The 144,179-nt window shown below is 44.5% G+C and overlaps 3 protein-coding genes across 5 annotated transcripts in view; 2 read left to right on the top strand and 1 right to left on the bottom strand.

Annotated features, from left to right (window-relative positions):
* Nucleotides 1–1,272: 1,272 nt before the first annotated feature.
* On the top strand, nucleotides 1,273–28,684 carry pdzk1 (PDZ domain containing 1). The gene is made up of 9 exons (XM_055636642.1): nucleotides 1,273–1,330; nucleotides 15,563–15,791; nucleotides 16,883–17,114; nucleotides 21,167–21,303; nucleotides 21,960–22,155; nucleotides 24,115–24,311; nucleotides 25,236–25,442; nucleotides 26,227–26,733; nucleotides 28,390–28,684. Exons 2-9 carry the CDS (start codon nucleotides 15,582–15,584, stop codon nucleotides 28,447–28,449), a joined length of 1,746 nt encoding a protein of 581 aa, XP_055492617.1. The 5' UTR covers nucleotides 1,273–1,330; nucleotides 15,563–15,581; the 3' UTR covers nucleotides 28,450–28,684.
* A 2,216-nt stretch (nucleotides 28,685–30,900) lies between these two features.
* On the bottom strand, nucleotides 30,901–94,472 carry si:ch73-390b10.2 (Golgi pH regulator). 3 transcript variants are annotated; one of them, XM_055636643.1, is made up of 14 exons: nucleotides 94,370–94,472; nucleotides 89,969–90,028; nucleotides 83,807–83,910; nucleotides 76,642–76,748; nucleotides 73,431–73,532; nucleotides 63,106–63,229; nucleotides 59,539–59,619; nucleotides 46,691–46,800; nucleotides 45,780–45,868; nucleotides 43,055–43,147; nucleotides 38,679–38,774; nucleotides 35,768–35,857; nucleotides 33,661–33,726; nucleotides 30,901–31,844 (listed from the first exon to the last, which is right to left on the bottom strand). In XM_055636643.1, the coding sequence occupies exons 1-14, from the start codon at nucleotides 94,409–94,411 to the stop codon at nucleotides 31,638–31,640; spliced, it is 1,371 nt and encodes a 456-aa protein (XP_055492618.1). In that variant the 5' UTR covers nucleotides 94,412–94,472; the 3' UTR covers nucleotides 30,901–31,637. The 3 variants fall into 3 exon arrangements, with proteins under 3 accessions (XP_055492618.1, XP_055492619.1, XP_055492620.1); XM_055636644.1 differs by having other exon boundaries at nucleotides 63,106–63,226; nucleotides 94,370–94,471; XM_055636645.1 differs by lacking the exon at nucleotides 94,370–94,472 and adding an exon at nucleotides 91,958–92,153.
* Nucleotides 94,473–132,303: 37,831 nt separating this feature from the next.
* Nucleotides 132,304–144,179, top strand: part of fgf14 (fibroblast growth factor 14) — a 454,006-nt gene continuing 442,130 nt past the window's right edge. Inside the window, exon 1 of the mRNA XM_055636646.1 lies at nucleotides 132,304–133,060. Coding sequence (XP_055492621.1) covers nucleotides 132,859–133,060 — 202 coding nt within the window. The 5' untranslated portion in view covers nucleotides 132,304–132,858. The remainder of the gene's footprint in view (nucleotides 133,061–144,179) is intronic.

The raw sequence follows: 144,179 nt of genomic DNA on the forward strand, positions 1-144,179 counted from the left end.
TCTATGGAACTATGGAACTACAATACTAAGAACTATATTCTACGCTCTGTGTCTTGCTCTTATCTCCATCTATTGCACCTGGGTTGGATTTGATTGTACTTATCTGTAATATTAACTGATCTGATTGGATAGAAGATTTGATAGAAAATTTAGAAGATTGAGGGGGGATCTTATAGAAACGTACAAAATTCTTAAGGGGTTGGACAGGCTAGTTGCAGGAAGATTGTTCCCGATGTTGGGGAAGTCCAGAACAAGGGGTCACAGTTTAAGGATAAGGGGGAAATCCTTTAGGACCGAGATGTGAAAAACATTTTTTACACAGAGAGTGGTGAATCTCTGCCACAGAAGGTAGTTGAGGCCAGTTCATTGGCTATATTTAAGAGGGAGTTAGATGTGGCCCTTGTGGCTAAAGGGGTCAGGGGGTATGGAGAGAAGGCAGGTGCAGGATACTGAGTTGGATGATCAGCCATGATCATATTGAATGGCAGTGCAGGCTCGAAGGGCCGAATGGCCTACTCCTGCACCTATTTTCTATGTTTCTATGTTTCTATGATAGCATGCAAAACAAAGCTTTTCACTGTGTCTTGGTACATGTGACAATATTAAATCTAAACCTGAACCTAAACCTATAACTTTGTGATTACAATTACTGGCCCTCCCTCTTGTCACCCACACCATGCTGAGTTGCTTCCCACATATCCGAAACCTCGTCAAGCAGTGAGCATTTCTCCTAGAAGACGCCTTCCTAAACTAACATAATTACTAGATTCTGTTTAGTTTAGTTTAGAGGTACAGGAAAGGAAACAGGCTGAACATCGATCACCCATTCACACCAGTTCTATATTATTCCACTTTCTCATCCACACTGGGGGCAATGTAGAGGCGAATTAATTTGCAATTACCCGCTCGTCTTTGGAATGTGGGAGGAAACTGGAGGAGAACAGTGCAGTCACACGGAGGACACTGCAAACTCCACACAAAGAGCACCCGTAGCCATGTCTCTGGCGGCGTGAGACAGCAGTTCTACCAGCCGCTACCACTATGTTTCACTATGGCTAGATGGCTAGAAACATCTGCTTATTCCAAGTGCAAGGGTTCTTGTCATTTTAATGGATCTTAATCTTACATTGAACTAGTAGATCCAAGACTTGTGTGGAAGCACAAATAGTTAGTGGATGGACCGGCAACAGGAATGTTATTGACATTTTGTGAACAATTTGCCAATGCCTGTCGCGTGGTACAACCCCTTAACCAACCTTTGAGCAAAGTCCACAGTCATTCTCGCAGACAACACTCCGAAGGTCTCCTGGAGCTGAACCACTGACGTTTGGTAAACACTTTTGTTACATATTTCACCTGAACTAATTTTGGAAAAGCAATATTATTTGCAGTTAGTTGTCAAGTTGTTTTTGCTGCAATCTAACTCATGTCTGCATCTGTTTTAATTCGTTTCTGGTTTGTTGATCAAATATTGACTGCAGTTGTACATTTGTCACGGAGATTTGAATTAGTAATACATTTTATGGTAAGTTCTAGTGTTTCCGTGCACTTCCATGAGTTTAGTAAACCAGCGCACTGGAATTATAAATGAAAACCTAATCCTGTTGGTTTTGCTCCAGTTACAGACCATACTTCAGAGAATCAGCGTGCTCACAATATAACAGAAAATTGTACTCTATCTTGTACTCGCTAGAATTTAGAAGATTGAGGGGGGATCTTATCGAAACTTACAAAATTCTTTAGGGGTTGGACAGGCTAGATGCAGGAAGATTGTTCCCGATGTTGGGGAAGTCCAGAATAAGGGGTCACAGTTTAAGGATAAGGGGGAAATCTTTTAGGACTGAGATGAGAAAAACATTTTTCACGCAGAGAGTGGTGAATCTCTGGAATTCTCTGCCACAGAAGGTAGTTGAGGCCAGTTCATTGGCTATATTTAAGAGGGAGTTAGATGTGGCCCTTGTGGCTAAAGGGATCAGGGGGTATGGAGAGAAGGCAGGTACAGGATACTGAATTGGATGATCAGCCATGATCATATTGAATGGCGATGCAGGCTCGAAGGGCCGAATGGCCCACTCCTGCACCTATTTTCTATGTTTCTATGTTTCTAAAATACAGAGTTGATTTAAATATGTATCTTGCTACTGAAACTCTGTGGATGGGGTGATCAGCTAATATAAAACACTGGGTCTATTTTCGGAGCACCTCTCTGAATGCCTTGTCTGTATATCAGATAGAGATTTGTGTCTGTGACATAGGGCAAGATTTTTTCCATCCTATTTAACTCATTGAGTGTAATTATTTGAATACATGCAGGAGGGGGGTGGGGTTGAGGTGTTCACAGGTTCATGACCAACGAACAAAGGGTTAAGTTTCGAGGGTCAAAAGTACTGCAGGTGCTTGAATTCAGAAATAGGGACAGAAGATATTGGGAATCACTCAACAGCTCAGGTAGCATCTGTGGAGAGAGAAACAGTTATCGTTTCATGTCCAAAACCCCTTATCAGAACTTTATCAAAAAAGACACAAAAAGCTGGAGTAACTCGGCGGGACAGGCAGCATCTCTGGAGAGAAGGAATGGGTGACATTTCGGGTCGAGACCCTTCTGCAGACTGGTTTCCAGCTGTTCCCAGCCTCGAGGGCCGGTTGAGAGGTGATTCGATAGAGCTGTTTGAATTCGTTGACAGGGTTGATCAAGTGAACAGGAAACATAGAAACGTAGAAACATAGAAATTAGGTGCAGGAGTAGGCCATTCGGCCCTTCGAGCCTGCACCGCCATTCAATATGATCATGGCTGATCAGCCAACTCAGTATCCTGTACCTGCCTTCTCTCCATACCCCCTGATCCCTTTAGCCACAAGGGCCACATCTAACTCCCTCTTAAATATAGCCAATGAACTGGCCTCAACTACCTTCTGTGGCAGAGAGTTCCACAGATTCACCACTCTCTGTGTGAAAAATGATTTCTATAAGATCCCCTCTCAATCTCCTAAATTCTAGGAGTCCGGGGGTGGATTTTTTTGGGCCGTCAGCTGATGGAAATGGCCAAGGTGATCCAGGTCTCCCAAACCCATTTCGGTACCCTGTCCTCCACTCACTAAGCCAATGGACATTGGAATACTTTAGTTTAGTTTATTGTCACGTTTTTGTTGCGGGCTATTCAGTCAGTGGATAATACAAAGAATATACATGATTACAATCAAGCCGTCCATAGCTGCTGTTGGTGTGGAGGTTTAAAAGAATGGAACGATTGTAATGAATGATTGCAGATTCACTACTAGGACCAGCAGATAAAGACTCTCCTGCTTTGGGTGCCATCGTCTCCCAACATTTATGGGTGTTTCAATAAACTCCAAACATTTAGTGGTCTAGCATCAGTCAGCGATCAACATGTTGAAACCGAAGGAATTTCATTGGGCAACAATGTAAAAGTAAACAGATTAAGCTCCTACTCAGCCACAAAGACCAGCATAGTGTTGATGGGCTGAATGTCTTCCTTCTCATGGTCATGTCTCTGGCCAGTGAATGGATTGCCCAGTTCCCCGTAACAGGGTTCAATAGACCAAAGAGCGACTCCTTTGTGTGAGGCGTTGCTCCTGTTTACAGGTTAACTGATGAACGGAAGCACCATAGTCTACAAGTTCCCTCCAAGCCGAACATCCTAATCGCAAACAGATTGCTAGCGCTTCATCATAAGTCCAGTTTAGTTTAGTTTAGTTTAGCGATACAGCACGTAAACTGGCCCTTCGTCCCGCCGAGTCCGCGCCGACCAGCGATCCCCCACATTAACACTTTTCACCCACACTAGGGACAATTTACAATTAAACCAAGTCTATTAACATACGAGCCTGTACGTCTTTGGAGTGTGGGAGGAAACCGGAGCTACCAGAGAAAACCCACGCAAGGTCATGGGGAGAATGTACAAACTCCTTACAGACAGCATCCGTAGTCAGGATCGAACCTGGGTCTCTGGGGCTGTAAGACAGTAACTCTACCGCTGAACCACCACGCTGCCCTGGAGGTCCTGGAACTCCCCACAACAGCACCGTGGGAGTACCTTCACCAGAATGGACAAAAAAAGCAGCTCGCCATAACCTGCTCAAGATGTAGTTAGGGACAGGCAATAAACGCTGGCCTTGTTGCCGATGTTTAGAGCATGGAAATTAAGTTTATAAACACAGGATTTGAGAGGATGAAGTCTCCTTCTATCCCCGTGTAACAGGCTCAAAGGGCTGAATGGCCTTCTGTTCCATATGGTCCTGCGAGGAAGTTGTGAGTACCCGTGTCAGGTGCAGGTTTAGCACTGGGGTGGTGTGGGTGCAGTGCATGGAGGTGATGTTTGTGGACACTCAAGAAGGATCTCCACACGAAACGGCACCCATTGCTTCTCTCCAGAGATGCTGCCCGACTGGGTTAAAGTTACTCCAACAGTTTGTGTCTATCTTCGGTAAACCAGCATCTGCAGTTCTTTCTTGCACTAGATGTTTCAAGGTGCCTCATAGCCAAAGAACTACATTTGAAGGGTTATCAGATTGCACAATCCCATACACAGAAATGTGAGAGAGAACAAGATGCTTTAGAGTTATTGGCAGAGGGGTAAACATGTGGAGAAACCCCTCCCTCCTATTCAAAATAATGGCCAAGGGATCTTTGTCCTTCAACAGGAGTGGCCTTTCTACAACTGTCTACAACTGTGTTGGAATCCCTCAGTGCTACATCATATCCTCAGCCTTCCTTGTCTAATTAGTGTCTGAGGAGAGACTTGAACCCACAACCTCCTGAGGCAAAGGTGAAGGATTGTCCACTTAGCAACATTCTCCAGGCTTCACTGAGCCCAAAACACGATCCTTCATCTGTTTTACAAACCCTTCCCTGTGACCGATTCCACCCCTCTCCCTGACCTCTTTGGCCATGAGGTCAGTTCCCTGCTGGAAACACGGGTACTTGGGGAAAGGCAGTGTGCTGCTTTCTCTGTGTAATTGAGCGGGCCAGAGTACGTCTGAGGATAGGCGCCTAGCCTTCCATGTTATGCAACCACAGTGCATGCAGTTAACCCAGTTAATGATGAACTTGGCAGCAAGAGCAGCAGTCTTGTTCGTGATCAGCGGTGAACACCAAAAGTGTCCGTCAGCAGAATTCCCACCGCTCTGCTGCGTGTCTTATTAAAGGAATAAACTTTGTTCCAAAGATAACCACATTAATAGATGTGGCAATATATTGTAGCACAAGGCATTCCAAACTCTCAGAGTGCTGAGTAATGGTGTCTCTGTTAGGTAATATCGAGTCAGCGTTGTGCAGCATTGAAGAGGTCCCCTATGTTCATGCTGAACTTCTCACCCACCTACACTTGTCCCATTTACAAGTATCACACAAGAAACATATCCTTCTGTGCCTTGCCAATTTAAATGCCTGTCTAAACTTTGCTTGACCTGATTGTGAAACGTTGTTGTGCGGTAGGAATGGATCATTAGCTTTGATTAACATAGAAGCATAACATGAAAGCATGCAAATTAGCCAGAAAAAGCAGCCTACCAGAGGACTGGGAGAAATTCAGTCCAGCAGAGGAGGACAAAGGGCTTAATTAGGAAAGGGAAAATAGATTATGAAAGAAAACTGGCAGGGAACATAAAAACTGACTGCAAAAGTTTTTATAGATATGTGAAGATAAAAAGATTATTTACAACAAATGTAGGCCCCTTGCAGTTAGAAACAGGTGAATTGATCATGGGGAACAAGGACATGGCAGACCAATTGAATAACTACTTTGTTTCTGTCTTCACTAAGGAAGACATAAATAATCTGCCGGAAACAGCAGGGGACCGGGGTTCAAATGAGATGGAGGAACTGAGTGAAATCCAGGTTAGTCGGGAAGTGGTGTTAGGTAAATTGAATGGATTAAAGGCCGATAAATCCCCAGAGTCAGATAGGCTGCATCGAGGATGTAACTAGTAGAGTGGATGAGGGAGAACCAGTGGATGTGTTATATCTGGACTTTCAGAAGGATTTCGACAAGGTCCCATATAAGAGATTAGGATGCAAACTTAAAGCACACGGTATTAGGGGTTCAGTATTGATGTGGATAGAGAACTGGCTGGCAGACAGGAAGCAAAGAGTAGGAGTAAACGGGTCCTTTTCAGAATGGCAGGCAGTGACTAGTGGGGTACCGCAAGGCTCAGTGCTGGGACCCAGCTATTTACAATATATATTTATGATTTGGACGAGAGAATCGAATGCAACATCTCCAAATTTGCGGATGACACGAAGCTGGGGGGTAGTGTTAGCTGTGAGGAGAATGCTAGGAGGCTGCAAGGTGACTTGGATAGGTTGGGTGAGTGGGCAAATGCATGGCAGATGCAGTATAATGCGGATAAATGTGAGGTTATCCACTTTGGTGGCAAGAACAGGAAAGTAGACTATTATCTGAATGCTGGCCGATTAGGAAAAGGCGAGATGCAACGAGGCCTGACCAGTCATTGAAAGTAGGCATGCAGGTGCAGCAGGCAGTGAAGAAAGCGAATGGTATGTTAGCATTCATAGCAAAAGGATTTTGAGTATAGGAGCAGGGACGTTCTACTGCAGTTGTACATGGCCTTAGTGAGACCACACCTGGAGTATTGTGTACAGTTTTGGTCTCCTAATCTGAGGAAAGACATTCTTGCCACAGAGGGACTATAGAGAAGGTTCACGAGACTGATTCCTGGGATGTCAGGACTTTCATATGAAGGAAGACTCGGTTTGTACTCGCTATAATTTAGAAGATTGAGGGGGGATCTTATAGAAACTTACAACATTCTTAACGGGTTGGACAGGCTAGATGCAGGAAGATTGTCCCCGATGTTGGGGAAGCCCAGAACAGAAGGTAGTTGAGGCCAGTCCATTGGCTATATTTAAGAGGGAGTTAGATGTGGCCCTTGTGGCTAAAGGGATCAGGGGGTATGGAGCGAAGGCAGGTACAGGATACTGAGTTGGATGATCAGCCATGATCATGTTGAATGGCGGTGCAGGCTCGAAGGGCCGAATGGCCTACTCCTGCACCTATTTTCTATGTTTCTATGTTTCTATGATTACAACCCAATACTCACGGTTATTCTGTTTAAGAGCTATCTTGATATTTTAGTATGTTTAGATTTGGACGTGCAAGGAGTGTTCAGAGGAGATCGTTGAGGCAGGGACTATTGCAATGTTTGTAACTAATCCTTTCAGATACGTGGATAGGACAGGTTTCGAGGGATAAGGGCCAAATGCAGGCAGGTGCGACTAGTGTAGATGTTACTTGTTGGTCGACGTGGGTAAGTTGGGCCGAAGGGCCTGTTTCCACGCCGTATAACTCTCTATGTCTCTATGAGTCAGTGAAGGGGTCATGAGGGAGGCAGTTCAGGTTAGGGAGAAGTGTCTGGCTGGCTCGGTCAGTGCTCTCCAGATTGGGGGTGTCCATTGACCAGATCCACGTTCTGCATCGTCAGCCCTCCCTGACCTGCTGGGATGCTTTGTGGTGCTGCAGGGGTTCTATTTATCAGAATGATGGTTTGGATGTTAGTTACTGGAAAAGGTTAGGTAGACTTCCAAACTCTCATTTCCCCTTCCTTAAACCTGAGTAACTTTGTGGCGGAAAGTCAGTCTTTGCTTCCTCTGTCCACTTCCTCTCTTGTTCCAACGCCATTCAAGGTCAGCAGCTCGTGCTCCTGATCTCCCTCCCGCAAATCCTTGCTTCAAACATTGCCTCAGGCTGAAAGAACCAATTTTATATCATATCTATTTTGAGGGGGGATCTTATAGAAACTTACAGAATTCTTAAGGGGTTGGACAGGCTAGGTGCAGGGAGATTGTTCCCGATGTTGGGGAAGTCCAGAACAAGGGATCACAGTTTAAGGATAAGGGGGAAATCTTTTAGGACCGAGATGAGAAAAACATTTTTTCCACAGAGCGTGGTGAATCTCTGCCACAGAAGGTAGTTGAGGCCAGTTCATTGGCTATATTTAAGAGGGAGTTAGATGTGGCCCTTGTGGCTAAAAGGATCAGGGGGTATGGAGAGAAGGCAGGTACAGGATACTGAGTTGGATGATCAGCCATGATCATATTGAATGGCGGCGCAGGCTCGAAGGGCCGAATGGCCTACTCCTGCACCTATTTTCTATGTTTCTATGTTTCTATCTAACTGAAAACCACTGGACAACAAGAGCGTTTTACAGTCGATGAAGAATCGTTTGAAGTGTATAACATACTTGTAATAGAGAGAACCACAGCATCTAGTCCAACACACATCAAACTCACAGCATGCCCAGCGACCACATAACCTAATCATTGATGTTCGTGGTACAAATATCGTCCAGAACAGTGGGCAACACAGTGGCGCAGCTGGTAGAGCTGCTTCCTCATAGCGCCAGAAACCCGGGCTTGATTCTGATCTTGCATGCTGATTGTGCAGAGTTTGCACGATCTCCCCTGTGACCTCATGGGTTTCCTCCGGTTTCCTCACATATCCCAAAGTCAGGCGGCTTTGTGGGTTCATTGGCCTCTGTAAATTGCCCTGAGTGTGTAGGGGATGGATGAGGAAGTGGGATAACATAGATCTAGTGTGAACGGGTGGTCGATATTCAGCGGGGACTTGATGGGCAGAAGGGCCTGTTTCCATGCTCAGATAAACTGACAGCGTGGTCACCTAGCAATGTTAAAGCGTAATCTACCCTCTGCAGTGTTTGTTAAAGATACCAGGGAACTAGTCTTCTTCTATTCCTGTCCATCTTCCATGTTTCAAATGTTGACATCGCTGTCATCGTCCGTCCTGAAAGGGACGCAAGACTTCCGGCGACAATCAGTGGGAGCCATCACTTGTTGCAATAGATGATGGTGGTAGCAGAATTAGCTCAGGATACTTCCAGTTTCCAGCCCCACGACGTGGACGCTTCTGCTATGGGGCCAGGGAACTAATGGAGAGCTACACTTTGCTGTCATTTCTCCTTTAAACAGCAGCACTAAAAGACTCTGCTTCTATGTTGTTTGTGAGATCATGCTGTGTATAAAATGGCCAATACATTTACCGTACCTACACTGACCACACTTCAGGAGGAGACCCATAGGTTGTGAATGTCTTGAAGTTGGGGCCAATTCTGGAGTATGGTGTACAATCTTGGTCGCCCAATTATAGGAAGGATGTCCACAAAATAGAGAGAGTACAGAGGAGATTTACTAGAATGTTGCCTGGGTTTCAGCAACTAAGTTACAGAGAAAGGTTGAACAAGTTAGGTCTTTATTCTTTGGAGCGCAGAAGGTTAAGGGGGGACTTGATAGAGGTCTTTAAAATGATGAGAGGGATAGACAGAGTTGACGTGGATAAGCTTTTCCCACTGAGAGTAGGGAAGATTCAAACAAGAGGACATGACTTGAGAATTAAGGGACAGAAGTTTAGGGGTAACATGAAGGGGAACTTCTTTACTCAGAGAGTGGTAGCTGTGTGGAATGAGCTTCCAGGGGAGGTGGTGGAGGCAGGTTCGATTTTATCATTTAAAAATAAATTGGATAGTTATATGGACGGGAAAGGAATGGAGGGTTATGGTCTGAGTGCAGGTAGATGGGACTAGGGGAGAATAAGAGTTCGGCACGGACTAGAAGGGCCGAGATGGCCTGTTTCCGTGCTGTAATTGTTATATGGTTATATGGTTGTGGACGCGTATTAAATAAATATGAATTATTGAGAGGAGAGTGTCTATCAATAAAGCACACTTGACACAGGGAACAGATGACCAACAATGAGACGTGTGGAATGAAGAGTTTCGTTGGCACTGTGTTTTGTAACTGCAGTGAACGCAGGGAGTTGGATCACATTCATCTGAACCCAGAATAAAACTGATCAATTATTTATCAATTCTTCATATTCCCCAGGCGGCAAATCAGCAGAACATCCTTCACATTGGATGAAAGTTTGGATTTGCACTGTGTCCAACAGCGATTTCAATAAAGAGTAATATCCAGCAGGATGGAAAACTAATGTTCCAATAGTCAATAGACAATGGGTGCAGGAATAAGCCATTTGTCCCTTCGAGCCAGCACCACCATTCAATAAGATCATGGCTGATCAACCACAATCAGTACCCCGTTCCTGTCTTCTTGCCATATTCCATGACTCCGCTATCTTTAAGAGCCCTATCTAGCTCTCTCTTTAAGCATCCAGAGAATTGGCCCCCACTGCCTTCTGAGGCAGAGAATCCCACAGATTCACAACTCTCTGGGTGAAAAAGTTTTTTCTCATCTCCATTCTAAATGGCCTCCCCCTTATTCTTAAACTGTGGCCCCTGGTTCTGTACCCCCAACACCGGGAACATGTTTCCTGCCTCTAGCATATAATCTTATATGTTTCAGTCAAGTTTTATTCATCACATTGCACATAAAGTGCAAGTGAAATGAATTTGCCAGCAGCAGTACAATAAAAAAGAACGCACAATACACAATAAAAATCTACACAAACATCCACCACAGCATTCATCATTGTGGTGGAAGGCACAAAAATTGGCCAGTCCTCCTCCATTTTCCTCCGTGGTTGGGACCTCAACCTTCGCAGTGGCCGCTACGGGCGTCCAGATGTTCAGGCATGGTAGGTCCAGATAAAGTCCTGAATCGGTGCCTCCCCACCGGAGACCGCGGCTTCAAGTTGGTGTAGGCCGCAGGCCGGCGGTCGAAGATTTTAAGTCCCCGCCGCGCCGCAGCCAGAAGCACCGCAGACCGCAGGGCCGGCGGTCAGAGCTCCACTCCAGGGATCCCTGGCGAGCAACCACGCTCAGGATGGTAAGTCCACGCCACGCCCGCGGTAGAAGTTGGCCGCAGTCCGGCGGTCGGAGCTCTTCTCCTCCCGGGTCCCCAACCAGGGATCCCAGGCCCAGGACGACGCCAGCTGGAGCTCTGCAGACCGCGGCATCAGGCTGCCGCGGGCCAGCGGACGGAGCGCTCCCCTCCAACGACCCCCGGCGAAGGCTCACCCGCTCCGCGACGAAAGAGTCCTCGCTGCGCCCGCTGCTGAAGCTGAAATCCGGCGTGCATCTCCGGGAAAGTCCACACCGATCCTTGCTGTTAGAAACATAGAAACATAGAAATTAGGTGCAGGAGTAGGCCATTCAACCCTTCGAGCCTGCACCGCCATTCAATATGATCATGGCTGATCATCCAACTCAATATCCCGTACCTGCCTTCTCTCCATACCCTCTGATCCCCTTGGCCACAAGGGCCACATCTAACTCCCTCTTAAATATAGCCAATGAACTGGCCTCAACTACCCTCTGTGGCAGAGAGTTCCAGAGATTCACCACCCTCTGTGTGAAAAAAAGTTCTCCTCATCTCGGTTCTAAAGGATTTTTTCCCCTTATCCTTAAACTGTGACCCCTTGTTCTGGACTTCCCCAACATCGGGAACAATCTTCCTGCATCTAGCCTGTCCAACCCCTTAAGAATTTTGTAAGTTTCTATAAGATCCACCCTCAATCTTCTAAATTCTAGCGAGTCTATCCAGTCTATCCAGTCTTTCTTCATATGAAAGTCCTGACATCCCAGGAATCAGTCTGGTGAACCTTCTCTGCACTCCCTCTATGGCAATAATGTCCTTCCTCAGATTTGGAGACCAAAACTGCACGCAATACTCCAGGTGTGGTCTCACCAAGACCCTGTACAACTGCAGTAGAACATCCCTGCTCCTATACTCAAATCCTCTTGTTATGAAAGCCAACATACCATTCGCTTTCTTCACTGCCTGCTGCACCTGCATGCCTACCTTCAATGACTGGTGTACCATGACACCCAGGTCTCGCTGCATCTCCCCCTTTCCCAATCGGCCATCATTTAGATAATAGTCTGCTTTCCCGTTTTTGCCACCAAAATGGATAACCTCACATTTATCCACATTATACTGCATCTGCCAAACATTTGCCCACTCACCCAGCCTACCCAAGTCACCTTGCAGTGTCCTAGCATCCTCCTCACACCTAACACTGCCCCCCAGCTTAGTGTCATCCGCAAACTTGGAGATATTGCCTTCAATTCCCTCATCCAGATCATTAATATATATTGTAAATAGCTGGGGTCCCAGTACTGAGCCTTGCGGTACCCCACTAGTCACTGCCTGCCATTGTGAAAAGGACCCGTTTACTCCTACTCTTTGCTTCCTGTTTGCCAGCCAGTTCTCTATCCACATCAATACTGAACCCCCAATGCCGTGTGCTTTACGTTTGTATACTAATCTCTTATGTGGGACCTTGTCGAAAGCCTTCTGGAAGTCCAGATACACCACATCCACTGGTTCTCCCCTATCCACGCTACTAGTTACATCCTCGAAAAATTCTATAATATTCGTCAGACATGATTTACCTTTCGTAAATCCATGCTGACTTTGTCCAATGATTTCACCACTTTCCAAATGTGCTGCTATCCCATCTTTAATAACTGACTCTAGCAGTTTCCCCACTACCGATGTTAGACTAACTGGTCTGTAATTCCCTGTTTTCTCTCTCCCTCCCTTCTTAAAAAGTGGGGTTACGTTTGCTACCCGCCAATCCTCTGGAACTACTCCAGAATCTAAAGAGTTTTGAAAGATTATTACTAATGCATCCACTATTTCTGGAGCTACTTCCTTAAGTACTCTGGGATGCAGCCTATCTGGCCCTGGGGATTTATCGGCCTTTAATCCATTCAATTTACCCAACACTACTTCCCGACTAACCTAGATTTCACTCAATTCCTCCAACTCCTTTGACCCGCGGGCCCCTGCTATTTCCGGCAGATTATTTATGTCTTCCTTAGTGAAGACGGAACTAAAGTAGTTATTCAATTGGTCCGCCATATCCTTGTTCCCCATGATCAACTCACCTGTTTCTGACTGCAAGGGACCTACATTTGTTTTAACTAATCTCTTTCTTTTCACATATCTAGGCCACGGGGGAGGCGACATGGAAAAATTTGCCTCTCCGTGGAGGAGGCGACAAAAGCAGTTTCCCCCTTACACCCCCCACACCACCCCCCATACAAAACACGCATAGAGACATTCAAAACACACAGTGAGACGCTAAAAACAAAAAAAAGTAGAAAAAACTAACACTCTGCTGGCAGGGCTGCCGGCTACCAGCGCCCCCACCGACCAATGCTTCAATAAGATCCCCTCTCATCCGTCTAAATTCCAGAGTATACAAGTCCAGCCGCTCCATTCTATCAACATATGACAGTCCCGCCATCCCAGTCTGATAAGCTTCCTGCTGATGGGCGGGTTAAAATATTCCACCAAAGGTCAGGTGGAAAGAGATAAATGGAACACTGTTACCTAAATTCCACTTTCGCCAATTAAGTTATGTACAGCGAAAAAAGGATTTCATTTTGTTGCAAGTTTCTCTGCCTAAACCTATTAAGCTCAAATTTGAATTCAAACTTGTTAGCAAAATATGAATTGAACAAATGCACTCAGCTGTGTTTTTGGACCTCTGACTTTCATTGTATTTTCTAAATCCTTTCAGAGCTTTAACCCAGTCCAGTCCATTTCAATGATGATAAGATGGTTTTAACACCAAACAATTAGACAGGTACATGGATAGAACAGGTTTAGAGGGATATGGACTATACGCAGGCAGGTGGGACTACTGTCGATGGGACATGTTGGTCGGTATGGACTGAATGGCCTGTTTCCACATTGTATGACTCTATGACCAAAACCCATGTTGGTTTAATTCATACTTTTAGTTCAGAGATACAGCTCGGAAACATGCCCTTTGGCCCACAGGTCCGCACTGACCAGCGATCCCCACACACTAACACCATTCTACACACACTAGGGACAATTTACACTTATACCAAGCCAATTAACCTACAAACCTGTACGTGTGGGAGGAAACCGAATATCTGGGAGAAAAACCACGCGGTAACGGGGAGAACGTACAAACTCCGTACAGACAGCACCAGTAGTCGGGATCGGACCCGGACCTCCGGCACAGCAAGCACTATAAGGCGGCAACTCTATCGCTGCGCTACTGTGCTGTTAATCTTTGTGGGATACATGATTGAAGATGAATTAAAACTTGACGTACCAGTTACTAAACCCATCAGATAGATTGTTGGCAAATCAAATGTACTTTAATTTGATTTAAGAGATCTGAAGAACGGTCCCAATCCAAAACGTCACTTATTAGGCCGACGTTTTGGTCGATTAGGAAAAGGGGAGATGCAACGAGACCTGGGTGTCATGGTACACCAGTCATTGAAAATAGGCATGCAGGTGCAGCAGGCAGTGAAGAAAGCGAATGGTATGTTAGCATTCATAGCAAAAGGATTTGAGTATAGGAGCAGGGAGATTCTACTGCTGTTGTACAGGGTCTTGGTGAGACCACACCTGGAGTATTGCGTACAATTTTGGTCTCCTAATCTGAGGAAAGACATTCTTGCTATAGAGGGAGTGCAGAGAAGGTTCACCAGATTGATTCCTGGGATGTCAGGACTTTCATATGAAGAAAGACTGGATAGACTCGGCTTGTACTCGCTAGAATTTAGAAGATTGAGGGGGGATCTTATAGAAACGTACAAAATTCTTAAGGGGTTGGACATGCTAGATGCAGGAAAATTGTTCCCGATGTTGGGGAAGTCCAGAACAAGGGGTCACAGTTTAAGGATAAGGGGGAAATCTTTTTTGGACCGCCGAGATCAGAAAAACATTTTTCACACAGAGAGTGGTGAATCTCTGGAATTCTCTGCCACAGAAGGTAGTTGAGGTCAGTTCATTGGCTATATTTAAGAGGGAGTTAGATGTGGCCCTTGTGGCTAAACGGATCAGGGGGTATGGAGAGATACAGGATACTGAGTTGGATGATCAGCCATGATCATATTGAATGGCGGTGCAGGCTCGAAGGGCCGAATGACCTACTCCTGCACCTATTTTCTATGTTTCTACGTGAATCTGAAGAAAAGCCCCAATCTGAAACGTTGTTTATCAATGTCTTCTAGAGAAATTGCCTGATCTGCTGTTACTTCAGCAGTTTGTGCTTTGCTACTTTGGACCTTTTAAATCTTCCTCCTTAATGCAGATCTTGAAACCAGTGCAAGGACCCCTTCAGAAGCTCAGTGGCCAGGTTGGATGAAACCTATGCGATATTCCGCTATAATGTTAATTAGATTCTTCCTCAGGCAAAACTGTCCACGATATTGCAGGTCCTGAACTTTATTGTTGTCTGCATGGTGTTTACACCTTCTTCAACGCCCCACAGATGTGCTGGCTAGTGGATAACTCACCACTTGTCAGTGTAGGTGGGTGGGACAAGAATCCAAGGGGGAGCTGATGGCAGGCGAGAGAACATTGACGCAGGGAAATAAATGGGGGAATGGGAATGGTGGGATAATTCTGAGAGCTGGCAAAGACTTGATGGGCTGAATGATCTTTGCGATGATCAAAAATATGAAACAGGACACGATTACTAAATAATTTATAATTTGCTGGTGTACATGACTTGCCATGAAATATGAAGCAGAAGAAGGCAGTTCGCTGCCTGGGGCCCAACACGCACCCGCCTGTATGTCACTGGTGACTGACACATAGAATTTACCGTTTAAGGTCACCAGGACCTCAAGCGATGGTGATGCCACCTCAGCCACGATTTTGCCAATTGTGCAAGAAGGAAGGCGGGAGTTTTGGCTTCTTCCTGAGGATTGAGAAGGATGTGAAGGGCCACCTGGTCCGTGCCGTGGTGAAGGAGGGTCCCGCGGACTGCGGGGGTCTGAAAGATGGGGACCGAGTGCTCATGGTCAACGGCATTTTCGTGGACACCGAGGAACATCAACAGGTACGTGGCACACCTTTTGGACCTGGCTGTCCATCCCAAAATGCACCACATCGACGGTTGTTAACAAAGGCTTGTGCAGGAAGGAACTGCAGATACTGCTGACTTCACCACTTTGTGTGTTTATCAAAGCCTATTTGGATTGCCAAGGTGGTATCATCACAGTAAGCCATGATAAGGAAAAATGTTCCCAATGTTGGGCGAGTCTAGAACCAGGGGCCACAGTCTTAGAATAAAGGGGAGATCATTTAAGACTGAGGTGAGAAAAAAAATGTCACCCAGAGAGTTGTGAATTTATGGAATTCACTGCCACAGAGGGCAGTGGAGGCCAAGACACTGGATGGATTTAAGAGAGAGTTAGATAGAGGTCTAGGGGCTAGTGGAGTCAAGGGATATGGGGAGAAGGCAGGCATGGGTTATTGATAGGGGACGATCAGCCATGATCACAATGAATGGCGGTGCTGGCTCGAAGGGCCGAATGGCCTCATCCTGCGCCTATTTTCTATGCTTCTATGTTTCTATCATATTCTTTACCAATCTCAAGAATGGACAGACGTCAGACCTCGTGAAGTATCTCCCTGAATTTTCTAAAGGACAGAGAGGGTACAAGTGTGAGGACGAAATGGTGAACTGTTCTGCAGAGTTGGAGTCGAGCATTCAATTCTTGGCGCTTGCTTTGTGAATTTTGTTAAGGCCTGGGTATAGGGACAGGGGGTGTGAGGGACCAGATGACACGGAGAGGAAGGGAGCAGCAGAAGAATCAAAGGGAATGAAGTTGAATTATTTTTCATACCAAGCTGTGGCCTGGGAGGTACTGCTTGAAAGTGAAGTGGAAGCAAAGTCAAGGGGAATGTGTTGAAATGAAAGTCAAGGGGAATGTTTGAAAGGGAATTGGAAAAAAATGTTTGATAAGGACAAATGCCCATGGCTGTGGAGAGAAGGTTGGGAGAGGGACTGATGGGAGCCAGGAAAGGCTCTGTGCGTCTATGGATTAGCGGGAAAGCGAATCATGCTTGATATCAACCCCACTGAAGTCCCTCATTGATGAAGAAGCCGATTCTTCACCCTCTGTAATCTGCCTGTCTCTGTTTTAGGTGGCGGAACTGATCAAGAATTCGGGGACGTCAGTCAGCGTGACGGTTTTGGACGGTGACTCGTACGTTAACGCCAAGAAACAAGGCATTGACCTCCTGCAGCTGAGCTGTGCCGAACCGGGTCCAAACAAGCCATTGCTGAATGGGGTCAGTGGGAATACACCCCGGCCAAAACTCTGCTACTTGATGAAACAAGACTGTGGCTTTGGATTCTCACTGAAAACCATCGAAGGTATAGCTTTACGACAACCTGAATGAAATGATTTAAGGTACACAAAAATGCTGGAGAAACTCAGCGGGTGCAGCAGCATCTATGGAGCGAAGGAAATAGGCGACGCTTCGGGCCAAAACCCTTCTTCAGACTGAAATGATTTAGTTAGGGTAGCGAATAGACCTTTGGCTTTTATTTCAAGAGAGCTGGAGGGAATGCACTTTGTTACAGTCAAGCCACACCTGGAGTACCAGGAAGGTTATATTTTGGATTATAATGGGTTGATTGAAGGGATAAGAGGGTACTCCCACAAGAAATGATTGATCAGAATGGGGCTATACTGGACGACAGTTTTGGTCTTCTTACTTAAGGAAGGATGTGTTTCATTGGAGGTATTACAGAGAATGCTTACTATGCTAGCTCTCACAATGTTGATGTGTGAAGAGAAGTTGAGCCTAGTGTTAGAGTTTTCAATAGGGGAGGAGACCTTGTTAAAATGGGGGTGGCAGGGGCAGTAGGGGTTGACAGGTTGGGTGCTTGGGGGACATTTCCAATAGTAGGGCATCAAGAACTAGGGGCAGAGGACAAAAAGAACAGGTGGAATTTCACAACTTATAGAGAATCTTGAATCATTGGAATTATCTCATTCAAGTGAGAGAGGGTGATGGTTGAGGTTGCTTTTGCAATTGGGCCCCTGTGGCCTGTAGTATTGGTCAAGCAATGGTGATAGGAACCTTGCTATTCCTTATAAATGTGAATGACTTGAAAAGTGGACGTGGAAGACTTGGTCAGCAAGTTTTGCAAATGTCACCAAGATTGATGGAGTTGTTTTATAATGTGTAAGAATTGTAGTGTAGGAATTAATGGGTCCTTTTCAGAATGACAGGCAGTGACGAGTGGGGTGTCGCAAATCACAGTGCTGGGACCCCAGTTATTTACAATATATATTAACGATTTTGACGAAGGAATTAAATCTCCAAATTTGCAGATGGCACGAACCTGGGTGGCAGTGTGAGCTACGAGGAGGATGCCATGAGGATGCAGGGTGACTTGGATAGGTTGGGTGAGTGGGCAGATGCATGGCAGCTGCAGTTTAATGTGGATAAATGTGAGGTTATCGACTTTGGTGGCAAGAACAGGAAGACAGATTATAATTTGATTGGTGTCAATGGTAATTAGGAAAAGGGGAAGTTTCAACGAAACCTAGTTGTCCTTGTATATCAGTCACTGACCTAAAGTTGTAGGACAACTTGTTCTATTTGATCTTATTTGATTGTGCATTCGTTGAAACAGGGCGGACCACGTGAAGGTTGCAATCTCCCATCCCAGTCACTGAAAGTAATCATGCAGGTACAGCAGGCAGTGAAGAAAGCTAATGGCATGTTGGCCTTCATAGTGAGAAGATTTGAGTATAGGAGCAAGGAGGTCCTACTGCAGTTGTTCAGGACCCTGGTGAAACTGCACCTAGAGTATTGTGTGCAGTTTAGGTCTTCTAATTTGAGGAAGGCCATTATTACTATTGAGGGAGTGCAGCATAGGTTCACTAGGTTAATTCCTGGGATGGTGGGACTGACATATGATGAAAGAATGGGTTTATATTCACTGGAATTTAGGATGAGAGGGGATCTTATAGAAACATATAAAATTCTTAAGCTATTGGACAGGCCAGACGTAGGAAAAATGTTCCTGCATCTGACGTTGGATGAGTCCAGAGTCAGGGGTCAAAGTTTAAAAATAAGGGGTAGGCCATTTAGGACTGAGATGAGGAAAAACATTTTTAGAGAGTTGTGAATCTGTGGAATTCTCTGCCATAGAAGTGGACCAATTCCCTGGATGTATTTAAGAGAGAGTTAGATCTAGCTCTTAGGGCTAAAGGAATCAAGGGATATGGGGAGAAAGCAGGAACGGGGTACTGATTCTGGATGATCAGCCATGATCACATTGAATGGCAGTGCTGGCTTGAAGGACCGAATGGCCTACTCCTGCATCTATTTTCTATCTTTCGATGTAAGGTAGACTTACGTGGCAGAGAAATATTGATGTGTTGGTGAAATGGGCTGAAAAATTGCAGAGTTCAACACGGACAGATGTGAGATGATACACTTTGCGAACAAGAATGAGGCCCGGACATACATCATGAATGGTATTGAGCAGCAGAGTACAACTTCATTCACCCTTGAAGGTGGCAACAAAGGCAGACAATATCGTTGGGAAGACATTTGGAATACTGCCCTTCATTAGCCAGGGCACTAAATACAGACGTAGGGAGATTATGCTCCAATGTTAAGAAATCTCAGACAGACATCAGCTGAAGTCAGGGGCCACAGGAGCTAGAAGTCAGGGTTCTAGACTCTCCCAATATTGGAAACACCCTTTCCATGTCCACACTATCTAGGCTTTTCATTATCTGGTTGGTTTTAATGAGACACCCCCTCACCCTTCTAAACCTCAGCAAGTACAGGCCCAGAGCCTGCAACTGCCCTCATACGTTAAGATAATCGCCTGGGATTATTTTCCTAATCCTCTCAACCCTCTCCAACGCCAACAAATCCTTCCTCAGATATGGAACCCAATATTGTTCACAATATTCCAAATGTGGCCTCACCAGAGCATATAAAGCCTCAGCTTTACATCCTTGCTTTTATATTTTAGTTCCCTCGAAATGAAACTGGCATTGCATTTGACTTCCTTACCGAGGACTCAAACTGATAATAAACCTTTTGAGGATCCTGCATCATACTCCGAAGTCCCTCTGCACCTCTGATTTCTGAATCCTCTCCCCATTTAGAAAAGTCTACGCCTATATTCCGCCTACCAAAGTACACGACTGTATACTTTGCTACACTATATTCCATTTGCCACTTCTTTTCCCACTCTCCCAACCTGTCCAAGTCCTTCTGCAGTCTTTCTCCCTGTTTCTTCAACACCGCCTGTTCTTCCAGCTATCTTTGTATTATCTGTAAACTTGGCCACTAAGCCATCAATTCTTTCATCCAAATCATTAAACATGTGATGTGAAAAGTAGCAGACCCACTTCCGACCCGTGCAGAGCACCACTTTTCACCGGTAGCCAACCGCTCTTTGCCTTCTGCCGGGCAGTAAATCTTCAATTTTGTTATTTCTGCACAATCATCATTGGGCACTTTGTGACCAGTGTTACCGCAGGTTGGCTGAACCTGCCTGTCGAACAGCATGGTTACAGCAATGAACAAGACTGTGGAGGACCACTAAACCAACACAAAGTGTATGCAGACAACAAAGATCCTTTCATTGAAACCGGAGTCAGTGCTGGGGCCAGAACCAATGAACGAGAGGCTTAAACCACAGAAAAAGAGATATTAACCAGGTGTTGCTTACATCTGGTTATAATTGTACATGTTAATGAGATGCAAATTAGTGTGAAGCCAGCTCTGCTTGATCAAAACACATGGCGGAACTTTGTAATTAACATGAATTCAAATGGTAATTTGGTGTCACTTTATGGATGAGGTTGTGAGTTGCACAGTTTAAAGTTGAACATGATAGATGATGGAGACTGCAGATATTGGGATCTTTTACATAATGGGTTTATTTTAAAACTGTGCATTAGTATTGGGAGCCAATGATGAATCCACATTCAGACAGCAAACATTGCTCACAAGGGGCTACACTCTTCCTGCTTTTTTTTAATTAAAAAAATATATATATTTTTATTAGAAGTAGACATATTATAAAGTATAGTTACATATTACAGTAAAAAGACTTTTCATATACATCAGTCATACATTATTAAAATTTTCAATTATCAATTACTTCTGCTTCTAGTGTTTTTATTTTTTATAGAAAGAGAGAGAAAAAGAGGGTAGAAAGATACAAATAAAAAAAACACAGAAAAACGGAAGAGGTGGAATGGGTTACCTGTAAAACGTCAATGGAGATAGGATCGTAGAAAGTATAGCTTTTCATCTGATCCTGAGTTCAAGTTTCAGTTGGGTCCTCGTGCTGTGCCAATCTATCCCTTCAGATAGTTAATGAATGGAGCCCAGATTTTATCTTCCTGCTTTGAGTTTAAACTGAATGCTTCCTTTCCGCAGGAGTTCCTGGTCTGTTCATGATGGAAATTTCCCCTCTTGGCGCTGCCTCCATCGCTGGAGTTCAACCCAATGACCGAATCATCGAGCTGAATGGAGAAAACATTGAGCACTTCACCCATCAGCAGATGGTGTCCAAGGTATGGGAGGCACAGTGGTACAATTGCTGCCTTACAGCGCCAGCGAGCTGGGTTCGATCCTGACTACGGGTGCTATCTGTACGGAGTTTACGCATTCTCCCCGTAACCGCATGGGTTCTCTCCACATTGCACTCCGGTCTCCTCTCTATTCCAAAGATGCAGGTAGTGGAAGGTAAGATCTTCTTTTCACCCAGTTTTATTCCACCAGGGAGGTCTTACCTTCCACTACCTGCAACCTCCGGCAACCACCTCCAACTAGCACCGCAACCGGCTTCGACTAAAAAATGACCGATTTTTAAAACGGCAACCTATTTTTAGTTGAGTCCGGTTTTGAATTTTTTGAAATAATCGCTGGAACATGGACGAAGCGGAAACCACTTTCGATCATTAGGGAGACTGACAAAAACCTCCTGGAACCGCACGGAAACCTTGGGCGGGGCGCAAAGTCTCCAGAGGTTTCCGTTCAGGTTTCCTAAGTGGGACCGGGGCATAATTGTACCAGGAATTATATCGCATTAGGTCTGAGCTCCTGGGATTATATCCCTCCAATGCTGATCTCCCCGGATTAAATCCTTCCGTGCATTGGCTCTGGCTAAAGCTGGACTTCCCGCATGCAGGAATCACAGTTTCTGATTTCCATTTCTAACCTGTTGCAGATGAAATCCTCAGGGAACAACATCGTGCTGCTGCTGATTGACGAGGCATCGGATAAATACTTCAAGAGCCGAGCAATTAAGGTTGTGGCATCGATGGCCAGTGTGAAAGAGATGCCTCACAAGCCACGGATAGCAGAGTTAACCAAGGAATCGCAAGGCTACGGGTTCTTTCTGAGGATGGAACAAGGGCATCAGGGTACAGCAACCAAGCGTTATTTGCAAGAACAAGTGTGTTGTATGTTCCTCTTGCTGAAACTCTCATTGGGAAAACAGGACAAAGAATTAGCCTTTATGAACCCTGTATTAAAGAAGGGAGTCATCAAGTCAAATCGAGTTTATTGTCACATGATGCATGTTCCTATGTCTGCAGCATATGCTGCAAAGACTAATTTGCATCCAGGCTCTTTCACCTGCATCTATCTATGGCTCTCATAGTTTAGGCAACGTGTCCTGCTGAAATCTTCAAGTTGTAAACTTCTCAATTTACAAATACTTCCACCATTTGAAGCCTCCCTAACTTTGTACCCTCCACAATATCTGGAGAGAGGTGCTGTCCTCGGATATGGCTTTTTGAACTGCTCCAAGTTTATTTTCTTCCTACTAATGGCCACATATTCAGTTGCCTGGGCCCCAAGCTTGATCATTTCACTCCCTTGAACCATTCCATCTCTCTCTCTCTCTCTCTCTAAAGCCCTTGAACCCTGACATCCACTGGTGTGGCCCAGTGCTCTTTCTTGGTGGGTAATGCTTCGGTAAAATGCTTTGATGTCTTTCACTAAATCACTGTTCAAGGTACTGATCTGGGTCTTGACAGAGGTTTCTAGACTTATTAAATATAAATGGGTATCAGGAGCCAGTTTATAGGGGGATTAATTCTATAAATTGTTACACTGTTGGAAGGAATGAGATTCCAGGTTGACATTTCTGAGCACCCAGGGAGAATGAACACAAATCCTTTACCTGCAGTAATCTTCATGAGTGGCTACTGCAGATGCTGATTTAAATCGAAGGTAGACAAAAAATGCTGGAGTAACTCAGTGGGTCAGGCAGCATCTCTGGAGCGAAGGAATGGGTGACGTTTCGGGTCGAGACTTCAGACTTCAGTCTGATACGCCACCCATTCCTTCTCTCCTGAGATGCTGCCTGGCTCACTGAGATACTCCAGCATTTTTTGTCTAGGCTCGTACATTAACTGGCTTGTGTAAAAATTGCCCCGAATGTGTCGGATGCAATACTAGGATAACAGAACTAGCATGTGGGTTATTATTGGCTGATGAGGACGTGGTGGGCCAATTTCCACACCGTATCTCTAAAACTAAAACAAAAAAAACTGCAGTGAAACATAGAAAATAGGTGCAGGAGTAGGCCATTCGGCCCTTCGAGCCTGCGCCGCCATTCAATATGATCATGGCTGATCATCCAACTCAGTATCCCGTACCTGCCTTCTCTCCATACCCCCTGATCCCTTTAGCCACAAGGGCCACATCTAACTCCCTCTTAAATATAGCCAATGAACTGGCCGCAACTGCATTCTGTGGCAGAGAATTCCACAGATTCACCACTCTCCGTGTAAAAAATGTTGTTCTCATTTCAGTCGTAAAAGATTTCCCCCTTATCCTTAAACTGTGACCCCTTGTTCTGGATTTGCCCAACATCGGGAACAATCTTCCTGCATCTAGCCTGTCCAACCCCTTAAGAATTGTGTAAGATTCTATAAGATCCCCCCTCAATCTTCAAAATTCTAACAAGCCGAGTCTATCCAGTCTTTCTTCATATGAAAGTCCTGACATCCCAGGAACCAGTCTGGTGAACGTTCTCTGTACGCCCTTAATGGCAAGAATGTCCTTCCCCATATTAGGAAATTTGGAGGAAGTGTTCACTGCAGCCACTGTGCGTCAATAATGGAGAGTGGGAATGCTTAGAGTGGTCGATGGCTTACGATCAAGTGAGCTGCTTTATCCTGGATGGTGTCGAGCTTCTGGAGATTGTTGGAGCTGCACTAAAGCATGGAAATGGATAATTATCTTCACACTCCTGACTTGTTCCTTGTGGATGGTGGGGAAGATATGGGGGGGGGCGTCAGGAAGTGAGTCACACACTGCTGAATCCCCAGCCTGTGTGGCTTATTAATGGACTGTTTTCTGTAATTTTTCAGGTCATTACATCAGAGCGATTGATCCAAACAGCCCGGCTGAAAAGGCGGGTCTGGCTGATGGGGATTTACTGGTAGCTGTGAATGGGACAGCTGTGGAACATCTTGATCACGAGCCTGTGGTTGATCTGATAAAGAAATGTGGGAACAAGACCACATTCCTTGTTGTCAATGAGGCAGCAAAGCAGCTTTACAAACAGGTAGGTAGGTGCTTAAATCAAAGGAGAGGTAAACTCAGACGAGGAAATCTATTCACCAACACCAGATGACAACCAAGGACTGTGGCACCACCAGCAAACTCTGCTTTACCTGTAAGCTTTAGTGTATGATTTTAAAGAAAAAAAAGTCAAGAACCTTTCAGATATCATCTGTGACCCAGAGGACAGTACACTCAATTCCAATTGAGAACCATTTCTGTGTCGGAGTCTCACATCAAGGTCTTGAGCACAAAATACTGATGTCCAGTGTGGCACCGACAGAGTGTTTAAGAAGGAACTGCAGATGCTGGAAAATCGAAGGTACACAAAAATGCTGGAGAAACTCAGCGGGTGCAGTAGCATCTATGGAGTCTGAAGAAGGGTTTTGGCCCGAAACGTTGCCTTTTTCCTTCGTCTGAAGAAGGGTTTCGGCCCGAAACGTTGCCTTTTTCCTTCGCTCCATAGATGCTGCTGCACCCGCTGAGTTTCTCCAGCATTTCTGTGTGCCTGGCACCAACAGAGCACAGCACTGTCAGAGGAAAGATTACAGTGGGGGCTCTGTCTGCCATCTTGGATGGACTCATGATAACCCATGGCCATTACTTTGATGAAGAGCAGGAGCGTTCTTCATGATGTCCTTTCCCAATTTTCCACCAATCATGGGTAGATTTACTTGGGTTAGGAGATTTACCAGGAGGCAATTTTCCTCGTGCTTATAATTACATAGAATACTGCTAATGATTGCGTGTTCCCAGTCTTCATTGTTAATGGTCTGAAATAATGATGATGATGATAGCTTTGATGCCCATGACCTGGGTGGTTAATCCTGCGAGTTCTGTGCAATGAGGACAATTCCATTGCAGCTGAGTAAAAGGGAGGTTAATTTAATCAATTATGTTGAATCATTCTCTCAAAATCCACCCACAGGCTGGCATTTCTCCAATCTGCTACTGGAATGAAGTCCACGAGTCGCCCTGTGCAGAGAAAGTTGTGACACCCAGAGAGAGTCTGAGATCGGAGGACAGTCCATCACCAAACTCTGGTGCCAAACTCTACCACCTCACCAAAGGCCCAGAGGGCTACGGCTTCACTCTCAATGCAGTCCGGGGAATGCAGGGGCAGTTCATTAGACAGGTACAAACTTTGAAGCACTTGCTATAATTTGGGAGAGTCGGGGCAGCAGGGAGAGGGGGTGAATTACAATTTACAATCAGGCAGCACATTTAGTCTGTGGCACTTAATGGGGACCCGGTGTGGGACGACCGCTGGGAGAGAGGGGGAAGAACAATAGACAACCTGGCATGGGCGGGGGGGGGACCACCGTGACGAGAGGCAGAACAAAGGGAGACCTGGCGAAGAGGTACTTTGTAAGCACTCTTTATGGGTGACTATTTGCATACCGTGGGAATGCAAGCAAGGAATTTCACCTTGTGCCAGGAAAGTATTCATTCATTCATTAATTTATTCATTCAATCACTTGAAGTAACTGTGCAATCACCCACTCTTTGCCTACTTATCCATCAGAATTCTGCACATATTATCTTTCAAAAGTGAGTCACAGAAATACGAGCAGAGAAAATTATAAAACTGCTGTAAATCTGAAATAAATCTGAAACCCCTACAAATGCTCAGCAGGCTGGACAGAATCTGTACAGAATTGGAAGCCAACATTTCAGGTCCGAGTCCTAATGTCATAATGTGGAAAGAGCGAAAGTGAATTCATTCTTCCTTTTTCCAATCTTGACACAGCATCTCAGGCATAAAATGTTAAATGTATCTTCACATGTGCTGCCTGACCTGTTGAGTATTTTGAGTGTTTTCTGGCGTAAATTTTGGAAGGCTCCTGGTGAATCTGCTCCTATCTCCCTTTCAGATTCCAACAACTGGCTGTGTAAAACAATTTCCTTTCCTCCTCCAGATTGTTAACGGAAGCCCAGCAAGTGAGGCTGGCCTGGAAGTGAGTGACATTCTGATTGAAGTGAATGGCGTCAATGTGGAGGTGGACACTCATGATGAATTAGTGAAGAAAATCAGCAGCAGCGGAGATAAGCTGAGCTTGCTGGTGGTCGGGAAGGAAGAGTATGAGGACTTCAAAGCCTCAAAGACCGCTTTGTCTCCACCGATAATACCTAAGGCAACACCTGAGGCAATACCTGAGGCAATACCTGAGGCAATAACTGAGGCAACACCTGAACCAACACCTGAACCAACACCTGAACCAACACCTGAAGCAACACCTGAAGCAACACCGGAGCCAACACGCGAGGCCACACCTGAGCCAACATCTGGGCCAACACGTGAGGCAACACCGGAGCCAACACCTAAGGCCACCAACACTCCCAATGACACCCAGGAGGATAGTAGAGTTGAGAAGACATTGGAAGAGCCAGAGGCTGATGAGCTGGCCCAGCGCTCGGGAGACCAGGTAAATCATCAGCCTCAATTTATGTTTAAACAGGACATTAATGTGGTTTACAGGAGCAGTCTGATGAAGGGGACATCAAGTTGCATGTGGACATAGGTAACCAAGAGATTGGTCACAGACGAAGGTGTAGCAGCAGATTTTTATATCGTTCAAGAGATTACTCCCTCTAGCCACTAAAGAGACTACATGGCTTTAGGAGAATGTCGTAATATGCATGTGAGCTCTCTGTGAGCTCTTCAGAACTTCTTCACAGATTAATCTTCATAACACAGACTTTTGATTAATAGTTTCTTTATTGTTAAAGAAAAACAATAAGATATACATCCAACCTTCTTCTCTGACCTGTACACTTTAATCTTGTTCAAACTCCAGCATATCACTTTAAACGTTAGAAAACTCCTCATGTCTCGGTTAAACTTCACATGGTCGAAGGGTATTCCTTCCCTATGTTGCTCCGAGCTGAACTAAAACTAAACTTCTGTGCAATAAACCCAGCAGCAAAAACGCCCTTGACTACGTAATAAATCCCACCCACATAATTATGGGCCGTCTAAAATTTAAAGACAAATGCCATAAATAATGACACACAAAATAAGCCAAATGGCCACTACAAGAGGTTCAAGGTGGAGAGTGATCAGCGTTTAGGGAGGGAATTCCAGTGTTCAGGGCAGGAATGACTGAAGGCAGGAAATGAGAGATGTGCAGAAGCCCAGAGTTACAGAGCATTTACAACACAGCAAGATGCCAGTAGCCCAGACCAGTGTCTTTTTCACAATCTTCTCTATTTCACCATGTCCCTCTTCCATTCTCTCTTTTGGGGTCCACACCTATAACTTCCTGAGTGGCAACATAAGTGGATAGAGTGGTCAAGGCATACGGTACGCTTGCCTTCATTGTTCGGGACACTGTGCATAAGAGTCAGGAAGTAATGATGCAACTTTGTGGGACTATGATGAGGCCGCATTTGGAGTATTGAGTCCAGCTCTGGTCACTCCCATACAGGAAGGATATGGAGGCTTTGTAAAGGGTGCAGAGGCGGGGTGCTTTGGGGGGTATTAGCTACAAGGAGAGGTTGGACAGGCTTGTATTGTTTTCTCTGGATTACCAGAGGTTGAGGGGCGACCTGATAGAAGTATATTCAATTATGAGAGGCATAGATAGGGAAGACAGTCAGAACCTTTTCCCCAGGGTGGAAGTATCAAAGACTAGGGGTCATAACTTTAAAGTGCGAAGGACAAAGTATAAAGATAAAGTTTCTTAGTCAGAGGATGGTGGGTACCTGGAACAAGCTGCCAGTCAAGATGGTGGAGGCAAATATGACAATGGTAATTAAGAGGTTTTTGGACAGGCGCATGCAAGGAAGAGAGGGATATGGATTATATGAAGGTAGATAAGACGTGATCTTGGTATCATGTTCAGCATGGACATTGTGGGCTGAAGGGCCTTTTTCTCTGCTGTCCTGTTCCATGTTCTGTAAGATTGGAAGAAGCTGCAGAGGGAAGGAAGGAGTGAGGTCATTGAGGAGTGTAATCAGCTAACAAGGATTTTACAAGTGGATGTTGCTGGATTGGGAATCAGTGTTCTACAGGATGATGCATGACGGGAACTTGGTGCAAGTATGGATGTTACATTTTCTTTTTTTTTTTTTTTAAACAGGACAAGTGTTCCTCCTCCTCATCGGATGAAGCTAATGCAGATAATGATACACAAATGTAAAAAGATCATGAAGAGAATGTACACAGACAAGGCACATGATCGGCTTTTCAATAACTGTGACTTGGTCCTGTATTGCTAATCATGGTTCATTTCTCTTCATAAAAATGTCCTACATCTTACAAGTAATAATGCTCAATGAAAGAATCTATAAAATTTAAGTATGAAATCTCACATCATAAGGAAGCCATTGTGGCTGTGCTGATGGTTCCAAAGAGTGATCTGATTAGTCCTGTTCTCTCAACCCTCCAGGCACCCACCACCTTCTAACTAAGAAACTTTGTCATTCTCATTTTAAAGTGATGAACTCTAGTATCTGAGCTTTCTTGACAGTTTGCTTCCACCAAGCTGGGTGGTAAGTTATCAAACACAGCCAGATTCCTGACGAGTTATGATCAAACTCCACATTATCCTTGATGAGCTATCAGCAATTAAAACAACTCTGTGCCTAACGTTGCACAACCTCCCAAAGAGCAGCACAGGAATAATCATCTGGCACTAGTTTCATCCAAGATCACGAGAAATTGCAGAGAATTGCAGACGCAGTCCAGACCATCACACAAACCAACCTCCCTTCCATAGACTCCATCTATACATCACGCTGCCAACAGAATAATCAAGGATGAGACCCACCCCGGTGGGGCTGCATAATTATATGTAGTATTTATGATAGTATTTTATCTGTAAATAGAAATGCTAAGTTTTCAATGAACAAAACCTACATCTGTGATTCATCTTGAAAAATAAAAAGGTGCAATTTAATTAAAAATACAGAATATTATTCACTTCACGTACTCTCGTCTGGTAATTAGCCCATGTTAAAAAAAAAAAGCACCATTTAGATTCATGTGTGGATTTTGAAAAACATACCAGGGGACAAATGCAGAAGTTAAAATAACTAAAAATACTTGATTTGGAACAGGAATTATTGGAATTGCATGCCTGGTTAGTTAGTACCTTCATAAAAGACGTTAATGTTTCCAGGAATGAAATTTTCTAAACTGAAAGAAACTGGAGGATTTAAAAGAATAAAGGGGAGAATAAAGCAATGGGGAGAGGTAATGGATGAAAGATTAGGCTGTAAACAGCGTAATGCAAGGGTTATGGTTGAGGCTAGGCTTTTAGATAAAGAAATAGGTTGAGAAACAGGGTTTCATTTAGGAATCGGGTTGTGGTTACACTTTAAGTCTGGATGAATCTTTTTTCATCTTTAAGGCTTACAACAACTTTATGTGAACACTAACTCGCTTCTGGTAGATGCACGTATGTATGTGTGAATTAAGAAGCAATCTAAAAAGTAATTCTCATGAAAGGTGGGTGTCTCCAGCAAGGGCAGCATTTATCGACCATCCCCAATTACTTGGAAGGTGGCAGGGAACTGCTAACTTGAACTACTGCAGTCTGTCAGTAGAGCGCTATTCTGAAACTGTCGGTGACTTACTTCTGATTACTTTGAAAACTGGAATGTGATAGTATTCCACCTAGCTGTTGTTCTTGTCCATTCAAAGTTTGGTTTAGGTAGTTGTTCTCAGAGCAACTTAAACAATGTTTTGTCAATTCTACACATGCAGTTACATCGTTGAAGGGAATGAATGTTTAGGGCAGTGGATGCCAATCAGGTGGATTGCTTTGCCCTACACTCATCCAGACATGTGGACAGCATTCTATCACACTCCTAACTTGTGGCTTGTAGATGGGGGGAAAAAGGTGATGGCCAGGAGGCAAGTCCTTCACCACAGCATTCCCAGCCCCTGAAGCCATGGCATTTTAAATAGGGTGGAAAGGTTTGCTAATTGGGAATATACTGTGTAAAAAAAATATATATTTGAATCTCATCTTTTTTAATCTGGGTTTTAGATCTCATCCAACAGTAATGGATATGTAAAGGAACTGCGGATACTGGTTTACACCAAAGAGTATCTATTAATTGAAGTATGTTTTGAAGTAGAGGATATGTGCTCACTTTAAAAGTTAACACAGAATGCAAGACGTGTAGATGAATGGGTGTTGAGAACAGAGAAGCAAAACAGAGAGATCTAAAACAAAATCTGAGATGGGCAGAAATTATTCACGCCCACTGTCCAAGCATTAGTTACAGGAACCTGCTGTATAGTAAACAAAGCCAAATAACAGGACATCATTCAGACCATTAAAGCATTCTCACCATACTATGCCACAGCTTCCGTGACTATTCACAGGATCTACATGGCTTCTGCACAAAATGTGCTTCACTTCTTGGACCGTTTCAGTTTTATGTGAAAATACACAAGCATCCTCACAACAGAAACGTGTGTCAGAAGAATACAGGATTTATACAGGAAGAGGAACAGGGCTGTCAAACTCAGACTACAAACACCAAGGCATTCAATGTGGACACAGATGACATACAATGGCAGGACCTGTAGATATTTCTATTTTAGTGCATTAGTGGCTTCTGTTAACATCATCTGATGATTAGAAGCAAGAATTTAATTTATTGAAAAAAATCGAGGTATACACTTGATGCAACACTTCATGAATCTAGTTCGACAGAGAGCTATAGAGCACTAAAACTTACCGAGTGTGGCAATGTTGAGGCACATCAGGTAAACATCAGCAGCGCTCCATGCTTCAAGTGCCAGGAATTGGGACTCATCAACATCTGCCTTTACATTTATTTCAATGGAAAGATACTTCACAGGTTTTACAAGGTGGGAAATCATTTCATTTCCAATGCAAAGTCACGAGTGTCTTGGTGGTCCCTGCCAATGACAGTCAAGGGAGAATTTCTGAAGAGGCAGAATCCAGCCTGGATCCTTATTCACTGAGAGTACACTGAAATGACCTTCCCCTGTGCATTTTTCCATTAACATCAACAGAAAATTCATCCCTTAGAACATTTCTTACCGTTGTACTTAAAAAAAATCAATACCACCAGTCAAAAAAGATTTGCGATTTAAGTTCAAAACTATATGTAAACTTTAGCAGTGATTTTGCTTCCTTACATAAACTTTCAAGTTAAATGTTTCAAATTCATTGCATCAGAGAACCCATCCTCCAAGGTTCTGCAATCCTCAATGTGCTTCACCGAATATCGCTTTCCCTCAAGTCTTCTCAATATTCGCAAGACTTCGAAAAGTCAATTTGGATGCACAATGAAGGTTCATACAGTAGGCGTGAGCACAGATTCAGTGTCTGAAGTCATGGTGCATCTAAAAGCTCATCTGTTTCTCTGGGGCTTGCTTGTGAGCAAGGTAGAGAAAGATAATGCTGGACAACGCACTGACGAGGAAGATAACATCAAACCAGCGATGGTAGAAGTTGAACTGCAGTTCCCCAAGGACCTCAGTGACAATAGTGCGATATTCCAGGGGCATGCTCATCCTCATGAGCAACACTGATGACACAAAATACATGCCCTGTAAGAGAATTAAATGGTAAATAAAAACAGGAACTTTGGAATGCCCTACATCAGAATAAATGTGAATACCCAATCTACACTACCCTACTGTGTACGGTATACTGTAAATAGTATTCTTGAGTGGAGCCTAACCAACGTTTTATACTCAGCTCTGGTCACCACACTACAGGAAGGATGTGCTAGCATTAGAGAGAGTGAAGAAGGGATTCACTAAGATGTTACCTGTAGTATGCGGATATTGGCCAGGGTGAGGTTTATTCTCACTGCAACATAGGAGGCTGAGGTTTGACTTTATAGAGGCTTAACAAAATTATGAGGGGCATAGTAGAGCAGATAGAACTAAATAAATCATTTAATTTCCAATGCAAAGTCAGAACTAAAGAGTAGATTTAAAGTGAGAACGATGAAGTTTAAAGGACACGTGCGGGGTATGTTTTTCACACAGAGTTATATGGAACGAGCTGCCAGAGGAGGTGCTGAGAGCAGATAATATTACAATCGTTATAAGGCAACTGGGCAGGTACTTGAGTAGGTGTCGAAGGATATGGGCCCAATGCAGCAAATGGGATTGGCATAGATAGGCATGGACAAGGTGGGCTGTAAGGTCCTATTTGTGCTGTACTATTTTATTATTCAATGAAGACTTTTTTTGCTATTATTGCCCTATGTGAATTCAGTCAAGCCCAAGGTTTGAAGCCACGGAGTATTTAGATTCAACATAATTCTGTCCTTTATGTCCTGAATTCTCCATTTTAAGATCCCCCGCTAAATGTTTTACTTGTCACTGCAATTCCAGTCCCACCTTAGGCTATGCCCTTCATGGGAGGGAGGAAGGCGGGGGAATTGTAAATAGTCTACAACAAATTTCCCATTTCTCAAAAATGTGCTCAATCACCAACAGCTTGAAGGTAATAATGCGTGTAATTTACCTGTCTAAATATTAAATAGAACAATGCCCACTTTGACTACTTTCAAAGATCACGTTCCCCTCCCTCAAAAAACATTATTTACAAAGGAAAACTGTTTTCATTTTACTTTTAAATAGCAATAAAAATGCAGCTACTACAATTTTTAGAAGTTTTCAGGGAAATGGTTCATTTTTACAGCTTTTAATATCTTGACCAAAAAGCGATACTCCAATGCTGCAGTGTTTTCTCAGCCCATGCATGTCGGACTTGGTCAAGATTTGAATCTATAATCTTCAGACTCAAGAGGAAAGAGTGCTAGCACTGAACCAAGCTGGCACCTTATATCAAGCTGTCGTCCGTCACCTGTTCCAGTCATCTGGGACAATAGACAATAGGTGCAGGAGTAGGCCATTTGATTCAATGTGATCATGGCTGATCATCCCCAATCAGTACCCCATTCTTGCCTTCTCCCCATATCCTCTGACTCCGCTATTTTTAAGAGCCCTATCTAGCACTCTCTTGAAAGCATCCAGAGAACCGGCCTCCACCGCCCTCTGAGGCCAACGTCGAAAGATTTGTAGATTTTCTAATTTGTCCAATTTTGCCCTGAACCTGAATCACTTCCATGTTTGGAAGTAGGTTGCAATAAGGACAGGTGTGTGTATGGGAAAGGTTTAGAGGGAAATGGACCAAATTCAGGCAAATGCAACCAGCTGAGATGGAGCATCTTGGTCGGCATGGACTCTGAGTCTAGTTGCCCAAACTCATTGTATGTACTGTTCCGAAAGGCAACTGGCAGAAGAGACATCTGTGCCTTGGGTGCCATCTGCTACACAGTGTCCAAAAGGCCAGTCTCCAATATGGTGCTGTAACATTCCCCCTTTTGGCAGCACCTCAGTTACTTACCATAATCTGTGCGAGGAAAAGTACTATGACATTTGAAGACTTATTGCTGGAAATTGCATAAAAGAACTAGAAGAGAAAGAAAATAGCATAAAATTAAAACAGATCAAAATGTTTTAGTAAAATAGTTTACTAGAATGGCCCCTGGAATGAGTTTGCTGTGAAAGGAGTGGAGAGGTTGAGATGGTTAAGGGGAAGTTCACTGGAGATGGTAGTTATTCAAATTCCTACCTTCAAACGAGGGTAACCAGTGTGCCTTGGGCGAGCAACCTGCATAATCACAGACCATTCACACCCCGGTCATTCCCTCTTCTCCCCTCCAGTCGAACCAAAGCTTGAAAGCATATACCACCAGATTCAAGTACAGCTTCTTTTCTGTAGTTATCAAGCTCTTGAAAGGACCTTTCATAATCTTTAGTCCTGATCCTCTAACCTACCTTGTTACAGCCCTTGCACTTTTTTTTATCTGCACTTTCTCTGTAGCTGTAACACTATATTCTACACTCTATTTCCTTTCTCTCTGCATTGTCTATTGTAATCATGAATGGTTTTGGTTGTAATCATGTATGAATGTTTTTACCTGGATAGCATGCAAAATAAAGGCTTTCTAATGTTTATTGGTGCACCGGTTAATAATAAACCAATACCCATATCAATGCCAGTGATAGGCAATAAATGCCAGCCGTGCGAGTTATGGCCATATCTTGAGAATGAAATAAAATATCCAAGCTGAGTTATATTAACCATGGGTTAACATGCTGCTACTAAGAAACTCAACATCTGCGAACAAGGGAATTTATTAGAAACTGAGAAAAGTGATTTAGTTTGGTGGACAAACAACACCTTCTGATTGACCATTATTGAAGGAAGGAGCATACTCTGGGGGATATGGCAGCCGCACAAAGTTTTCAATAGTTGCAAAAGACTTTGATGTGACACTCGGTTCATAACGAAAATCAGTGCCAATATTTTAGCCAACTCAGAGCACTATAATATCCTAAGTCGAGGTGGACTGCACTGTTCAAATGGTGTGAAAGACAGATCACCACAACAAAGTGCAAGCAAAAAAAAACAACACTGAAGGCACAATCACGATTTTATGCTGAACCTCAGAATTTCAAAAGGTATTTTATCCCGCTTTTCTACGTTTGAAGAAAAATAAGCCAACAGTTACCAAGCGCATATGCGGTTCATAGGTTGGTTTACCATAAGATTCAATATCTAAGGATATGACAGTAATTTATTTGGCTGTATGCTGCCTTCAAACTGTGTGTGTCATGCCTGTGAAAGTGTTTAAACATAGCCTTTTGTGGTTTGAGTGGTTGTAATGCTCTGAACAGATTTTTAATAGGCCAATGAATACGTGCAACCAATCTTAACTGTTTATACGCAAACAGTTTTTGGAGCTGTGGCTAAATAGTGGCAAGCTAGATACCATCATTGATTATCCTTCCAACAAACTAACAACACTGAACTCAAGAAATGAGGCAGCCGACATTTAACTCTGCAAACAGCACCTATTAAATAAGTCTCGTGCAGCTTGTGTGAAAATGAGAATGTCTATAGATATATGTGTGAGATAGTCTGACAGTGTGTGCTGATATATGGGAGCACTTCTGCTGCACACCCTTAAATTGTCCATTTCTCTCCCGTTCTGGATCACATAGGTTTGCAGATGATGGAGGCTGGATCCAGCTGCAGTGTAGATGAGTTGCGGATAAAGGGGGGGGGGGGGGGGGGATAAAGAAGGGATTAGCCGTTAACAGCTAGGGGGATTGGTTTACTGCCGATTAGGTGGGAAAATAATCTTGACAGAGATGCAGATTGGCATTGAGAGGGAAGAGAGGTTTATTCCAAAAGCAAATACGTGGTTTCTGCTACGACGAGCTGTGTGCCTCTTTTGTTAGTTATGTCAATAGTAAGGTGGGAGGATTGCAATTTAAGGGTGATAACAAAGATACCATCTGTTATATTTGGCAACAGCGGGGACTCGTGACAGGATTTGCATAAACTGCGCAAAAAGCAAGACATTCGTTTATACTTATTTCAAATTCACAGCTTTCTTTAATACTATGGTAAACAGCCAAAGCTCCTCAGCTCACGTACACACCTTGGTGAGAGTAATCAGTAAGCCCCGGATCGAGGTGACGATGATTATCCCCACAAGAATGAAGGAGATATGTTGAGACCAAAACTTCACCTGCATTCAAGGGAAAGCATGTTGTAAATACTCAAATAAGCACATTTCCCCATTCCACGCAGAAAATAGAAGCTGTTGGAAAACATTTATTAACTCGAATCTAAATAATCTTGCATCAGTAAAAATAGGGCGATATCTCTCTCAAGGACTTTTCCTATAAAGCGGCAAATATATAAGCCTTGATTCTTAACCCATGATGGAGAACACAATTAAGAACACAAAAGGTTTGAATTTCTATAGTGCTTTTTACAACCTCAGAATATTTCTATCAATCAAAACACTTTTGAAGTGTGGTAATTATTGTTATGAGTTGGAACACCTGGGCCCATGCTGTAATTCTGAATCTGGAACCATCCTGCCGAATACACAATGGAGTTTGACTCATCCTCTATGCCACGGTGCTCTCATCAATGAATATGGAAGGTCACATAACTGGCATACGCTAATGTTTCCAGCAATTAAGGCAACACTTACAAAAAAAAATTAAATATTAAATAGATTCAGAAATTTGAACTTTCATCCAATTGTTCAGAGCAGCAATGCCTGTTTAATATCGCATTTGAAGCGTGGCACTTTCAACAGTGCAGCACACCCTTGGCGCTGCTCTGTTCCATGTGTATTTTTTAATTCATAGCATGTGAATTGCTGGATGGTATTTTACTGTTGGTAGCTGCACAATTTCAGAAAGCAGTTCAGAGTGAATCACATTGCCACACCTCGAGTGTTACACTGAGGCCCAAGTGAATAAGGTGGATAACTTACTTCTCTGAAGGTATTTAGTTTACTCCATAGGGTTTTGACAACAATCTAGTAGGCTAATGGTTACCATTATTGATCTAGCCTCTTAATTTATGAACTACCTTTAAATTCCAGTTGCAATGATGAAATTTGAACGTGCATCTGGACCTTTAGTCCAGGGTTCTGGAATGCTAATCCAGCAACACAACCATTGTACTATATCAATCCAACCCACCATCAACACGTCTGATCCTGAACCATTCCCCAAACCCTTGACGGTCAGCGCTTCCTCTCTACTGCTCCTCTGATTATGTACACGCTCCCTTGGTGCTGATCTAAATGTGCCGATCTACATGAATAGTACACATCCTTCTAACCTAAAGGTATGACTGTATTGAGACTCACAGCTGCACTAGAAAAAAGACAACAATAGTTGCTTTGAATATTCTAAGGCAATTAAAATATGAGACAATCAAAAACTTGCAGTAGTTCCTTAAAAAACTGCAGCTAATAAAAGAGGCCAACATTTCTGACTTTATGAAATATAAAATGATGTAGAAATAAACTGCAACCCCAACCTCTCCGCCCAGCTCCACCCAACCGCTTGTCGTGGTTAGTTTGGATTAAGAATCTGGCTGTTTAGATGAATGCGAGTATTTATTACCATCGCAGTAAATGGCCTTAAATGAGGGTCCCACATAGGAGATTAGTGGGCAAAATTAGAGCACATGGTATTGGGGGTAGGGTACTGACATGGATAGAAAATTGGTTGGCAGATACGAAACAAAGAGTAGGGATTAACGGGTCCCTTTCAGAATGGCAGGCAGTGACTAGTGACTAGTGGGGTACTAAGGGTACTGGTGGGGTACCCAAAAATGCAGGAAAAATGCTGGAGGAACTAGGCAACTCGGACCGAAACGTTGCCTTTCCTTCACTCCATAGATGCTGCCGCACCCGCTGAGTTTCTCCAGCATTTTTGTCTACCTTCGATTTTCCAGCATCTGCAATTCCTTCTGGAACACTAGTGGGGTACCGCAAGGCTCGGTGCTGGGACCGCAGCTATTTACAATATACATTAATGATTTAGATGCAGGGATTAAAAGTAACATTAGCAAATTTGCAGATGGCACAGAGCTGGGTGGCAATGTGAACTGTGAGGAGGATGCTATGAGGATGCAGGGTGACTTGGACAGGTTGAGTGACTGCGCAGATGCACGGCAGATGCAGTTTAATGTGGATAAATGTGAGGTTATCCACTTTGGTGGGAAAAACAGGAAGGCAGATTATCATCTGAATGGTGTCAAATTGGGAAAAGGGGAAGTATAATGAGATCTGGGGGGTCCTTGTTCATCAGTCACTGAAGGTAAGCATGCAGGTACGGCAGGTAGTGAAGAAAGCTAATGGCATGTTGGCCTTCACAACAAGAGGAGTTGAGGATAGGAGCAAAGAGGTCCTTCTGCAGTTGTACAGGGCCCTAGTGAGACCACACCTGGAGTATTGTGTGGAGTTTTGGTCTCCAAATTTGAAGAAGAGCATTCTTGCTATTGAAGAAGAACATTCTTGCTATTGATGGAGTGCAGCTTAGGTTCACGAGGTTAATTCCCGGGATGGCGGGACTGTTATATATTGATAGAATAGAGCGACTGGGCTTGTATTCACTGGAATTAGGATGAGGGGGGATCTTATTGAAACATATAAGATTATTAAGGGATTGGATACGCTAGAGGCAGGAAACATGTTGGGGGAGTCCAGAAACAGGGGCCATAGTTTAAAAATAAGGGGTTGGCCATTTAGAACAGAGATAAGTAAAAACTTTATCACCGAGAGAGTTGTGAATCTATGTAATTCTCTGCCTCAAAAGGCCAATTCTCCGGATGCTTTCAAGAGAGAGTTAGATAACACTTTTAAAGATAGTGGAGTCAAGGGATATGGGGAGAAGGCAAGAATGGGGTACTGATTGTGGATGATCAGCCATGATCTCATTGAATGGCAGTGATGGCTCGAAGGGCTGAATGGTCTACTCCTGCACCTATTGCCTATTGTCTATTGAATAGTTGCCACATTGGCTAGTGTATTTACTTACATTAAACTGAATGCCCAGATAGTTCACTGTGATTTCTATACCTCGTGAGACCGGGTCTGTTTTACCAACACGGTCGAAGACAATGTTTATTGTTGCCTGCCATTTGAGTGGGGAGAAAGAAAACACAAATTAACCATCCAACATAAATTCAAGATCACACATCCAATGTAATGGATGAAAGTTGATACAGTTTAACATGTTTTATTAACACTAAGACCGTTCTGAATTATTTACAATGTCAGATGAAAGCAACAAATATATACATCAAAAGCAATGTATCCATGTTTAAAAGATATGAAACTAACTGTGCAGTGAAACAAAATTGAAGGAACAGGAGAAGACCTTACAGATCTTGAAGAAATTCAGTTTAAGATTATTGGTGACAATTATCCTAACTCCACAGACTTGCTTCAGATCTACAACCCTTAGCACTCTGAGCCAATAAAGATTCCATTCTTGAATATTTCTATCTGGATCCCTCCTCCAGAAGAATTAGTTCCTTCTATCCACTATCATATCGTTGAAGTTCGAGCAAAAATCTGTTTATCTCAGGATGCAAAGTGATCAGCATCATTCAAGCCTTTGGAAAAGAGCTTCAGATTACAACCACTTTGTCAGAAAAGGGAGAGTACAAATGTATGTACTGCATAAATTAAAACTAATTTAAAACAGCTGGAGTTCAAACCATTAAATAATGAATCAGTTGCAGCACAAATATAACAGCAGCAGATTTTTTCTTGGAATGCTCTGCAGTTTTTTTTGTCAGTCAATGTTTTATTATAAAGATACCTATCTGAAGAATAAAAGATAGCAGTCAAGCAAGATGCTCATGACCAGAATTTGTTTTATTTAGGATGGAGACAACAACCTGACACAGACCTGGAACATGGTCAGTCCAAGTGTATTTAGTTGTCATCGGCGGTCACTCAAAACGAGTATGACTGTTCTCTACTATGGAGGACGCCTGTGCGTGACTTTGTTTATCGTGGGGAGACTGGTGCACAGACACGGTCCTTGACAGACCTGGGTCAGGAGCCAGTGGCATGGAGTCCAAGACGACGGGGGGGGGGAGGGGGGGCCTTTTCTGCTGCAGCCTTCATCTGCGTTCCCAGCCGTTGTGACGCTCCACTAAAGTCAGCCATCATCCTCCGCCTGTTTCACCGTTGAGGTCTTGGTTGGATTGCTCTTTGTCAGGGACCTCCCCCTTGACCGTACCGCCATGGGTGGCCCTACCAGGAGCATAGCTCCAGACGGCATCGCTCTCAGGATCTCAGGACCACACGAGCTTCTCCACCACGACAAGGTGACAATCACGGAGAACGATGTATGGTCAATGCAAACCAACGAAACACATATAGGCATGAGGTGTTATCAACACATGAAACACGATACTAAGTCCAACGTATTAAAAAAGAGTAAATGCTGGAAACTCTCTGCAGGTGAGGTGGCATCTAAATGTTTTGGGCCAAAGATTCAAATTATTTCAAATTTCTACCATCTGTATCTTTGTGATATTCAAGCCTTATGTCTTTTGCATACAATCTCATTGCAGCATACAATCTCTGGGCGACATGGTGGCACAGCGGTAGAATTGCTGCCTAACAGTGCTTTCAACTCCATAGACCCAGGTTCGATCCCGACTACGAGTGCTATCTGTACGGAGTTTGTATGTTCCCCTGTGACACCGTGGATTTTCTCCGGGACCATCGGTTTGCTCCCACTCTCCAAAAACATGCAGGTTTGTAGGTTAATTGGCTTGGTATAAGTGTAAATTGTCCCTAGTGGGTGTGGGGATCGCTGGTCGGCGCAGACTCGGTGGGCCGAAGGGCCTGTTTCCACACTGTATCTCTAAACTATACTGTTATGGATGGAGACATGCCAGTGAGTGAAAGAGGGTTAGATGTATGTGTGGGCACTGGGAGGAATTTTTTAAATTGAACTTAAAGTTACTAAAGCAATATACTGAAATTAAATATGTATTTAAACCGACCTTCTACTTTTCCGGCAATAGAATTCATACTACTACATCCTAGTTGGGAGAGAGATTATCATATAAAAGTCACAGAGAAGATGGGTGGTTCAAAAGTTAACGCACAACTACAAGGACCACTAGGTCGGCTATGCTTGCGTTAAGAGGTAGAGAATCAGCACCCTGACCTGACCCTTCTTCTAATTTTATTGCCTCCTGATGATATTACATGCATGTGGAAAGGATAGATCGGGATGGTAGTGGGAAGGTTGTGTTCAGAATGCTCCTGCTGCCATTGGCTTACAGAGTAAATCATCTTAACCTCTGCTATTCATAAAGAGGCAGGTGCCAGGGAACCGGGTATTCTGCTATCGGACACATGCAGACTGAATGTACAGTGTTGGTCCATCCCCACAGTGCACAGAGGACCCCGGATATTAGTTCAATTGATGACTATGGTATGGTCCTCACTGTCAGGAAATGGCTCCTTGAAGGAAAGGGATGACTTTTTCCTGGGAGGTAGGCCCCAGCCTATCCTTGTAACTAAATCCTTGCAGTCGTGGTAACATCCTCGTATCACTGAGGGTGCCCACCGGCCAACGTAACCTGTGTCTGTGTCAGATGAATAAGAGTTACTATGTCAAATCCCACCTTCAGTCATGGGTCTGCAGCTCTGCATCCAAATGGATGAGATTTTTTTTGTCTCTGCACCTATTACTTTCTGGGTGAAAAGAAAAATCTCACCATCCCTCTAATTCTTCGACACATGACTTTAACACTATTCTCCTTTTTTTTAGCCCTTTGCTAAGAAGTATAGAGTAAGTGGAAGGACCTCCCAGTTTTATACGCCTCAATTAAATAACCCACAGTTTTTAGGTTCCAAGGAATATAACCCCGGCTTCCTCGTAGCTACAATGTTCCAGTGCTGGCAATATCTTCATAAACTTTTTCTGCCCCCTCACCAGTGAAATTGGCACCTTTCCTGTAAGATGGTAACCAAGTCTGCAGGCAGTCCTCAAATTGAGGTCTAACTTGTATTTTCTGTGTATCTAGCATAACCCAGGGTTATATTCATTGTTTTGGCTCATAAAGGAATAGATGTTTTATGGTTTTGAATGTACCTACTACTTTGAGCGATATGTGTTTCTCCACATTTCTTGGTATCATTTGCTGTATATTTTCATGCTTACCTCCCCCTGCCCCAATGCTGGATTAAATTAAACTGCTATTTTTGCCCAACTGATGCACATCTTCCTCACTGTCAATCACGTACATTATTTTTATTATCTTATTTTATTAAATCCCATAATCTAGGTCTAAATCGTTAGTGTATGTTACAGAAAGCAAGGGACCAGGGATGGAGCCCTATGTCGCCCCACGAATAACATTATGCCCATCTTTTGAGCTAATTTTGTCACTCTTCCATGGACCCATGGATTTTACTTACCTGACCAGTCTATCAATTGGAACATGGGACCTTCATAAGTTCCTAAATTCAAAAGTGATAGGAGCAGAACTAGGCCATTCAGCACATCACGTCTATTCCATCATTCAATCATGGCTGATCTGTCTTTCCCTCTTAAGCCCATTCTCCGGCCTTCTCCCTATGACCCCGACATAATAATCGGTGTCAAATGTCATATTAAAATCCATGTAGACTATCTCAAACATACTAACCTCGTTGACTGTTTTTGTTATTTCCTCAGAACAATGAATGGTTAGTCAGACACAACGTTCCCTCAACAAAGTCACACAAATGACCCCTCAATAATCTCTGCCTTTCCAAATGAAGATTTACACTCTAAAATAAGATGGGCTAGAAATCCAGATGACAATATTCAGCCACGATAAATTGACAGCAAGAGTCATAGTTCACAGAGTTTTTGAGAGGCTGCTGCAGTGTTGGAAGTGTTCTCACCGAGAACACTTCCAACAATGCCAAACTGCATATTTAGGAGTGCACTATAGAAGAGTTATACTCGCTGTAGGTACACAAATAAGCTGGAGAAACTCAGCGGGTGCAGCAGCATCTATGGAGCGAAGGAAATAGGCAACGTTTCGGCCCAAAACGTTGCCTATTTCCTTCGTTCCATAGATGCTGCTGCACCTGCTGAGTTTCTCCAGCTTTTTTGTGTACCTTCGATTTTCCAGCATCTGCAGTTCCTTCTTAAACATTTATATACACGCTGTAGATTGGTTTATGCATGACAACCTATCATATATACGTTAACATCACTAACCACACCTTACTGTATCATTTATATTAACACCCACTTCCTGCACTGCTCAGTTCGGATAGCAGTCAGGATGCTCTGACAACTAATAATCTACTGTATTGCTAAAGTCTGTATATTGAGTAAAGATGATCTTGGATTACATGGCGTGTACATCTCTTGTTTACACTCACCATAAAGATTTTCCAGACACAGTAGATAGAGAAAAAGTACCCCAGAAAATTAAAATATTTTCCTTGGAATGTTTTTGAGTATTCAATCCTTTCCTGGAAAAGATAAACAGAATCTTTAGCACCATTTCTATGTCTCAAGCATCAATTCAATTTCACCTTTAGGTTCCATTTGGATTTCTCCCATCTAGTTATTTTCCATTAATGTGCAACTTTTAAGATTGTGATCTATTTCTTGATCTAGTTCAACTGCATCAAACCTATCAATTCACAGACTACACTAGGTCAAAGGCACGTGAAGATAGGAAAGGCAAGATTTTAAAGAATTATACTATTTTTTTTATAAATCACTGACTAATCTTGGGGCCAATTCTGATCACTGTGCATTTGGAAGGATGTCAAAAACGTGAGGTGTACTTAGTGGAAATCTGATATTCTGTGGAGATTCTGAGCAGTGGGATTGTTTACTTTCGAATACAGTCAATTACAGGGAGATTCAATTGGAATGTTCAAAATAATGAATGTTTGAGGACTAAGAGAGATTGTTTCCATCAGCAGAAGGGTCAGTGGGCGATGCAGATTTAAAGTAATCTGCGGAATAAAATATATTTTTTTAATGCTGTGAATTCACGCATTCTGAAATGGATAGTCCCAGACAGTAACCTCCAGCCCCCATTAGGAAGGTTTTGAGAACCACTGCTTCTTTCTGGAGCAAATATCCATTCAGTTCCCCTGCACTCTCATCCACCTTAGTAGAAAGCAAATTACTGGAGGAACAAATTACGGGCGACACGGTGGCGCAGTTGTTGCCTTGCAGTGAATGCAGTGCTGGAGACCTAGGTTTCATCCCGATTACAGGTGCTGTCTGTACGGAGTTTGTACGTTCTCCCCGTGACCTGCGTAGGTATTCTCAGAGATCTTCGGTTTCCTCCCACACTCCGAAGATGTACAAGTATGTAGGTTAATTGGCTTGGTAAATGTAAAAATGTGTCTGAGGTGTAGGATAGTGTGATTATACAGGGGTCGCTGGTCGGCGCGGACCCGGTGGGCCGAAGGGCCTGTTTCAGCGCTGTATCTCTAAACTAAACTAAACTAAACTAAACTTAGCAATTTAGGCAATATCTGTGAAGGGAAATAAACAGGGAATATTTCAGGTTGGGACCCTTGATTTTCCTTTCCCTTGCCTGCCAGATCCCCACTTATTTTGCCCACTTTTTATCCTCCTGTTTTTCCTCTTAAGCGTACTCCTACATTTCTTATACTAATCACGAAATTCACTTCATCCAACTGCTTAAATCTGAAGGGTCTCGACCCGAAACATCACCCATTCCTTCTCACCAGAGATGTTGTCTGTCCTGCTGAGTTACTCCAGCATTTTTATCTTCTGCCTAAACCTGATGTATGCCTTCTTTGTTTTCCTGACAAAACCTTTTCTGGATCCGTCTCCACCTTGGGGGAATAATCATCCATTCTTATCCACTAACTCCTACAGCTTCCTTGACTACAACTCCACCATTTCTGTCTTCTGTAAGGATGCCAGCCCTGTCTTTCCCCACATTTGTTCTCCAGACGTCTTCTAATCCAGGACATCTGAAATGCCCTCCTTTTTCAGGATATACGGTGCCCCTCTTTTGCAGTGATGGTGTCCCCACCCATATATCCACCATATACCTTGCCATCTGACAGAACAGAGACGGAATTCACCCAGTCCACACGTTTCATCCAGCTTCAACGTGGTCACGGCACAAGAAACATTCAACCCTCCCAATCCTTTCTGATATCCGTGCGGACCACTCTGTGCGTGACTTCTTTGTTCACCGATCCCTCCCCATCCTTCTCTACCCCACCCTCTGCACTTTCCCCTGCAACTCTTGGGATGTAAGATCTGTTCCTACACCTCTTCTCTCACCTCCATCCCAGGGACAGTTCTCAGAAATGAGATAGAGGTTCACGCTCATCTCCTCCAAACTGTGTGGTCTCAAAGTGGCCTTCTCTTCATCACTTAGACCAAATGCAGACCAGGTGACCTCTTTGATAAACACTTGGGCTCTGTCTGATGTCACCATCTGGATCTCCCGGTTGCCAGCCATTTTAATTTCCCATTCCATTCCCACATCAACTTACCTGTCCTCCCATGGTGGGACCATACATAAGCTAGAGCAACAGCATCTCATATTCTGCCTGGGTAATCTATAACTCAATTGCAAATCTCCTGTCCCTTTCTCCCTCCTCCTATGCACCCTGGTCCATCAACAATCCCTTTGCCTCCACAGATCCTCTTGACTCACTGAATTTCTCCAGCAGTTTGTTTCTGAAAATAATGACATAAAAGTGCCAGTGATCAATGTAAACCCTTTAGGATGGTAGAATCAGATTCACCTGTAATTTTCAAAATGGAATTGAGTAACAATTTGAAAAATTATAATGGGAGCTATGAGAGACGAGCAGTAGAACTGTGACTAATTGGATAAGTCTTTCATAAAGTTGCAAGAGCTGCTGAAGAATAGCCTCCTTCAAAACTGTCATTTTACTAAAACAAGCGAGCAGATTTTATAGAAAGGGAATGCTTAAATATACTTGATCTTTTCAGTATAAAAAATTCTTACAAACATATAATGGGTTTAGATTTTAGGCTCTAAAACCTAAAGTCTAAATATAATGAACAAATTAAAGCGTACACTATGCACAATACTGCAAACGGTGGAAAAAGGGTCCATTTAATCAATACCTTTGTGGCATGAAGATCAACCGTTTCGAGAAATAATTGTCGGCTCAGTTCTTCCAGAGCATCTACTTCCTGCTGAATGAGTGAAAGATCTGAAGAAAGCTGTTAAAGAAAAGGGCAAATGGACACAATGCACTGTGGCATGCAAATCTTACGTTAGCTGGTGGGATAACAAAGCATCTTGTGGGGGATGACTAATGGAAGAAAGTATCTGCAATTGTCAAAAGGAATAGGCAAGAAAATGTCAGTATATATTGACATTTTCTTGTCAATATGTTTATATATTTATATTTATATATACCTTTAAATTTCCTTTAAATGTCATTACTAGGCATGCTTCAGGTTTCTTAAAGCACAAAAATGACATAAATTAATTGAAACAAGTGCAAAGAAAAATATATACAACGTTGACACCAGAATTGAGAAATTATAATTATCAAGAAAAAGTGAGCAAAAAGAAAAGTGTGAGAGATGATATGAGTAAGATATTAAACATTTTGTAGGTGTTTGTGAGGAGACTATAGTGGTGGTATTTCCATTGGACAGGGGAGGAGCTTGCCATAACTATAAGGTGGTGATGAATAAATCTAGCGGGAAACTCAGGAATTAAACTTCACTGTGTAGAAAGGAGGCGTATTTGGAATCACTCCCACAGCATATATTTGAAGCAAATAACAGAAATGCCTTTAAGGGGAGGTAAAGGAATGAAAAATTATGGCAATATCATGAAGTGAAGTAAGGTTTGAGATTACAGTAAAGTTTAAATACTGGTACCAACCTGCTGAGCCAAATGGCTTGCTACTGCTCTGTAATTTCTATAATATTCCACATATTAAAAATATCATTGTGTAAAGTAGCATCTCCAAATGGAAGGAGAATAAATGAAATGGCATTTAGTTCAAATAAAAGGATACTTTCACCATTGGAAGATGATGATGTTACACTTTTGATCATTCCCCAAAATCCTGCAGGCTTATTCAGTACTTCCCCACGCTGGTACATCATCCTCCTCGTCATTGCAATTCTATCAAGAAACCAAACAAAAAGAGGTTGGATCTCTTATAGACACAATATGCTAGAGTAACTCAGCGGGGCAAGGCAGCATCTCTAGAGAGAAGGAATGGGTGACGTTTCGGCTCGAGACCCTTCTTCAGACTGAAGTCAGGAGAGTGGGAGGTACATAAATAAGGAATTATACAGATAAGGAAGTGTGAGGTTTGAAAACAGGACAAAGGGAATGAAGTTCAAAGAAAATGTTGAATAGATCATTGTTAAAGAAAGAACTGCAGATGCTGGTAAAATCGAAGGTAGACACAAAATGCTGGAGAAACTCAGCGGGTGAGGCAGCATCTATGGAGAGGAATTGTCGACGTTTCTGGTCAAGACCCTTCTGCAGAGTCGCCAATTCCTTCTCTCCATAGATGCTGCCTCACCTGCTGAATTTCTCCAGCATTTTGTGTCTGCCATAGATCATTGTTGGTTGGGAGAACGTAACAACAAAGCAAACAGAGGACTAATGCAGTTGGAGACAGTAAGACTGGTCGGAGAACTGGAAAGGGGGAGGGGTTGGAGATACGGACATCAAGGGTTACTTGAAGTTAGAGAAGTCAATGTTCATACTGCTGGGATGTAAACTGCCCAAGCAAAATCTGAGCTGCCGTTCCTCCAATTTGCGCTGGGCCTCACATTGACAATGGAGGAAGCCCAGGACAGGAAGGTCAGTGTGGGAATGGGAGGGGGAAGTTAAAGTGTTTCACAACCAGGAGATCAGGTAGGTTTAGGTGGACTGAGCAGAGGTATTCAGCGAAACTATCGCCGAGTCTGCGCTTTGTCTCGTCGATATACAGGAGTCCATGCCTGGAACAGCGGATACAGTATATGAGGTTGGAGGAGCTGCAAGTGAACCTCTGCCTCACCTGAAAAGACTGACGTGGTCCTTGGATGGAGTCGAGGGGGGAGTTATAGGGACAGGTGTTGCATCTCCTGCGGTTGCAGGGGAAAGTATCTGGGGAAGGGGTGGTTTGGGTGGGAAGGGACGAGTTGACCAGGGAGTTGGGGAGGGAATGGCCTCTGCGGAAAGCAGAATGGGGCTGATGGGAAGATGTGGCTAGTGGTGGGATCCCATTGGAGGTGGCAAAAATGTCAGAGGTTTATGTACTATATGCGACGGCTGATGGGTGGAAGGTGAGGACAAGGGGTTTCTTACACCAGATAGGTGTTACTAATCAATGCACTTTCTAAGAACAAAAAAGGATATCCAAAATACAACAAGATACACAGCAAGCGTAAAAATAGGAAAAAACACAATTCAGAACGAGACATTCAATGTGACTCAAAATATTTAGTATACCTGGTTAGAAACAGAAGGCAGGATATGGGAAATGGGTTGGAGCAGAGGGGTGGGGAAATGTGGAGAATTTGAATGTTATTATGTCATAAATATATAAAGTTCCTATCTTAACCACGGAGGGTACCGTCACGGGATACAATCCCCTGGAGCTAGTCATGGACGTCATCATCACTCCTTAACCAATTCAATTCAACATTAACAATGTGACCATCATACAGAGAGAGGCAACAACTTCAAGTTCCTGGGTGTGCATATCTTTGAAGATCTGTTCTGGATCCAGCATATTGATGTAAGCATAAAGAAAGCTCATCAAAATCTCTACTCTCATAGAAGATTGAGAAGATTCTGTACGTCAATAAATACTCTCTTGAACCTCTACAGGTGTACGGTAGGGACCATTTTGACTGGGTTGCATATCAGGGCTCTCACTTAACTTTTTTTCCCTGTTGCCAGCCGGGCAACCTTGGCAGCTTTTTAGGTTGCCAAATGACATTTTAGGTGGTCATTTAAGATGGCTTGCATGACGCGTGCTCGGACAAAGTGCGTAGTTACCAGTCGGAATTATGCTCAATGAAGCATTCACATATTATTTCTGCTTCAAATAAAGTCACAAACTAACATATTCACCAATCAAGACATGATATATACCACAATGACATGCAGCAAAATTATAATACGGTATCTCAACTCTTTTTACACAATGCAATTAATGCAATTTTTATTATTTCTTTCCACTTCCAAACAAAAATGTGGTTGGATTATTCAGCGTATGATCAACCTGTGTCAATAAATCCTGGACCTTGATAACATATATGCTTAACCATGCACACTACAGATTGATGCAAGCATGTTTTCTGTGAAGGACCAAAAATTATCATGACATGGCCATAGCATGGGTCATTATTGCTATTGGTACAGAAACACTCTCGCTTCCCACATAATTTATCCACAACAAAATATACAGGTTGCAAGGAATTTTTTAAAGGCATTTTATGATAATAGCTGTTAAAACTGACTATACCCATCTGACAGGTTAAACATTACACCAACTAACAAGAGATGGCCAAAGGACATAAATGCAGCAAATGTTTGGTAATATATTTAAAGGTGTCAAGACGCCACATTACCGGACATTCAGATTAGATTTATGTGACAATGAAGATACCCAGTTTGTAAGCACCATTTTAAAAAAAAGTTGTTGATAAACTCTTTTTCCATCATTCCCACTTCAGAATTAACGTTAAAATTTCAACTGAAATATCTCCTGACCAAATTTGTGATGTATATGACTGACTGTAGAAGTAAAACCTGGATAAATCCAACGAATAGTTGTGAATAGTTGTGAATGTTGCTCATTAAATAGCTACAATACTGATACTCCGTATTAAGAGCATTGACTTGCCATTAAAATGAATTCTGTAATAACGTGTCAGTGACAATCGAACACTGCGGTTTTAATGTTTCACGTGTTCACAATTTAATTAATCCATCTTTATAGTTGGAGCCTGTCTCGCCTACAGCCCTGTCTGGATTGAGACAGTTGGTTAACCTGGCGGGACAGGCAGAGTGAGCTGGGTTTTGCGCAGGCTGTGGATCTGGGGGCACCGCGCCCGTCTGACTCCCGACGCCTCTGGCCACGCCCCCGGGCGTGTGGAGGCTCTCGGGTGGGGACGGGGATGGCGGTTCAGTGGCGGTTCAGCAGCGATTGCAACGCCGGAGAGCCGGAATCGATCCTGGCTGCGGTGCAGGGCTGCCGAGAGTGTTTTGGCTCGTCTCCCTCCTCCAATCACCCCCCCCCAATCTACTTCCGCTACCGACCGACACCTCCCTCCTCCAAGGGTCTCTTTTGAAAGCTCCGTTGGTGGAGTGGCAGCAGCGGCCGCTAATAGGCCGGGCGGGGTGGGGTGCAGGAGGAGGAGGAGATGGAGCTGTCGCCGCCGCCACTGCTGCTGCTGTGCGGGGCCCGACATTCGCTCCGACCGTCCGTCACGCCACACTTAGCATCTTTCCCACAACCGTCGCCGACACAAAACGTCACGTTCCTTTTTTCCAGAGATGCTGCCGGATCTGCGGAGTTAACTCCAGTTTTTTGTGTCTATCTTCGGTATAAACCAAGTTGCCAAGCCGGGCAAAAATGACTCGCCGTTTAGGTTGCCCGGCGGCACTTTGAGTGGTCAGTGGCACCCGGGCAACCGCTAATTTCGAGCCCTGATCACGGTCTGGTTCGGCAATTCGAACACCCAGGAATGAAGGGGATTACAAAAAGTGGTGAACACTGCTCAGTCCATCACGGGTACTGATTTCCCCACCGTCGAGAGCATCTATAGGAGGCATTGTCTCAAAAAGGCAACCAACATCCTCAAGGACCATGCACTCATTTCACTCCTGCCATTGGGAAGAAGGAGTCTGAAAACTGAAGAAGGGTTTCGGCCCGAAACGTTGCCTATCTCCTTCGCTCCATAGATGCTGTTGCACCCGCTGAGCTTCTCCAGCATTTTTGCGTACCGTCTGAAAACTAATGTCTGGGTTCAGGAACAGCTTCTTTCCAACCACCATCAGGTTACTGAACTCTAACTAAACTCCGAACTACAAACTGCCTTGGTTGCACTAATGCACTATTGTTTTTTTTATTTAACCATTTTTATGTTTGTTTATTATATTAACTATTAAGTACTATGTTTCTAAACTTGCTGCAAGTAAGAATTTCTTTGTTCCGGTTTGGTACATATGACAATAAATACTCTTGACAAAGAGTGAGAAGTGACAAAGGGGAGGTTTGGGGTGCGGGAGAGGTAGAAATTTCTGTGAAAAGAATTTCCCCGAACAAATAGACCACCTAAATTGGATTGAGTTAAAAACACATCGCATAATCTCCTTAATGCAAATTATTAAGTCAAGTGACTCCCATGTGTTGTGATATTTACAAGAAAGGCACATCTTTCTCTAGAACATTTCACAACCTCAGAAGGTGCCAAAACATTTTGCACGCAACAAACTAAATTTTGAAACTTTCAATAGAATCGAGAGTGTTTAATTATCATACGTCCCAGGAACAGTCAATGAAATTCTTACCTGTTGGAGCTTTATAGTCCTAATGCAGCCACACAAAAATAAATGTACATCAGTGATATAATAAACTGCTAATCAGTAATACTAGGTAATTAGACCATAACAGTGCACAACCAAAGTACATAGTGCAACTGAAACCACATTAGATCATTGCTGAGGTAGAGTTGTAATTAGGCTTGTACAGTGTGGTTTGAGAGCGTAATGGTTGCTGGGAAGAAGCTGTTCTTGAACCTGGAGGTAACGGTTCTCAGGCTCTTGTACCTTTGTCCCGATGGTACCAGCGAAATAAACGCAGCCATGATTGTGTGGATCTTTGATTATATTAGCTGCCTTTTTGAGGCAGCACATCCTGCACCTCCCTTCGATGGTGGGGAGGTCAATACCATTGATGGACTGACTAGTCAACGACCGCAATGTTTTGCAGCTACCAGACCTCTGTTGCTGAAAATTTGAGTTACTGAACAGGCTGTGATGCAACCAGTTAGTGTGCTCTCTATTGTGCAGCAGTAGAAGTTCGATAAGAGTATTCAGAGACATGCCGAATCTCCTCAATCATCCAAGTAGAGGGGCTGATGAGCTTTCTTTGTGATGGCATCAATGTGTTGGGCTCAGGACAGATCTTCAGAGATATGCACACCAAGCAACTTGACTCTCTCTTTGCACTAGTATGTCAGCCAGTATTTTTGCTGTTAATTTTCTGGGCGGGTTTTAAACCCATGATATCTGACTCAGAAGTGAAAATGCTACCAAGGCTCACGCCTACCTGCTGAATTTGGAACTTTTGAGAAATTCCATCTTTTAACTTCATAAAAACAAATCAAAAGACTGGAATTCACATAGATACTTAAAGGTCCAATGACATCAGAAACCATTGACTTTGATTTTTGAGATTCAATATCCAAATCAACTGAGAGGAAGATTCCAGTTTTTCCCATTATGCAGAATTGTCTTGTGCTCACCAATTTGTTTTCTTTGACATGGTTGAACACTGAACTTTAAACTATATTTTTATCTACACAAACCCATTACACTTTTGACCTCCCAAGGCTGGAAAATTCCAATGGCCGGTCGCATAAAAACAAAGAATGCCTTGCATTGTGTTGAAACCCTTCCCCCCAGAGAAACTGACTTAGAATGCTCTGTGTTATCTGGTACAGGAAGGGAGCCCCCTATAAAAGCAAGATCATTCCAAAGTAAAAATCTATCTTCTTTATTTGTCATGGTATTTAAAAAAACATATTTTATTAATTCATTATTTCTTTTTTTTTATTAAACAAAAACAAAGTTGATCGTTTTACAACACTAATGGTCAGGGGGAGATTTAACAGGGAAATTCAAAACCACAAATGATTTTAACAAGTTTATAAGGAGAATCCGTTTCCATTGGTCGGAGAGTCAGTATCCAGAGGTTATAGATTTAAGATAACAAACTGGCAAAATATACAAAGTAAAGAGTAGAAATATTTCTAAATGTAGCAAGTTCTTGTGATTTGGAAAATACCACACGAAAGAACAAAGGGAGAAGAATGATCAGAAATGTTCAAAAGGACAGCAAATAAACCCCCCAAACTGCTGAAGGAACTCAGCAGATCAAGCAGCAGCTTGTGAAGGGAAAGGAATTGTAGACATTTTGGATTGAGACCCTACATTATTCCTTTTGCTCCACAGACACAGCTTGACTTGCCTGCGGCTCCTCCAGCAATATGCAGCTTTTTGCTCCAGCATTTGCAGTCTTCTGTATCTCCTTTCAAAAAGGGAGTTGTAAAATAATTTAAAAGGAAATAAACCACCGTAAACTATGAATAAAGCAGCGATGTGTGTCTATATCAGCAGTGATGTGTGTCTACACTGACACCTCTCACAGTGCCGAGCATTGATTTGTTTTTGTACCTTAGATCTGGGACCCCAACACTTACAGGTACATAACCTCTGCACTTAAAAAAAAAAGTCTGCGCAGGTTGTGTGCTACTGTGCCAGAAACTGGCATAACCCCTGCCCTCTGCTGGTGCTCTTGCACACCACAACACAACTTGCTGAGGAGTGAGTCCATGTGCAAAGGCTGGTGCTGGGTGGGCTGGAGAAGCAATGCAGCTGCTCAGCACCGAGACAGATGTGGGGTTTGGCTGCACATTGAGTGCATCGCCATTACTGGGGATGGGCGACACCAGCTCCATGTTTAAAAGACAACCAAATCACATGGTTTGTCTCATTACCCCCTAATGGATATGATGAACTCTGCTGTCTTTCACCTTTTTCTGGCTGCACAACTGTCCTTTGCCTATATAGATTTCTCTTTGCTAAGACGTTCAAAGGTTCACCCCCAACCCACCCAAAAACAATCTTCACATGCAACAATTAATTGCATATTGCCTCGGAGACTCACTCCGCACTGAGCTGTGCAGCAATGAGGTGAATTTAACCATTTCATTGCTGCAGGAGTGCCAGAGAGCTATAATGAATGCTGTAATGATTCTGCTGACACTCTTGTTCCTAGGAATTCAGTCTTAGTGCACAAAAGCGCAAGAACGCTTTGAAAAAGCTGGCATCAGGATTATGGGTTGAAGGAAATCTTCCAGCACTGCATGATTCTACGATGAGTCCTTTTAGCTTTTGAGATACAGCTTGGAAACAGGCCCTTCGGCCCACTGAGTCTGCGTCGACCAGCGACCACCGCACATTGACACTATCCCACACACTAGGGACAATTTTACAAATTTTACAAGCCAACTAATGTACAAGCATGCACGTCTCTGGAGTTCCCCGGGAAAACCCCACGCAGTTCACAGGGAGAACGTACAAACTCCGTACAGACAAGCACCCGTAGTCAGAATCGAACCCAGGTCTCTGGCGCTGTGAGGCAGCAACTTTACAACTGCGCCACTGTGCCACCCAACCGAAGTGCTGACACAGATAGAGGGGTAAATTTATTCCACCACCACGGCTTCAGGCCTTTGATTTATTGATTTTGATTGGGCCTGCTTGATACCGTTTAAAACATGATTTAAATCCAGGATCTCCTCTTAAATCAAATGCATATTTATTAATAACATAGAACAGCACAGTGCAAGAGGAGGCTCTTCGGCCCACATCTTAAATGCAGAACATGCCTACTTACATATAATCCCTAATTCCTGCATTTGCTCAATATCCATACATTCCCTGTATATTCATATATCTATCTAAAAGCCTTTTAAATGTCACTATTGTATCTTCTTCACCACCACCCCTGGCAATGCATTCTAGGCACCTACCAATATATGTGCTGCAAGAACGTATGCTGCATATCTCCTAATCCCATTAGTATTTGACATTATCACCTTGGGAAAAATACGAGAGAGCATTCTTTATTGTTGAACAAAAAACAGAACATTGGGAGAACTCAGCAGGTCAAGCTGCACCTGTGAGACTTTGGGTCGAGACTGCATGCAGGAACTTCATTCTTACTTACCTCATAAGAATTGGGTAGTTAGAACTGCATTTCATATTTCTATATTTTCTCACATTGCAAAATGCAAAATGTTTCCCAAATTACCCAGTCAAGCCGCAGCACAGTACATGGGTCCAACTGCTCAATTATGAAACTGAAAGTTTCAGGTTAAGGCAAATAAGACAATCTCATTTTACGTCATTGCCACGCTTATTTTTTTCCCCCCCACTATATGTCATTTGTCTTCATTGGAATTCACTTTCTACCTACAGTGTTTAAGGCAATATTAATCTGATTTGAATGGTTCTTACAACAGTCCATGGTGCCATTTTATGGTGCGAGCTAATAATGTAGGTCACAGACCTACGTTATACGGCAAGCATCTTAAAAACCACAGTGATATCACAACGAAGACTTCCTGCAAACCACAAGATGCATAAGAAAAGGTAAAAAGCTTTCAGACTCCAGTTGCAATGCAGTTAAGCCACATCCGTCAAAAACGGTATTATCCCATAACAATATTATACATATTAGCAAGACTATCAGAGGGAAACAAACAATTAAAACAAATGTTCAAGAAAGAGAGTTTGTCTCTCATGTGCACAGTAAGTTCTAAATAAAGAACATCAATGAATTTTATACCAACAAGACCAAAAAATGCACTGACAAAGTATAACTTAAAAAAAACAATAGGGAGTTCACACTAACCTGGTCAATATTTATATTTCAATCAAAAGATTACATTGCTACAAATGAAACCGTGTAAGGCACATAGTTGTGTCTTATTACCACATTGGCTTCTCCAATTGGGACTTCTTGAGAGTTCTGTATATTTTGGAAAGCCCTAACATCAGGAAACGCACAGTACAAAGTCACCTGACATAAACTGCATAAAGTTACAAAATGTATACACCGTGTAAAGTATAAACTGACTTTTCTAAACACATTTGATACTGTGGGTGAGTATGCATGCGCATTAGCCTGGGATGCACATTTTCATGCAGCACTGGAACGGCTCAAGCTGGAAATACTGGCCGTTTTTCACTTTTAAACAAATGTCTCTCAGGAAAGAAACCAAAAAAAAATAGTAGAACATGTAGGAACAGACTATTAATAAATCCTTCAAAATAGTAACAGAAACAGTTGTAGACACGCTCCACTCAATTTTCTTATTAATTGGTTTAGATAAAATCTATGACTTTCTCCAACATTTCCATCATTGTTTCCAGACCATTTTGATTCTGAATGCTGTTGTTTTTGATTGGATTTGCTTTCAGTTTCTTGCTCCACTTTCAAATACTCTCCATTGCATGTAGTTTGTTGAAAGAATGGATGTTGCAAAGGTGAATAACAGGCAAAGTGCAGCTTACCACTAGTTTAAACGTGCGAGATTTTTAACCTAAAACCATGACCACAGATTGTTTTTAGTTATGTTACAACCATTTTTAGTAATACCGTGCATTTCCACGAAATGTCCTTCGTTAGGTAAAGTTTAACATTTAGCCATCTCAGAAAACATTAAAATACTAGACCAAAGCCTTGGCCACATAGAACGCCATCAAGCATGTCCTGGGCTGTGAGGTTCAAAAGTTGAGGAAGGAAATTCCAGAAGTTAGGAACAGGTAGCACAAGGCTCTTAGATACCATTGCCATACATTTGGTTTATTCTGGACCCTTCTGCACAAATTCTAACTCACAGTGCACTCCATAATGTTTGGGACAAAGACGATTATTTATTTATTTGCCTCTGTGCTTCACAATTTGAGATTGATAATAGAAAAAAATCACGTGGTTAAAAAGACGATTATTTATTTATTTGCCTCTGTGCTTCACAATTTGAGATTGATAATAGAAAAAAATCACGTGGTTAAAGTGCACATTGTCACATTTTATCAAAGGCCATCTTTATACATTTTGGTTTCACCATGTAAAAAATTACAGCTGTGTTTATACATAGTACCCCCCATTTCAGGGCACCATAATGTTTGGGACACATGGCTTAATGCAGGTATAAGAGTGCTCTCAGCACCTAGTCTTTCCTCCAGTCTTTCCATCACCTTTGGAAACTTTTGCTGTTCATCAACACGAGGACCAAAGTTGTGCCAATAAAAGTCAAAAAAGCCATTATGAGACTGAGAAACAAGAATAAAACTGTTCAAGACATCAGCCAAACTTTAGGTTTACTAAAATCAACTGTTTGGAACATCATTAAGAGGAAAGAGAGCACCGGTGAACTTAATAATCGCAAAGAGACTGGCAGGTCAAGGAAGACCTCCACAGCTGATGTCAGAAGAATTCTCTCTATTATAAAGTAAAATTCCCAAACACCTGTCTCTGACAGATCAGAAACATTCTTCGGGAGTCAGGTGTGGATTTGCCAATGACCACTGTCCGCAGAAGACTTCATGAACAGAAATACAGAGGCTACACTGCAAGATGCAAACCACTGGTTAGCCGCAAAAATAGGATGGCCGGGTTACAGTTACATAGAAACATAGAAAATAGGCGCAGGAGTAGGCCATTCGGCCCTTCGAGTCTGCACCGCTATTCAATATGATCATGGCTGATCATCCAACTCAGTATCCCATACCTGCCTTCTCTCCATACCCCCTGATCCCTTTAGCCACAAGGGCCACATCTAACACCCTCTTAAATATAGCCAATGAACTGGCCTCAACCACCTTCTGTGGCAGAGAATTCCACAGATTCACCACTCTCTGTGTAAAAAATTATTTTCTCATCTCGGTCCTAAAATACTTCCCTCTTATCCTTAAACTGTGACCCCTTGTTCTGGACTTCCCCAAAATCGGGAATAATCTTCCTGCATCTAGCCTGTCCAACCCCTTAAGAAATTTGTAAGTTTCTATAAGATCCCCCTCAATCTTCTAAATTCTAGTGAGTACAAGCCGAGTCTATCCAGTCTTTCTTCATATGAAAGTCCTGCCATCCCAGGAATCAGTCTGGTGAACCTTATCTGTACTCCCTCTATGGCAAGAATGTCTTTCCTCAGATTAGGAGACCAAAACTGTACGCAATACTCCAGGTGTGGTCTCACCAAGACCCTGTACAACTGCAGTAGAACCTCCCTGCTCTTATACTCAAATCCTTTTGCTATGAATGCTAACATACCATTCGCTTTCTTCACTACCTGCTGCACCTGCATGCCTACTTTCAATGACTGGTGTACCATGACACCCAGGTCTCGTTGCATCTCCCGTTTTCCTAATCGGCCACCATTTAGATAATAGTCTATTTTCTTGTTTTTGACACCAAAGTGGATAACCTCACATTTAACCACATTATACTGCATCTGCCATGCATTTGCCCACTCACCCAACCTATCCAAGTCACCTTGCAGCCTCCTAGCATCCTCCTCACAGCTAACACTTCCCCCCAGCTTCGTGTCATCCGCAAACGTGGAGATGTTGCATTCAATTCCCTCATCCAGATCATTAATATATATTGTAAATAGCTGGGGTCCCAGCACTGAGCCTTGCGGTACCCCACTAGTCTGCCAAGAAGTACTTAAAAATGCAACCACAGTTCTGGAAAAAGGTCTTGTTGACAGATGAGACCAAGATAAAATTATATCAGACTGATGGCAAGAGCAAAGAATGGAGGAAAGAAGGAACTGCTCAAGATCCAAAGCACACCACCTCATCTGTGAAACACGGTGGTTGGTGTGTAACGGCCTGGCATGTATGGCTGCTGAAGATACTGGCTCACTTATCATATAACCATATAACAATTACAGCACGGAAACAGGCCATCTCGGCCCTACAAGTCCATGCCAATCATCATTGATGGTAGTAGCATAATGAATTCTGAAGTGTATAGACACATCCTATCTGCTCAAGTTCAAACAAATGCCTCAAAACTCATTGGCCAGCGGTTCATTCTACAGCAAGACAATGATCCCAAACATACTGCTAAAGCAACAAAGGAGTTTTTCAAAGCTAAAAAAGTCAATTCTTGAGTTGCCAAGTCAATCACCTGATCTGCACCCAAATGAGCATGCCTTTTATATGCTGAAGAGGAAACTGAAGGGGACTAGCCCCCAAAACAAGCATAAGCTAAAGATGGCTGCAATATAGGTCTGGCAGAGCATCACCAGAGAAGACACCCAGCAACTGGTGATGTCCATGAATCGCAGATTTAAAGCAGTCATTGCATGCAAAGGATATGCAACAAAATACTAAACAAAACTACTTTCATTTACATGACATTGCTGTGTCCCAAACATTATGGTGTCCTGAAATGGTGGGGGGGTCTATGCATAAACACTGCTGTAATTTCTACATGGGGAAACCAAAATGTGTAAAAATTGCCCTTATTAAATTCTGACAATGTGCACTTTAACCACATGTGATTTTTTCTATTACAAAACTCAAATTGCGGAGTACAGTGGCAAGTAAATAAATGATGGGTCTTTGTCCCAAACATTATGTATGTTCATTAACTTATTCTGGCACTCAGCGAGGCAGACCCTCAGTATTAAAATTCTTATTCTTTGTGTTCAAAATTTTCCACGGTCTCCATGTCTTAATCACACCAAGGCTAAGCCTCTGAAATTCTAAGCCTCTACAATTCACTTATTTTAATTGATCTATCACTGGAGTCTCTGCCTTCAAATATCAAGTGCCAATCTCTGGGCTTTCTTCCCTTAACCTCTCCAGCTTTCTTTTCTTACAACCAATCTTTACTCGTCTTGTCAGTTTTTCCCAAATATGCCTTTGTGTGGCTCAGAGTCAACTACGTGTGATGACAGTGCCACTGCACGGCATTACATTGAAATCGTTATGTACAAACACAACACTGTTATTATACACTACTTTTGTACAGAACTTGAGCCCTTAACCTTAAATTTTGATGTAAAGAGAAAAATACCTAGTATTCTCTGTTCTGCAGTTACTTACCTCTTCTTCTTGCTGATGATCATATCCATGGTCTGGAGTAACCGCCGCTCCAGCGCGAGAATATCACTATCCGTTACATTCCTAGAGTGCAAAATAAAACACACCCACAGTCACTTATTAAAATCTGAACTAAGTGAATCCAGTGGATAGTAATTTGCAAAAGGACACAAAGTGCTCGAGTATCTCTGCGGGTCAGGAGTGGTCTCTGGAGAATGTGGATAGGTGACATTTCTGGTCAGGACCTTTCTTCACACTGATTGCAACCTGGAGGAACAGCACGTCATATTCCACTTAGGTAATTCGTGATCTAACGGTGTGACCATTGAATTTTCCAATTTAGGTAAGTAACCTACAAACATCTGCCAATCACAACTCCACCTCACCCATATCCACATATCACTTGCCAGGCTTTGTCCTGTCCCCACTTTTCTTCCAGTTTTCTTCAACCCTCCCATCCCACACCACCACCACAATCAGTCTGAAGAAGAGGTCAAATCCTAATTGTCACCTATGTTCTCCAGAGATGCTGCCTGATCAGCTGAGTTACTCCAGAACTTTTTGTCTTCTTTTGTAGACAAGCAGAGGTGCTCAGCCGAATGATCGCCGAGCCTGCGCTTGGCCTCGCCGATGTACAGGAGTTGACACCTGGAACAGCGGATACAGTAGATGAGGTTGGAGTAGGTGCAAGTGAACCTCTGCCTCACCTGAAAAGGCTGGCGGGGTCCTTGGATGGAGTCGAGGGGGGAGATAAAGGGACAGGTGTTGCATCTCCTGCAGTTGCAGGGGAAAGTACCTGAGGAGGGGGTAGTTTGGGTGGGAAGGGACCCGGGAGTTGCGGAGGGAACGGTCTCTGCGGAAAGCTGAAAGGGGTGAAGATGGGATGTGGCCAGTAGTGGAATCCCGTTGGAGGTGGCGAAAATGTTGGAGGATTATATGCTGTATGCGACGGTTGATGGGGTGGAAGGTGAAGACAAGGGGGATTCTGTCCTTGCTACACATGGGGGGAGGGGAAGCAAGAGCGGAGCTGTGGGATATTAAGGAGACCCTAGCGAGAACCTCATCAATAATGGAAGAGGGGAACCCCCGTTTCCTAAAGAATGAGGACATCTCCGATGCCCTGGTATGGAAAACATCATCCTGGGCTAGGATGCAGCGTAGACGGAGGAATTGGGAGCAGGGGATAGAGTCTTTACAGGAAGCAGGGTGGAAAGAAGTGTCGTATAGATAGCTATGGGAGTCAGTGGGTTTGTAGTAGATGTCGGTCTGTCTCCTGTGATGGAAACAGTGAGATCTAGAAACGGTAGAGAGATGTCGGAGTTGGTCCAAGTGAATTTGAGCGGAGGTATAATTCGGTGATAGGGCCAGTATACGCCTGGAACAGCGATTGTTCAATGTACCCTACAACGAGGCAGGCATAGCTAGAGTCCATTCGAATGCCCATAGCTACGCCTTGCATTTGGAGGAAGTGGGAGGAGTCGAAGGAGAAGTTGTTGAGGATAAGGACGAGCTCTGCTGGGCGGAGGAGAGTATTAGTAGATAGAAATTGGCTGGTTCCACGGTCGAAGAAGAAACGGAGGGCTTGAAGACCTTCCTGGTGGGGGATGGAGGTGTAGAATGGCTGGACATCCACAGTTAAGATGAGGAAGTGGGGGCCTGGAAAGCGTAAGTCATTGAAGAGATGAAGAGAATAGCATGATCACATTGCCTGGGGAGGTAATGGAGTGATAAACAGCTGCTGTACATCTCATCTCATTCTAAACATGACACCAAGTGGAATTTGTGGCATGGACCCAGTCACACTTTGTCCTGGGTGTTGTTAGTCTTCCAGTCCTGCTGTGCCTCTGCCTACCCAGGCAGATGGTGAAAAGTCATCACACATGATCTGAACCTCATTTATTTTGTACATGGGTTCCTTTCTTTCAGGTGAGTGAGTGAGTGCATGATGGTTGTCACTATGGAGATTAGAGATGTATTTTGTCCAGAATGAGAAATTGGCAGATGGAGAAAGATCTGGTATGTGTTCAAAATATAAGGAGTGGGTTCACATTATACAAGAGAAGGGATTGTTCCAAATTTAGGGAGAAGCTGGATTTGACTCAATAAGAGATGGAGAAACTGAAGATGCTGGAATCTTGAGCAAAACATAAAATGCTGGAGGACGCAGCAAGTCAGGTAGCATCTGTGGAGGGAAATGGACAATGTTTTGCATGGGGATCCTTTCTCATAGAAACATAGAAATTAGGTGCAGGAGTATGCCATTCGGCCCTTCGAGCCTGCACCGCCATTCAATATGATCATGGCTGATCATCCAACTCAGTATCCCGTACCTGCCTTCTCTCCATACCCCCTGATCCCCTTAGCCACAAGGGCCACATCTAACTCCCTCTTAAATATAGCCAATGAACTGGCCTCAACTACCCTCTGTGGCAGAGAGTTCCAGAGATTCACCACTCTCTGTGTGAAAAAAGTTCTTCTCATCTCGGTTTTAAAGGATTTCCCCCTTATCCTTAAGCTGTGACCCCTTGTCCTGGACTTCCCTAACATTGGGAACAATCTTCCTGCACCTAGCCTGTCCAACCCCTTAAGAATTTTGTAAGTTTCTATAAGATCCCCTCTCAATCTCCTAAATTCTAGAGAGTATAAACCAAGTCTATCCAGTCTTTCTTCATAAGACAGTCCTGACATGCCAGGAATCAGTCTGGTGAACCGTCTCTGCACTCCCTCTATGGCAATAATGTCCTTCCTCAGATTTGGAGACCAAAACTGTACGCAATACTCCAGGTGTGGTCTCACCAAGACCCTGTACAACTGCAGTAGAACCTCTCTGCTCCTATACTCAAATCCTTTTGCAATGAAAGCTAACATACCATTCGCTTTCTTTACTGCCTGCTGCACCTGCATGCCTACCTTCATTGACTGGTGTACCATGACACCCAGGTCTCGCTGCATCTCCCCCTTTCCCAATCGGCCACCATTTAGATAATAGTCTGCTTTCCCCGTTTTTGCCACCAAAATGGATAACCTCACATTTATCCACATTATACTGCATCTGCCAAACATTTGCCCACTCACCCAGCCTATCCAAGTCACCTTGCAGTCTCCTAGCATCCTCCTCACAGCTAACACTGCCCCCCAGCTTAGTGTCATCCGCAAACTTGGAGATATTGCCTTCAATTCCCTCAATTCTCAGACGGAAAAATAAAAAAATATAGCATGGTCTTGCTCTCTTCACATCCTAGACCAACTCACCCAGAATTAGAGCCAATCCTTATCCCAAGTTATGGATTTCAAGAGATGGAGGAAGGTGTAAGAAGGAACTGCAGATGCTGGTTTAAACCGAAGATTGACACAAAAAGCTGAAGTAACTCAGCGGGACAGGCAGCATCTCTGGAGAGAAGGAATGGGTGACGTTTCAGGTCGAGACCCTTCTTCAGATGAGGAAGGTGAGTTGACTACACTGTGAGGCATGATTGGCAGTACTTGCCGGCCTGCTCCAGCTGTGACAAATCCTAATGGAATAATGAAGACACTGAGGCTTTACCAAAATATAATCATCTACGTTCTCACCTCAGGAAGTATGACATGTAGGTGTACGGGCAATTAACTGCACCAAAGCCGGACAACAATGCCATTAGCGTGACACCAATGACACCAACTCTGCTGATCAATTGTTCAATTGATAGAATCCCTGCTGGGGAGAAAATACAAATAAGACATACTTGTTCAAAATGCAAGATTTTAAAACATTAACTCCAGTATAACTAGAAATTGCAAAACCTTTCCTACACACCTTTTATTAATGGCCCAGATAAGTAAATTCATAACTTAAGATTTTTATTAAAACATGTCAGAGTCGCTTTTTTAAAACATACCTAAAGTTATGTAGATATAAATTTGTGCAGTATTTTGATATTACTCTTGATGGAATTTCATAATGTACTGAAGAAACCATGTAATGAAGATGTCTATTGCCTGCTTCAGTGAGCAGTCTCAGCTATGAGCCTGTAGGTAAGTAGTCAGATCTGTCCCAAGAACTACTAAATATACTTAAACATCAGTTTCAAGCAGAATTGATTCTGAAAATAAGTCTGGTTCGTGACAGGGAAGGATTTGCTTCTCGATTTACAAGGCATTGAAGCAAAGTAGGTCTCGTTTATTTTCTGTGACTCATTTGAATCTGCAACCCTCTAAAAATATTTTTTAAAATCCCAACATATCAATGTGCCTCCAATCTATTCTTCACTCTGTATCTCTTTAACTTTCTCCTGGCATCTGCAAGAATTGATATGCAATTGTAAAATAACATTATAGCCATAACAGCATCTAATCGTAACTTAATAGGGGTCAATGCCAAAATCGCACGATACAGGTGTATGGATTACAATGCATAATCAACTCTTAAAGCCTTTGTGCACCCTAAAATAGAAAAATGCTTGCCTCCAGAGGTGTTGTTTGTGACTAAAACTCATCTGACACTCATTCAGAGCAGTGAAGGAGGAAGTGAGATTAATGGTTCTTGAATGTTGGTTGCATTGGATCCCTTGGTGGAGGAAGTGGGAAGAAGATGTTCTGTGTCTGGCCAATTGCTGTCCAGATAGTCTCTGGACATCAGTCAGAGCAGAGACTCATGTGTGTCAGTGGCTGAATTCAAGTTCCAAGAACCCAAATGAGTCATCTGAATGACACACCTTCAGAAATTGTGTGCAGGTGCAGCTCCTGAATAAATGTGTTGGGGAACTGGAGAAGCACCTGGATGCCCACTGAAGAAATGGCAGGCAAGTTGGTACAGTGTGTTTCTTGCAGGATGTGGGAAGTCAGGGATACCGCTGGTGCTTCTGGAAACTACACCTGCAGAAATTGTGTCCAGGTGCAGCTCCTGAATAAACACGTTGGGGAACTGGAGAAGAAGCTGGATGACCTCAGGGCCATCCGGGAAAACGAGAGAGATTCCTGGACAAGACTTTCAGTGAGGTTGTCACGCCAAGGATACAGGAAGAGCAAAGGTGGGTGACTGTGAGAAAGGGGAGCAAAACCCCTGTCCCACGTTACGAGTTCATTCCAAGAGCTCTCCCGAGTTTGCCCTAATTCGAACTCTGAGATTTATGGTAATGGCCACTCGTCGGTACTCGGGGCTCTCGTGGCCATTTCTCAACATGTTGAAAAATCTTCACGAGTCTTCCCGAGTACCTACCGTTCACGTTACGAGCCGGTAAGAGACGTCCCCGAGCTCCGACGTACCCGCTACGTTCATTCTCCGTGCTTACCACAAGTTCGATTTTTTTTAAACTCGGGAGAGCTCTTGGAATGAACTCGTACCGTGGGACAGGGCTTTTAACGTGGAGTGCAGGATTCTCTGGTGGCTAATGAAAATAGGTAGCTGTCGGGGCAGACGATGCTTCCAGTCCGTGCGGCGGACAGGTCGGTGGCTCCAATCTTAGCGATGTGACTCGACATCGGGCATAGCCATAATGGTGGGTAACTCCATTGTCCGAGGTGCAGACAGGAGATTCTGTGGAGGCAGGCGGGACTCGTGGATGGTCTGTTGCTTCCCTGGTGCCAGGGTTCAAGATGTCTCGAACCAACTTCAGAACATCCTCGAGAGGGATGGAGAGCAGCCGGAAGTAGGTGTGCATGTGGGCACAAACAACATCGGGAAGAAGAGGAAGGAGGTTCTGCAAAGTGTTTAGTTAGGAAGAAGACTGAAAAGCAGGACTTCTAGGGTGGTTATCTCTGAAACTTCCTGTACCTCGTGTTGGTGAGTGCAGGAACAGGAAGATGGGGATCTGAATGTGTGGCTGGGGGGCTGGTGCAGGGAGCAAGGATTTAGATTTATAGACCACTGGCATCCCTTCTGGGGTAGGGGTGACCTTTACAAAAGGGACGGGTTACACCTTAACTGGAGGGGGACCAACATTCTGGCAGGCAGGTTTGCTAGTCCTACACGTGTGGGATTAAACTAAATAGCAGGTTGACAAATGGAGAGTATAAAGATGGAGTTAAAGGGGAAGTGAGTACAGGAAAAGTTGCAAAAGACTCCCGAATTAATGGGAAGGAAAGTTCGAGAAGGGATAAGAGAGTAATGTCAGGGCAATAGTGTCCAGGGGAAGTGTGAGAGGGGAAGTGAATACCAAAGTTAAAATGTTGTATATGAATACGCGAAGTATAATAAATAAAGTGGAAGAGCTTGAGGTTCAGTTAGAGATTGGCAAGTTTGATGTTGTGGGACTTACTGAGACATGGCTGCAAGAGGACCAGTGCTGGGAAATGAATATTCATACGTCTAATGGAAAAGACAGACAGGTGGGCAGAGGGAGCTCTGTTGGTAAGAGATTAAATTCAGTCCCTTGCGAGGGGTGACATTGAATCAGGAGATGTAGAGTCAGTATAGATAGAACTGAGAGTTGAATCAAGAGTTAAAATTGGCATGTAGCAAAGGTAATGTTACAGTAGTTATGGGAGATTTCAACATGCAGGTAGACTGGGAAAATCAGGTTGGTACTGGACCCTAAGAAAGGGAGTTTGTGGAGTGCCTCTGAGATGGATTCTTAGAGCAGCTTGTACTGGAGCCTACCAAGGAGAAGGCAATTCTGGATTAAATGTTGTGTAATGAACAAAATTTGATAAGGGAGCTCAAGGTAAAGGAGGTAGTGATCATAATATAAGTTTAAATCTACAATTTGAGAGGGAGGAGGGAAAATCAGAAGTGTCAGTGTTACATTTGAGCAAAGGGGACTATGGGGACATGAGGGAGGAGCCTGCCACCAAGTTGATTGGAAAGAGACCCTAGCAGGGATGACAGTGGAACAACAATGGCAGGTATTTCTGGGAATAATACAGAAGGTGCAGGGTCAGTTCATTCCTCAAATTAGGGGACCAAAACTGTACACAATACTCACTAGGTCTCACTAGGGCTCTGTACAACTGCAGAAGGACCTCTTTGCTCCTATATTCGATTCCTCTTGTTATAAAGGCCAACATGCCATTCGCTTTCTTCACTGCCTGCTGTACCTGCATGTTTACTTTCGTAAAAGCTGGAGAAACTCAGCGGGTGCAGCAGCATCTATGAAGCGAAGGAAATAGGCAATGTTTCAGCCCGAAACGTTGCCTATTTCCTTCATTCCATAGATGCTGCTGCACGCGCTGAGTTTCTCCAGCTTTTTTGTGTACCTTGCTTACTTTCATAGACTGATGTACAAGGGCCCCCAGATCCCGTTGTACTTCCCCTTTTCCCAACGATGCCATTTAGATAGCAATCTGCCTCCCTGTTTTTGCTACCAAAGTGGATACTCACATTTATTTGCATTAAACTTCATCTGCCATGCATCTGCCCACTACCCCAACCTGTCCAAGTCACCCTGCACTCTCATGTCATCCTCCTCACAGTTCACACTGCCACCCAGCTTTGTGTCATCTGTAAATTTGCTAATGTTACTTTGAATGCCTTCATCCAAATCAATGATTATTTTGTAAATAGCTGCAGTCCCAGCACCGAGCCTTGCAGTACCCCACTAGTCACTCCCTGCCGTTCTGAAAGGAACCCGTTAATCCCTACTCTTTGTTTCCTGTCTGCCAACCACTCCTCTATCTAGGTATGTTGCAAAGCCTGCCTGAAGATCGCTGAAAATCTGTCCCAGCGCGTGTGCGCGATTTTGGCACCGTTTAGAGGGGGGCGGGTTTAAAACGCGATTTTCTGTAGGCTGTTCAAATCGAGGTTTTTCAGCCTAGTTAATTATTAACGAAAAATCGCTGGAAGATTCCGTAGCTGGAGCTATTTTTAGTTTTAAGGGCTTTATTTACTTGTTTTAGTAGGTTAAAAATTAACCTCTAAACCCGCGACCGCCGACAACGGGTCGGATCTCATACAGGGGAAAACGGAAGGTAGGCTGTTTATTTTTACGTTAAAAAGGGCTGCTTAAGATCCCTTTATACAAAGTTTAATGTTGCGAGTAGCTAATTTGGGCTCCATTATATCCCGCAGTATTTTTCTGGGCATTTGAGGGCACAAATCTACCGCAATGTGAGCGTTCTAAACCAGCGCGTTCACAGGATCCCACTGGAAAGCTGATTTAAATGGACTTTAATTTACAGCAATTGAACACTAAATTCCTTGCCATTTGGCCTATAAATTAATGTAAATGAGATTTAAAAATCATGTTTTATTGTGAATTATTTGTGAATATTATTTGGACACTTAGGCTATTTAAAAATGTTAATCATTTATTAAGAAATGGATAGATGTTTAGATCTAGTAATTGAAGTTTGAAATTAGCTACAATTGGGTAACTAACTAATTATATGCTTTAATTTCAGGCCATCCAAGTAAGATTATTTTATATTTGTTTCAGAATGCTTCAATCTATATAACTGAAAATTTCATTCAGTTCTCTTAATTTTTAAGAACGTTATGTGCTTTTGACTGTCCACGATCACAGCTTTTTTGTTATGTCCATAGAAAATCAATAGGGAACAAGATGCTAATTTCCGAGTATGAAAATGGCCATAACTTTTTAAATACTTGAGATATGAAAGTGAATTAGGTGTCAAATTAAACTTATTTTTATGCTTTATCTGATGGGATAAATTGCAAACTTGTTTTTTAAATCTCAAAATTTTGTAACATTGCTACTCTATCCATGTCAGCACTCTACCCCCAATACCATGTGCCCTAATTTTGACCACTAATCTCCTATCTAGAATTCTAGACTCTCTAGAATTTAGGAGATTGAGAGGGGATCTTATAGAAACTTACAAAATTCTTAAGGGGTTGGACAGGCTAGATGCAGGAAGATTGTTCCCGATGTTAGGGAAGTCCAGGACAAGGGGTCACAGCTTAAGGATAAGGGGGCAATCCTTTAAAACCGAGATGAGAAGAACTTTTTTTCACACAGAGAGTGGTGAATCTCTGGAACTCTCTGCCACAGAGGGTAGTTGAGGCCAGTTCATTGGCTATATTTAAGAGGGAGTTAGATGTGGCCCTTGTGGCTAAGGGGATCAGGGGGTATGGAGAGAAGGCAGGTACGGGATACTAAGTTGGATGATCAGCCATGATCATATTGAATGGCGGTGCAGGCTCAAAGGGCCGACTGGCCTACTCCTGCACCTAATTTCTATGTTTCTATGTTTCTATGTGAGACCTTATCAAATGCTTTCTGAAAGTCCAGGTACACTACATCCACTGGCTCTCCCTTGTACATTTTCCTAGTTACGTCTTCAAAGAATTCCCGAAGAATAGTCAAGCATGATTTCCCCTTCGTAAATCCATGCTGACTCCATTACTAGGAAAATGGGGCAACTAGGGGCAACAGTTTAAGAATAAGGGGTAGGCCATTTAGCACGGAGATGAGGAAAAACGTTTTCACCGAGAGAGTCGTGAATCTGTGGAATTCTCTGCCTCAGAAGGCAGTGGAGCCGATTCTCTGGATGCTCTCAAGAGAGAATTAGATAGAGCTTTAAAGATAGCAGTCAAGAGATATAGGGAGAAGGCAGGAACGGGGTACTGATTGTGGATGAATTTAATTACGAGTGCCAAACGGGGTGGCACAACATTCAGTGCTCTTGTTCTCTCTTGCAAGGTAAGATGGTGTACAGCTGGTGGCCAGAGGGGGACGGCTACAACTGGATGTTGCTAACCGTTTTAAGCAAAGCCTACAGCACAGACCCTGGCAGCAGCAAGGCTGAAACTACCAAGGAAAGAAATATCCTCAAAGATAATTCCTCCTCTTCATACTCTTCCATCCCATGATCCTCAACCTACTCTTTTCTAATCTGCAAGCTGCAGATGGTGCAAGCATGCACCCTTTACCTTTATTCCTCTTCACATCAAAACCCTCTCCCTGCACACTTATCATTTCAGACACTAAAGAACAGCAAACTGGCCAGGTAGTGGGGGAACAGCATGAAGACACTCAATTTCATACTTGCGGCCAGCCACCAGCAGTGATTATTTAGAAAGTAGGAGAAACAAGTTGTGAACAGTGAGGTCCAAGACACAAGCAGCAAAGGGCAGCACAGTGGCTAGGTCACTGGAGAGTGGACCATGCATGGAGCATTCCTCCTTCTTCCTCGTGTCCGGCCATCTTCCATATCACGCCTTTCCGGTCGGTCAGTGACGGTTGACAGTGGTTGCAGAACTGGCTACTTCAGTCAGTCACTGTGGTACAGTTTCTGTCATTAGCATTGCCCGGGATGCGCCACATGGAGGCTTCTGTTTGCATCCCAGAGCTTTCCTACAAAGCATGCTTATTTTGTGTTGCCTTTCACTTATCATATTAAATGTCCCTGGTTACTTGATAATAAATACAAATGCTTTAGCAAGCTGACAAAAGGACACAAAATGCTGGAGTAACTCAGCGAGTCAGGCATTATCTCTGGAGAACGTGGATAGGTGACATTTCAGAACGGGTCCCTTCTTTATTTAGCAAGCCATTTGGCGTTCAGTCCTATATTTAAATGGTAACAATTTGTGCCTTCATTATGTATTGGAAAGGGAGCTACCAAGTTTGGCCGCTGAACATGGTAAGAGTGATAAATTTATAGGGTCTGCACTCTTGGTATATTTCTGTACAGCGTGAACAGCTGCCTAGTAAGACCACTCAGCAGTTTTCACCCTTTATGCCTGCGGCACATCTTGGTATCTCATGGAAGGCAAAAGGTTTTTAACATAACGGAAACAAAGAGGTTATGCATCCAACCACTCATCAAGCAAAGACTTTACTTGGTCAAATATGACCATAGGATCAAAGAGTTCACACCCTGAAGAACAAAATAGAAACATAGAAACATAGAAATTAGGTGCAGGAGTAGGCCATTCGGCCCTTCGAGCCTGCACCGCCATTCAATATGATCATGGCTGATCATCCAACTCAGTATCCCGTACCTGCCTTCTCTCCATACCCCCTGATCCCCTTAGCCACAAGGGCCACATCTAACTCCCTCTTAAATATAGCCAATGAACTGGCCTCAACTACCCTCTGTGGCAGAGAGTTCCAGAGATTCACCACTCTCTGTGTGAAAAATGTTCTTCTCATCTCGGTTTTAAAGGATTTCCCCCTTATCCTTAAGCTGTGACCCCTTGTCTTGGACTGCCCCAACATCGGGAACAATCTTCCTGCATCTAGCCTGTCCAACCCCTTAAGAATTTTGTAAGTTTCTATAAGATCCCCTCTCAATCTCCTAAATTCTAGAGAGTATAAACTAAGTCTATCCAGTCTTTCTTCATAAGACAGTCCTGACATCCCAGGAATCAGTCTGGTGAACCGTCTTGAAAAATGCATGTGGCCCAGCTAAAACAAGCATCAGATAATGATCCAAAGCTCCACTACAGGATGCAGTAATAGGGAAGTGATAGCTTTCAACATTGGTTACTGTAAAGATGTGTTAGCGACACACTGTAACTTTACTTTATTTTATACAAAGAGCACTAGCTGTACGTGGTCTGTCACGGAAACTAGAGAGCGATATGTGGGTGGGGAGGTTGTAATTATACTTGTGATATGGGGAGTGGTTAGTAGTGATGAGGTAACTATATTAAAGGCACATGCATATCTCATCTACAGTTACGATGTGGGAAAATTAGCTAATGACAGAAGTGAACAGTGAAATTGATTGTGGGTAGGGATAAATCAACAAGTTCCCAGTAAATGCCAAAACTATAAACAAAGCCACAGTATGTATCAGCTTCATGTGACCAAACCATAAAGTTCCTTTCATGCTTTCTGTTCCCAATGAGAACTATCTAGATGCCAGCATCATTCCATGTCACCTCCATTCAGTTTACCATGCACTTTAACCCATCCTAAAACCCGCTGCAACATGCCTGCCTCGTCTCCACTCAATCTACCCTTCCAGATTTCCACTGACCTTCAATTTGTCCAGTCCCCACTGCAACGTCAGCTAGCCAAAACTCCCAATGAATCGTCCCCCTACCTGGCAGTAATTATTTTTAACATGCCCATTGAAAACTACTGTTACTCCCCAAACAGTAACAATTTCACGATCTCCCTGCACTGCCAGCACTGCCCTTTCCCCTTGCCCAGCCACTATCCCTCTTGGGATCACACCATCATCCACAGTTCACAACAATGTATCCCTTTTGGAATCACACCGTTCCTAGCCAACAATCAGTCTATCGGAACCACCTTGTCTGATGTCATCTGTTGCCAGTTTTGTCCTGGTCTTTCCTTGCTTCCAGTTTCTTCCCCTACAATCAGTCTGAAGCGGGGGCCCAAACTGAAACATTGTGGCGGCACCTGGTGGTAGGCCACGGGCAGAGCAAACCCTTGGCTTTGGAGGGAAGAGTCAGGTGTCCCGGTGTGGGAGGCGCAGGTCACGGGATTGACCCTTAGGGGCATTTAAGGTCAGGCAACGCCCGTGCCCATTGAGGAGTAGGGAGCAGCACTGTAATACAGGTGCACAACCTTTTATCCAAAATTCTAAATAACGAAAAGCTCCGAATAGCGGACATTTTTTCGGCCCTTGAAGACGTTCACCGAGGGCGGCCCGCAGAGGTGACAGCAGAACCTCCGGTCGGTCCTCGAAGAAAGGGAAACTAAATCCCCATTCATAAAAGAGAAGGTGAGGGTATATTGCGCGGGAGGGTTAATAATTGACAATCTGCTGCTGCCTGCCCGCTGAGTTAAAAAGTTCCCACGGTAGGCGATCAAACAGCACAATACCCCCCTCCCCCTCCAACTCCAGAGGAATCTGCTCCCCGATGGGCCGCTACGGCGACAAGTGGCAGTTCGCCCACAGCCCGAGCTGCGCCCCCCTCATCGGGACACCGACCCCCAGGCCCACTGCAAGCACGGAGATCCCAGATGAGCAACTCCAGCCCAACCTAGCCCCGCTCCAACTCCAAAAATCTTCCATTCCGAAAGCCGAAAAATTCCGAATTACGAAAAGTGTCTGGTCCCAAGGCTTTTGGATAAAAGGTTGTGCACCTGCAGTAATAAAATACGTCTCGTTCACACAACTTTGTGTTTCGACTGATTCTTGGCTGGACTCCTGCGAGACCCCGCTATAACATCACCAATCCATTTTCTTCAGAGTTGCTGCCTGACCTGCTGAGTTGCTCCAGCATTTCTGACCACCAGTACATCTTTATCTGTGCAGTCTCCATTGCATCCTCATCCATGCAGTCTCTGTTGCCCATCCACCATTTCTCCATACCTCTTCCTTCTCCCACTGTGCCCTCCTCTTTTCGAGTCCCATTTCATCTCTCCACTAACTTGTTGGCAATGAACATTCATTCCAGAACCCAATGCATCTTCACACTGGATATTCAGCACTGTATCTTCAATCTGTCCAACCTAATCACCCTGCAGTCCTGTATTTTCATTCTGCACCAGTCCCAAGCACAGCTCCCACTGCACATTCGCTTTGAATTTTCACCCTGCTCAGTTTCCACTGAGCTTTCAATCTGTGTAGACCCAATTCCTCCATCCTGCCCAGTGCCCTTGAAGGGAAAACCATGTTACCAATATTATTTAATCCCATCAAGTATCCCACCTACCCTGCTCTGTCCGACTGCACGACCTTCCAAAAGAAGGTTATCTAAGATTCCAACAGGATACAGAATTGGCTTCATTGGTAGGAAGCAGAGGATGGTGATGGAAGGTTGTTTATCGGACTGGAGGCCTATGACTAGTGGCGGCCTGAGGGATCGATGACGTGCCCATTGCAGTTTGTCATCTATATCAATGATTCCCATGGGAATGTACAAGGCACGATTAATAAGTTTGGATGGGATGCAGACGGACACAGAACATAGCTCAACACTTTGCAAGTCTTTGTGGAAACTGTACAGCTGCGGGTAGATAAACATCTCGTCGGTATGTTACCTGTAAAAATCTGCAAATTAATTCATCCTTCCCAGGATGTTAGAATGGACTCACCGTGTTTCGGGCTTAAGATGGGAAATGGGTCTCCAAGTTTCCAGAAAAAGTACATGAATGCCAACCAAACGACACAGGCAAACAGGAATCGTTTTCGCTGCACTGAAGAGAACATACTGATTATTTCCACAGAATCAAAGAAAGATGCAACATAGGCGATCATTGGCCTAACATGCTCAACAATTGCTCTTTCCCTAGAGCTTACAAATATTCCAAGACCCTCTAAGAAACCTGTGACTGAATTTGCCTGCCACACATTCCAGATCATTGTAACTCACTGTATAAAACATTTTTCCATCTCCCTCCAGTTTTTTGGAAAGATACAGCATGGAAACAGCCCCTTCAGCTCACCGAGTTCACGCCAACCATTGATCACCCGTTCTTTCCAGTTCCATGTTATCCCACTTTCAGATCCGCTCCGTACATACTAAGAACAGTTGACGGTAGCAATTTAATCTACAAACCCACACCCCTTTGTGATGTGGGAGGAAAACGGAGCAGCCAAAGAGTACCCATGTGGTCAGCGGGAGAATGTGCGTACTCCACACAGACCGAAGCACCCAAGGTCAGGATCAAACCCAGATTTCTAGCATGATAACCTTAATTTTGTGTAAACAACTATCCTTTCATTGGAAACAGGATTAACTTTCTCCCGATCTACTTTACCAAGACCATTCATATTTCTATTAAATCTCTTCTTATCTTTCTCCATTCTGAACCAAGTAATCACCAGTCTTCCCGGATAACCAGTAGGTTTTTACAAAAGTGGATAATATGAACATAGAACAGGAACAGGCTCGTTGGTCCATAATGTCTGTGATGACCATGATGTCAACTTAAACTAATTCCATCCACCTACCCTAGTCTATCTCCTTCCACTCCCTTACCACTTACCGCTCTCTGCGTAAAATAAACTTGCTTATAAATCTTCTTCAAATATCATCCCTCATTCCCTTCAGTATTTGACATTTCAACCATATGCAAATGTCTCTGGTTATCTATCCTATCCATGCCTCTCAGAATTGTATACACTTCTATCAGGCCATCCCTCAGCCTTAGAGAAAACAATCAAACCTCTCCTTATGACTAATTCTTTCTAATCCATGCAACACCTTGATGACTTCTTTTCCACTCTCTCAAAAGCATTCACATTATTCCTGTAATTCAGCAATCAGAACTGTATACAATAGTTCAAATGTGCCCTCAGCAAAATGTTATATAGCTGCAACATGTTTTCCCAAATGTTACAATCAACACTCTGAGCGATTAAGGCAAATATGTATCCTCAATCAAACAAATATTCTATCCTATCTACCGTGTGCTGCCATTTACATCCCAAGTTCTCTCAGTACATCGATGATCCTAAATGCCCTGCCATTTTTGTATACTTTCCTCTTAAATTTGACCTCCAAAGATGAAACACTTCCTCCTGCCATTTCTCTGCCCATATTTCCAACTAATCTAAATTCTGCAGAATCCTTTGACAACCTTGCTTACTATCCAGATCTCTGCCAATTTTTGTGTCATCTGATCAAGATCCTGCAGTAATTTTTGATAACCATCTTTGCTATCTATGAAACCACCCACTTTAGTGTCACCTTACCATGCCTTATACATTCTAATCCAAATTGTTGATATATACACACACTCAAATCAAATATACTCAATCCCTGCACGCATATAGACACCAGTGCACAAGTTCAAACAAACAGCAGATAGACACAAAATGCTGGAGTAACTCAGTAGGACAGGCAGCATTTCTGGAGAGAAGGAATGCATGACGTTTCTGGTCGAGACCCTTCTTCAGACTGGTAAGTCTGACTTCAGACTTATTTTCAGTGTAAACCAGCATCTGCAGTTCCTTCCTACATACACATGCAAGCACCCACACATACTGGCGGTCTCAGCACTGATCCTAGAGGAACATCACTGGTTTCACAGTGCTACAGGTAACTAATGTACCTTAATATTAAAGATTAGCCTACCATGAAGAACCTTTGAAAGCTTTATTGAAGTCCATGTATACATAAGATGCAACCTTCCCCATATATTGCCATGTTGACTATCCCTAATACGGTTCCGATTTTCCAGATGCAATATGGATCATCACTTCACTTTAGATTCAGATTTATTAATGTGATATCTCCATTACTAAGTTCCAAAAAATTATTCCAAAACCCCTTCCTGCATCGTCATGACTACCAGCAAGAAGCTTGTACAATGGTCTTAAACCATCCATCCATATCTAAAACAGATCCAAATGACCAAGTGATTAATGTTAATTTATTAATTCAGGATATAACTAATGCTCTGCCGCCCTCATCTTAAATAGTGTTAATCTACAATTCATGCTTATCGATATACACCTGCTCTCAACCTATCAATTTATTAAAAAATTATCTTCCTCCTGATAAAATCCCTATATAGCCTCACCCCTTCTTTTCTCCTATTCCGTAACATTCCAGGATCTCCGCTCTCTTCCGATTCCAGTCTATTGATCATTTCAGATGTTAATTACTCCAATACTGATGGGTGTGCCCTCAGGAGCCAAGATCTGAGTGCTGTAGTTAACATGCCTTTCTAAGCATCTTCACCTTTCTCTCTTTTTGTCTTTAAGACTTTAACCTTACTCTTTGACAAACATTTGGACACCTGCCTTATTCTTTCCAAATTATAAATTGGCAAACATAGGGGCAATAAATATGGGTGGCACAGCGATACACTTGCTGCCTTACAGCACCAGAGACTCGGGTTCAATCCTGACTATGTTGTCTGTACGTGTTAGTAAGTTCTCCCTGTGATCTTGTGGGTTTTCTCCCGGTGCTACGGTTTCTTGCTACATTCCAGACGTGCAAATTTGTAAATTAACTGGCTTCTGTAAAATATCCCTCGTGTGTTGGCTGATTGGCGCGGACTCGGTGTGCCAAAGGGCCTGTTTCCACCCCGTATCTCTAAACTACAATGAAAACTTATTTTGAATACCAACACCTTTCACTCTCTCACCTTTTTTGTTAACTTAAGTGCATGACATTTTTCCACATTATATTCCTTCTTAGAGGTCAAAAGCAAGCATCGGAATGAAACATGTTGGCATCTTTACTAGTATGTTAGTTTGTAACAATAGTCTTGAGTCTTTAGTTCAACCTACTGTAAAAATGCAATTTTCTTCAAATTTATACACACTGCAGCATGATATAGCATGATTACTTACAAAGTCGAATGTTGCTGACCACAAAATAGCCGATGTAGAAAGGGACGATAAATATAAGTGCCACGAGTGTGACATATAAATTCAATTTCCAATGAAAATATCGTGAGCTGGAACAAGTCAAAAATATAAATTAGTCTAAATGCATTAAAACATCTGCTTAGCCAATTAACAGCTTAATTAATGACTGTTACTTATGTTTTTTTATTTGTACAGTAAAGTCCTTACTTAGCATCTGGAAATAAAATTTAGGTTCCTTATTCTCTGGAATGTAATTATATATCCAAATGAACCTTCTGTCTCCATCTGCCTAGTATTGATCCAATCCAATGAGACCAAGGTAGTTAATTGGAGACTCTTACGCTCCCATGTACTGCGTCACTCACTGTAAATTGATTGCCTTCACTTCAGTATACAGATCAAAAGAAGGCTCAGACTAGATGCAAACAGATTTGATAGGATAACAATACCTTATATCTGGTCTTTATAACAATGAACATGGAATGAATCTGGATGGCTATTTTGCTGGCCAAAATTCTCAATTTCTATCCAATGGCAAGAGCCATAGTCTTCCATTTTCTACACAAATTCAATTTCATTGAAATATTGGTTAAGATATAAGAACTGAAGAATTAAAAACATGTTGGTAATTCTATTCTTGTGCAAACACTACCATTCAATAAAATCATGACTGTGTTTTTAAAAATACCACCAACACATTCCTGCAGATGTCACTTAATCCTTGCATCACCTTAATTCCAAAAAATTATTGACCTCTATCCTAAATATTCTCAACAAAGGATCCTCCCCGACATTTTTGGTTTGAGAATTCCAGAATATCACCATCCCTGAAGAATCTTCTCATTTGAAATTTGAATAACTGACCCTTCACTTCGAAATTCTGCAGGACTTCCCATGGTCCTGGACAATTTAGCCAGTAAATCCTGCACCACCTTGTCAAGTCCTGCAGAATTTCAATGAGATGATCTCACAATCTTCTAAACTCCAGAAAATAAAGGCATTGGCTGATTAGTCTCCTCCCAGCACCACACCTCCTCCCTGCCCCCATCTCAGGAATCAATCTGATGAACTTTCCTCCACTCTATCACGTTTCGCAAGACCATGACTTGTACACAATATTCGAGATATAATCTCACCATGGAATATCATATAACTAATAAAATGTTCACATCTACTTATGTTGCGTTTAACATACATTTCATTAATTTTATCAATCTTCCAAAAAACAAACACCAATCCCCATAAGGCAGAAGTATGATTCATATGAAACAATGGTCACAAATGATAGCTAAAGCCAGATGGCGGAAGAGAATTGTGACAATGTGAATGTTGGATGTTCTTTGAAATCCAAGATACTGATATAAAAGGAGTTTAAACTTAAACAACGATAACTCAAAGCTGTTGAAAATTGACAAGCACTAAAATATTTATAGATTAAGATTACCTGAACCACAAATGCATCATAAATATTAGTTGTCTCTTGGAATAGTTCAGTGAGAACACATTAACAGTTGGTGGCTGAAATCCAGTTGGCTCAGATCCAAACAAGCAATTCTTAAAGGCTGATTTAATCTCAAATCTCACATGCAATGCAGAGATAACAATCCAAATGTGTCACTAAAACTGAAAGTCTGACACACACGTACATTCGCAGCAATATAAACAATCCTGCTGGGCTATTCAAAGAGCAGAATTCTCCTTGATGACTTGGCTTATAGTTAGCACTCAACTAACATAAATGAAAAAATATTTTATAGTAATCAGCACATTATCGTCTGCAGAATCCTGCTGTGCAGAAGACCTTCTTGATCATTAACATTACCACAGTGACTGTCATACAAAAATCCTTCCCTGAGATGGTGAAAGATGTAAAAGAAATACAAGTCTACTTTTCTTTCAACCAACATCACCAGAAACAGTTTATCTGATCATTCGCTACTGCTGTTTATGGCAGCTTGCTGTGTTCAAATTGATTGCAATGTTTTCTATATTGTAACACTGACTACAGGGGCTTCTTGGGTTATGGAAACCTGACATGAAATTTTGGCTTTACACAAATTCTCCCAGACTTTGCTCTCAGATATAGCACTCTAATCTCTTCATCAGGAAACAATGCATGGGTTAACCACAGAAAAAAATGTTTGTCTTCTCCAAACTCTCTTTTAGATAAGATCAATTGTCATGAACCCCAAGACATCTCTCATTAGTGCACACTTTCTTTTACTAAGCTGCAGCTATTTGGTCGCTGGTTAGCAGATTAACTCCTTCCGCCGCGCCACAGGATTGCATTCAAATAAACATTTGCAGTAACTCAGTGGTTCGTCCAGCAGTTTTGTTTTTTGATCCAGATCCCAGTCTATTGTGTCTCCAGATAAACATTTGTCACAGTTCACTTACTAGTAACAATTATTTTCATCTACACTGTCTTTCTACAGCCTGCTCTTTACAAAATCGGTTCCGAAGGGCAGCCAAGGCTAAAAATTCTCATCCAAATCATTAATATAAACCTGCAAAGGCAATGGGCCCAGCACTGATCCCTGAGGCACACCACTAATCATATACAGGTGCACAACCTTTTATCCGAAAGCCTTGGGACCAGACACTTGTCGGATTTCGGACATTTTCGGATTTCAGAATGGAAGATTTTTAGCTAGTAGGTAGGTTTTGATGAAAAGTCTGGAGCATGCCTTCCCGGTGACCGGGTGAATCATTGCATAATGTTACAGTTAGTTTGGAGGGAATGTGTGGTGGTGTGGAGTCTAATTAATTCTTAGTACTACATGGTCTCATCCCCTCGCGGAATCCGGCCGCGGGCGGCGCCGGTTGGAGCTCCGACCCCCGGCAACTCTACCCCTGGCTGCGCGGCAAAGGCGGGAATCGGCGGCGTCGCAGCGCTGGGATACCAGCGGGCAATGCCTGATCGCCCGGCAAGCTCCGGAACGCTGTGGCCACACACACACTAAGCGTCGCTGGATATATCGGTTGGAGCTACTCTACCCCTGGCTGCGCTGCTCCAAAAACGTCCGCGAACCATCGGACCACGGCACCCTGTGTGCCCGCTTCCTTCCAGCGCTGCGACGCTGCCGACCCAATTCTCCGGCCGCGGCCCGCGCATTTTCAGCCAGGGCTAGAGTTCCCTGGATCGCCATGCGGATACTGCACTAACCCTTTGACCGCTCCCCGCCTCTCCGACCAGGTAGGGGACTAAGAATTAAAGTTTACCCCTTCCTAACCTAGAACCTTATCAAATAAGCAATGATTTACTTGCATCTCCCGGTCTGGAGCCCATACAGTAGTATAAACATTGACGTGGGTCGTTTTGGGTTTTGCTCTGGAAAAAATGGCCGGTTTTCGGACCTTTTTGAGGTTGTACTGTATCTTAAAAAAACCCTCTTCATTAAGATATCCAGAAGATCTCTCCTGGTACAAGAGCAGCCTAACCTAGAACCTTATCAAATACCTTGATGGAGCCCATAGAGAAAACATCAACGGTTTTGCTCTCATCAACCTTTTTGATTACTTCTTCAAAAAACTCTTCAGATTCAGAAGATCGCTCAGGTACAAGAACATGCTGACTATCCTTAATCAGCCCCAATCCATCCAAATGCATACATATTTTATCCCTCAGAATCCTCTCTTGTACCTCGTTGCCTGCCACAGATGTCAGGCTCACTGATCTATAGTTCCCAAGTTTTTCCTTGCAGCCCTTCTTAAATAGAGGTATATGGATGGAAAAGAATGGAGGGTTATGGTCTGAGTGCAGGTAGATGGGGCTAGGGGGAAATAAGTGTTCGGCACGGACTTGTAGGGCCGAGATGGCCTGTTTCCGTGCTGTAATTGTTATATGGTTATAGAGGCTCACTATTAGCCTGTTTTTTGGTACTTGACACATGTCTAATGATGATTAGTACAGATGTCAGAGGTTATGGGGAGAAGACAGGAGAATGGGGTTAGGAGGGAGAGATAGATCAGCCATGATTGAATAGCGGAGCAGACTTGATGTGCCGAATGGCCTTATTCTGCTCCTATCACTTATGACGCCTGCAATTTATTCTCTAACTTTCCACAGTGTCCTTGGATATATCTGATTGGGCACAAGACCTTAATGCACCTTAGGACATTCAGCACCATCTCAACTGTAATGCGGACTCTCTGTAAGACGTCTATTAACTGTCCCAAATTTCCCAGTATTCATGTTTCTCCATGGTAAATACAGAAGAGAAAATACTCATTGAGGACCTTGCCCATCCTTTGCGACACCACATAGAAGATGACTGCTTCAGTTTTTGAGTGGCCCAATTCTTTCTCTAGTTCTTTCCCTTAAAATGCACTTAGAAAATCTCTTTTGATTTTCCTTAAAATTATCTGTACTCTTAACATCACACTTTTGAAGGCATCTCACTTTTCAGGTGTTCCTTTGGTCTTTGGAATGGACGTATAAATTGGCCAGAGGAAGCAGCAAACCGGGGGACTGGGAGCAATTTAGAACTCAACAGAGGAGGACGAAGGGGTTAATTAAGAGGAGGAAAAAAGAGCATGAAAGAAAGCTTGTGGGGAATATGAAAACTGTTTCTAAAAACTTCTTTAGCTATGTAAAAAGGAAAAGATTAGTGAAGACAAATGTAAGTCCCTTACAATCAGAGACAGTTGAATTTATAATGGGAAACAAAGAAATGGCAGAACAGTTAAACAAGTACTTTGGTTCTCTCTTCACTAAGGAAGACACAAACAATCTCCCAGAAATACTAGGGGACCAAGTGGGAGGGAGGAACTAAAGGGAGTCCACATTAGAAACATAGAAAATAGGTGCAGGAGGAGGCCATTCGGCCCTTCGAGCCAGCACCGTCATTCATTGTGATCATGGTTGATCGTCCCCTATCAATAACCCGTGCCTGCCTTCTCCCCATATCCCTTGACTCAACTAGCCCCTAGAGCTCTGTCCAACTCTCTCTTAAATCCATCCAGTGATTTGGCCTCCACTGCTCTCTGTGGCAGGGAATTCCATAAATTCACAACTCTCTGGGAGAAAAAAGTTTTTTCTCACCTCAGTCTTAAATGCCCTCCCCTTTATTCTAAGACTGTGGCCCCCGGTTCTGGACTCGCCCAACATAAGGAACATTTTTCCTGCATTTAGCTTGTCCAGTCCATTGATAATTTTATATGTTTCTATAAGTCCCCCTCATCCTTCTAAACTCCAGTGAATACAAGCCTAGTCTTAGTCAGGAAATGGTGTTTGGTAAACTGTTGGGACTGAAGGCAGATAAATCCCCAGGGCCTGATGGTCTGCATCCCAGAGTACTCAAGGAGGTGGCCCTAGAAATCATGGATGCATTGGTGATACTTTTCCAACGTTCTCTCGACTTTGGATCAGTTCCTGTGGGCTGGAGGGTAGCTAATGTTAACCCACTTTTTAAGAAAGGAGAGAGAAAACGTGGAATTATAGACCAGTTAGCCTTACATCAGTAGTGGGGAAGATGCTTGAGTCGATTGTTAAAGATGTTATAGCAGCGCATTTCGAAAGCAATGACAGGATCAGTCAAAGTCAGCATGTATTTATGAAGGGGAAATCATGCTCGACTAATCTGACATTTTTTGAGGATATAACAAGTAGAATGGATAATGGAGAGCCAGTCGATGTGGTGTATCTCGACTTTCAAAAAGTCTTTGACAAGGTCTCGTGCAAGAGGTTAGTGTGCAAAATTAGAGCACATGATATAGGGGGGAGGGTAAGAACATGAATAGAGAACTGATTGTCATACAGGAAGCAAAGGGTAGGAATTAACAGGTCCTTTTCAGAATGGCAGGCAGTGGCCAGTGGGGTACCGCAAGGCTCGGTGCATGGACCCCAGTAATTTACAATAGAAAATTAACGATTTAGACGAGGGAATTAAATGTGACATCTCCAAGTTTGCGGATGACTCAAAGCTGGGTGGCAGTGTGAGCTGCGATGAGGATGCTATGATGCTGCAGGGTGACTTGGATAGGTTGGGTGAGAGAGCTGATGCATGGCAGATGCAGTATAATGTGGATAAATGTGATTATCTACTTTGGTGGCAAGAACAGGAAGGCAGATTATTATCTGAATGGTGTCAGGTTAGGAAAAGGGGAGGTGCAACAAGACCTGGGCGTGCTTGTACATCAGTCACTTAAAGTAAGCATGCAGGTACAGTTGAAGAAAGCTAATGGCAAGATGGCCTTCATTGAAAGATGATTTGAGTTGAGGAGCAAGGAGGACCTACTGCAGTCGTACAGGGCCCTGGTAAGATCGTACCTGGAGTATTGTGTGCAATTTTGGTCTCCTAATTTGAGGAAGGACATTATTGCTATTGAAGGAGTGCAGCGTAGCCTCACCAGGTTAATTCCCGGGATGGCGGGACTGACATATGATGAAAGAATGGGTCGACTGGAATGTATTCACTGGAATTTAGAAGGGTGAGAGGATATCTTATCAAAACATATAAAACTCTTACAGTATTGGACAGACCAGATGCAGGAAAAATGTTCCTGCATCTGACATTGGATGAGTCCAGAATCAGGGGGTCACAATTTAAAAATATGGGGTAGGCCATTTAGGACTGAGATGAGGAAAAACATTTTTAGAGAGTTGTGATATACTCTGCCACAGAAGTCAGTGGAGGCCAATTCACTGGATGTATTCAAGAGAGAGTTAGATTTAGCTCTTCGGGCTAAAGGAATTAAGGGATACGGGGGGAAAAGCAGGGGTACTGATTTTAAACGGTTGAATGATGGTGCTGACTCGCAGGCCGAATGGCCTACTCTTGCACCTATTTTTCTATGTTTCTATGGTCATTTCCAATTTATAGAAAATTGAGTTTACTGAGTTCTCACGAACAGAACCCTTCTGTAGCATGGATATCATCCCTGTACACTTCAAAGTAACTTAATCAACAAATTGCCTCGGGTTACCCTAAAAACTGAAGCAAAACATTTTTCGATGTAAATAAAAGTGAGGTAAAATGTATCTTTTTGCATTGTTGTGCTTGAGATGTAACCAGAATACAATTAATTCCAAATCAAGTCTTTAAGGAATTCTGCTATCCTTTGTGTACAACTCAACTCTAAAAGGATGTTCTTGAGCAGACTGGGAGGTTTAAACCTATGCAATTACAATAAAGGATACACTCACCTGCTATTTAAAAGACCCAGAATCTCAAAGATGATGAGTTCAAACATAGTGCAGGAGAAAGCAAACATCACTGAGAAAACTATTTGGACAACATACTGTCGGACCTACAACAAAAAAGAGAGTTGGCATTATAGGAATACCTATAATGGAATACATTATATATAATAAGGAATGCCGCTGCATTTTGAAGAGAGCACTGAATCAGATGTGGAAAAAAAGGCATTCACAATAAATTGAGGTGGTGTAGAGGTCCATGCGTTATGTAAATACTCCTTTTAATAATGAACCTATACAGCCCTGTCGCTCACGTGCGCATCAAGTTAATATTTAATTAATACCGTGCCGTCGATCGTGAGCACACACGAGTCAAACACCAACCTCCAAATCCTTTGTTCTCTAAACCCACGACAGCCTGCCCCCCTGACCGCGCGATTGGTCGGCCCAGATCATGCCCGGTCTACACGAGAGTTCGAGCCCGACCAACAAAGGCTCGACACCAAAATGGCTCAGCCCACCACATGACCCTCGGAGGTGCGTCAGCATGGTCGGTTCCTGATGTCCATGTGCCACTGGGATGAAGACCCCTGGGACTATAAGCGGGGCGCTGTTCACCAGCTCGGCCGAAGAAATTGCCAGGTCCTCCTTCGGGACAGTGCTTCCCATCGGGAGGCACTGCAAGTCAGCTACCTCGCCCGCAGCGTGTCTGTTATTTCAACTTTTATTTGTTTTTTTAGTATGTCCAAATGTTTGTTTTAATGTCTCTCGGCATCTTATGTGGGGGGTAGGGGGAAACCGTTTTTCAGTCATCTTACCTCGACGGAGTTGCAACTTTTTTCCATGTCGTTTCTTCGCCCCCCCCCTCGCCTGACAGCTTGGAGTGGCCTTTCCCAGAGTCGGGACCAGAGCTTCAGCAGCAGGCGCAGCGTGGACTTTCCACCGCGGAGCGGGGCAATCCCTTGCCGGGGATCGCCAGAAAGGTGTGCTCTGATCGCTGGCCTGGTGACTTTGGCATCGTGGAGCCATGGTCTGCGGAGCTTCTAGCCGTGAGCGTGGTGCGGTCTTACCATCCAGAGCCTGGGATCCCATGCCAGGGGTCGCCACTAGAAGAGCTCCGACCACCGGCCAGTGGCCAATAACATCCTGAAGCCGCGGTCTCTGGTAAGGAAGTGGCCGATTTGGGAATTCCAAGCCGCAAGTGTGTTCGATCTGTCCCGTCGTCGGAGTTTCGATCATCCCGACGAGGGGGCTTGTACATGGGGCCGTCCGTGGCGGCGACCACGAGTGAACAAAGGAGGAAGATTGACTGAATTGTATTGCCTTCCATCACAGTGAAGAATGATGTGGTGGATGTTTAGGTTAAATTCTATTGTGTATTGAGTGTTCTTTTTAATTGTATGGCTGCTTGGTAATTCGTTTCACTGTACCTTAATTGGTGCATGTGACAAATAAATTTGAACCTTGAACCTTGAACCTCGCGTATGCCCAGCAGGACCCACGGCAACTCATCCATCCGGTCTGGGCCTGTGAGCCGGGCCTTTAGGTGCTGGTGAAAACGCTCCACTAGGCTGTTTGCTTGCGGGTGGTAGACCGTAGTGCTGTTCAGATGAGTATCAAGCAGATAATTGACCACAACTCGGAGGTGACCCGCGCACCTGTCAGAGGGGATGTCCACCAACGCACCAAAGCGGGCGATCCAGTGGACAGTGAGGGCACGTGCACACGTGGAAGTGGAGGTATCCAAGAGCGGGACGGCTTCCGGCCATCTCGGTCCACGATGGTGAAAAGATGGTTGACACCTCTGGATGGGGGCAGCGTCCAACGATGTGGTCGAAACGCCGGTGTTACAGGGCGAAATTCTGCAGCGGTACCTTGATGTGTTGCTGAATCTTTGAGGGTTGACAGGGGATGCTCGCCCTGGCCCAGTTGCCGACCTGTTTGAGCAACCCGTGCCACATGAATTTGGCTGCCATCCGTGCCGTTGTTGGCCGGATGGAAGGGTGAGTCAAATCATGAACCATGTTGAAAATCCGGCGGCGCAAGGCTGCGGGGATGATGGGTCATGGCCATCCGCTAGACACGTCGCAAAGGAGCGTGGTGTCAGTGGGCTCTAATCGCACATCCTCCAACAACAGGCCTGAGATGGCGGTACGGTAGGCGAGCATCTCCTCATCCTCTCGCTGTGGGGCCAAACCGTGGATGGCATTGATGGCGGTATGAGACAACGCAGCTGTGACCTGGTTGTTCATAGAGGGAGTACAGAGAAGGTTCACCAGACTGATTCCTGGGATGTCAGGACTTTCATATGAAGAAAGACTGGATAGACTCGGCTTGTACTCGCTAGAATTCAGAAGATTGAGGGGGGATCTTATAGAAACTTACAAAATTATTAAGGGGTTGGACAGGCTAGATGCAGGAAGATTATTCCCGATGTTGGGGAAGTCCAGAACTAGGGGTCACAGTTTAAGGAGAAGAGGGAAGTCTTTTAGGACTGAGATGAGAAAAACATTTTTTACACAGAGAGTGGCGAATCTCTGGAATTCTCTGCCACGGAAGGTAGTTGAGGCCAGTTCATTGGCTATATTTAAGAGGGAGTTAGATGTGGACCTTGTGGCTAAAGGGATCAGGGGGTATGGAGAGAAGGCAGGTACAGGATACTGAGTTTGATGATCAGCCATGATCATATTGAATGGTGGTGCAGGCTCGAAGGGCCGAATGGCCTACTCCTGCACCTATTTTCTATGTTCTATGTCTATGTTTCTATGTTCTTGCCTGCGATGCGCTGGACGCAAGTCGTGTACTCGAAGATGTCGGCCAAGTGGCACTGCTGCTGGGATGACCAGGAATCAGACACCTTAGCAAAGGCAAACGTGAGTGGCTTGTGGTAGGTGAAAGCTGTGAAACCCGTGCCCTCAAGGAAGGAGTGAAAATGCCGGATGGCCAGGTAGGGCGCAAGGAGTTCCCGGTTGAAAGCGCTGTATTTCTGCTTGAGAGGGGGGGGGGGTCAGATGACGACTGAAAAAATGCGAGGGGCTGCCAGCTTCCATTGATCAGTTGTTCCTGCGCTCCGCCGATGGCCGTGCTAGATGCGTCCACCCTGAGAGCTGTTGGTGCGTTGGCCCGTGGATGTACCATCTTTGTTGCCTTTGCCGGTGCCTCTTTGGCGTTGTTGAAAGCGGTCGTGGCTGCGTCGTCCCAAACAAGCTCTCTCGGCATGTTGGCCAGGGCCTTAAACAGCGTTTGCATGATCCTGGCGGCTGCTGGCATGAAACAGTGATATTTTACCATGCCGACAAACTCTTGGAATCCCTTCACTGTAGAGGGTTTTGAAAACTGGCGAATGGCCTCGATCTTGGTCGGGAGCGGAACCGCACTGTGCTGGTTAATGTGGTGGTCGAGGAAACTGATGGAAGGGAGGCCAAACTAACACTGGGCAAGGTTAATGGCCAGGCCATGCACTTTGAGCCGCTGGCAGAGCAGCCGGAGGTGTGCACGGTGTTCCTGGCCAGAGCGGCTGGCAACGAGGATGTCGTCGAGGTCAATGAACACGAAGTCCAGCCCGCGGCACACCGTGTCCATGAGCTGTTGGAGAGCCTGGGCGGCGTTCTTGAGGCCGAAAGGCATCCATAGAAACTCAAAAATGGGGTGATGAGAGTCGTCTTGGGGATGTCGTCTGGGTGGACAGGAATATGATGGTAGCCACGTATCAGGACGATTTGGGAAAAAACCTTGGCGCTGTCCAGATTGGCCGTGATGTCCTGGATGTGAGGGACAGTATATCGGTCAGTAGTTGTGACGTCGTTGAGATGGCGGTAGTCCCCACAGGGTCTCCAGCTTTGGGGACCATGTGAAGTGGAGATGCTCACAGGCTGTCTGAGCAGCGCACTATGCCCATTTCCTCCATCCTGCGGAACTCATCTTTGGCCAGTTGGGGGGGACAGCCTGTCGGGGGGACAGCCTGCGTGCGCGTGCATGGAGTCACGGTCCGGTGGTGGGGATATGGTGCTTCACCCTATTCTTGGTATGGCCGTTGTGAACTGTGAGGTTAGTCGGCGAAACCGGCCAAGATCCAGGCATACTCATTGTCGGAGAAGGTCACCGAGCCAAGATGTGGCGCAGTCAATTCTGCGTGGCTCAAGGCGATCGACTCGAACATCTCAGAATTGACGAGACGTTGTCCTGTCACATCGATCAGCAGGGAGTGCACCAGGAGGAAATCGGCACCCAGTAGCGGTTGGGAGAGGTCGGCGATAGTAAAGGGCCAATTGAAGTGATAGGCGTTGAAGGTGAGTGGGATTGTGCGGACCCCGTACGTCTTGATGTTGCCGCCATTGGCTGCGGCCAGAGAAGGTCCCCTCTTTCCGGAACGAGTGTTGGCCTCCGATGGGGGCAAAATACTGACCTCTGCTCCCGTGTCCACGAGAAAATGCCGCCCCGAATGACGGTCCCAGGTACAGAGGAGGCGATGTTTCTGGCAGTAGCCACTACTGGCGTCCGGCCGAGGCCGAGGCATGGCTGGCCTCATTGCCATGTGTGCCTTCGGGGGTCGGTGAAATTGTCGTCCGCGAGGAGCAGGCGGATGTCATCAGGCATATGCTCGAGGAAAACCTGGTCGAACAGTAGGCATCCATGTGTCCATCCATCAAGGTGAGCATTTCATCCATAAGCACGGACGGCTTGCGGACACCTAGACCATCCATGTGCAGGTGTTTGGCTGCCCTGTTGCGGCTGCTGAGACCGAAAGTGTGCAAGAAGAGTGTTTTGAGGCCCTTGTACTTGCTGTCGGCTGGTGGCTGGCGAAGGTAATCGATTAGGCGCCCGGCAGTGTCCTGGTCCAGCGCACTGACCATGTAGTAGCATTTGGTGGCATCGGCAGTGATCTGGCGAATGAGGAACTGGGCTTCAGCCTGTTCAAACCACACGTGGGGCTGTGATGTCCAGGAAGTGGGCAGTTTGATCGAAACTGTGTTTTGCTGATCTGGGTTGTCGGCTGCAAACATGATAAAATCCAAAATAGGCCGTTTTGGATCATCGGGGTCACCACTGTAGAGGTTCGTGCATTGTGTAAACATTCCGTTTAATAATTAACCGATACAGCCCTGTCGCTCACGCACACATCAAGTTAATATTTAACTATACCATGCCATCGCTCGTGAGCACACACGAGTTAAACTCCAACCGCCAAATCCTTTGTTCTCTAACCCCACGAGGGCCCGCCCCCATGACTGCATGATTGGTTGGCCCAGATCACGCCTGGTCCACGCAAGAGTTCGAGCCTGACCAACAACGGTTCGATACCAAAATGGCTCAGACTGTCACAGTGGCTAACAAAGAACTAAGGAAATGAGCATCATGCTTTCGTCAGAATCATACAGCATGGAAACAGTTTGTTCAGCCCAATTTGTCCATGGAGATCAAGATGCCCCATCTATGCTTGTCCCATCAGCTCACATTTGGTCCATATCCCTCTGAACCTTTCCTATCCATGTACCTGTCCAAATGTCTTTTAAATGTTATTATACCACCTACCTCAACTACATCCTCTGGCAGCTCATTCCATACACCAACCACCCTCTGTGTGAAAATGTTGCCCCTTAGGTACCTGTTAAATCTTTCCCTACTCAGCTTAAACCTATGTCCCCTACTCTGAGTAAATGACTGGATTCACCCCATTTGTCCCCTCATGATCTTGTACCCCCTCATAAGAATATTCCTCAGCATCCAACTCTCCAAGGACTAAAGTCCTAATCTGCCCAACCTGTTTATAAAACCAATGTCCTCGAGTACTGGCACCATCCACGTATTTCATCTCTGCACATTTTCCAGCTTAACGACCTGGTATAAAGTCATTATGCCCATCGGTTGCGAGCCTTTAATCTTCACATTGTTCTCCTGCACTTTCATAGCCAGCAACTCTGGAGAACATGGATAGGTAATGCTTTGGGTCAAAATCCTTCTTCAGATTGATTTTATATGTTCATTATACCAAGCTCTCTGTGTGGTCAATGGTCATTATACATAGCTCTCTGTGTCCGCCACATGTGGTTTAACCGAGGTAACCGATGTCTACAGCTGTCCACGGAGCTGTGCTTGTGGCCAAACCAAGATACGTGCAGTTCAGTACTATCTACAGCTCAGTGTGAATTTTAGTGTTGGGGAATTTACCTCATAGTCCTTGAATAACTTCCGCATGAAGAAAAGCCATCCGAAGCCAAAGAAAAGTACCTGGTGAGGAAAAAAATATTTAAATATCCGATTACAATGGAGCACCAAAATAGTTCGACAATTGTATATACTGTATTGTTTAGCAAAGGCAAATGGCTCAAGACGCATTACAGGTGTTATATCCAAACAATATTTAGGACCAGAATGAATGGGCATGGGAATGTTAGGACAGGTGACCAACAGCTTAGTCAATGAAGACAGCAGATGCCTGCAGATGCTGGAATCTGGAGCACAAGAACTGAACCAAGAAATCACCAGCTCAAGCAGCATTTATGAAAGCATGGAGATCGTCGACATTTCAGGTTGAGGCCCTGTTTCCGGACTGAATGTAAAGGAAGAATGGCCAGTATATAAAAGTGAGAGAGAATGGTGAGACAGAGTCTGGTAAGTGATGTGAACCCAAATAATTGAGGGATCAAATGCAGATAGAACCAGGTTGGAGAAGGAAATAAAAAAGGTGAAGGAAAATAGATATTGAGTGGGCTGGTGGGAATGGAAAAATAACATTAAGGGATGTTGATTGTCTGAAATTGGTAAATGTAATGTTTATATCATTGGGTTGTGAGCCACCCTAGTGGATGCATAAGGCACCGTTCTCCCAGTTTGCCCTTGGCCTCACCGTGGCAGTGGAGAAGACGGAGGACAGTCGGGAAGGGGAGTTGAAATGACATACAACGTGGTGCTCAAGATGGCGGATGTAGACAGAGTGTAAATGCAATGCAGAACAGTCACCTAGTCTATGCTTGGTCGCACCAATATAGAGGAGGCCACACAGAGAGTGGTGAATCTCCGGAACCACACAGAGAGTGGTGAATCTCTGGAACTCTCTGCCACAGAAGATAGTTGACGCCAGTTCATTGGCTATATTTAAGAGGGAGTTAGATGTGGCCCTTGTGGCTAAAGGGATCGGGGGTATGGAGAGAAGGCAGGTATGGGATACTGAGTTGGATGATCAGCCATGGTCATATTGAATGGCGGTGCAGGCTCGAAGGGCCGAATGGCCTACTCCTGCACCTATTCTCTATGTATCTACGTATCTATGTTAGCATTGAATGCTATGGATGAGGTTTGGGGGTGGAGAGTGGAGGATCATCCTGAAGGAGGGAGAGATACAAACAGAGAATCCAGGACATGGTTTGGGCTAGGATAGAAGTTGCAAATTTGAATGCGATTAGTGTCCAGAGGGCGAAAAGATACAGATCTGCCTTGAGTACACTGGAATGTAATTAATCAATGCCATTCTCCTGGGTATCTGTGAAAACCACGCAAAATCAATAACTTACATTTATGCTTTTAATACATAAAAACATTCTCATTAGGAACAGACTAAACATTTGATCAATTATGCAGGTTTAATTACTGAGATAAATGACAAAGACAGAAATAAATTTGTGTGAATTGTAGAATTTTGGTCCTTGTGGTGCTGTAGCCAAGCTCACTGATACAGGAACTACTGCGCCCAGCTATTACGCATCAGGAATCATGAACATTTATGGAACAAGAGCAAGCCACTTTAGCCTTGCAGTCAACAGAACAAACTAAGTTAATTCCACTTCCTGGCACCCAACGTATTGTTTTTACCAACCTCATCTACTGTATCTGGTGAGGGCTCCTATATCGGCAAGACCAAGCACAAACTGGGTGATTGTTTCACCGACGCTCAGTCTGCCTTGGGCTACGCGATCTCCCAGTTGACAAACCTTTTAACTCCCCTTCCCATACTGACTTGGGCCTCCTCCGCTGTCAGTGCAAATTACAGGAACAACACCTCATATTTTGCTTTGGCAGCTTACAACCCAGTGGTATGAACATTGAATTCTCGCATTTCAATTAACTCCTGCATTTCTTACCCCCCCCCCTCCCAGACACTAGACATCCTACTAATTCCATTGCTCGCATCCTTGTATCCCTGTCGTTAGCACATCTTACCCAGCCAACAATGGGCCATTATGGACTCCATCCTTTCTGTTGTCATCTGGTGCCGGCTCTGTTTCCTTTGGCCTTCTCTATCTTTCAGTCTGAAGAAAGGTTCCGATCCGAAGAGTTACCTAGTTCTTTTCTGCAGAGATGCTGCCTGACCCACTGAGTTACTCCAGCATTTTATGTCTATCTATAGCTTTTTGCAAACAGAAATGCAATCATCTGTTTCTGTGATGTTAATTGGTTGGGGACATTGGTGATGACACCTCGTGGAGAAAGCAGTAGAGTTACAAGATTTTTAAAAATATCTTTCTTGTTAGCAGAACACACAGAAACTTGGTTTAACTTCATTTTCAAGACATCTCTGACAGAGTGACACTCCTTTAATGATGCACAGGTGTCACCCTAGCTTCAGGCCTCAAGTCAAAGTTTGGCAAGTCTGAGACTGGTAACAAGATAAATGGTAATTTTGTTTGATCTGATGATACAATTCCAGCAGCTATACAGGGCTTTTGCTTAACTTTCTTTCCCTGTAGAGTGACAGAGAGAGAGAGAAAGATAGAGAGGGGGCCCGCACAGAATTAAACGATAGATGTCCCAGGTGCTTGCCAAGCCGGGCAAAATGACATGGCTTTTAGGTAGCCTGGCGGGACTGTGGGTTGCCATTGGCAACTGGGCAACCGCTAATTCCGAGCCCTGCTATACCCTTTTACTTGGGGAAAAGTAGAGTACTAGCAATCCCGCAATGGATTTGTAACGTCAATAAAGAAGAGCACCTGCTGAAATGTACTCCTCAAGGTATGCCTACTTTGAAGTGTTCCACTGCTGAAATGTACTGTTGGGTCACTCTGCTTTTGCCTATTAAAGTTGAGGGGATCAACAGCAGACATACCAATGAGTTTCAGTTTAGTTTATTGTCACATGTACTGAAATACAGTGAAAAGCTTTTATTGCGTGCTAACCAGTCAGCAGAAAAACAAAACATGATTACAAATTAGCCATTTAGTGTATAGATACATGATAAGGGAATAATGTTAAGTGCAAGGTAAAGCCAGCAAAGTCTGATCAAGGGTAGTCCGAGGGCCACCAATGAAAGTAGATGGGGAGATTTACAATGAACCTCAGTGGCAACCTTTTCACATGGAGAGCTGGGTATGAGCTGCCAGAGTCTGATAGGAAGACTAATTATACAAAATCTGATTGATATAATTCCAGAAAATGAACTATTTTACTCAGGGAAAAGTAGAGTGCTGGAATGAGCTGCCAGGGGAAATGGTAAAGGCAAGTACAATTACAAAGTTTAAAAAGTACACGGATAGGAAAACTTTAGAGGGAAGATAGACACAAAATACTGGACTAACTCAGTCGGACAGGTAGCATCTCCCATTACTTCTCCTCAGAGATGGTGCCTATTTCGCATTTTGTGTCTACCTTCAGTGTCAACCAGCATCTACAGTTCATACGCAAAGTTTAGAGGGATCTGGGTCAAACGCGGGCAAATGGGACGAACTTAGAAACATAGAAAATAGGTGCAGGAGTAGGCCATTCGGCCCTTCGAGCCTGCACCGCCATTCAATATGATCATGGCTGATCATCCAACTCAGTATCCTGTACCTGCCTTCTCTCCATACCCCCTGATCCCTTTAGCCACAAGGAGCACATCTAACTCCCTCTTAAATATAGTCAATGAACTGGCCTCAACTACCTTCTGCGGGAGAGAATTCCAGAGATTCACCACTCTCTGTGTGAAAAATGTTTTCCTCATCTCGGTCCTAAAAGATTTCCCCCTTATCCTTAAACTGTGACCCCTTGTTCTGGACTTTCCCAACATCGGGAACAATCTTCCTGCATCTAGCCTGTCCAACTCCTTAAGAACTTAGGAAGGCATCTGTGTCGGCATGAACGAGGGGGCGAAGGGACTGTTTATGTGCTATGCGAGTCGCATTGTGACTCCGTGAACCATGCTTGAATGATTTCTCCAGGTTCCCAACATAGGAAGAGAGTGTGGGTACACAAAAATGCTGGGGAAACTCAGCGGGTGCAGCAGCATCTATGGAGCGAAGGGAATAGGCAACGTTTCGGCCCGAAACCCTTCTTCAGCCTGAGTCTTCGGGCCCGAAACGTTGCCTATTTCCTTCGCTCCATAGATGCTGCTGCACCCGCTGAGTTCCTCCAGCATTTTTGTGTACCTTCCATTTTCCAGCATCTGCAGTTCCTTCTTGAACAGTAGGAGGAGAGTGCGCCGGCAATCACAGGCCTGGTTACCCAGCGGTGGCGGGTCAGGGGGGGAGGCGGTAGAATGGGGCCGAGTGGCCGAGGATGGCGCTGACAAGATGCACGCAGGGTGTGAGCCTCGGCACAGGGCACTGGGGGAAGCGGCAGCGCCGGCCTTGCTCTGGGCCTGCGGTCCCAGCTACTGACCTGCGAGGAGAACATGATGACGGAGTCCACAACAAACGACATGACGACCTCCCGCTCCCGCACGCGTCATCACCCCGCGACCGCGTGACGCGGCGCGACGCGACACAGGGCCAGAGGAAACCATGGCAACCGAAGATCCTACAGCTCGCTCACTGGACGACAAAGCCGTAGTAGTGTCATGGGTAATCGCCAGCGCCATTGCAGTAACCGGTTTCGGCCCGAAACGTTGCCTATTTCATAGAAACATAGAAATTAGGTGGCAGTCCAGTAGGCCACATCGGCCCTTCGAGCCTGCACCACCATTCAATATGATCATGGCTGATCATCCAACTCAGTATCCCGTACCTGCCTTCTCTCCATACCCCCTGATTCCCCTTAGCCACAAGGGCCACATCTAACTCCCTCTTAAATATAGCCAATGAACTGGCCTCAACTACCCTCTGTGCAGAGAGTTCCAGAGATTCACCACTCTCTGCGTGAAAAAAAGTTCTTCTCATCTCAGTTTTAAAGGATTTCCCCTTTATCCTTAAGCTGTGACCCCTTGTCCTGGACTTCCCTAACATCGGGAACAATCTTCCTGCATCTAGCCTGTCCAACCCCTTAAGAATTTTGTAAGTTTCTATAAGATCCCCTCTCAATCTTCTAAATTCTAGAGAGTATAAACCAAGTCTATCCAGTCTTTCTTCATAAGACAGTCCTGACATCCCAGGAATCCTGGTGAACCGTCTCTGCACTCCCTCTATGGCAATAATGTCCTTCCTCAGATTTGGAGACCAAAACTGTACGCAATACTCCAGATGTGGTCTCACCAAGACCCTGTACAACTGCAGTAGAACCTCTCAGCTCCTATACTGCAATCCTTTTGCAATGAAAGCTAACATACCATTCGCTTTCTTTACTGCCTGCTGCACCTGCATGCCTACCTTCAATGACTGGTGTACCATGACACCCAGGTCTCGCTGCATCTCCCCCTTTCCCAATCGGCCACCATTTCCTTCGCTCCATAGATGCTGCTGCACCCGCTGAGTTTCTCCAGCATTTTTGTGTACCTTCGTCTCTACTAGTATCTTTGCTTTGGTCATGGCGTCTTCATACACAAATCATCTTTTTGTTTCTCAGCTGCAGGGTGATCATTTTGACATTCCTGCCTAGTCCTCCTTATTAACTGTGAACATACAAAATACAATACAATACGGTTTTATTCATCACATTGCACGTAAAGTGCAAGTGAAATGAATTTGTGAAAAGAAAAATATTGCCATTAGGAAGGGGCTCCAGAAAATCTTGCACCCACTCAATCCCCCCCTCCCCTCCCCCTCCGACACGGACACAGAACGATCGCCTTTTTTTGTTAAACATCTATTTCCTTCGGATGTTTTTTTTAATTTCCTCCTTACCATAACCATACTTTGTTCATAACTGCCAAGACCCGTTTGATGTCATCCTTCGCCCTGCTCCTGGTCTCGGCCCGCACCGATCTGCCGGACATGCTGTGTGTGTGTTTGTTTGTTTGTTTGGCGGAGTCTGAGGGGAGAAGCGCCGGCACCAAGAGCGAGCGAACATGCGGACAGACGGACGAAAGTAACGATCATAGAGCGGAATAGGTGACATTTCAGGTCGAGAACCATCTTCAGACTGACAGTCAAGGGAAAGGGAAACGGGAGATATAGGCATATCTTCCATTCATTTGTCCTTAGTACCGTCTATATCTCTTGTTCCTCTTTCCCCTGACTCAATCTGAAGAAGGGTCTCAACCCGACATGTCACCTATTGCAGGGGAAATAGCGGGGGACCGCGGGTCAAAGGAGTTGGAGGAATTGAGTGAAATCCAGGTTAGCCGGGAAGTGGTGTTGGGTAAATTGAATGGATTAAAGGCTGATAAATCCCCAGGGCCAGATAGGCTGCATCCCAGAGTACTGAAGGAAGTAGCTCCAGAAATAGTGGATGCATTAGTAATAATCTTTCAAAACTCTTTAGATTCTGGAGTAGTTCCTGAAGATTGGCGGGTAGCAAACGTAACCCCACTTTTTAAGAAGGGAGGGAGAGAGAAAATGGGGAATTACAGACCAGTTAGTCTAACATCGGTAGTGGGGAAACTGCTAGAGTCAGTTATTAAAGATGGGATAGCAGCACATTTGGAAAGTGGTGAAATCATTGGACAAAGTCAGCATGGATTTATGAAAGGTAAATCATGTCTGACGAATCTTATAGAATTTTTTGAGGATGTAACTAGTAGCGTGGAATAGGGGAGAACCAGTGGATGTGGTGTATCTGGACTTCCAGAAGGCTTTCGACAAGGTTCCACATAAAAAATTAGTATACAAACTTAAAGCACAAGGCATTGGGGGTTCAGTATTGATGTGGATAGAGAACTGGCTGGCAAACAGGAAGCAAAGAGTAGGAGTAAACGGGTCCTTTTCACAATGGCAGGCAGTGACTAGTGGGGTACCCCAAGGCTCAGTACTGGGACCCCAGCTATTTACAATATATATTAATGATCTGGATGAGGGAATTGAAGGCAATATCTCCCAGTTTGCGGATGACACTAAGCTGGGGGGCAGTGTTAGCTGTGAGGAGGATGCTAGGAGACTGCAGGGTGACTTGGATAGGCTGGGTGAGTGGGCAAATGTTTGGCTGATGCAGTATAATGTGGATAAATGTGAGGTTATCCATTTTGGTGGCAAAAACGGGGAAGCTGACTATTATCTAAATGGTGGCCGATTGGGAAAGGGGGAGATGCAGCGAGACCTGGGTGTCATGGTACACCAGTCATTGAAGGTAGGCATGCAGGTGCAGCAGGCAGTAAAGAAAGCGAATGGTATGTTAGCTTTCATTGCAAAAGGATTTGAGTATAGGAGCAGAGAGGTTCTACTGCAGTTGTACAGGGTCTTGGTGAGACCACACCTGGAGTATTGCGTACAGTTCTGGTCTCCAAATCTGAGGAAGGACATCATTGCCATAGAGGGAGTGCAGAGAAGGTTCACCAGACTGATTCCTGGGATGTCAGGACTGTCTTATGAAGAAAGACTGGATAGACTTGGTTTATACTCTCTAGAATTTAGAAGATTGAGAGGGGATCTTATAGAAACTTACAAAATTCTTAAGGGGTTGGACAAGCTAGATGCAGGAAGATTGTTCCCGATGTTAGGGAAGTCCAGGACAAGGGGTCACTGCTTAAGGATAAAGGGGAAATCCTTTAAAACCGAGATGAGAAGAACTTTTTTCACCAGAGAGTGGTGAATCTCTGGAACTCTCGGCAACAGAGGGTAGTCGAGGCCAGTTCATTGGCTATATTTAAGAGGTATTTAGATGTGGCCCTTGTGGCTAAAGGGATCAGGGGGTATGGAGAGAAGGCAGGGATGGGATACTGTGTTGGATGATCAGCCATGATCATATTAATGGCGGTGCAGGCTCGAAGGGCCGAATGGCCTACTCCTGCACCTAATTTCTATGTTTCTATGTTTCTATTCCACGCTCATGATCGTTGCTTTCGTCCGTCTGGCCGCTCGCCCTTGGATTAAGTAGCGCAGGATAAAGCTGCGACTTCATGCACAGGATGTGTTTGGGAGAGAGAGAAATCCCGACACTTGCACATCTCCGTTTATTCCCCCTTCACAGGAATGTTGCATTTATTTGGTAGGTCAAACACAGTTTTCTAAAAACAAAGTATCTGAAGAAGGGCCTCGGCCCTAAACATCACCCATTCCTTCTCTCCAGAGATGCTGCCTGTCCCGCTGAGTTACTCCAGCATGTTGTCTACTTTCTTTCTAAAAACAAACACTGGTCCCGCAATGTTTTAAAACACACAAAAAAAAATTACGTTTTTTGCAGCATTCGGGTGCCCCCCTCCACCCATCCAGGGAAATGAAAGTGTTTTTTTTTGTAGTAATGGAGGGAGGAGAGTGAAATCGCTCATTAACGGGTCATGGCGGCTATCAAGAAAGTCAACCCGAAATATCACCTTCTCTCCAGAGATGCTGCCTGATAGGCTGAGTTACTCCAGCCTTTTGTGTATGTCTTCGGTTTAAACCAGAATCTGCAGTTCCTCCCTGTACAAGGTATGTGTCGTTTTAACTGAAAGCATAACTGAAATCAGGTTGGGTCAAAGATAGGGCCAGATTACTGAAATGTGGGACGTTGCGCTCCGTTGCGTACTACACGTCAGTCCATTGGATTTTGCAGGAGTAGTCTATCTTGCTCCGCTATAGGATCTTTGATGGCAACTGGAGAGGGAGTCTGGGGGAAAACTGAGACGGATGATGACAGAGGAAGATTGGGGGTGATTGAGGGAGTGGGAGAGTGACTAATTGATTGAGGGAACGGGTCTTCTTCTTGCGTATGGAGAGCACAGCCTAAAGTTGTAGGACAACTTGTTCTATTTGATCTTATTTGATTGTGCACGCCAGGTTGATTGCATTTGTTGGATCAGTTGCAATCTCCCACCCCAGGGAACGGGTGAGGGATGTTAGTCTCATAGTGGACAGGTGAAGCCGGGGAAGGAGAGGGGTGAATGAGGGAGGGGAGAAGGTGGAGAGGGGAAGGGAGGGGGTGAATGAGGGAGGGGAGGGGTGAATGAGGGAGAGGAGAAGGTGGAGAGGGGGTGGATGAGGGGGAAGGGGTGAATAAGGGAGGGAAGGGAAGGGGTGCAAGGGATAGAGAGGGCTGGGGGGTGAATGGGGGGGGGGGGGGGGGGGGGGGGTGAATGAGGGGAGGGGGATGGTGAATTACAGAATGGGGATGGATGAAGGAGCGAGAGGGTGAATGAGGGAAGTTTGGGGTAGGGGTGAATGAGAGCAGGGGAGTGATAGGGTCTGAATGAGGGGAGGGAGGTGAATGAGGGAAGGGAGGAGGTGAATGAGAGGAGGGTGAATGACAGCAGGGGAGAGGAGGGAGGGTGAATGAGGGAGGAAGAGGGTGAATGTCGAAACGGAAGGAGGTTGTATGAGGGAGGAGAGGGAGAGAGTGAATGAGGGAAAGGGTGAATAAGGGAAGGATGGGAGAGGATGAATGAATGAGTGAGTGGGGGGATGGATAAATGAGAGAAGGAAGGGGAGCAGAAGGAGGAGGTGAATGAGGGATGCGAGGGGAAGGGATTGAGAAGGGGAGTTGATAGAGAGGGAGGGGAGGGAGTGGGCAGACGAGGGAGGGGAGAGGTTGGACTAGGGAGGGTGAGGATGAATGAGGGAGAAGGTGAATGAGGGAGGGGAGGGAGAGGGTGAATGGGGAGGGGAAATGAGAGAGGGTTAATAGTGAAGGGGTGAGTGATGGAGGGGAGGGAAGACGTGAATGGAAAGGGGTTGAATGAGAAAGAGGTGGGTAGGGTAAATGAGGGAGGTAGATGGTGAATGGGGAGTGGAGAGATGGGTGAATGAGGAGAGGGGGAGGTGAATGAGAACAGACGGGGTGAAGGAGGGGAAGGAGAAGGGGTGAATGAGGGAAGGGGAAATGGGGACATGAGGGATGAGAGGGAGTGGGTGATTGAGGAATGACAGGTGGTTAGGATGAATGATTGAGGAGAGGAGGGAGGGTGAATGAGGAGGGAGAAGGTGAATGAGCGAAGGGAGAGGAAGGGGTGGTTGAATAAGGGTGGGGAGGGAAGGGGTTAGGGTGAATGAGAGAGGAGAGGGGAGGGTGAATGAGATAAAGAGGATGAACAAGGGGAGAGGAGGGTGTAGATGAATGAGGGAGGGGAAGGAAGGGGTTAGGGTGAATGAAAGAGCGGAGGGAAATGGTTAGGGTGAATGAGGGAGAGAAAGGAAGAAGGATGAATGAGCGAAGGAGTGGGTGAATGAGGGAGGAAAGAAGATGGTGATTGAGGGAGGGGAGAGGAGAGAATGGGTCAATGAGGGAGAGCAAGGAAGGGGTTAAGATGAACGAGGGATGGAGTTAGGGTGAACGACGGTAGGAAATTAACCTGGTGAACATGCGCTTCACTCCCTTAATAGCAATAATGTAATTCCTCAAATTAGACCAAAATTGCACACAATACTCCAAGTGTGGTCTCACCAGGGCACTGTACAACTGCAGTAAGACCTCCTTGCTCCTAAACTCAAATCTTCTCGCAATGAAGACCAACATGCCATTAGCTTTCTTTTCTGCCTGCTGTACCTGCATGCTTACTTTCAGTGACTAATGTCCAAGCACAACCAGGTCTTGTTGCACTTCCCCTTTTCCTAATCTGATACCATTCAGATAATAATCTGCCCTCCTGTTCTTGCCATCAAAGTGGATAACCTCACATTTATCCACATTAAACTGCATCTGCCATGCATCTGCTCACTCACACAACCTATCTAAATCACCCTGCAGCCTCATAGCGTCCTCGTCACAGCTCACACTGTCATTATATATGCCCTGTTGCTATGAAAGATTGTTTCACTGTGTAGCACACCTTCCAGTTAAAAAAATACAACAAACTGTTGGAGGAATTTAGCACATCAGGCATCATCTATGGTGGGGATGGACAGACAACTTTTCTTCCCTCCACAAGTGCTGCCTTGCCCACTTCCTCCAGCACTATGTTTCTTGCTTGAGATTCCAACATCTGCAATTTCTTGTGTCTCTTTCCAGATTAGTTTGCAGCACTTCAGTCGACATTAAAATATGTCACTTCATACTTTGTGCTATATTTAATTGTGAGCGAGCCTATCCACTTTACCAACCTCTCCACTCTTGAAGACTGCCGCTATTCTTGTACACCTGTTCAGACTGTTAATAAATCTAAATAATCATAAACTGCACACCTCAACGGTATGCATCTTTCTGTATGCTTGCTATAGTTTTGATTGCTGACCACCAGAGAGCAGCAGCAAGCAACATAACGGCTCCAATGAAGATAGGCACAAAAAGCTGCAGTAACTCAGCGGGACGGGCAGCATCTCCTTAGAGAAGGAATGGGTGATGTTTCGGGTCGAGACCCTTGAAGAAGCTCCTATGTTCCATATTACAGCTCCGGCTAGTGGAAGAAACTAACGCTATTGGGAGAATTCCTTTTGCAAGTGGCATTCTTAAAAAGGATGCCCATTTAATGAAAACCTTATGCTGGAAATCTGCAAGGTAACGGAAAATGCTGGAGGCTAGCTTTCAGTCAGTGTATTGAATATAGGGTACACAAAAATGCTGGAGAAACTCGGCAGAGGCAGCAGCATCTATAGAGCGAAGGAAATAGGCAACGTTTCGGGCCAAAACCCTTCTTCAGATGCTGCTGCACCCGCTGAGATTCTCCAGCATTTTTGTGCACCTTCGATTTTCCAGGATCTGCAGTTCCTTCTTAAACATATTGAATATAGGGGTTGGGATGTCACGTTACAGCTGCATAAGATGTTGGTAAGTCCATATTTGGAATACTGTGTACTGTTTTGGTTGCCCTGCTGGAGGAAGCAGGGCAACCAAATATTATTAAACTGGAAAGGGTGGAAAAAAAGATTTACAAGGATGTTACCAGGTCTGGAAGGTTTAACTTCACTTTAAGAAGATGCTAGAGAGACTGGGTCTTTTTGCTGTGGGGCACAAGAGACTGAGGGGTGACCTTCATAGAGGTTTTATCATCATCAGGGGTATAGATAAGCCACAGTTTTCTTCCTGAGGGTAGGTATTGAGTAAAACTAGAGTGCACTGGTATATAATGAGGGGTAAAAGGGATCTCAGGGTCAACATTTTCAGAGGATGGTACACATTTCGATCAAGCTGCTAGAAAAATTGGTTGAGGCAGGTACAATCATGACATGAGACACTGAACAAAGATTTGGATGGACGTGGGCTAGACATGGGCAAATGGGATTAGCTTGGTTAGGCAACTCAGTCAGCATTGATAGTCAGGCCAATGGGCCTATTTATGTGCTGTGTATTCTGACTCCAAGCATGTGCAGGTCAGGCAGTAAGAAAAATAAGGTTAATGTTTAAGGTGAGGTTCACTACAGGATGTATAAGGGGCTGATCAGTAAGGGCAGGGCTGCCAACTCTCACGCTTTGAGCGTGAGAATCACGCCCTCAAGCAAACTCTCACGCCCTCACGCTGATCAGAAATTTCTCACGCTCTGTGGTGAGAAATTCTGTGATCAACAAAAATTTAAAAACTCGGATAAACTGCGGGTGTTGGAGAGCTGGGGCTGAGGGAGGGATGGAAGCAGCGGGCGGATACAGATGCGGGGAGCCGGGGCTGGTGAGTTTGTGGGGCTGACGAGCATTTGCGCGGCTAGCGAGTCGCTCGCTGCAGCTTCGGCCATGAAGCACTCCGGACAGTGCGAATGTCCCGGGCCGTCGGAGGCATCGGAAGCGCCGCTGCCGCGAGAGTCTCTGTGCCGAAGGGACAGACTCTCAAGGGGAGGTGGAGAGAGAGAGAGGGGAAGGAGACAGGGAGACAGTGGGGAGAGAGAGAGGGGGGTGAGAGGAGAGAGAGGGGAGAGAGGAGAGACTAGGGAGGGGGGGGGGGGAATGGAGAGAGAGAAGAGGGAGAGGGGGAAAGAGGGTAGGGGAGAGAGGGGGGGGGGGAGAGTGAGGTGGGAGGGGGAGAAGAGAGAGATGGGTGAGAGGGGAGGAAGGGGAGAGGGGGGGAGAGAGAATGGGAGAGAGGAGGGGGAAGAGAGAGGGGGAAGAGAGAGGGGAGAGAGAGGGGGAAGATAGAGGGGGGAAGAGGGAGGGGAGAGGGGGAAAGAGAGAAATGGGGGGAAAGAGAGAGAGAGGAGAGGGGGGCAAAGAGAAAGAGGAGATAGAGACAGAGGAGGAAAGAGAGAGGGGGGAGAGAGCCAGGGGGAGATATGGGGGAGAGAGAGGAGGAGAGAGGAGGAGAGAGGAGGAGAGGAGGAGGAAGGGAGGAGAGATGAGAGAGAGTGGAGGAGGGAAGAAAGAGGTGAGAGGAGGGAGGAGGGAGGGAGGGAGAGAGAGGGGAGGGGAGTGTGTGGAGAGGGAGAGGGAGAGAGGGGGGGGGAGGGAGAAAGCGAGAGGGGGGGGGGAGAGGGGGGAAGCGAGGGGGAGAGAGAGGAGAGAGAGAGAGAGAGAGAGAGGAGGGGGGGGAGAGAAGAGGGGGAGAGAGAAGAAGAAGGAGAGCTGGGGGGAAAGAGAGGGGAGAGTTAGGGGAGGGGGAGAGGGGGGAGGGGGGAGTTCGGGGGAAGAGGGGAGAGGGGGGGGAGAGAGAGTGACAGGGAGAAAGAGAGAGGGAGGACAGAGCAAGCAAGAGAGAGAGAGAGTGCGAGAGAGACAGGGAGAGAGAGAGGGGGGAGAGAGGGGGGACGGAGAGACGGGGGAGAGAGGAGGGAGAGAGAGAGAGAGGGGGGAGGAGAGAGGGAGAGGGAGAGGGGGAGAGAGGGAGGGGAGAGAGAGCGGAGAGAGAGGGAGAGAGGGGAGAGAGAGGGGGAGAGAGAGAGAGACAGAGAGGGGAAAGAGAGAGGGGGAAGAGAGAGATGGAGGGGCGAGATAGAGGGGGAGAGAGGGGGGGGGTTGAGCGGAGAGAGGGTGCATCCTGGAGGACAACCAGTGGCTGCTGGAAGTAAGTACCAAGCACTGGGTAGAAACAGTGGAAGATAGTGGACTTCAAATGGGGGTGGTTGGTGAAAGCATCCTGCTTGCCTGCTAGATTTTCACTTACTGTAACTGCAGGAAAAATGTTCCCGATGTTGTGGGCGTTCAGAACCATGGGTCACAGTTTAAGAATAAAGGTGGGGGGGGGGGGCAGTTAGGACTGAGATGGAGGACAAACTTTCTTCACGCAGAGAGATGTGAATCTGTGGAATTCTCTGCCACAGAAGGCCGTGCAGGCCAATTCAATGGATGTTTTCAAGAGAGAGTTACATTTAGTTCTTGGGGCTAACGACATCAAGGGATATGGGAAAAAACAGGAAAGAGGTACTGATTTTAGATGAATAGCCATGATCATATTGAATGGCAGTGCTGGCTCGAAGGGCCGATGGCCTATTCCTGCACCTATTTTCTATGTTTCTATGCTTGAGTATATGGCAATAAAACTCGATCACTTGATTTTGAAGCATTCATGCATGGTGGAGGTATAATGTATTCATAGAGTGATACAGTGTGAAAACAGGCCCTTCGGCGCAACTTGCCCACACCCGCCAACATGTCCCAGCTAGCTACCTGCTTTTGGTCCATACCTCCAAACCTGTCCTATCCATGTATCAGTCTAACTTTTTCTTAAATGTTGGGATGGTCCCTGCCTCAACTACCTCCTCTGGCAGCTTGTTCTATACACCCATCACCCTTTGTGTGGATAAAGTTACCCTTTAAAAAGTTACCTCTTAAAAATACTTCATACAAAAAACATTAAAATCATACTTCTACAGTGCACTAAAACATGATTTTAATACATCAAATTTCAAAATGTTCCTACCCTGGGAGAGGGGACACCCCACTTCCACACCCTCTCCCCACTTGGTTGCTCCACTCCCTCACCAGTTACCCCCAAGGCCAGTGATCAGTGATTGCTCAGTCTCCCCCCTTTCAAAAACGCTCCAATCCAATTTAAACCATATATATTGCATTCAAGTGTAAGTTAAAAGACTCGCTACAGTATGCACCATATTGTACGATTCCAATGGGAGGGGGACACCCTCCTCCCACAACCTCCCCCCCCCCCCCCCCCCCTCCCCCCACCCCCCCCCCCCCCCCCCCCCCCCCTCCTCCCACCCCCTCGGTCGCTATGCTCCCTCGGGCTTGGTCTCTTGCAATTTCTCACTCCCAACTCTCACCCAATGTTGGCAACCCTGGTAAGGGAGAGAGACTCAGATACTGCATACACACCAGCATTGAACAAATCTTTCTTAGTCCATTTTCATTTCTTCTCATGTCAGGCTGACTTCCTTGTCTCCTGTTGATTTTGTGTCTTTGTAATAACAATGACCTCACACCTTGTCAGGTACACGCAGTTTATTAGGAATAAGCAACTTCCAGTTCTCACTTGAGAGTTCACTTTTAGACTGACGGATTACAGTAGACCGCGATGCTAACAAGCTAGTGGGCGTAAGTACAAAAGCATGACTCATAGCCTGAGCCACTAATCTACATCTACTCAATCTCTTCTTAAATCGAGGGGTTACATTTGTTGTTCTCAATCTGTGGGAACAGTTTTGGCCATATGGTTGCCTATCTCCATGATGAGAGCCTGTTGATAAACCTGGCAGAGAGCACTTTGCTATGTTATAAATGCAGTATGTTTTGTTGTTTTTACGGAAAAACTGAGAGAACATTACAGCTGATCAGATCCAAGGGTGTACTCACTTGTTCACAGAAGAAAGGTGGCAGCTAGTTTAGGAACATAAATATTTCCCAAACAGTATTAAGATAAAATGTGTCAGTCTCTTACTTGAGTAACAAATTTGGAGTGAACTACATGGTCTTCATTTGGGTAGGACCATAGATGTTAACCTTCCCAAATCTTGTGCATGGCCTTGATAACTGTCTTATTGGAAAGAGAAAGCCTTTGATAATGCAGTTCTTGCTCAGCATGGACTTGGATTGTCAGATGGATTTGGAGTCAAGTCTCTGGAGTGGGTTTTGAACCCACAACCTTCTGGCTCAGAAGGGTCAGAATAGTACCCATTGAACCAATATTTAATTAAAAGGTGTTCTCATGCAATCCTAATAGGGAGATTTTCCAGAGAAATAACAATTCTCTACCTCCTGCACCTGCTGTGCTCCACATTGGATATTTCAAAATTTACCTATGAGAAATAAATGCTTCCGCAGAGAAAGAAGGTTTTTGTCAATCGGGTGAGGTGAGGGTGCTGGCAGGAATTTGTGGAACATTAAACACCAGCAGAGACAAGCTGGGCTGAATGCCTACACATGTACTGTAAATGTAATTTATGAAATGCAAAGTTCTATGATACATTGTTTGATATATTATTGAAAAGGAAAAGGGAATGGTGGCACATTTGCTCAGGATATAGGTTGTAATCTTTCCTGGAAGCACACACAATGTACAAACATCAGAGGTAACATTTATTAATTCATATTTATTTAAAGTTTTTGTATTTAAAACAGAAATATGTCATTTAACCCATTTACTGTATGCTAGCTCACTGAGCAATCCCATTCCCCTACTGAATTTCCCTATTATTCCCAACAACACTCCCCGGATTCTACTATGTGCTTATATACTAGGAGCAATTAGAGTCACCAATTAATTTATAATCCACAAAGAGAACGTCAACTGGATCACCCAGTGGAAATCCACACATTCACTCGAAGAACGTGCAAACACTGGGGTAGACAAAAGTGCTGGAGAAACTCAGCAGGTGCAGCAGCATCTTTGGAGCGAAGGAAATAGGCAACGTTTCGGGCCGAAACCCTTCAGACTGATGTAGGGTGGGGGGGGGGGGGGGGGGGGGGGGAGGGGGGGCGGGAAGAAGAAAGGAAGCGGCAGGAGCCAGAGGGCTGAGGGAGAGCTGAGAAGGGGAGGAGACAATAAGGGCTACCGGAAATTGGAGGTCAATGTTCATGCCGCTGGGGTATAAACTGCCCAAGCGAAATATGAGGTGCTGCTCCTCCAATTTCTGGTGGTGCTCACTTTGGCCATGGAGGAGGCCCAGGACAGAAAGGTCGGATTCTGAATGGGAGGGGGAGTTGAAGTGCTGAGCCACCAGGAGTTCAGGTAGGTTATTGCGGAGGTGGAGGTGTTCGCCAAGCCTACGCTTGGTCTCACTGATGTAGATCAATTCAAGTCAAGTCAAGTTTATTCGTCACATACACATATACGAGATGTGCAGTGAAATGAAAAGTGGCAATGCTTGCGGAGTTTGTGCAAAAAAACAAACAAACAAACAAACTACAAACAGAATGGAACAGAATCACATATTCTTTTACATATTAAATATTGTGGGCGGAAGGAAAAAGGGGAAAACAAAACAACAAAAAAACAGCAATTTAAAAAAAGCAGTTGACATCTAGAGCAGCGGATGCAATAGATGAGGTGGGAGGAGGTGCAGGTGAACCTCTGTCGCACCTGGAACGACTGCTTGGGTCCTTGAATGGAGTTGAGGGGAGAGGTAAAGCGACAAGTGTAGCATTTCTTGTAAACACTCAGGGTCCCTTTGTTCGGGATCAACTTCGGGAGCTCCTCTGGCTCACAGGAGCTTCGACCGCCCCGATCACAGGAGCCTCGATCGCTCCGTTGCGGGAGCTTTAATCACCGACTGCGGGAGCTTCGATCGCCCTGACTGCGGGAGAAAAGGAGGAAGAAGGTAAAAGTTATTTGCCTTCCATCACAGTGGGGAATATGAGTAGTCGAAAAACAAGATGGACGTGCTTCCTGTTCTGGGGTGGGGGGGGGGGGGGGGGGGGGGGGGGACTCGGAGGGATTTCCGTGAGTGCAGTGATCTCTGAGTTTGCTGGGACATTGCTCCAGGAGAACATCCTGGAGTCTGGTGAGAGTGTGGACGGCTTTCTGACTGTTTGGATGGACAGAGACTGTAGGGAGAGTGGTAGCGGTCAGTACAACTCTGGTCACATCACGGTGAAGGAGCGTGTGTGTGGCCCAGACATTGAACTGATGGCTGTGGGTCTCCGCTTATGCTGTGTGCCCTCGGGATTCTCACACGCCACTGTGGTGGCTGTGTATGTATATGCTGTTTTGTATCTTGTTGCTTTTTTGGTATGACTGTATGGTAAATCAAATTTCACTGTACCTCGGTACACGTGACAATAAAGGACCATTGAACACTTAATAGATAGCCCAGAGGTCAGGATAAAACCTAGATCATTGGCAGTGTGAAGGAGCAGGTAATGTGATTTACTCATTGCTATCTATCAATTATTCCATAACACTGATTGCCTACTCAAACACTGCCAACTATCTGAAAATAATCTCTCCTTTGCAAGCAAGATTGGATATATTGTACAACAGGTACAATATATCACATGACCAAAGTTAGACACTGGTGTAACACAATGGGTCAGTCAACATCTCTGGAGAAAAAGGATGGGTGACGTTTCGGGATCGGATCCTTCTTCAGACTGGATTTCTTGTCAGTCTGAAGAAGGGTCCTGATCCGAAAGGTCACCCGTCCCTTTTCTCCAGAGATGCTGACTGATCCGCTGAGTTACTCCAGCACTTTGTGTCTTCCTTTGATATAAACCAGCATCTGCAGTTCTTGTCAGTCTGAAGAAGGGTTTCGGCCCGGAACGTTACTTATCCTCTTCGCTCCATAGATGCTGCTGCACCCGCTGAGTTCCTCCAGCATTTTTGTGTATCTGCAGTTCTTTGTTTCTTTATCAGATGACCATCTGCTCCAGATGCTGTAATATCTATATTCTCAGTGGTTCAGTGGCTCACAGGTCATTTGCCTGTGAATTAGAAAGCTGAAGGATAAAATCCCAAACCAGATCCATCACCTTGAATCCAAGATGGCACTTTACTTCAGCAAAACATGCTCCTTTATGGGAGATGCCATTTTTCAATGAGTGTGGATCAATGATTTTATCTGCTCTTTCAGGTAGAGTTGAACAATTTCATGGTATAATTTTGAAGAACAGGAGGAGGATTATCCTTGGCACCCTGGGGAGAAGGTTTATTCCACAAAAAACATCACCAAAACATGTGATCTGAGTATTTATCACAAAGCCATTTGTGGGATCTTGATTTGCACATATAGCCCACTGTATTTTTTTCTGTATTACAGTAGTGACAGTGGTTCAAAAACATTGGCTATTGTGAAATATATACATTTTTGCTTTTTGCACATACAGCCTTGCTGTTTTCAGTAAAAATGGAATTGCTAAATGTTTGCATGTGCCTAAAAACACGTTTTAAATCCTTGTTATCAAAGGTGTCTGACTAGACATCCTAAGAAGCAAATCGGACAAAGATACTGTATCAATGTGTTAGATATAAATGTAATATTCAGATTACATAGTAATTCATAAAGTAGTTTCTCCTTAATTCACACAAATAACTAGTGATTTGTGAATGCAGTTTGTATTTTCAGAGGAACCTGATTCTTGTAATACAGTGTGGCCCTGTAATTTTCTAGCTGTTGAGAACACAGCTGAGCCAACTCCCAGTTCTTCATGACATTAAAGAAATATTTATTTGAAGTCCCCTTTGATTTGTTGTTTGTTATATCAGTGACGTCATTACACTTGCAATCACTGCTCCATGTGGAATAAACACGTCTTTGATCAGTCCCAGAACACACACGTGCTGCTCTAATAAGAACAAATTGTTGAATCTCAAATGCGATGTTAATAAGATTATCTGCAGTATGAACAGTGCCGAATTGTCTCCATAATAATTCAACACCAATTGAAACTTGGTTGAAAACATTACAACATGTGTTCATTTCTGTTTGTTTATGCTACATCTGGGTTCTACTACCAATGTTCCTTCTGTCACCTTTAATTCTTTCCTTTATATTTGCAGGTTTAGTTGCAATGGCAACTCGTGTTTTCACTTCCATGGGAATTGAATGAAGAGACTATTGGGCATATGTTTCCAGGGGTTTGAAGATGCCAAGTGCTTCACTGAGACTTGGTGCATTATTTATTATTTAGTCTCATCATCAGTGGGCATGTTCAAACACAGTGAATGAAACTATGCCATTTGGCCTGTTATCAAATATTGATGTTTGAGTGCAAACTGAAAATTACATGATCACTTCATATTTTCATACGATGCAGAAAGAGGCCATTTGGCCCGTTAAATCCATTGCCAACTCATGGAGCATTATAACCCCCACCCTCTCTCCCCTACACTCCCCCAAGCCTACCCCCGACCATTATTTTTCTTTCAACCTATATTTTTCTGCCCACAGTCCCATGGACTCTTCATATGTCCTGCAACGGATCTACGCGCTAGAGAAATTTGAAGTAGTCGTTCTATCCATCAAACCTGCACATTTTTGGAATGTGTAAAGAAACTCTTGCAATTGCTGGGAGAACTCCACACAGACAGCACTGGACTGTTCCACCGTGAGGCAGTGCTAGTAAAGCAGGCTACAGAATATCTGCGGAGCGAGGCCTGAGGTTAGTGTTTCAGGTTAATTATGTCTCATTAGCATAGGAAGATGCTGAAGATTTAACTATTCATAAGTGAACAGAGTCAGGCAAGTGTGGGTGAAGAGATAAGTAACAAACTGGGGGGTTTGTAATCTAGTGGGAGGCAAGGGAGATTATCAAGTGGAAGTTTGACACAAAAAGCTGGAGTAGCTCAGGCAGCATCCGGAGAGAAGGAATGGGTGGCGTTTCGGGTCGAACTCTTCCTCAGACTGGGTAGGGATAAGGGAAACAAAATATATATAGACGGTGATGTGGAGAGATAAAGAGCAATTAATGAAAGATATGCAAAAAAGTTACGATGTTAAAGGAAACAGGTAGCTGTTTGTAGGGTGGAAATGAGAAGCTAGTGCGACGGGTGGGGGAGGGATAGAGAGGGAATGATAAATCTCCGGGGTTACCTGAAGTGAGAGAAATCAATATTCATACCACTGGGCTCTAAGCTGCCCAAACGAAATATGAGATGCTGTTCCTCCAATTTGCGTTAAGCCTCACACTGACAATGGAGGAGACCTAGGACTGAAAGGTCTGTGTAGGAATGGGAAGGAGAATTGAAGTGTCCAGCAACCGGGAGATCAGGTAGGTTCAGGCGGGCTGAACGAAGGACTTCAGCGAAACGATCACCCATTCTGTGTTTGGTCTCGTCGATCTTCTACATGGAGACCAAACGCAGACTGGGCGATTGTTTATCTTCATGACTATTTTTCATATCTTTCATTCATTGTTCTTTATCTCTCCACATCACCATCTATATCTCTCATTTCTCTGTTCAAGAAGGAACTGCAGATGCTGGAAGATCAAAGGTACACAAAAATGCCTGGGAAACTCAGCGGGTGCAGCAGCATCTATGGAGCGAAGGAAATAGGTGACGTTTCGGGCCGAACCCCTTCTTCAGACTGATGGGGGGTGGGGGGGGGAGAAGGAAGGAAAAAGGGAGGAGGAGGAGCCCGAGGGCGGGGGGATGGGAGGAGACAGCTCGAGGGTTAAGGAAGGGGAGGAGACAGCAAGGGCTAGCAAAATAGGGAGAATTCAACATACCCTAAACAGTCTGAAGAAGGGTCTTGACCCGAAACGTCACCCATTCCTTCTCTCCAGAGATGCTGCCTGTTACTTAGTTACTCCAGCTTTTTGTGTCTATCTTCAGTTTAATCCAGCATCTACAGTTCCTTCTTACACAGATTATCAAATGTAATGATGATGATACAAGGTAATGGGGCTAGAAGAGGTGTATTCCTGATGTTATTTTCTCAACAGAATAGATATAAAGAGTAAAGCAGCACAGATTTTAAATGTTTTTGTTTGCTACAAGGAAATGGAAATAAAGGAAATAAGCCAGGCAGAGCTTTGAGGAAGACCAGGAGAATGAATTGGATTAGTGGGACTCCTTTAAAAGCTTGTCAATGGGCCAAAATAGCCCCCTTCTGATAATTAATTCTGATAAATCCTGATAATTCTGATAAAAAATAATTACCCAGAGTGTGAAATCCCAAATAAATGATACTCAAATATGTCCATGACAAAGGTATAGAAATTAAATACCTCAGCCAAAAATTAATTTCTCTCTATCTTTAGAATTTTCCCTTGCCTCAAAAACGTGTAGTTTTAAACCCCATGAAATGAATGACCATTCTTTATACTTGCTGCATTTGGCAATGTTTTGGTCCTTCCGAACAATGTGATAGAGCACGTGTGATAGAAGCTTTAAAATTATTTTGTAAATCTATTCATCTTTGCTTTTACAACCTTGCATTTGTGTTAAAATGTTCCCAGTGATTAGGTCGCATCTGGAGCAGTGAGCTATTGAGGGAAACAAATTGTTCTTTCCATTAAGGGCTGTACTGGGTCTAAGGAGAGAGCTGGGTGCAGACAGCACCACAAACCTCCTCCAATTAAACTCATTAATTTATTCTTTCATTACACAGTTTTTTTATAACATTTGTGCCACCAGAGTGCCAAGATCAATTAATATCAAACTTTATGACAGTTTGCTAACGACCAATTTACATTTGTTTCTACATATAATATTTACATTTCTTCACTGTTTCTCTGCTAATTACTCTAAAATGCTCCTAGCCCCTTAATTTCTCTTTGACAAGATCATTTTATTTAATAATTCAGTAATAAATTGTTATTTGCCTTTATTAAGTCATTAATTGTCACTGAATACCACGTGAAGATCCTGTTCAGAGCCTAGGGTTGGTTTGGCCATTGATAGAGCTCACGACTGATCTGTATCAGAACACCCTCCCCCTCCGCTCCACCTCTTGTTTACCTGTGTCCACAACAGCACAATTAATAGAACTGCTGCCTCACAGTGTTGGTGACCCTGGTTCAATTCTGACTGGAACTTGCGTGTTGGCAAATTTAGGAATATTATTTTTGGTCCCCAACAGCCAAACCGTTGACAGAGATTGTGAATATCTGGGACCCATGCACAGTTCCTCCAATACTTCACTGTGAAGGGCTTGTTCATTTTCTGTCTGTTAAGCAAGTCTCAATCAACCCCAGTACATTAACTTAATTTCCATGTGCTGTAACATTGCTCGCCAATTTCCTGTGCAGACATCATAGAAAACCTTTAGAAAATTACACCACGTCTAACAGTTTCCCTTTATTTACTCTAATGGCTACATGTTCAGGGATATCCGATAGATTGGTCAAACATGATTCCCTTTTCATAACTTTCCCTTCCATAGGGCAGCGCAGTGGCACAGCAGTAGAGTTACTGCCAAGCAGTGCCAGAGACCCGGGTTTGATCCTGATTATCGGTGTTGTCTCTATGGAGTTTGTACGCTCTCCCTGTGTAGGTTATCTCCACGTGCTCCAGTTTCCTCCCACACTCCAAAAATTGTAAATTGGCCCTAGCGTGTGGGATAGTATTAGAGTACAGGGGGGGGGGGGGGGGGGGGGGGAGGTCTCTGGTCGCCACGGATTCATTGGACCAAGGGACCTGTTTCAATGCTGTGTCTCTAAACTAAACTAAACTTTTGCTGATACTGCACAATCAAGTTTTTTTTTAAAAGTGTTTTGATACCACATCCTTTACGATGGATCCTATAATTTCCTTACTATCAATGTCAGCGAACAGGTAGATAGTTCTTCTCTCCTGCTTTAAAAATGGGATCACGTATGCCACCTAAAATCCATAGGATCCATCGAGAATCTGTGTAATATTGGAAGATGATTACCAATTCATTTGCTATCTTCATGGGCAATTCTCGGAAAATCTGAGATATAAATCCAGGTCATTGAGATTTATCATTCTACAGGCTTATTAACCTCTAGTAGTTTATATCTTACCAATACTAATTTCTTCCACAATCTGCGTTGTGTCATCATTATCACTGCACCTTTTCCTGTGAAAATAGGGAAAAAATACTTGAAAATACATTACAGAAGCTGGAAGTTTGAAATAGAACTAATAATTTCTTAGTCAGTCTTTGTAGAATTTTAAACCAACTTCCCAATCTCCTGGCTTACTCCTTTCTCCAGAAACTTTGCAAACGTTTTCTTTTGACCAATACAATAATTCCTCCTATAATGTGCAAATGGACATTATTTCCTGTTGCCTCTCGGTAACTTAAAGTTCAAGTTCAAGTTCAAGTGAGTTTATTGTGCCCCTGAAAGACAATGAAATTCTTGCTTTGCTTCAGCACAACAGAACATAGTAGGCATTGACTACAAAACAGATCAGTGTGTCCATATACCATTATATAAATATATACACACATGTATATTGTTGCAGGTCATGAATTATCTCCCTCTAGCCATTGCTTGGCCACTGGCAGACCCTGTAATATAGTTGCCCTCTCCCCTCCAGCCATTCTTCTTCCTACACCCTCATACCTTTCCTTCTTCAGATTGAATTATACCTGATATACAATTCCATTATGTTATATTCACATTTTACTAGCATATACTTTATATCAAGATAGTTAATTCCCTTTCTCCTTGCCTTGTAGTAGAACAAAATAGTCTGCTCAGCTCCTTCCTCGATCAACAGCTCTAGAAATCTAAATCCAATTTTTTAAAGAACTGCAGATGTTGGAGATCTGAAATAAAAACAGAAATTGTTATGTTTGCATAACCTGGCCTGCTGGACACTCAGTTTCACCCTATCATGGAAATTCCCGTTATTCCATCCATCCACTTTCCCCACCTTCTCTATCACCCAAACTAACTTATTTCTCCAGTCTGAAGAAGGGGCCCAATCTGAGACATCACCTATCCATGTTCTCCATGACCCTGGCCTGCTGAGTTACTCCAGCAAGTTGTGTCTTTGTTTTGGTAAACCAGCATCTGCAGTTCCTTACTTCTTTCCCAGTTCCGGTGAATGGTCCCGGATTTAAAATGTTAAGTGTTTCCACAGATTTTGTCTGACCTGCTGAGTTTTTCCAACATCTTCTAATGTAGAAATTCATCTTGTCCACACCCCAGAAATCCATCCTCTATACTGTTAGCATAATTCTTCTTGTCCAGTCTAAATGGATATTAAAGTCCCACCGTGTTACTCTACTGCTCTACTACATATAGCTTTAATTTCCTCGTTTACACTGTTCTAAATTCCTTCTAAAATCGAGAAGCCTGTTGGCAGCACTGTCTGGCTCATTTGCTTCATAGCTCCACTCAATTGATTTAAGACTTGATTTAACTGGCTGAAGACCTGTTTAACTATTTCCCTTATTGAAAGTAATACCCTATTTTCTTGTTGCCCATCCATCCTAAATATTAAATAGCCTAGAATATTTAATTCCTAGGTTTGGTCAATGTCCAGCCATAGTTCATAATTCATTTGCTGTCCTGCCAAAATCCATTCACTCCTCCACTTTGGAAAGCTCTGCTTTGGCTGAACTTTTCACTCACTTCCTCTTGTGGAATGAAAAGAGGTGGAATTAATACCATTGAAATATGTTGGAGGGGGTCCAAGCTGTAACAAACTATCAGAGATTTAGGTATTGATGAATGGAAACTACTACCAGAAATTTTCAGTTACTAGAAATAAATTTTCTATTCGACACACAGAGGAAACAAAATTATGATGATTACTTCAACCTTAAAATAATTGTGTTCCTTATTAAATTAGTGGATACAGCAAATGCGTCAATGGAGAATTAACACTGAGAAAATAGTTTGAGTACGTGAGAATGACATATTGGGAGAATAATTCATATTTTGAATAAATATAACTATAAAAAACTCTGTGAATGTGTTTCATTATCAACTTTGATTTAATATATTTATGACCATTTCCAGTGATTTCACAGAATTCTAACATGGAATGAGGCCATTCAGTCCATCATACCTGTACTGACTCTTTCAAAGAGATCCCCAATTAGCCCCCCTCTCCTTGATCTTTAAGCACAGCCCTGCTTTTAAAAATTCAATCAAACTCTGATGCAGTGAGTAATAGATTTTTGGATATCAAAGGGGTGAAGAGTCAAGAGTGTTTTATTGTCATATGTCAAATTGGAATAATGAGATTGTTCCTTGCAGCAGCAACAGCACACAGGTTTGTAAACACAGTACTTTGTAGATAACACAACAAATGAAGAAAAATAAAGTTCAATAAATTAAAAACATAATACAAAATAAAATAAAGTCCCTAGTGCAACCCAGGCAGTTCGTAATTTGGAGTTTAGTTAGAGTTTGTAGTTTTCAATATCCTGATGGTTGTTGGAAAGAAGCTGTTCCTGAACCTGAAAGTTACATGTTTTAGACTCCTATACCCTCTTCCCAATGTGAAACCAAAGGACATGGTGTCACGTTTATGATCCATTCATACATTTTGCACAAGAGAAGTATGTTCAGTCTCTTCAACCTGAACTGCCAATCCATTAGATCATTGGTGACTTATAGAAACGTACAAAATTACAAAATTCTTAAAGGGTTGGACAGGCTAGATGCAGGAAGATTGTTCCCGATGTTGGGGAAGTTCAGAACAAGGGGTCACAGTTTAAGGATAAGAGGGAAATCTTTTAGGACCGAGATGAGGAAAACATTTTTTACACAGAGTTGTGAATCTCTGGAATTCTCTGCCACAGAAGGTAGTTGAGGCCAGTTCATTGGCTATATTTAAGAGGGAGTTAGATGTGGCCCTTGTGGCTAAAGGGATTAGGGGGTATGGAGAGAAGGCAGATACAGGATATTGAGTTGGATGATCAGCCATAATCATATTGAATGGCGGTGCAGGCTCAAAGGGCCGAATGGCCTATGCTGCACCTATTTTCTATGCTTCTATGTGACCTGTGTGTTAACTCCTTAGTTCCACAATCTCAACAAAAAAAACATCAATCTCAATTTGAAATCACGAGAGAGCAATGGAGGTGCAGATCCCCACAGTTCTGTGTGTGGTGAAGAGTTTCTTGATAGAGGGTTTCGGCCCAAAACGTTGCCTATTTCCTTCGCTCTATAGATGCTGCTGCACCCACTGAGTTTCTCCAGCACTTTTGTCTAGCTTCTTGATAGGGTCCCTGAATGATCAGCTTCTGAGCTTCTCCTCCTTTGTTCTGGACTGCACCACTAGAGGGGATTTTCTCTCTACCAATTTCTCCAGATGTTCATCCTACTCATCTAAACACCTCGACTACAGCCCACTTAATCTTTAATACTCAAGGAAGTACAGACCTAGAATTTCTACCTACTGCAAAAGCAAACATACCTTTTCAATTTCCAACCAACTAATATAATTTTGTATATGTGCACAACATGTTTAGTCTAATGTTAATGAGAAAAATATAAGTTCATTGAAGGATCCACCACAATACAGTGTTTGTACATTGAAGAATATACTCGTGGATTTAAAATGTTCTTGCAGTAAAAAATAGCAAGTCAGAGGTTATGGGAAGAAAGCAGGAGAATGGGGTTAGGAGGGAGAGATAGATCAGCCATGATTAAATGGTGGAGTAGACCTGATGGGCCAAATGGCCTAATTCTGCTCCTATTACTTATGAAAAGATTTTGAGCAATATTTTGTGTTCAAAGGCAGCCGGCAGCTCATGAAGGCAACAAAAGCAGATTCTCTAAGTCAAGCATGTTCAGCATATATCCACTCACCGAGGGTATAAGATCAAGTTATAAAATTATGGCAAGATATAATTAATTTACAAATGTTGTTTCCTTTCGCTGAAAAATTACAGTCAATTTAAATGTTTTATGAAGGATTTGTTACATCTTGCATGTAAATAACACTGTACCTCGGTACACGTGACTATAATAAATTAAACTAATAACCCATGTAATTGTTGCGATTACAAATCCCCAAAAATTGAGAAATTATTTAAATAGCAATGTTTTTGCTAATATGATATACAGCAAAATTGGCTCTCCGAGAAAATAATCTATATTACTAAAAGTCTGATCTTGACCACTTCCCGTTGTTCTGTATATTGATTTTAGAAAAACAAGCTGCAACTTACGGCTGTGATTTTTGGCCATCTTTGAGTAAGATTCCTCCACTGCGCAGGTCAAGAGGATTTTTCCCATCGATTAAAAATAAAAGAGTTATTAGTGTTTAAAAAATGTTGAGATTCTCCTGAAGGCCACGCCCCTTCTGGAGGGACTATAAAACCCAGAAGTGTTGAGTGCCTCAGTCAGTCTCTGCAAGATGGGGGAGCAAGAGGGTCATGTCTCTCAGTCTGAGCTGTGTATTACACTGATCACATGTCTACTAAACTGTGAGTGGTTTTACTGACCTGTCAGTGCCCTTAATGTGCTTTGAAAATATAGTTTGGAAATGTTAAAGCTGTGTTGCCTTTGGTTTGGAAATGCTAAAACGGTGTTGCCTTTGGTTTAGAAATGGTAAAGCTGTCTTGCCTAATTAAAGTTGCTTTGCCTAATTAAAGTTGCCGTGCCTAATTAAAGTTGCCTTGCCTAATTAAAGTGCCCAATTAAAGTTGCCTTGCCTTGCCTTCTATATAATTAAAAGTCTAATTTTGACCACTTCCTGTTTGCGCTTTGTATAGATTTTAGCCAAACGCTATCATGTACAGCTGTGATTTTTAGCCATCTTATTCAGAAACCCTCCGCTCATCAGTTGCCGAGGATTTTTTTCATCGATGAAAAATAAAAGTTATTAGTGTATAAAAAATGTTGAGATTCTCTCTCCTCTCACTCACACCATGAAGGCCACACCCCTTATGGTAGGAGGGGGAGGGACTATAAAACACAGCAGTGTGGGCGTGTCTCAGGCTCTGCAAGATGGAGGAGGGAGAGGTCACGACTCGCTGCCTTTAATGGCCTTGCACCCTGCTTGAAATGGTATGAAACTGCATGAATTTGGTGGCCATGCACCCTGCTTGAAGTGGTAAGAAAGTGCACTTGAATTTGGTGGCCTTGCACCCTGCTTGAAATGGAATTTCAAGGAATAGCCCACCAGTGAGTAAACTGCCAGCCCACCAGCCTTGAGTGAGCTGCCAGCACAACAGGCTTGAGTGACTGCCAGCCCAAGAATCCATTCGTCCACAATGTCCATACTAGCCCTCTGGAAACCAGTCCCTTCTGCCCACAGCACCCATACTAGCGCTCCAGAAAGCCCCCCCCCCCCCCCCCCCCCCCCCCCCCACCACTGGCTACCAATATTGGAATTGGTGGAGAGGTGGAATATTGAGTTGGTCCCAGTTAGTCTAGTGTTATTTATAGTTTAACATAATATAATTCATCTGATTTCTATATTGCAAAAAGGGTCATATCAGAACAGAACAGGGGTTCTGATATAAATTATCGCTAGTGTGTGTAGGATAGTGTTAATGTGTAGGGATCGCTGGTTGGCACAGACTTAGTGGGCTGAAGGGCCTGTTTCTGCTCTGTATCTCTATACTAAATTAAACTAAACATAAGGAATTAGAACAGGAGTCAACCAAATGTCTTTTTTACCATGTCCAGGGCAACGTTTCGGCCTGAAACATTGCCTATTTAAGTCTGAAGAAGGGTTTCGGCCCGAAACGTTGCCTATTTAACTCCTCCATGTCCAGAGTGAGCAGCACTGGAAATTGGAGGAGCAGCACTGGAAATTGGAGGAGCAGCACATCATATTCCGCTTGAGCAGTCTGCACCCTAGCGGCATAAACATTGAATTCTCCTCTTTCCGGTAGCCCTTGCTGTCTCCTCCCCTTCTCAGCTCTCCCTCAGCCCCCGGGCTCCTCTTCTTTTTCCTTTCCCCCCCTTCCCCCCCCCCCCCCCCCCCCCCCCCCCCCCCCCCCCAACATCCAACATCTGAAGAAGGGTTTTGACCCGAAACGTTGCCTATTTCCTTCGCTTGATGAAATGTGTAGGAATGAACTGCAGATGCTGGTTTAAACTGAAGAAAGACACAAATTGTTGGAGTAACTCAGCGGGACAGGCTGCATCTTTGGATAGAAGGAATGGATGACGTTTCGGGTCGAGACCCTTCTTCAGACTGACGTCAGGGGAGTGGGCTGTACAAAGATAAAACGTCGGAGACGGCTAGACTAATAGGAGAAATGGGAAGGGGGAGGGGATGGAGAGAGAGGGAAAGCAAGGGCTACTTGAAGTTAGAGAAGTCAAAGTCAGCAAAATATGAGGCGCTGTTCTGCCACTTTGCGCTGGACCTTATTCTGACAATGGAGGAAGCCTAGGACAGAAAGGTCAGTGTGGGAATCGGGGAGTTAAAGTGATGAGAAACTGGGAGATCAGATAGGTTAGGGCAGACTGAGCGGAAGTGTTCATCGAAACGATCGCCGAGCCTGCGCTTGGTCTTGCCGATATACAGGAGTCCACACCTAGAACAGCAGATACAGTATTTACTGGAAGGATGCCTGGATTAAAGAATATTAGCTAAAAGGAGAGGTTGGACAAATGTGGATTGTTTTCTCTGCCAGGGATGGTGGCAGAAGCAAATACAATTGTGGCATTTAAGAGACTTTTGGATAGGCACATAGGTATGCAAGGAATGGTGATTAATTTAACCTGGCATCATGCTTGGCACAGAAATTGTGAGTGTGCTGCACTTTTCTAAGTTCTATGTAATATTTATTCCATTTACTTTTTTAGGTTAGTTCAGAAATGCTTGATCTCAGAAGCCAAGCACGCTTAAAGCAGATGAAAAATTCACTGCATGTCTGGCAGCATCTCGAGGGAGAGAAACACAGATACTTTAGATCAAATTAATGAAAAGTCGTTGACCTGAAACATTAACTTCTCTCTACACAAAGGGTCCCTGACCTGCCAACTATTCCCTCCAACTTCTACTTTTATCTCTGTGGTTGAAGGATACTCATTATGTAAGTATATTAAATTCTCGGGAACTGTGGATTAAGCCAGTGGAATAAGAGAATATGGGATCAGGTGAAACAGTGGAGTTGACTTCAAGGACCCAAGGACCCAGGCTTGTTCTAAGAATGGCCTGATTCCTTTATCATCATTACTTTTTTGCATATCTTTCATTCATTTCTTCTATACCTCTCCAAGTTCAAGTTTCCATTTAGTGTCACAACCAATTAAGGTACAGTGAAATTTGAGTTACCATACAGCCGTACTAAGTGCAAAGTAAAATAAAACATGAACATCCACCTCAGTGGAATGAACATCTATATCTATCATTTCCCTTTCCCCTGACTCTCAATCTGACGAAAGGTCTTGACCCAAAAACTTCACGTATTCCTTTTCTCCAGAGATGCTGACTGTCCCGCTGAGTTACTTCAGCTTTTTGTGTCTTTCTTCAGTTTAAACCAGCATCTGCAGTTCATTCCTACACATTTCATCAACAGAGCTTTTTGTGTCTTTGTTCAATTTAAACCAGCATCTGCAGTTCATTCCTACACATCCTTCTAGTGAACTTCTTTGCACCCTCTCCAAAACCTTCACATTCTTCCAGCAAAGGGGAATCAGAACCGATGTAATACTCTAAATACGGCCCAACGAAAATCCTATAAAACGGCATCAAGACTTCCTAACTCTTATACTGAATGCCCCAACAGGTGAAGACAAGCTTGCCATAAGTGTTCCTTACCACTCTATCTGAATATATAACTGCTTTGAGAGATCTATGGATTTGGACCCCATGATCTCTCAGTACATCAATGTTGTTGTCAATTACATTGCCCATAGAACATTATCCATGAGCAATTGTGTTAAAGGGCCTGTTATGCTGCATCAAGTAATAATTTAATTGTTCCGTTGCTGGTACATATGACAATTAAGCACTCTTGATGCTTGACCATGAGTCCAGTTTGTTGCTTGTGCTCCATTCATGCACTCCCATCCTTCATCTTATTCTGTTAACACATTCCCTCATCTTCTCTCCCCCATGTGTCTATTTGTTTTTCCCTATCCCTGCACCTTCTGGAAAGAGAAGCTGCTTCTGAATTTCCAATTCCTCATAATGGCAAAGAAGTTTTTCCACAAGCAGAAACATTCTTTCTTCTTGTCCACGCTTTCAAAACTTTAAGGATCGTTATTAAATTTCCTCCCGCAATATGCTCTTAAAATGCAGTCTGTTCCTCCTTCTGTAATAGAAATGTTGTATCATTTCCGGTATCATCCAAGTAAATCATTTTGAAGGACACTTAATTCACTAAATGGTTGCTCAGATAATATAAAAGCAATATTGATCAGTGAGAACCTCTGCCAGTATCCAATAACGTGAGGCAAATCTGCAGGGAGTTTTTATAACTAACCATATATTGATTAGAGTTTGCACAATATGCAATTATATCATTGGGTTAGAATCTTTAATAGTTTTTTACTCCGACAACCTAAGGGTTGCAACATTACTGTAAATAGCCAGATTTAAGTGGTCTTTATTGTTGCTCCACACAGATGTTAAGTCTGTTGACCTTTATCTCGGTAGCAAATAATGAAAAGACGTGCTGGCCAAACACACAAGATCTGTTACTCCATTGCCATGCTAAGATTTGGCTAGGGGTTAATGAGACTTTCGTCACAATACTCTGTGCAACTTTAGTCTTGATATCTAATGGACAATTTGTCTTTGGAGTTTGTGCAGTGCAGATTCATTTGATTGGTCTCGAGGGTTGAGGGGCTATTTTAATGAGGAGAGGTTGATACCTGCTAGAATTTACAATCAGTGAGTTATACAGAAGCAGGTCCTTCGGCCCAACTCATTCATGTTGACCAAGTCGCTTAGCTAATTCCATTTGCCAGCATTTGGCCATAGCGGTTGGCGGCGCGACTCACCCGTTGCAGCGGCCCCTACAGCCTGTCTGTCTTTTTTTTTATTTTTTGTCTAGTTAAATGTAGTGCTTGGTGTTTTTTAATAGTATTTTTAAATGTGTAAATGTGGGGGGCGGGGGGGGAGGGGGAAACTGTTTAAATCTCTTCCCTGTCCGGGAGACCCGACTTTTTCCCTGTCGGGTCTCGGCTGTCGTTGGGGCCTAGCACCGTGGAGCAGCCTCCAACCTGAACGACCCGGGGGCTCCAGTCCCGGAGACTGCGGAGCTGTGGAGCTGCGGATCTGCGGACTCACCATCGTGGGGCTGGCCGGCCTCGGAGCGTGGGGAGCGGCGGTGACTCGCTGCTGCGGCTCGACTCCTGGGGCTCGGAGGCTCCAGCAACGCAGCCGCAGGTCCGGTGAACTGGGACATCGGGAGCTCGTGGGTCTGGGAGGAGAGAGAGAGAACGCTTCCCGGAGCTCCCGCAACGCGACTTCTCCAGCTGGTGTCACGGGGTTGGAACAACCCGGACCGGGACAGTACATCACCCGGCACGGCTTCATGGCCGTGGGACTCACCATCGCCCGTGGGGGTTCCAACCTTGGACTTTCAGACCGGGAGCGGGGCCGTAAATCGCCCCGCGCGGCCTAAAATGGCCGTGGGACTCATCATCGCCCGCCTGGGGCTTGGACATCGGGAGAGACACGGAGAACAGGGGAGAGAAAAGACTTGCCTTCCATCACAGTGGCTTCACTGTGATGGATGTTTGTGTGAATTTAATTATGTGTATGTCTGTAAGACAGTGTCTTTGTTTGTATGGCTGTGGAAACAACATTTCGTTTGAGTCTCACTGGGGCTCAAATGATAATAAATTTGTATTGTATTGTATTGTATTGTATTGTATATCCCTCTAAACCATTCCTTATCCATCCACCTGTCCAAATGTTTGAATTCTACCTACCTCTGGCAGTTCATTCTATATATGTGAGAAAAGGTTGCCCCCTCAGGTCACTGGTAAATCTCTTCCCTCTCACTTAAAACCTATACCCTCAAACATAGAAACATAAAAATTAGGTGCAGGAGTAGGCCATTCAGCCCTTCGAGCCTGCACCGCCATTCAATATGATCATGGTTGATCATCTAACTCAGTATCCCATACCTGCCTTCTCTCCATACCCCCTTGATCCTTTTAGCCACAAGGGCCACATCTAACTCCCTATTAAATATAGCCAATTAACTGGCCTCAACTACCTTCTGTGACAGAGAATTCCAGAGATTCACCACTCTGTGTGAAAAATGTTTTTCTCATCTCGGTCCTAAAAGATTTCCTCCTTATCCTTAAACTGTGACCCCTTGTTCTGGTCTTCCCCAACATCGGGAACAATCTTCCTGCATCTAGCCTGTCCAATCGCTTAACAATTTTGTAAGCTTCTATAGGATCCCCCCTCAACCTTCTCAAGTTTTAGTCTCTCCTATCCTGGAAAATAAGACTGTGGCCATTCATTTTATTTATGTTCCTCGTGATTTTTATATACCTATTTAACGTTGCCCCTCAACCTTCTTTGCTCCAGGAAAATCAATCCCAGACTATTCATTCCATCCTTACAACTCACCCTCCACCTGTTGGAAGATTCCCAGTACCAATAGTAAGTTGATGAGAGTGAGATATGGGAGGGTGGTTTAGGAGCAGGTTTCTAATTCTGCCATTTACACTGGGCTTCTGTCTGCTCCCAACACACAGGTTTTCAATACCACCATGTGCTCCTTCTTCATTTTGAATGGTCATAGGCCAGGGATTCTGAGGAGTCCATGAAAATGTTACAATTTTTTTCAAGGAATATCTCCTCCACGTTGATGGAAGTAAAAGCTTTGGTGAGGTTAAAAACAGTCATGCACCATGGCTGGTGCTAATCACTGCATTTCCTTTAGAGGTGTTGCATGTTCACTGTGCTTCTAGATGGATAGAGTCCATCCACACAGTCTATGCAGTTGATCTGAAGACCCAGGCACTTTGTCGGCTGACACCAATGAGCAAAGGTTGCCCTGTTGGAAGTGCAGTCCATTGAATGAGATGTTAAATTGTGTTTCCATGTTTGAAATTCAGAAGAGCAATATCTTGGGCTAACGTTCATCTTTATACATAATTTAAAAACAAGGAACTGCAGATACTGGTTTACGCAAAAGGACACAAAGTGTTGCAGTAACTTAGAGGATCAGTCAGCATCTCTTCATATATGGATAGGTGACGTTTCAGGTTGAGACCAAAAAATACTATTTGATCGCCGTGACATTGCTGTTTGCAGGATCTTGGAAGCATAATTGAAATTATAACTGTGTGTACATTTGTAAAACATTTTGGAATGTCTCAAGGATGAGCTTATCTGAAAGGAATCTGTTTTTATTATGTTGCGGCTGTAAAACATCTTCAATGATGGCAACAACACTGCCTCTCTATGCTTATTCAAACACTGCTGTTATATAATTGTCCTGTGCTACCTCACTGAGTAGGCGGATTTAATCTATGTCACAGCACATGTTTGGTCACCAGCCTTACAATGTTCCCCAACAGTGTAACCGGGGCCAGCGCACTATATCTCAGTTTTTATTTCAGACTTGCACTATCTGCAATATTTTGCTTCCAATCACGATTTTTGTTTCTCTGCTTCTGGTTTGGTCAAGTGATTCACCCACAGGCAAACAGCACACATAATCCAATCGTTGTCAATTAATTAATTCCACAATAAGCCAGGCCTTGTGAAATCTGCTAATCAATGTAGAGTAAATAGTTGGATGCAGCGCGGGTCATATAAGTACATTTTTATTTACAGTGGATAAATAAAAAAGCACAATTTTATCTGTTAAAAATAGTGCAATTGCAAATCCGACTTGTGCAGAGTCTTCCTGGCTGCCGCCACATAGTTATTCCTCTTTCTTATTTTATAGAGAGGTCTATAAAATCGAGAGGGTATAGATAGAGTGAATGAATTATTTTTTCCCCTTGGGCAAGGGAATCAAAATCAAGATGCCATGTGTTTAAGGTGAGAGATTAAATATAAACCTGTGGGGCAACGTTTTCATTCAGAGGATGGTGAGTATATGGAATGAACTGCCAGAGGTGGTAGTTGAGGCAGGTACTATAACAACACTTAAAAGACACTTGGGTAGGTACATGGATAGGAAAGGCTTAAAGGAAAATGGGTCAAACGTACGCAAATGGAACTAATTTGGATGGCCGGCTGGTTGAGAGGTCTGTTTCCTTGCTATACAACTCTATGACTATTATCAGTTGTTTCCCTTATAAAATTCTATGTCAACCATCCAGCTACCTGCTGCATCTGGAACAAAGGCTCACTGGATTGTCTAGGTTACATTACAGACCAACTGCTGGAGATTGTTTAAGAAGGGACTGCAGATGCTGGAAATCGAAGGTACACAAAAATGCTGGATAAACTCAGCGGGTGCAGCAGCATTTATGGAGCGAAGGAAATAGGCAAAGTTTCGGGCCGAAACCCTTCCTCAGACTGAAGGAGATTGCTGGAGATTGGCAGGTAATTGGGATGGGGGAAGAGCTAGGGAACTGATGGGGAAAGGAAGGGAGAGGGAGGAGGTCTGAGTGGGAAGAGGCAGATGAGGATGGAGAGAGGACCACCATTACATCTGCCTGTCTTCTGCAAGTTTATTCCCCTGCCCAGCTTCCCCTAGCATTGGCCTAGACAGTCAGCATTGGTGGTCCCACACCCCGCCCTGAGTCTGCCTACAGCTGAGGTGATGATGTTCACGTGCGGTGTGTGTGCGGGATTTTGCCCAGGGCCAGAACGTGGGGGAGAACTATCGGCGCTTGTGCCCACAAATGTATAAGCATTAATGTCCACACACCAGTAGAATGGAATGAGGGCACTCCGTGGTACTTGTATTTGTATTGGTTCATTATTATCGCGTGTATGTTTTGCATACAATCTGGGCAAATCACAACATACATGAGTACATCAGGGAAAGCAAAAATAGAAGGGAAACAGAGTGCAGATTATAGTGTTACAGCTAGAGGGAAAGTACAGGTAAAATCAATGGAAGGTCCCAATGAGAGAGATTATGAGATTGGGAATGCATCCTCAGCATATGAGAGGTCTGTTCAAGAGTCTGATCATAGCGTGGCCATGGAAGTTGTTATTTCCACCAAAACAGGTGCCTGCCCACTTCCTAGAACAACTCATGCCGCCCCAGAACCTGTGGAAATAAATCAACCTCAATCTCCAGAGACAGTTTAATAATAAGAGGATACCCCAAGGCTGTGGCGTCATCGATAACTTGGTGCAATCTGGGGATGCTCCTGTTCTCCATCCACCTCTGGCTTTCAAATTGCCACAACCTTTCAGTTAGCAGCAAATAAAATGACATCAGTTATTGCAAAATAAAAATCGGTTTGATAAGGAAGTGCTTTCTCACTTTGCAATGGTCACGAGTGCCCTGTTTAGGTTCTGTGGTGTTTCCACATCTACTTGCAGCGCTTTCATGTGTAAAACAGGCAGGGCAAGCTGAGTGGATGATGCGTTGTGTTTAGATACCAGTCACAGGAATTCTTGGACCATTAACATAAAACCGACACATTCAGTTTCACATGCCAAGAAATATTTCACATGAACGACTTAAATGAAACTGGGCACCACATTTTAAGTCAGGAACTCTGAAAGGAGATGCACCAGAAATATTCCAGGAATTAGGAGTTTCGGTTATGCCCATAGATTGGAGATGTTTTCTTCTCCTGTTCCTTTGGAAAAGTGCACCTCCCACCCTTCCCAATCCATGGGCCTATGACCAGTCCAGTGGGGGAGGATTATTCGGGATGGTACAGAGTACAGAGGAGATTTACTAGAATGTTGCCTGGGTTTCAGCAACTAAGTTACAGAGAAAGGTTGAACAAGTTAGGGCTTTATTCTTTGGAGCGCAGAAGGTTAAGGGGGGGACTTGATAGAGGTCTTTAAAATGATGAGAGGGATAGACACAGTTGACGTGGAAAAGCTTTTCCCACTGAGAGTAGGGAAGATTCAAACAAGGGGCCATGACATGAGAATTAAGGGACAGAAGTTTAGGGGTAACATGAGGGGGAACATCTTTACTCAGAGAGTGGTGGCTGTGTGGAATGAGCTTCCAGTGAAGGTGGTGGAGGCAGGTTCGTTTTTATCATTTAAAAATAAATTGGATAGTTATATGGACGGGAAAGGAATGGAGGGTTTTGGTCTGAGCGCAGGTATATGGGACTAGGGGAGAATATGTGTTTGGCACGGACTAGAAGGATCGAGATGGCCTGTTTCCGTGCTGTAATTGTTATATGGTTATATGGTGCAGAGGAGAGTTCCTTAGTTGTGCTCCACCACCTTCACTAGCCGCTGCAATCAACACAATTAATTGTTTTCTGTATATGCTCGAAACGATTTTACTTGTTCAAGTTTTGGTTTGCCAAGGGTCTTGGGAGCACCCTCAGAGGAGCTTGGAATGAACTTTATTGCTGAGTCTAGAGGTGCATCCAGGTCATAGTGGGATTAGATAGAAAGGGAGATAATGGTGATGACAGAATTTGTTAGAGGGGATACTGTTTTCTAACCGCAGGCAAGTCCGTCAGTGGAGCAGACAACCTCAAATTGAGTGTCAGCAGCAGCAGAGAGAGCGGGGATGTTCTTGGGCAGTGATTTCCTGTGCTCTGGAATATCCCTTCCTGATTCAATGGGAATTGGAGAAAAACTGAAAATATTTGCAGGAGCGAAACTGACTGGGGACTCTCAGGGTCGGCAGAGGCTGGATGGGCTGAATGGTCACCCGTTGGGCTATGAGACTGCATTCTCACAAATCTCAGTCTGCTGGGTGAGAGCAGCGGTAACTTCTGATTAGTAATTCTTACAAATTCTTCATTAGTAAGGGGTTACGAGTAGAAGACAGGAGAATGGGGTTGAGAGGGAAAGATAGACCAGCCATGACCAAGGGAGGTGCTTGTACATCAGTCACTGAAAGTAAGCATGCAGGTACAGCAGGCAGTGAAGGAAACTAATGGCATGTTGGCCTTCATTGCAAGAGGATTTGAGTTTAGGAGCAAGGAGGTCCTACTGCACTTGTACAGGGCCTTGGTGAGACCGCACCTGGAGTATTGTGTGCCATTTTGCTCTCCTAATTTGATAAAAGGACATTCTTGCTATTGAGAGAGTGCAGCGTAGGTTTATCAGGTTAATTCCCGGGATGGCGGGACTGATATATGATGAAAGAATGGGTCGACTGGGCTTGTATTCATTGGAATTTAGAAGGATGATAGGGGATCTTATACAAACATATAAAATTCTTAAATGATTGGACAGGCTAGATGCAGGAAAAATGTTTCTGATGTTGGGGAAGTCCAGAACCAGGGGTCACAGTTTAAGAATAAGGGGTAGGCCATTTAGGACTGAGATGAGGATTTTTTTTTTTCACCCAGAGAGTTGTGAATCTGTGGAATTCTCTGCCACAGATGGCCCCGACCACGGATGAACACGGAGGGGAGGCTGGTTGGACTATGGTGCCATCCTCACCTTGGTGCCATTTATGTCATGTTGTGTCGTGGATTTTCTGTGTTTGTGCTTTTTTTTAAAATTCAATTTCAATTTTATTTTTAATATGTCTTATTATTTATTTATTATTTATTTATTTTTTTATGATTTTTTTTTAATGATACTGCCTGTAAGGGAAATTCATTTCATTGTCTCAAATTGAGACAATGACAATAAATTTGAATACAATACAATACAATACAGTGGAGGCCCATTCACTTGGATGTTTTCAAGAGTTAGATTTAGCTCTTAGGGCTACAGGAATCAAGGGATATGAGGAAACGGCAGGAATGGGATACTGATTTTAGATGATCAACCATGATCATATTGAATGGCGGTGCAGGCTCAAAGGGCCAAATGGCCTCCTCCTGCAACTATTTTTCTGTTTCTATGGTGGAGAAGACGATGGGCCGAATGGCCTAATTCTGCTCCTATCATTTATGAACAATATCCATACACCAATATAACATTCCCAGTTGATTGTAACCATTTGGATGAAGCCCAACCAGTAAAACATATGAAAACATATGATTGGTGATGGAGAAACGTTTCTCCATGAGTTTCCCAGGAGAATGTGCCAGCTGCAGTTATTGATGAATGGCAGGCGGGGTATGGGCACCAACGGGACATCCAAATTTATCACTCAACAGCACTTTTAGTAGATGGCAGTGAGGAGGGACAATTGAAAGCATCCCCAACATCAAAAGCACCATCATGAGGTGACCTCAAGATGATGGCATCTATCATGATGGATCCCCCCCCATCCAGGGCATGGCCTCCTTTCACTGTCACCATTGGGCAGAAGGTAAATAAGTTTAAAGTCCTACACCTCTATGTTCAGGAACAACTATCCGGTCCTTGAATAGAACTGCACAACCCTAATGCTACCTCAACAACAGGACACCATAGACCACCTCATACACTACCATGGATTGTATTTGCTAGAATTTAGAAGATTGAGGGGGGATCTTATAGAAACTTACAAAATTCTTAAAGGGTTGGACAGGCTAGATGCAGGAAGATTGTTCCCGATGTTGGGGAAGTCCAGAACAAGGGGTCACAGTTTAAGGATGGGAGAAATATTTTAGGACCGAGATGAGAAAAACATTTTTCACACAGATAGTGGTGAATCTCTGGAATTCTCTGCCACAGAAGGTAGTTGAGGCCAGTTCATTGGCTATATTTAAGAGGGAGTTAGATGTGGCCCTTGTGGCTAAAGGGATCAGGGGGTATGGAGAGAAGGCAGGTACAGGATATTGAGTTGGATGATCAGCCATGATCATATTGAATGGCGGTGCAGTCTCGAAGGGCCGAATGGCCTACTCCTGCACCTATTTTCTATGTTTCTATGGATTGTTATCTAATTGTGTTTTGCAGCCTAGTCTTGCAGAATGTATGTGTTATTCATGTATCATTTGTGTTTGGGTGTATGTGCGGCGATCCTGCTGCAAGAAAGATTTTTATTACACGTGAAAGTTCATGACCCTCACCTTATTTGTGCTTATGGCAATAAACTCGATTCAATAACTTTCTAAATCAAAACTTTCCCTCGTCCCAGGTCACAAGGAACTGCAGTTACTGGAATCATAAGTACAACACACACACACACACACACACACACACACACACACACACACACACACACACACACACACACACACACACACACACACACACACACACACACACACACACACACACACACACACACACACACACACACACACACACACACACACACACACACACACACACACACACACACACACACAGTGTCTGGGTTGTCTGAAGAAGGGTGCCGACCCAAAACGGCACCTACCTTCATGTCCTTCAGATATGCTGCATGACCCGATGAGTTTATCCAACACTTTGTGCTCCGATCCTTATCCCAGTTATGGGGAGTTGAGTGTACTGTCCCAGAGAAGTCACATTGGTCTGAAGTTATTCTGGAGCAGAGTCACAAAGTTCCTCTTTGAAGGACGTGGTGAACTAGCAGCTTGACAATGATCTGGCAATTTAATGTTCACCGCTACTTATATTAGTTTAACCCACTTTTATTTAAACGAAGGCACGAGGAAATGCAGAAGGTGGAATCTGGAGCGAAGGAAACAAACCTCTGGGGGATCTCGGCGGTTCGGGCAATATCTGTGCGGGGCGGGGAATTGACAGCCGACGTTTCGTTTTGAGGAAATGTTTCGACCCGAAACGTCGTCTGTCCAATCCCCCATTCAGATGCTGCTGGATCCGCTGAGTTCCCCCAGCAGTTTGTAGTTGTTTTAAAAAAAAAATAACTTTAAACGTCCCGCCACCAATGCGCGCTTGGGACCAGCCGTAATCCAGCAGCCGTGCACAGCAGAGAGTTTGGGTACCTACCGCCACCCTGTCCTCCGCTTCGGTCCAGGCCGGCGCTCGGCGCACCGTCAACTCGCATCTCTCCCTTTGCACCACGGAGTTCCCGGAGTTAAACATTTCATACTCAAGTGTGGCAAAGTGAAGGATGGAGTGGGGCCCGGGTTTGCGGGCTGGCGTTATGTGACAAAATGTGACCGAGAGTGCGACTGGTGCTGATGGGGCAAAGGGGGGAGGATCCTGTCCTGGGAACCTCCTTCCCGCTTCAGACCCACCGACCCACCGACCCTCCCTTCCCCTCCCTCGCGTCCGTCCTGTCCCCCCCCCCCCCCCCCCCCCCCCCCCCCCCCCCCGTTTCCCCCCTTTTTTCGTCTAGACTATCCCCATATCCCCGGATACCTGGGTCGGGGGGAGCGGACCGAGCAGTGATTTCTGCCAGTGGAGCGCGGTCGCCTCCAGCAGCTTTGGACCCTCCAGTCTCCAGCCCGCACTGTGGACAGGTGAGCGGGCGAGGCGAGCTACCAACCGGTGTCTGTGTGGGCTTTGGCTCAGCGCACTCGGCGGCGGACAGGTGCAGCCCAGCGGGCGGCGTGGGGACCGGGACCGGGACCCGAACCCGAGACTTGGGGGTAACCTACCCAATCTCCACCCACCCCCATCTTCTCATCTGTCTGCGGGCCGACACTCCTCGGCCCATCGGGCGGTGATGGCAAAGCGCCGCCTTCTCTCGGGGGGAGAGTATCGCGTCCCTTCAGACGCTGATCGCTCTCTCCCACCCCCCCCCCTCTCTCTCCCCCCACCCTCCTGCTTCTTCCCCCCTCCCCCCCCCCCCCCCCCCCCCCCCCCCCCCCCCCCCTCCTCCCTCCCCCCCCCCCCCCCCCGTCTGCGGACGGACGCAGAGCTGGCGGGAGGCTTCCTCCATCCGGACGCCAGCGTCGGACCAGTGCGGGAACACCACGGCGGGCTCCGCATTCCCGTGAAGGCGCCGCCGCTCGGCGGGGGCAGGGTCCCGGCCGGAATGCAGGTGCCTTGCGGCCCCCGTCTCCGACCTCCCTCTCGGTGGGAGAGGCCGATGTAAATCACCCCTTTAAACCCCGCACCTCTCCATCCTCTCTCTTCTCCCCACTCGCCCATCCACAGCCCGGGGACGCACACATTTTGGAAGATGGAATCTGCCCACCTCTGCCTTCAACAGATGTCCTGCGGCTCGGCCGATGCTTCTCTCCCCAGGGATGGACTCTCGCCTCTTGCACAGTTATTTGTTGTGGGGCGGGGGTGTCCTTGTTAACACACCGTCCTCTCTGCCTCCCAGGACACCTTGCGTTGGAGCGGGGAGCCGAGCGCTCGCTGGCTTCCCACAGCCTCTCCATCATCCCCTGCCTCTGCCGACAACTCGGGCAAACAATCACGTGAGATAGTGTGGGAGACCGGAATATCATTTTCTATGCGAAATTTCGTCTGTTTGACCAGGCTCTCGGCTCCGGCTACATTATGCAACCGGAAGGACCTGCTTTCCAGAGTGTCTAAGCTATTGGATTGTTCTCCACCCAAATCAATGTGGTTTCTTTGGAATATTTTCAGCAAAGGAACGCATATGCTGCAGTGTCTTTGTGGAAAGAGTTTCAAGCGAAGCAAGAGTCCGGTTGGTGAGCATCTGCCCGCTTCCAGGGGGGTATGAGGGAGGGAGAGGGAGAGGGAGAGGGGGGGGGGGGGTACAAGCACTCACTCTGTGGCACCCCCTTCGCCTCTACCCCCGGCCACACGCGCGGGTGTCTGACGGCCGCCGTGGGTTTTATTGTTGTGTTTTTGCAAATGCATGTTTAGGAGATGCTGGGTGTATCTGATGGAGCAATCTTGGGGGGGGGGGGGGGGGGGGGGGGGGTGCTGGAAGCTACCTCTGACGTTAGCACTGCGGTGTAGTAGATCACTGGTGTTATCGCTGGCAATCCTTACACCCCCCCCCCCCCCCCCCACCTCTGCCCTCCCCCCGGCCGGGGACTCGAAGCCACTCGATCAACGGCAAAGAGTTGAATTCGGGGCCCGACCCTCCCCGCCAGAGAAGCGGCCGCAAGGAACCACGATGTGCGCAGTGTGGCGCAAATGTGCAGACCCTTTCTCAACCGCCGCAGCCAAGTTGGCCCAACACCTACCCATCCACCCACCCTTCCCTCCTCCCCCCCTTTCCTCATTTTCCAAGAAGGAGCTTGGAGCCTTGGAAACCGCTTGTGTTGAGGCTGGGTGGGTTGGGTAGGGTAGGGTAGACTAGGCTTCCACCCACCGGCCGCCGTTCTGGGGGTCGGGATGGAGGGGGTGCGTAGAGATCCCACCCCGGGGGTCCTCCAGATGCACGGTGTCAGCATTGCAGTGCTTGGGGGTCTTTGGAGAGACGCTTCCGGTCCGATTCGAATAAAGTTTTGCAACTCTCGCAAAGGTCGGGTCAGATAATCATGGATGTATTTCGGAGAGGAGGTGCTTCCTGGTCAACCGCTGCGATCGATAATAATACGTGTCGGCCGCTCGGGCCCGGCATTGAAAGTTGCCCCCGTTTCAAGTGGGAACATTGATTGTTGCATGGTTTACACATGGACATATCAAGCCTCGCTTTATTAGTGAGCATTTGTAGCTGTCATTGAGTTAACCATCGAGGCCAATCTGAAGACTGTTCATTCCTTCGTTGACGGTAACGGAGTTAGCGACAGAAAGGATAAGCCTTTCCAATGTCCCACTGCATTGTTTGCCTGAGTGTGTGGAGGTGCATTAACTTCTCTCTTGAAAGAACAGAAACACAAACAAGCATTGCCAATGGCAGTTCTTAATCAGGCTCTTGTTTAATAACATGAAACTTATAACTGACCCGAGGGAGAGGGAGTCGGGATTGCGTGCATGTGTAGTTAGGAAAACAAAATTCCAGTTGATTGCAGGCAGACTCTCCGTGTTGAAGCCCCCCGATTTCCGCAGTTGAATGTATTTGCAGAATCTCCCTGCAATCTCCCAGCCTCTCTGCTCAAGGGACCACCGCTTCTCATTCTTTTTTAGATCAAAGCGGGATCTGTCACTGTGTGTGTGTGTTGTTTTCTCCGGTTGTACTTCCTCGAAACCTTTGCTTAGTCCCGCCGGCGAGGCGACTCGAGGGGTCGTGTCCTCAGCACGCCATATTGTGCATTAAAACTTCACTTTAGTGTGGGGGGTTGTGGCGAGGGTGGTCTGAGCGACCGCCGTCTCTGACTCGCCGAGCGCCGGGGCTTTCGGAAGCACCAGGTTTCGGCGACTAAAACACAGACCACAGACACTCTCTCCACCCGCGGGGACCGCGTTACCCGCAGAGCAGATTTGTCGCGACCACCCCGGGCGTTACAGATTTGTTTTGAGTTACGAATTTCCCGATTTCTCTCATCATCCCCACTTAAGACTCGCTTGGCGTTGCGCGTCCGATATGTTACTACCTACCCCCTCCACCTCCACCCCCCACAAATGCTCATATTTCCGCCACAAATTAAAGCTTTCTCGTTTTACTAACATGCGAAAGATCCGAGCTATTGTTCACAAGCTGAACCTGTCCGCCGCCCCCCGCGAACCTCCTGTTGTTGCCCCCCCCCCCCCCCCCCCCGTCACGGTGCACAACAAGACGTCTGCTTAGAAAAAATATTTTTCTCCTGAAGTTTACATAGCGGCGCATTAACGCGATATAAACCTTCCCCAGAAAGGGAAATTAAACGATTTTAAAACCAGCCCGGCCGTCCGTCCGCGTTCCTTCCCGGTGAATGCAGCAGCGCTGGGCCCCGGTTAGTACTGCATTACATTGATTTATTTAGATCTCTGCAAATAGCTTTCTGTTCATCCCGGATTGCGGCTGTACGTACACCGCACGACCAATGTACGTAGACGCGGGCTTCAGTCGGTTTCTTTGGACGTAATGGTTGGAGTGATATGTGTGTGTGTGTGTGTAGCTGTTACCCCCAGGCCCCATATATGGACTGCACGCAGCGTGCTGTACATGTGTGGGGATACATGCGTCTCGACGCCTCTGCTTCCCACTGATCAGCAACCTGCGACAGTATTACGGCACCGATGTTTTCGGGAGCGCTGTGTACTACACGGGGGGAGGGAGGAGGGGAGGGAGGAGGGGGGGGGGGGGGGGGGGGTGCAGATGCAGCTGCCGTGTGTGAAGGTGTGCACATTACTGCGTGTGGCGGCTTCATGAGTTGTGCAGTGTGTGCGAGTACGCGGGCGGGCGGGCGCGCACACAAACATACACAACAACACGCACACACACACACACACACGAGCAAACACACGGCTGCCTTCCTGCGTGTGGTGCCTTGCGTGTAGTAAACACAGCGAGTGCCGCCTGCCGTGCTCGTTGTGTGTGTGGGCTGTGTGTGTGTGTGTGTGTGTGTGTGTGTGTGTGTGTGTGTGTGTGGGTGTGTGTGGGTGGGGGGGGGGGGGGGGGGGGGGTCGCGCCTGCATTCCGCCGCCGTGGTCTGCATCAAAAGCCTCAGCAGTGTCGGGAGCGACAGGCCGGGCGCCCCCGGGGGGCTCCCACTCCACCCCCCGCCCGGGGTCGAGGCTTGCGCTGTGGTCCAAGGCGAACCGAAGTGATGTACAGTAGATGTCGTGAACGGAACAAAACGAATCAATTTCCTAGCCTCTCGTTGTTCATGTTGCCTCCACATTAAGACCAACGGTGACCTCACCCCCAGACCCCCCCCCCCCCCCTTAATGACCCCCCCCCCCCTATAATGTCCAGACCCCTTCCTATCTCACCCCCTTGCATGACTACATACTCGGGATGTTCAGCTTCAGGTTGATGGACGGCAGGTGACCCCCCAGAGCAGCACTACTCTGGTGGAGACACCCGGCATTGACTCACCTCGGGGGCCATAACTTATCCCAAGATGGGGAGGAAAGACTCTCCGGGGCACAGGTTCGCGTCCAACACCTACACGCTTTTGGTCTATCTCACCTGAAACCAATACGTGCTGCTCAAGTCGATTCGCATTCTGTCCAACTCACCTTTTATCGCTGCTAAAAGTTAGAAATTCGAGTGTACAACGCACAGAGGCCTCTCTAGCTGAGGGCTGTGGTGACATTAATGCTGTGCCAGACATTATCGTTCTCCCCTTCCCCCTATTACCCCCCCACCCATTCATTGCGATTCCCGTGTGGAATAAGCGCCGTTTCCCCTCGCTCTCCATGAATGTACGTTTCCTCACAACTTCGGATTCCCTGGCGACCGCTCCGTGGAGTTTTTGCTCTTCCTTGCGTGGCCCGACTGTCAAAAACCTTCAATAAATGTAAAATCTAAATCGGATCAACCCACGTCCTTAATTCAGCACACAGGAGAAACGGGACAACCTCTTCCCAATAAGCAGAAGATAAGCAGCCTGAAGAAGGGTCCCGTCCGCAACGTCACCCATCCCTTTTCTCCAGAGATGCTGCCTGTCCCGCTATTACTCCAGCACTTTGTGCCTTATCTTCGGTATAAACCAGCATCTGCAGTTCCTTCCTAACACAAGCAGAAATTTACATTTATGTTCGGTCCTGTAATATTCTTCATAATCCAGTGACAAACTCAGTACTCCCAGGTTCAATGCAAGTTTAGCACAATGTATTTATTTATTTATTTTCAATTTATTAGGTGCTCGAAATGAAACCGCCGTCTAGTTGGCCTGTATCTGCCTTCTCATCAGCCCGGTCACCGGCTGCGTGCTCTGTCCATTGCTATTCCCGCTCTTTGTTGCCCTAACCCTATTTGGATTCTTACTTTGCAACTAATCTGTAATCTTCTCATTCTCCCAGGCAAAACCTGTATCAACCTATTCCCTACCAATGCTTTGTCCTGTCCCTATATCTTCCAGCTCACCCACCCCCCTTCCCCCTTTCGCAAAATCAATGTAACGATCCGAAACGTAATCTATCCATGTTCTCCAGAGGTACACAAAAAAGCTGGAGAAACTCGGCGGGTGCAGCAGCATCTGTGGAGAAGGAAATAGGCAACGTTTCGGGCCGAAACCCTTCTTCAGACTTCTCCAAAGGTGCAGCCTGACCCGCTGTTACTCCAGCACTCTGTGTCTTTTTATACACGCGCTACCACATGGTCCCCAAGTGCCTGAAAGCCACCATAGTGCCGGTGCCGAAAAAGTCCAAAGTCACCAACCTGAACGACTACGGCCCGGTTGCCCTAACTCCAATCCCAATGAAGTGCTTCGAAAGGCTGGTCCTCTCCCATATCAAATCCAGCATCCCTGCCTCACTGGACTCTCATCAATTTGCATACAGGGCAAATAGATCAACAGAGGATGCCATCTCTCTGGCTCTTCACACTGTCCTGACTCACCTGGACAGACAGGGCACGTACGTGAGGATGCTCTTCATTGACTATAGCTCTGCATTCAATACGGTCATCCCCACCAAGCTCACCACCAAACTCCACCAGCTAGGCCTCAGCTCGCCGATATGCGATTGGATCCTGAACTTTCTGACGGAGCGACCGCAGGCAGTGAGACTGGGCCCGCACCTGTCCTCCACTATCACCCTGAGCACCGGCACACCACAGGGCTGTGTACTAAGCCCCATGCTCTACTCCCTCTTCACTCACGACTGTGTTCCTGCATTCGACACCAACACCATCGTGAAGTTTGCAGACGACACAACAGTGATTGGGCTGATCACCAACGGTGATGAAATAAAATACAGGGCGGAGGTGCAGAACCTGGCGGACTGGTGCACACGTAACAACTTGTCACTAAACACCTCCAAGACCAAGGAGCTGATTATTGACTTCAGGAGGTCCCATAATGGAGAATACGCCCCAATCGCCATTTACGGGGAAAGTGTGGAGAGAGTGTCCAGCTTTAAGTTTCTGGGCACTCACATTTCAGAAGACCTCACATGGTCCACCAACACCGCTGCGCTGGTCAAGAAGGCACAGCAACGACTGTTCTTCCTGAGGACATTAAAAAAGACTGGTCTGCCCCAACAGCTGCTGACAACGTTCTACCGCTGCACCACAGAGAGCATATTAACGTATGGCATCTCTGTGTGATATCTCAGCTGCACGGAGGCGGAGAGGAGAGTTCTTCAGCGCGTCGTCCACAGAGCGCAGAGGATCATTGGGACAGAGCTACCAGCCTTGGAGGGCATCTACCACACACTGTGCCTCAGGAAGGCCGTCAGCAACCATAAAGACTCATCACACCCCTGTAACGGACTGTTTGAACTACTTCCCTCCGGCAGACGTTACAAGGCCTTCTATGCCCGAACCTCCAGACTCAGAAACAGCTTTATTCCAAGAGCTATAGCGGCTCTGAACAGCCCCTGCTGAGTGCCCCCCACCCCCCCCTGGACTGTCTCCCTCGGATGGTCACAACACACAGCTTATTTATTTATTTTACTTTTATTTTTCATCAGTTGGAGCTACAAACTAAATCTCGTTGCACTGACATGCAATGATATTAAAAGATATTATTATTATTATTATTATTATTATTATTATTATTATTATTATTATTATTATTATTATTATTAAAAAAAACATTTTGCAGGTTTACAAGTTTGTTATGTCTTCATAACTATAGCAGCATAATTCGGGCATTCGGTCCATCAAGTCTACTCCAAAACATGGCTGATCTAAGGGATTCCCTCTCAATCCCTTTCCCCATAGCTGCTGACACCCTTACCAATCACTGATCGTCTTGTAATTAGTTGCAGCACATCCTAGTGTTGACCATCTCCTATGTCCACATTCTGCCAAGTTTATCTGAAAATGTTAAAGTTGTGTTTATGATTATAAAGGTGAAGTCACTAATATAAATTGTGACCAAAGTAATCCAGACTGAAGTGATTCTATTTTCAGCCATATGTTAGCCTGTATTGTCACCTCTACCACTGCTCTGTCTCGAAGTCAGTTCCTCGCGCATTCCATGCCTTCTTACTTGGCTCTACATGTTTCCAATAACTATGTAAGTTGATCCTTGGAGATTCCAAATACTGGAATCTTGAGCAAAATACAAAGGACCAGGCAGTATCTGAGGAGGGAATGGACAGCAGACTTTTCTGACCGAGACCCTTCTTCAGTCTGAAGAGGACATTGGACAGGTAACATTTTCCAAACTGAATTGTTGCCTGGCCAGCTGAGTTTCTCCAGCATTGTTTTATGGTTGTAGATTGTTTGACCTATCTACTCCAAAGCCATGCAGGTTTACATTAATTGACTTGGTATAAGTGTAAATTGTCTCTAATGTGTGTAGTATAGTGTTAATGTGCGGGGATCGCTGATTGGCATGGGCATGGTGGGCTGAAGGGCCCCTTTCCGCGCAGTATCTCTAAACTAAAATTTAAAAAACTACACATTTACCCATTTTTATTTTCTCTTTTTGATCACTAAACAGTTTCCTTTTTCTTCTTTTGTAGGAATTCCATTATTTATTTTGACACTGACCATTCCCTAGACATGTTCTCCCTGCCTGAAATAGTGTTTCTGTCAGATCTCTACCAGTTGCACTTTTTCCTAATGGAGTGTTAACTATTTAACAGTGGCACTGCTACCCTTTAAAATGTGCAGATGCAATCCATCTGGACCAGGGCCTTTATCTTCCCTTTGAATCCCATAATCTGTTCAATAGTTCTTTTACTATTCCAAATGTTACTTTCTGTAACGTCATTTGATGTAGTCTGCACTTGGTAACTCCTGAAGCAGAGTAATATTTCACTTTACTACTGTTTGTGTTTTTTTTAAATTTCTTATTAATGTGGATCAATAATTGGCAATACTCCATCTCAATTTTATCCATAATGCCTGAAGAATATTTTTAGTTACCTCTGTTAATTCCACAGTTGTTTTGATAGCCTTTGCTGCTGTTTTCTCGTGTATATATTAACCCTCACCATCATTACCCCCATTCCTTACTCAGATTTTTTCTCTTTCTTTATTCATTCATGGGCTCCCATTTAGTCAGTTGTTGTTTTATAGTGAATGCTGAACATTTGAACCCCTCTTCATGTGCTTCCCTTTGCTGCTGCACCTTATCAGTTGCCAATATCTAATTTCCTATTTTACTTTCACATTTTTTTCTCAGCTGCTTTTCATTCTGTTGCCCTGGTCTTTGTCACAAGCTTGTCAATTACTAGCCTAGAGGATGTAATTACTGGCGAAGAGCTACTGGTTGCAGCTGACCAGGAAGACAGCTGGCTCCAGAGATTTAATTGGTGTTGATTTTTATTTTCTAATCTTTCCGAACATGGCTTTCATTCTTGGATGAAGCCAAAAAAAAATGCTGGCAACACACATGTGGTCAAGTAAGATCAGGTAAACAAAGTTAATGTTTCAGTTTAGCCTCGTTCTGATAATGGAGGAGGCCTAGGACAGAAAGGTCAATGTGGGAAGGGGAAGGGGAATTAAAGTGTTTGGCAACTGGGAGATCAAGTTGCCAAACACTTTAATTCTCCTTCCCATTCCCATACTGACCTTTCTGTCCTAGGTCTCCTCCATTGTCAGATTGGGGCTAAATGCAAATTGGACGAACAGCATATCATATTTCGCCTGGGTAGCTTACAGCCCAGTGGTATGAATATTGATTTCTCTAACTTCAAGTAACCCCTGCATTCCCTCCCTCTCTCCATCCCTCCCCCACCCAAGTTGAACCAGCTTCTCGTTCTCACCTAGCAAACTGCTGACAATGGTCTGCTTCCTTTATCATCGTTACTTTTTTTGCTTATCTTTCATTCATTTGTTCTATATCTCTCTGCATCACCATCTATATCTCTCGTTTCCCTTTCCCCAGACTCTAGTCTGAAGAAGGGTCTCGACCACAAACGTCACCCATTCCTTCTCTCCAGTGATGCTGCCTGTCCCGCTGAGTTACTCCAGCATATTGTATCTTCTGTTTAAACCAGCATCTGCAGTTCCTTCCTACAAATAATGTTTCAGTTTGATGACTTTTCATCAGAATCTGATGTAGGGTCATTTGTCTGAAACGTTTTCTCTCCAGAGATGTTGTCTGAACTGCTGAGAATTTCCAGCAATATAATTTTTTAGATAGGATGTCTAACGTGTAGTGTTTTGCTTTTTGGACTTTCCTTTTGTATCATCTGCAGGGGATCTTGTTTAATCTCATGATCTCATCAACATGCTGAGTAGCCAATTAGATTGTAATGTGCATAAAAATGAGAATATGAAGTACGCAAACGGGAAAGGAAATTCATTTAAAAAAATCTGGACTTTTGACATGGAGTGGAAAGAATGAAACTGGGAAGGATTACAGAGATAGTTTAGTAGTAGTCATAATATCACACGATTATTGAAACTCATTAGTTAGATAATAGACAATAGCTGCAGGAGTAGGCCATTCGGCCCTTCGAGCCAGCACCACCAATTAGCACCATCAGTTAGACTTGCTAGTTAAATTCATTCAACATGGCTTATGAGTAAAAGGATTTGAGCAGGGAGGTTCTACCGCAGTTGTACAGGGTCTTGGTGAGATCACACCTGGAGTATTGCGTACAGTTTTGGTCTCCTAATCTGAGGAAGGACATTCTTGCCATAGAGGGAGTACAGAGAAGGTTCATCAGACTGATTCTTGGGATGTCAGGACTTTCATATGAAGAATGACTGGATAGACTCGGTTTGTACTCGCTAGAATTTAGAAGATTGAAGATTGATTCATTGGCTATATTTAAGAGGGAGTTAGATGTGGCCCTTGTGGCTAAAGGGATCAGGGGGTATGGAGAGAGGGCAGGTACAGGATACTGAGTTGGATGATCAGCCATGATCATATTGAATGGCGGTGCAGGCTCGAAGGGACGAATGGCCTACTCCTGCACCTATTTTCTATATTTCTATGTTTCTATGATGTTCAAAGGCCTTTGCTGCATTAAGAGTACCTAAAAAGCTCCTCACATTTAGTTATTGAACATTTTAATTTTATTGGTGAATATTGGACTTTGCATGGTGTAGGCCTTTACAAGTAGCCTCTTGTCAATTTCCATATCTGGCATTGCATGTACAGATGCCATATGTTGCCATGAATTTCACACTGTGATGACAGCAAGCATTTAGAGTTTTGTAGTGGATGCAGATTTACATGCTCATCTTTTTTTTTTTTTTTTTTGTTTTTGTTTATTTTATTAGAAGTTAATACAGCACAAAACAGTACAGTGGAACCTAATTTTAAGTGCCAACTATGTAATACCGTAATCCATTCTATGTACAACCTCTAGTTTTATGTTATGAGAAGGAAGTAAGCAACACAAGAAAAAGAAAACAATAGAAAGAGGAAAAAGTGGAAAAATAGATGGTAGAGAGTAGAAAAACATGAAGTGTGTATATAAAAAAGAAAAAAGAAAGAGAGAAAGTGGAAAGTAGAAATAGAAGAGAAGGCCCCTTAAAAGAGAATTTTTCAAATCTGTATCCTCATCTTTAATCCAATTATATTATCGTTACTTGATTTAGTTTGATTTAGAGATCCAGCATTGAAACAGGCCCTTTGGCCCACTGTGTTAACGCCAACCACCCATTCACACCAGTTCTATGTTATCACACTTTCACAGCCATTCCCTACACTTTAGGGGAAATTCACAGAGGCTAACTAACCTAAAGACCCCTCATGTCGTTGGGATATCAGAAGAAACTGGAGCACCTAGAGGAAACCTACGGAGTCATAAGGAGAATGTGCATACTCCACCCAGACAGCAGCGAGGTCAGGATCGAACCCTGGTCGTTTGTGCTGTGAGGCACCAACTCTATTTACTGGTTACTATTGGTTAGCTGTTCCTCTCATTTACTGTTTCAGGATGCTCTGCCCTATTTCCCCATTGCGAGATTCAGTAGCAGGTCTTTTGGAACACTTTTTTTCTTGTGTTGCTTGCATACTGTACTGGATTAAAAATAAGCCCAATGTATATTGTTGATCCTTATTCCCTTATCTCCTTATCCCCTTCAAGAACAGCTACTTTCCTTCAACTATCAGCTTCTTGCACTGAACCATCCCACCAACAACTAGAGATCAGTCCTGAGCAAATGTTTACAGCATTGGAGACCCTCGGAATATCTTTAACTATATTCACGTTATTCTCTTGATCATGTATTAGTACACAGTGGATGGCTCGATTGTAATCATGGATTGTCTTTCTGCTGACTAGTTAGAACACAACAAAAGCTTTTCACTGTACTTTGGTACAGGAATGAGTTGGTTAGCTTTGCTGAGCTGTTGACAGCACTGGGCCTGTACTCGCTGGAGTTCAGAAGAATGAGGGGGACCTCATTGAAACACAGAATAATGAAAGGTATAGTGAGTGAATGTTTCGACTGGTGGGAGAGTTTAAGACCTGAGGTCATAACCTTAGAATGAAAGCATGCTCTTTTAGAAAAGAAGTGAGGAAGAACTTCTTTAGTCAGAGGGTAGTTAATCTGTGGAACTCATTGTCACAGAGAGTTGTGGAGGCCAAGCCAGTGCATATTTTTAAGGCAGAGATTGACAAATTCTTGTTTAGAATGGGTGTCAAGGGTAATGGGGAGAAGGCAGGAAAATGGGATTTGGAGGCAGAGATCAGCTATGATTGAATGGTGGAGTAGACTCGATGGGACGAATGGCCTAATTCTAGTCCTATAATTTGTGAACTTGGTACATGTGGCAATAAACTAAACTGACTAGTTAACTAACTAACTAATCGTACCTTGGCAATGGGACCCCAAGGGCCACCTTTTGCACTACCTTGGGCTTGTTTACTAATCGAGTATTTTACACCAATGTCTTGTTTTTTTAATGC

The sequence above is a fragment of the Leucoraja erinacea genome, chromosome 6 (assembly GCF_028641065.1).
Source record: "Leucoraja erinacea ecotype New England chromosome 6, Leri_hhj_1, whole genome shotgun sequence".
NCBI classification, from domain to species: domain Eukaryota; kingdom Metazoa; phylum Chordata; class Chondrichthyes; order Rajiformes; family Rajidae; genus Leucoraja; species Leucoraja erinaceus.

What these genes read in the sequence shown, in the direction of transcription:
- pdzk1 (XM_055636642.1), top strand. Translation starts at nt 15,582, where the DNA reads ATGGTGATGCCACCTCAGCCACGATTTTGCCAATTGTGCAAGAAGGAA. An exon ending in ATCAGCAGATGGTGTCCAAG is followed by an intron (nt 21,304 to 21,959) that starts GTATGGGAGGCA and finishes AACCTGTTGCAG; the next exon opens with ATGAAATCCTCAGGGAACAA. An exon ending in CCCAGCGCTCGGGAGACCAG is followed by an intron (nt 26,734 to 28,389) that starts GTAAATCATCAG and finishes TTTTTTAAACAG; the next exon opens with GACAAGTGTTCCTCCTCCTC.
- si:ch73-390b10.2 (XM_055636643.1), bottom strand. Translation starts at nt 94,411, where the DNA reads ATGTCGTTTGTTGTGGACTCCGTCATCATGTTCTCCTCGCAG. An exon ending in TACATGTCATACTTCCTGAG is followed by an intron (nt 59,620 to 63,105) that starts GTGAGAACGTAG and finishes TTTGCACTCTAG; the next exon opens with GAATGTAACGGATAGTGATA. An exon ending in GTGTCTGGAAAATCTTTATG is followed by an intron (nt 38,775 to 43,054) that starts GTGAGTGTAAAC and finishes CTCAAATGGCAG; the next exon opens with GCAACAATAAACATTGTCTT.